The sequence below is a fragment of the Odontesthes bonariensis genome, chromosome 22, assembly GCF_027942865.1.
Source record: "Odontesthes bonariensis isolate fOdoBon6 chromosome 22, fOdoBon6.hap1, whole genome shotgun sequence".
Classification (NCBI taxonomy): Eukaryota; Metazoa; Chordata; class Actinopteri; order Atheriniformes; family Atherinopsidae; genus Odontesthes; species Odontesthes bonariensis.
The window spans coordinates 1,049,625-1,193,803 of NC_134527.1; the positions used below are offsets into that span (position 1 = coordinate 1,049,625).

At 41.0% G+C, this 144,179-nt stretch overlaps 3 protein-coding genes across 9 annotated transcripts in view; all 3 read right to left on the reverse strand.

Moving 5' to 3' along the window:
- Positions 1-2,933: 2,933 nt before the first annotated feature.
- On the reverse strand, positions 2,934-4,985 carry ubc (ubiquitin C). The gene is made up of 2 exons (XM_075455909.1): positions 4,879-4,985; positions 2,934-3,880 (listed from the first exon to the last, which is right to left on the reverse strand). The coding sequence occupies exon 2, from the start codon at positions 3,871-3,873 to the stop codon at positions 3,184-3,186; it is 690 nt and encodes a 229-aa protein (XP_075312024.1). The 5' UTR covers positions 3,874-3,880; positions 4,879-4,985; the 3' UTR covers positions 2,934-3,183.
- Positions 4,986-9,530: 4,545 nt separating this feature from the next.
- On the reverse strand, positions 9,531-109,567 carry sez6l (seizure related 6 homolog (mouse)-like). 4 transcript variants are annotated; one of them, XM_075455569.1, is made up of 17 exons: positions 109,147-109,567; positions 50,622-51,065; positions 48,953-49,092; positions 43,226-43,421; positions 38,988-39,173; positions 38,120-38,291; positions 36,688-36,854; positions 35,851-36,045; positions 30,821-30,959; positions 28,726-28,922; positions 21,387-21,581; positions 19,334-19,525; positions 16,422-16,616; positions 14,779-14,814; positions 14,344-14,458; positions 13,619-13,721; positions 9,531-13,119 (listed from the first exon to the last, which is right to left on the reverse strand). In XM_075455569.1, the coding sequence occupies exons 1-17, from the start codon at positions 109,244-109,246 to the stop codon at positions 13,090-13,092; spliced, it is 2,802 nt and encodes a 933-aa protein (XP_075311684.1). In that variant the 5' UTR covers positions 109,247-109,567; the 3' UTR covers positions 9,531-13,089. The 4 variants fall into 4 exon arrangements, with proteins under 4 accessions (XP_075311684.1, XP_075311683.1, XP_075311686.1 ...); XM_075455568.1 differs by having other exon boundaries at positions 9,531-13,122; XM_075455571.1 differs by lacking the exon at positions 14,779-14,814.
- Positions 109,568-143,997: 34,430 nt separating this feature from the next.
- myo18b (myosin XVIIIB) overlaps positions 143,998-144,179 on the reverse strand; it is an 85,473-nt gene continuing 85,291 nt past the window's right edge. For all 4 annotated transcript variants that reach the window (XM_075456579.1, XM_075456581.1, XM_075456580.1 and 1 more), the window contains one exon: positions 143,998-144,176. The gene's annotated coding sequence lies outside the window, so the exon portion shown is untranslated. The remainder of the gene's footprint in view (positions 144,177-144,179) is intronic.

The window sequence follows — 144,179 nt, forward strand, 5'->3', positions numbered from 1 at the left end:
GAAGATCACCTGCCCCCCCTCACCTGAACACTCCCTGATGAGCCTGGCCCCCGCGGACCCCCTGTCTCTGCTACGCCAGCCCCTGCCTCCGGTCAGCATCCGGGTGGAGTCAGACAGCGAAGAGTCTGGCTTCTACTCCAGGCAGCAGCAGCAGCGCCGCCTGTACGAGCCCAACGGGCCGCCTGAAACCCAGAGGGGCCGTCAGGGGAAGCCCACCGCTCACCTCAACGCCCACCTCAGCGACTCCTGCGCAGAAACCACTCTGTGAACCCGACCCTAAGCTCAGCATCCGCCTCCTGTCTCAGCTGTAATCCAGCTCCAGGCTGGACTCTCTCAGCTGGGATGAAACATTCAGCCTCCTGTAGAGAGAACCAAAGTGTTAATGATGAATGCATGAACCCTCCCCGAGCCGCTCAGCTGTGTTTCTCCTTTTTAAACCTGCGAGCTTCTGCACACTGTGGATGTAAAGCCCTGAAAATATGGAATAAAACGTTTAAAATCTGATGGTTTTTAACCAAACTTCTGATCGCTTTGTGGAAAGTTAAATAAAAGATTTATGAAAAAAAAGTGGAAAAAATATTTTTAGGTCGTTTTAAAAGGGGACAAAAATGTCCCTTTTCAGAAATGTATTTTATTTTATTTAAATCAGACACAGCAAAAAGATTACAAATTCCTAAAAATCAATAATTATTCCAGTTCAACAATTCCACTTTGTATTATATATATTGAAAATATAACAGTTTGTGTTTTGTTTTACAGAAAATGGCGTTTACATCATATAAAACAGTATTTAACGGGTTACATTTTTTTAAATAATTGAAAACTTTGTAGTTATACTGAAGTGGAATAAAAGATCTATGAAAGAAAAAGCGGGAAAAAAATATTAACATGTTTTTAAGTTTTAAAAGGGGACAAAAATGTCCCTTTTCCGAAATTAAGGTGTTTTTTTTGTTTTAAAATCAGACAGCAAAAAAATTTAAAATCCCTAAAAATCAATGTTGCTAATCATTGACATATCACAGACCATAATTATCTCTACTGATAAAATTTGATGGTTTATAAATCATAAAAAAAAATTTAAAAGTTAATATGTCCCTTTTCAGAAATGTATTTTATTTTATTTAAATCAGGCATAGCAAAAAAAATTAAAAATTCCTAAAAAAAAAAATCAATGTTGTTGCTGATCATTGACATATCCCAGACCATAATTATCCCTACTCAATAATTCCACTTTGCATTCCATATTTTGAAAATACTGGCACCTAAAGGCTTAAAATTTGGGCTAAAAAGTTCAAATTGGCATCTAAAGGGTTAATGTTTTGAAAATAATTGAAAACTTGGTAGTTACTGGTGGAATAAAAGATTTATGGAAAAAAAATATGTTTTTAGGTTGTTTTAAAAGGGGACAAAAATGTCCCTTTACAGAAATTAGTTTTGTTTTTTTTAAATCAGACATAGCAAAGAAATAAAAAATCCCTAAAAATCAATGTTGTTGCTGATCATTGACATATCCCAGACATTGGTCCCCACCAATGTCAAAAATGTTGTATTTCTTAGATGCAGTTTCCTGCATTTTAACCAATTCTGGGGTGAATAATGGCAAATCCCATCTGATTCACAGCCCTCTGATTTTTTTAATGTAAACCATAATGGCACATAAAGGCACAATGTCACTCAAGTTTCTGGTGACTTCAACATTATCACAGGCCCAGGCAGACATTGCCACAGTAAGATGTTTTATTATTACATGTGTTTCTGAAATTTCAGGATCTGTAAGTTGATGAGTTTGGGTGCTTTTTGTATAAAATATTAACTGGTGAAGTTTTGAAAGTGCACACTGCAAAGATAAGTGTGAAAAGTGTGAACAATAAAATGTAGGCGGATGACTACTTAGCATTACCAACAAGCATTTATTAGCTCTGGACAGTTCCCACAAAAATAAAACACTAACAGTCAAAAGATTAAGGTCCAGCAAACATTTATTAAAAATAAAAGACAAACTGTCACATGAAAAACACTTTTTCCTGAAAAACTATTAAGTTTGTAGCTTTGAGCCTATTAACTAGCCAAATCTTGTATGAATGAGCCAAATGTCATTGACGCAGACAAACTGCTGAGTAACTTACCGTTGCCTTGGTGAAATAACCTCTTATGTCCGTCAGTTTTCTTTTCCTGCCCGCGTCAGACATGACTGAGCCAGCGAACAAAAGACCGGTCACCTCAGCTGTTTTCCCGCCATCACCGCTTAGCAACCAACCTAGCAACAAGCCAGGCATAGCGCTACAGAAGGTGAGCCAATCACAGATAGCGAGACTGTCTCCACCAATGACACGCCGTCTTTGAAAGAAGTAAGTGCGGAAGGGGAAAATTAACCCTTTGTTTCCCGAACGCTGTGCAGTTTCCCACTCCTACTCCAAAATTGGTATGGACATTTTAAACGTATCCAAATACTGGTATACTGGCCCGTGTCCCAGACCATAATTAGCCCTACTCAATTCCACTTTGCATCCTATATATTGAAAATAAAGCAGTTTTTTCCCCTTCTTCCTTTACAGAAATGAGCATTTACAAAGCAGTATTGAAAGGGTTACACTTTTGAAAATAATGTAAAACTTGGTAGTGATCAGAACTGAAGTGGAAGAATGAAAAAAAAAAAAAAGTTTTTAAATCAGGTATGAGGGTCAAAAGCACCAGTGTAAATATCATTTATTAAAATTTAAATAATTCCCATTTTATATTTAGTTTTAAAGGCTAAAGCATCAAGTGAATTAGTTCCTGATTCATTCTGAAGTTGGAACACATTTCATCCAAAGGTATTAAGTCTTTTAGGTGTATCCAGACATGATGCATGTTCACATTAAAGCTGCAGAGTTAAATGAAGACCCTTAAATAAGCAGAAACCTGCGGGTTAACTCTGAAATAACAGACCCAGGTGACTTCCAGCAGCCTTTTTATTTGCTTCAGCACATTGTTTCACATTCAGGTCTCACTGATAACTGAAACTCACCAACTTTGAACACTTTAACATTTCAATAATGCACTTTTTTGTTATCGGTGAACTCAGATATTAGCAAAAACAAGCAAAAACTTAAAAAAAAAAAACAAAACTAAATTCAGGAATGCTCAAACTTTATTGAAAACAAGAAAAGAGGAATGAGACAGCGAATGTGTGCGTTCAGCAGCTCAGTTTCCCCCCCGGAGGCGCAGCACCAGGTGGAGGGTGGACTCCTTCTGGATGTTGTAGTCAGAGAGGGTGCGGCCATCTTCCAGCTGCTTGCCAGCAAAGATCAGCCTCTGCTGGTCGGGGGGGATGCCTTCCTTGTCCTGGATCTTGGCTTTGACGTTCTCGATGGTGTCACTAGGCTCGACCTCCAAGGTGATGGTCTTACCGGTCAGGGTCTTCACAAAGATCTGCATGCCTCCCCTCAGGCGCAGCACCAGGTGGAGGGTGGACTCCTTCTGGATGTTGTAGTCGGACAGAGTGCGGCCATCTTCCAGCTGCTTTCCAGCAAAGATCAGCCTCTGCTGGTCGGGGGGGATGCCTTCCTTGTCCTGGATCTTGGCCTTGACGTTCTCGATGGTGTCACTGGGCTCGACCTCGAGGGTGATGGTCTTACCGGTCAGGGTCTTCACAAAGATCTGCATGCCTCCCCTCAGGCGCAGCACCAGGTGGAGGGTGGACTCCTTCTGGATGTTGTAGTCAGAGAGGGTGCGGCCATCTTCCAGCTGCTTGCCAGCAAAGATCAGCCTCTGCTGGTCGGGGGGGATGCCTTCCTTGTCCTGGATCTTGGCTTTGACGTTCTCGATGGTGTCACTGGGCTCGACCTCCAAGGTGATGGTCTTACCGGTCAGGGTCTTCACAAAGATCTGCATCTTGACACTAAAGGCAAGGCAATTTTATTTATAGAGCCCAATTCAAAGTGCTTCACAGCTACATAAAATCACAAGAAGGCAATTAAAAAGAAATTAAAAAATAATAACATTTTTAAAAATTAAAAAACCGATTAAAAATAACCATTAATTAATTAAAAGTGAAATGTGTAGATAAAATACTTTCAGGTGTCATATGCACAGCTAAATAGAACTGTTTTCTGCCTGGATTTAAACATTGCCAGATTTTAGGAGCATAAAAATAACAAAAAAAAGTCTGGTTTTAATAACTGATCAGTTCAAACGGACCGTTTTCTGTGTTTTTCTTTACTAAAAATATATAATTAATCAGTTATTTGCTGTTATTTTAGTGCATAGTCAGCATTGCCGTTCACGGCAGCTTTAACCCAGCTGGTGCTGAGCGTCACTGCGACGTAACTGCTACGTCACCGCGCTGACGCCAGTTCGCTGACGCTGCAGTTGGAATCATCACTGCCAGTTCCAGCTCGAAGCCTCAAAGTAGCAGCCATATTTAACTGCTTGGTGTACTAATACTAATTATTTAAATGCTAATCAAATACTAATGTAAGTTTGAGGGGTGCTGAAGTTGTTCCGAATAATTGTCGCTCGTTTGTCAGGCCAAATAAAGCAGCTAGCAAGTCACGAAGCTAATAAGCTAATGTTGCTAACGTAACCGGAAACTGCGACAAACGGCCGTTTTCTCGCTGTTACTCGACCATAAACACCCCATCCATTATGGTTTAAACATTCTTATCGAATTAACATTTAAATAAACATTTATTATCCTGAAAAATTCAACTAGAGAGGGGGGAGGGGGTTCTAATGTTAGCCGAAACCCTTAATTAGCTTTCTGAGAGGCCCCGTTAGCTGACGTAGCTAATAATTCGATCCTAAAAAAAAAATTATAATGTCGCCTCTTCGCAAAAAATATATATAACTACGACAAAATAGGTTCATTTAAAGATTAAAACGTCTTAAATTACTTACAAGCAAATTGTTTCCACCGGTGATTTTAAGGAACGTCGATCAGGATCAGGTCGGCTTTTAACGTACAAAGCGCTGCGCTGGAGAATTTATACTCAACACCTGGTATCCTTCCGCTGGTCCAACCGGCGGAACTACAGAATATAGTTACCTCCAAAAACACAGCAGAACGCTTCTGATACCGATTATAATATATATATTATATATAATAAAATCAGTTGAATAAAAACACAAACATAAAAACATACTTACAAACAAAAACTGTGAGAAGTAACGCTGGGATTCAGTAAAAGTGGTAAAAATCACGTGAATGTGGATGTTGCCAAATACAAAACAAACCAGGAAAAAGTTAAAATATTTTATAATTAATATCATAAATCTTATAATTACTTCATTCCAACATGTTCAGAGCAGGGGAACAAAATAATCTAATTATTGTTTAAACTTGTAGCATGACTTGCACTATTTGGTTAGCTCTGACGCCCAGCCTGCATTATTTAATTACAACCTTTTATTGTGGAATATTTCAATATATTTCATATTTCAAATAAAACCACATACATAAAAACATAGTTACAAAACAAAAACTTTGAGAAGTAACGCTGGGATTCGGTAAAAGTGGTAAAAATCACGTTAATGTGGACGTTGCCATGAACAAAACAAACCAGGAAGAAGTTAAAATATTTTGTAATTAATATCTTAAATCTTGTAATTAATTATTACTTCATTCCAACATTTTCAGAGCAGGGGAACATAATAATTTAATTATTGTTTAAACTTGTAGCATGACTTGCACTGTTTGGTTAGCTCTGACGCCCAGCCTGAATTATTTAATTACAACCTTTTACTGTGAATGTCCCCGATAGGATCAAACCTATTGATTATTGGGCTGATAACAGATGTTTGGCTTTGGTTTGACTGACTCAACCTTTTATCTGAAGGGAATATTCTTCTGCCTGACAGCCTTTATTTGATTTAAGGCTTCTTGGTGCCACGATTTGCATTAAGAATGCTTCAGAATGAGCACATGATAGCTTGTGAAGATTACATCACAGGCACAGAAAGCACGACCACAAAGATTAAAGGGCCGAAGGTTTAAAGTCATCGCATCTGCTGTTGGAATGTCAATCAAACAACAAGAAACAGAAGCAAAGCAATGTGACAAAAAGACTAAAAATGAGATGCAAAGCAGTCACAAAGAGCGTAAACAGGCACAATAACACAAATATAATACAAAGAGACAACAAAGAAGCAGAAAATGATGCAAACATCACCAGAGGAGCCCTTCCTAAAACTGAGATACAAGATGAACAGTTGAAAACTAGGGCTGGGCGAGTTAACTTTTAGTTATTATCGCGTTAACTCGTTAATTATTTAACGCCGATAAATATTTTATCGCTCATTGACGCAGGTTTTATTTATTTATTTAAACTTTTTCTTTTTTTTACAAAATTAAAACAAATAATAATTTTAAATAAAAAAAAATTATTATTTATTTTATTATTGTACAAGTCTGTTGCTCACAGGCTTTTATTCTGTAAAAGTCTGTTGCTCACAGGCTTTTATTCTGTAAAAGTCTGTTGCTCACAGGCTTGTATTTTGTAAAAGTCTGTTGCTCACAGGCTTTTATTTTGTAAAAGTCTGTTGCTCACAGGCTTTTATTTTGTAAAAGTCTATTGCTCGCAGGCTTTTATTTTGTAAAAGTCTGTTGCTCACAGGCTTTTATTTTGTAAAAGTCTGTTGCTCACAGGCTTTTATTTTGTAAAAGTCTGTTGCTCGCAGGCTTTTATTTTGTAAAAGTCTATTGCTCGCAGGCTTTTATTTTGTAAAAGTCTGTAGCTCACAGGCTTTTATTCTGTGAAAGTCTGTTGCTCACAGGCTTTTATTTTGTAAAAGTCTGTCGCTCACAGGCTTTTATTTTGTAAAAGTCTGTCGCTCACAGGCTTTTATTTTGTAAAAGTCTGCTGCTCACAGGCTTTTATTCTGTAAAAGTCTGCTGCTGTCTGCTGTGGAACAGGAAAAGAAAGTAATCGGCGGATCCACCAAACATGGAGAAGGGTACGGAACTTTTACTCGGCCATTTTCATGTTAAAGTTCTTCCAGACGGCGGAGTCGACAGAACCAAAGTCATCTGTAAACTCTGCCAAGTTGAATTGTCTTCTCAGCGTAGTAGTTCCAGTCTAAAATATCACTTAAAGGCAAAACACACAACTGATAGCAGCAAGTCATTCAAGGAAACAGACAGTGGAGCGAGGCTTCTACATAAAAACTACAGAAAGATGCTGATGTTAAAAGTGTGTTTGCACAACAAATGTTATGGCACTTTCATTCATATGGCAGCACATTTAGAATAAAGCTAAATGCTAAAGGCTATACGCTACTTTTGGATTCATTTTTGGATTCTGCGTACAAATGCGATTAATCGTGATTAATCAGGGAAATCATGCGATTAATTAGATTAAACATTTTAATCGTTGCCCAGCCCTATTAAAAAGTCATGAAAACACTGGTGAAATAACCACAAAGAAACAACAGAACAGCAAAAAAAGACAAGTTTGAGTCCTAAATGACCTCAGAAAGATTCAAACAACAATCATTCAGAAGGAAATTAAAACCACCACAAAGAAGAAAGAACAGAAATAAACATCAACAGGTTTAAAAAGAGGCAACAGAATGAGAAAGTGTTTGAACGCTGGTGCTCAGACAGCCTCACACCGTCCCCCCCTAACGGAGCCCAGGTTTCTGCTACGATCACATTCATAATTCTGCTATTTCAGGTTGTTTTGATGTAGTTTGTGGAGAATATGATCCAGATGGAGTTTGAGAATGTCGGATATAAAAGTGGAGAACTTGGATTTGACCCTAAAAAACAAAACTCACAATAAGCTGAGGTGTCCTGGAAATGACCCGTTGAAGATTTTAGATAGATAAATGGATAGATAGATAGATAGATAGATAGATAGATAGATAGATAAATGGATAGATAGATAGATAGATAGATAGATAGATAGATAGATAGATAGATAGATAGATAGATAAATGGATAGATAGATAGATAGATAGATAGATAGATAGATAGATAGATAGATAGATAAATGGATAGATAGATAGATAGATAGATAGATAGATAGATAGATAGATAGATAGATAGATAAATGGATAGATAGATAGATAGATAGATAGATAGATAGATAGATAGATAGATAGATAGATAAATGGATAGATAGATAGATAGATAGATAGATAGATAGATAGATAGATAGATAGATAGATAGATAGATAGATAGATACTTTATTCATCCCAAATTGGGAAATTGTTTTGTTGCAGCAGCATACAGTAAAATATATGAAAACAATTAAAGTAAAAACAAGCAAATAAAATAAATAGAATAAATAAAATAGAATAAAATAAAAATAGTGAATAAACATTCGCTATATACAAATCTACAGTATGAAGAGTTTTATTTATTTATTTATTTTTTTTTTGTATTGTTTTTTAGGAGAGCCTTCAAGCCTATTGAGCCTGAAGTTGTCTTCCAGCCAGCGGGGAGGTGTTGTAGATGGTGATGGCTGCTGGTAGGAAGGATTTCCTGAATCGGTCCTTGTGCAGAGTTCATTATTGGAGCTACGCTCTGTATTGGAAATGTGTTCAAATTAATTAAATTCAAGCTTCCATCTGTAGCTGATCCAGTAACTTTGACAGATGGGACGAGTTCGACCCGTGCAGTCAGCTGCTTGTAATATTGATCGTCTCTTTTTGTTGCAGCTCTGATCATGTTTCTCTGTGGAAGATGCTAACACCAAGCTAACGCAGGCATTAAATCAGTCTCTGTGAACACTTTTCGGTTCATTAAAAGTGTGTGTGGGCACAGAGTTTCCTCAGAGTGCTGAATATCATCAAGCAGCCAGAGAGTTTGTGATGGCAGTTAGCCTGAAAGTCCTGTTAGCATCCAGGCTGCCGACAGAAGGAATCATCAGGACATTAAAGCTGGCTGCAGGTGGGGAAATCTGCCTCAGTCCAAAGAAAAGATGTTTGTCAAACAGAAGCTTTTCAGAGTCAAGGCAAACAGTCATAAGTACTATGTAGTTTTATAACTTTCTGTGGTCTTATTTAGGTTTTATGATCAACTCAGATTAATACGGCCTTATTTCTACAGGTCATATGTTAGTAATTCGGTAGAAAAAGTAGTTCCCCTGAGTGGAAATGACCCGTGAGGAGGAAGATCAACAAAACTGTGGTGGACATCCCAAAGAGGAAAGTGGAGAGTCATCAGAAATGGCTTTAATCTCTGGAAATATCTTCAATATATCACCTGGGAAGATGCTGCTCAGTCAGATGAGAACTCAGCTCATCAGTTCAATCAAATCAAAGTGCAAACACATCAACTTTTTGCACATTAGTCACAGCTTTTTTCTAACTTTAACGGTTTATATTCACTTTCTCTTGCATTTAGAAAATGGAAATCCTTCTATTTCCACCAAAGCTTCACAGATTTAACAGATCGCTGTTGATATCTCATGTAATAACTGTTTATTCTGATAAAAGTGCAGTTTATTCTCCAGAAAATACGAAAAACATAAATTCATTTAGCTATTGAGAAACCATGAAAGGAGATTAGTGGAAAAATGAGGTTTGGGTAAAAAAATACGAATAATTTTTTTGTACTTTTTATTCAAGTTTTACTGTTTATTTTGGGAAACTGTTAACATTCGTTTTTTTCTCATAATGAAAATGTACATTTATCCATCTGCATAAAACATCACATGTACAGTACATCAAAATAAATACATCATCTGGAGGGTTGATCGACTTGGCGCCCGAACATCGATCAGGTCACTACAGCTACGCTATTCACATCTGCAACAAGGCGTTTTTTTTTTATTTTGCTCTTTGATCGTCACCCGGTCCAGAACCTGGTCCAGAACCTGGTCCAGAACCTGGTCCAGAACCCGGGGACTCCAGGGCCGGTCTATGATGGTCCATCAATCTAACTACATGGGAGTGAAATAAGACAACAGTACTGGCCTGGCCCTAAAGTCACGGATGAAATACCACTTATAACTACAGCTAAAGCCAGAAAAGGACCGGCTGGAGTAAAAACCCTGGAAGGTGACAGCAGGCAGGAGAGAGTTTGGGGGGCAGAAGACATCCAGGGGGATGAAATACAGGAAGCAAATTACCTCCGCCCGGTTATCAGTTTGTGGCAAGAGAGGACGACTCGTGAACGTGGATGAAAACAAACAACGAAGCCTCCCACTTTGCTGTTTCAGCACTGAACTGGGGTCCTTGTGACTTCCATCCTCGGAGAGTTAGCAAGACCTTGGTAACCATGGTAACGGCAGAAGACTCTATGCGTTAAAGTCACCGTAAAAATCACATTTTATTAGGGATGGGATTCGAGAACCGGTTCTTGTTGAGAACCGGTTCCCAGTGTTTCAATTTCTTGGAATCGTTTGGCGATTTTTGCAAACGATTCCCTTATCGATCCCACTGGGCGCGTCACCACGCAACGTTGCGAGTCCAGCGCAGCCAGCAGCCAACAGTAAACATGGCGCCCAAGCGGTACAAACGCTGGAAAGTTTGGTTCCACATCCCTAAAAAAGACGACAACAGGGCAACTGGCAAAGTGAATATTTCACCAAAGGGAGGAAATACTACCAACATGCAATAACTATGAATGAATGTCGCGTTTTGGATCCGCTCCGGACTAACGTTGGTGAATCTGAACCCAGCAGCGTTAGCAACGTTAGCATGTCCTCGGCTAACACTGCAGGTAACTAACTAACACTGCCTATCATGTTAGCACCATTTGCCTGATTGTAAAAGCTGCTCTTAGTAACGGTTAAGGTTAAATGAATGCCTTCTCAGGCATTACATTTAGATGAAATCATGAGAGACAGAGCCTGACTGGCTCAGAGCCAGAGGCTGGTGGTACTACCCCCAGTTCACCTCTACCTCCAGCTTCTCCTTTCACCAGAGCAGGAAGAGTTCAATTACCCAGGCCAGGATAGACCAATGTGGACCTCACCGTTGTTGGGTTTGTGAGGTCATGACTCGTGTTACTTCTAAACTAAACAAAGTTGATGCTAATCGACCGGTTTGTTGTCCTTTTTCTCCAAATGAGAATCGATAAGGGAACCGATAAAGAACCGAATCGTTAAGCAGGATCTAAAATGGAACTGGCATCGTAAAAATCTCATCAATTCCCATCCCTACATTTTATGCTTTAGTGTTTGTGTGTTCCTCGCCCCGGACGCACCAACCCACGAGTGTGTGGCCCAACTGAGACAAAAAGGTGATCTGAAGTGTGGAAATGTGGGCTAATCAGAGTTAGCTCGTTAGCTTATTAATCAGAGCAGAGAGGGCTCAGCTTCTCTGAAAATGTCCTGATTGGAAACACATCTGTGAGCATTTAACACTCCTGCAGGTATTTCATTGGAGCTTTAAAGGAGCGTCAGCTGTGTTGGAGAAAGAAAATAAAACTCTTCATTTAACATTCGTAACACTTCGTAACACAGACATGAAATAAACGAGTGTAATTAATCCATTTCTGTCAGATCAAGTTGACTGTAATTATTTTGGGTCGTGATTCCATCATTTCTTCTTCTACTTGATCTGACAAAAGAAATCCTTCTATGTAACAATCATATTTAATCTTTTTTTCATAGTGTTTTCATTTCAGTCAGACAAAATAATCAGAGGACGCCATGCATTCGCTTCTATAAGCATCAGAGTCTGGTGCCCTGATAACATCTTGGTGCTCTGAGTGAATTGAAGCTGGATTTTTTTTACAGATTTTCCAAACATTTGGCAAAAATATGCCCTTCATTTGTTCTAATCAACTCGGGTCTCATGCTTGTGATGCTTGTTTCCAGGTAATCAGGTCAATCAGGTAATTCATGTGTGTGAATGCAGTCTGAATCCAGAACCGGAATGAAAAAACAACCCGTAAAACACATTTATCGGTGTATGTTGGGGACATACTTGGACAGTTGATCATATCAAAAAAGGTTCTGATTTAATTCTTCTAAATGGTGTACAATGGGTACGTGGGTCTGGATAGTGTAGTGGTAAGAGTGCCATCTTTCATATAGTTGTCCTGTGTTCAAATCCCCTGCATGAAAGGTACGACCTCCAGTTGGGGTCCTCAGGCAAAGACCCCCGTTACCCTACCTCTAAGTTGCTTTGGATTAAAGTGTCTTCCAAATGCATAAACATAAACATAATGGAGGCAGAAAAGAAAGCAAAAGGCTGTGTTCGAAACCGCATACTTCCATACTCATCGATCAGACAGTATGCAGAGCGTTTACCCACAATGCATTTCGCTCCTGCCCGAGCTGAAATCAGCCGGCCTGAAGCTGATTTCCCTTAAGCTCTAAACTCTGTAAACTTTAGCAACATTTGAAACATTTTCAGGAGAGAAAGTAGTCGTTTAGATCCCCAACGTGTTGAAAACCTGACAAAATACCGGCTGTTTACAATTTTGTTTCCACGAATTCGGCGCTACTAAAGCTAGCCGCAGTGAGCAACGCACTTCCTGTTATTTTCACAAAATAAAATACCCATTGCCTTTTATCATAGGGAAAGCCATTACCATACAATTGGTGCTTTTGTTTTGAAAACAGGAAGTGAACCTACCCTCGTTGTAGCTAGCTTGAAACTGACGTTTTGACAGGAAATGACGATCGGTGACGTCACTTTAAGTTGCATCTTGGGTAGTTTGAGTATGAGTAGTAACCTCATGATGCATACCCAACATTTCAGAGAATCTAGTATGCATCCGGGAACTTCTCGCTGACTCAAACTCGCATACTAACTCAGAAAGTTAGTAGGAGTAGTAGGAGAAGTAGGAGAAGTAGGAGATGTATGCGGTTTGGAACACAGCCTCAGTTTTATCCCCTGGTTTTACATCCCTCCTGCTGTGCTGTGGCCGGACTCCCCCCATCTTAACCTCTTCTTGTCCCATTTCAAAGTCAGCATCCTAATTCTGGTCATGTGGGACACCCTCAGCTGATGCTCTTTTCCCTCCATCATCGCCCACTTGTCCATGTGCAACATCTACGTCCTCTTCGCCCCCATTTCTCATCACGCCAACAAAAAGCTGTCACATGGAGGGAGGAGAGAACAGGATCTGGCGGCAGAAGGGGCTGGACATCGTTATTTGTATTTGTGGAAGAGTCGGCACGAGGCGGTCGGTTCAGAGAAGAGCCTTCTCATATCGATACTTCGTATTCACGAGTGTCCTGCTGACAACGAAAAGAGAAGGTGGGAGAGTAAGGAAAGTCTGAGATATGCTGAACACTGGAAAAAATTGCCCCTCCAAAAATAAGAAAAAAAAAACAACAAATAAAAGACGTTTTTGCTTGAAATAAGCAAAAAACAATCTGCCAATGGAACTAGTGAAAATCGGCTTGTCAAGACTTCTTGAAATAAAATGTGATATTTAGGACTTTTGGGTTAAAAGTGATCTTGAAATTAGCTTAAAAACCTCTTCAAATGAAAAAAAAGCTTGTTTCATATGATATGTGACTCAAAACAATTTGTTTTCAAGACTTTTTCATTTAACAAGATATTGCAGATGTATTAAAACAAGTCCCTATATCTGGCTGAACTGGTGCTTGTTAGGCAGTTGTGTTTTATATTAAGTGTAATGAGATACTCAATGAGACAAATATACTTGGTAAGATTTAGATTTTTTCCAGTGAATGAGCTGCAGGGCTTTGGGAGTTACTGGATGCTTACTCCTGTCTCATAGAGAGGGTTGTCGAACTCGGTCTCCACAGTGATCTGTCGGTACGGGTGGGGGTAGATGAGAGGCAGCCGCAGGTTGGAGTGGTACCGGCACCTTTAGGGAACAAGGAAGGCGTTACAGAGACATCACAACAGAAAAGAAGACGACAACTACCATCAAAACAGTTTATTTTAGTTCTGAAAGAAGCACCAATAGCATTTTATATTTTATATCTATCAGCGTACAAGTTAAGGTTTATTGTTTAGTAGGACTGGGCGAGTTAACTCGTTAATTATTTTACGCTGATACATATTTTATCGCGCATTAACGCAGGTTTTAGTATTTATTTTTTATTTTTTAATTAAAAAAATAATAATTTGAGGGGGCTTTTGTGCCTTTAATAGAAAGTTCAGAGAGACAGGAAGCAGGGGGCAGAGAGAGGGGGAACAACAGCCCGTGCAGCCGACGAGGCTTCTGTAGCTCCTCTGCAAACAAAGAGGCTCCGAAGAAACTCAGCGGCAGTCGGCAGAAATGTGGAGGAAGGTCAGCAAAGAGTGGATTAAAAGACTGGATTTGTCTGCCGGTGGACACGGTTTAAAGTCTGTTTGCAGCTGGAACACTTTGGATTTACTCACTGTGTCACATCCTGTCCTTCAGCTCTGATAAACATGGAAAAGAGTTTCTATTGGATAGACTGTTGGGTTATGGTTTAACAGGTTGGGGTGGCAGATCTTACCGCGTGACGTAGACGTACGCCCCTCCGAGCAGCACCGACAGCAGCAGGACGAGGATGAAGATGGCCAGCGCGATGTTGCCTCCACCCAGCGGGGAGCCGGCCGTCGCCTCGGCAACTAAGTCATGAATAACACGGGTCGGTTACAGGAAGAGAGTTATCCAGAGAGCAAATAAAACTGTAAATGTTTGAATGTGGTTCAGCAAACAGGTGAATGGAGCAGGTAATCAGAGGGATAAACACAGCCGGAAGGACAAACACACACGGGGGGATGAACTCGGCAGGCAGATGTTTGCAGATGCAGAGCAGACACAGAGAGGTGAGGTGGTTTATTTATCACATTTTCCACTCCGTGATGGTTAATTTCATGGTTTTTGTCAGTTTAGAAGACGAACAGTGTGGTCTCCTCAGCCCACAAACACATACGGTCAGACTCACCTTCCAAAGCATGGTTGCCAAAGCAGTCATGGTTGGCTGCAAGACATCATTCTGTCAGTCACATGAACAATGACATCACACTTCCTGCGGAGTTAGACTCCGTAAAACAAGGCTCGGCAGAAGCGACAGTTTGCTGATTCCCACCCCGAATGTTGATGCTACACCTGTCCAGCTCTGCCATCGCACACATTCAGGATATAAATGCAACGTTTATACCCCGAATGTTGATGCTACACCTGTCCAGCTCTGCCATCGCACACATTCAGGATATAAATGCAACGTTTATACCCCGAATGTTGATGCTACACCTGTCCAGCTCTGCCATCGCACACATTCAGGATATAAATGCAACGCTTACACCCTGAATGTTGATGCTACACCTGTCCAGCTCTGCCATCGCACACATTCAGGATATAAATGCAACGTTTATACCCTGAATGTTGATGCTACACCTGTCCAGCTCTGCCATCGCAGACATTCAGGATATAAATGCAACGTTTATAAACCGAACGTTTGTCTTTGATGCTTAAATAAGTCACTTATCACCTGGAAAAAACAGGTTCATGGTAACTTTTCTTTTTACATTCAGCCAACTGAAAAGCTCTTTATAAAACCTGCCGTATGGATTAAATCCAGGCTATCTAATCTAGCCTATCTTGCCCAGCCCTAGCTAAAACACTAACTGTAGATCATTTAAGTTAAGGGAACACTTTTAATTGTGTGTTTTTCCACATCAAATGTCTCTGGAAAGATGATTGACAACCAGATTCACGTATTTTCCAGCACCAAGCACTTTATTTATAACAGCAAATGGATGCAGTTAAGTGGAAGTAATGCTAGCATATGACTAGATTAAGCTAGTTAGCTAAAAATGCTAAGATTTATATCACACAGTTAGTGCACTTTAAATAGCAGAATAAAGCTGCTGTGCAGAGCTGGGGCTCAGCAAACTGTCAGCTGCATGCGTTGGGTAACAATCCATATATAAGAGGCATGAAGCAAAGAGGTCTGCAAAGGCTACACTGTGCATGCAACTGGCCGGAGTTTTAGATAACAAGGCAGCACCATGCAAAGGTTTCAGCCACAGATAAAAGGGTGGGATCCTTCAGAAATAATGGGCTTGGTAGGAAGAGCAGCGATGAGGTCCATCTAACTGTTGTAAACAACTAAACTGTTTGTTAACTTTCTCAGTTTTTTTCGACTGGTTGCTTTAACCCATGTTTGTCCACTTGGGGTGTGCTTTCTCTTACTCTCTCTTACTTTTAAATGATATTGCTAGTATGAGATGTCATACAGCTTCATGTCAAAAGAGGGGAACTGTCCCTTTAAGCTTTCATTTCAAAACAGGAAATCAGTGTCGTATTCGCTTCAAACGGGCTGAAATGACTTTATTCAGTTAGTTTTCACTGCAAAAAAAACGTCCCAGTCGGATAATTTAATACATTATTTGTCAAGTTAATGCTGTTTTGATCAATTCTATATTATTTGTCTCTAAAGCAATGTTACAGGATGAGGAATTCATGGTATTTACACTACAAGCCCAACTGTCCTGAACGGATTGATGCTTTTGTATCATGAAGAATCTCAACATCTGAAGAGGCTGAAAGGTTTGCACATCAAAATCAGATAAACCAGATTCTCACCCCTGCAGAGTGGAAGTGGGCCGCTCCAAAACGAAGGGTTCCCCAGAATGCATTTGATGGCAACCTCTCCTATGAGCTCATAACCTTGGTAACACACAAAGGTAAGCGACTCGCTGGGCAGGTACAGCCTCTTGGACAGGATCTGGTAGCCGTTCTCAGGGAGACCAGGATTCTCACAGGAAACAGAGTCCTCAGCTGGACAGAAAGAGAAGGACATAAGATGAGATGTGGACCAAAGGAGAAGGACAGAAGATGAGAGGTGGACCAAAGGAGAAGGACATAAGATGAGAGGTGGACCAAAGGAGAAGGACAGAAGATGAGAGGTGGACCAAAGGAGAAGGACAGAAGAAGAGAGGTGGACCAAAGGAGAAGGACATAAGATGAGAGGTGGACCAAAGGAGAAGGACAGAAGAAGAGAGGTGGACCAAAGGAGGAGGACATAAGATGAGAGGTGGACCAAAGGAGAAGGACAGAAGATGAGAGGTGGACCAAAGGAGAAGGACAGAAGAAGAGAGGTGGACCAAAGGAGGAGGACATAAGATGAGAGGTGGACCAAAGGAGAAGGACAGAAGATGAGAGGTGGACCAAAGGAGAAGGACAGAAGAAGAGAGGTGGACCAATGGAGGAGGACATAAGATGAGAGGTGGACCAAAGGAGAAGGACAGAAGATGAGAGGTGGACCAAAGGAGGAGGACATAAGATGAGAGGTGGACCAAAGGAGGAGGACATAAGATGAGAGGTGGACCAAAGGAGAAGGACAGAAGATGAGAGGTGGACCAAAGGAGAAGGACAGAAGATGAGAGGTGGACCAAAGGAGAAGGACAGAAGAAGAGAGGTGGACTAAAGGAGGAGGACATAAGATGAGAGGTGGACCAAAGGAGAAGGACAGAAGATGAGAGGTGGACCAAAGGAGAAGGACAGAATATGAGAGGTGGACCAAAGGAGAAGGACAGAAGATGAGAGGTGGACCAAAGGAGAAGGACAGAAGAAGAGAGGTGGACCAAAGGAGGAGGACATAAGATGAGAGGTGGACTAAAGGAGGAGGACATAAGATGAGAGGTGGACCAAAGGAGAAGGACAGAAGATGAGAGGTGGACCAAAGGAGAAGGACAGAAGAAGAGAGGTGGACTAAAGGAGGAGGACATAAGATGAGAGGTGGACCAAAGGAGAAGGACAGAAGATGAGAGGTGGACCAAAGGAGAAGGACAGAAGATGAGAGGTGGACCAAAGGAGAAGGACAGAAGAAGAGAGGTGGACCAAAGGAGGAGGACATAAGATGAGAGGTGGACCAAAGGAGAAGGACAGAAGATGAGAGGTGGACCAAAGGAGAAGGACAGAAGAAGAGAGGTGGACCAAAGGAGAAGGACAGAAGATGAGAGGTGGACCAAAGGAGAAGGACAGAAGATGAGAGGTGGACCAAAGGAGAAGGACAGAAGATGAGAGGTGGACCAAAGGAGAAGGACAGAAGATGAGAGGTGGACCAAAGGAGAAGGACAGAAGATGAGAGGTGGACCAAAGGAGAAGGACAGAAGATGAGAGGTGGACCAAAGGAGAAGGACAGAAGAAGAGAGGTGGACCAAAGGAGGAGGACATAAGATGAGAGGTGGACCAAAGGAGAAGGACAGAAGATGAGAGGTGGACCAAAGGAGAAGGACAGAAGATGAGAGGTGGACCAAAGGAGAAGGACAGAAGATGAGAGGTGGACCAAAGGAGAAGAACAGAAGATGAGAGGTGGACCAAAGGAGAAGGACAGAAGAAGAGAGGTGGACCAAAGGAGAAGGACAGAAGAAGAGAGGTGGACCAAAGGAGAAAGATCAGAATACGAGAGGTGGCCCAAAGGAGAAGGCCAGAAGATGAGAGGTGGACCAAAGGAGAAGGACAGAATACGAGAGGTGGACCAAAGGAGAAGGACAGAATACGAGAGGTGGACCAAAGGAGAAGGCCAGAAGATGAGAGGTGGACCAAAGGAGAAGGACAGAATACGAGAGGTGGACCAAAGGAGAAGGCCAGAAGATGAGAGGTGGACCAAAGGAGAAGGACAGAATACGAGAGGTGGACCAAAGGTGAAGGACAGAATACGAGAGGTGGACCAAAGGAGAAGGACAGAAGATGAGAGGTGGACCAAAGGAGAAGGACATAAGATGAGAGCTGGACCAAAGGAGATGGACGGAAGAAGACAGATGGATGGATGACTTCACGTTTCTGAACAGAAATCAGAGCTTCGTTGCGTCAGCGCTCCACTGACAGATGTGACGGCTCTGAGCTCTGAGGTGACTCTTGGATAATCTCCCTCCTCCTCCAGCTGGCTGAGGGCTGATGCTAACGTACATTAGCATTTCATTTACACATCAAACGCCTCACACATGCATTAATGGGCCTGAAAGCCCAAAGACACGTTTCAGGATTTGGATGAAATGCAGGAGAGGAAGAATTTTCTCTGGTATGCAGGAACGCTGTGAACTATGGAAGCCCATTTCCGCCATGATAGAAAAAATAAAAGACCAACAGGAAGTCATAATTTTGACTTTGACTTTGAAAGTCGAAATTATGACTTTGAATCTCATAATTATGACTTTGAAAGTCGAAATTATGACTTTGAAAGTCGAAATTATGAGAATCTCATAATTATGACTTTGAAAGTCGAAATTATGACTTTGAATCTCATAATTATGACTTTGAAAGTCGAAATTATGACTTTGAATCTCATAATAATGACTTTGAAAGTCGAAATTATGACTTCCTGTTGGTCTTTTATTTTTTCTTTCATGGCGGAAATGGGCTTCCATAGCGATCTTTGTCACCATAAAGAAAGAGAAGCCAAGAAATCCCAGAGAGCCTCTGATGTCAGAGTCCACAGAAACCAAAAAAAGATCGTCTTTCCTTCTACCACTAACTGTCTGCCAGATACTCACACACACAGTGAGGGAGTCGAGACGTCCACACGGGTGTCCCCGGCTCGCGGCCGTAGCAGGTGATGGTGGCGCCGCCCTGCAGGATGAAGCCGGGGTTGCAGCTGTACTGGATGGTTGTGCCCACCAGGAGTTTGGGGTCAGACAGAGACCTGGTGGAATGCTCCACATGGCCTGGATCTGAGCAGTACATGACTGAGACAGAGAGCTGGTATCAGACATAAAATATGCATCTTTAACTCGTAATTAAAATGTTAGGAGAAGCATCTGTAAGTCAAGCTAGTTCCTGCTACAGTTAGCCAGGCATTAGCGGGCTGGTATTGAGAAAGTTGTATTTGTCCTACTTAGAAGGCCGGAGTTATTTTGTTACAATTGGCAGCTATGAATCTGAGCGAGTAGCCATGACTTGTGGAGTCCCCCAGGGGTCAATTCTTGGACCTCTTCTATTTAACTTGTATATGCTCCCTTTGGGTCAGATATTACAGAACTTTAACATCAATTATCAGAGTTTATGCAGACGATACACAACTTTATGTGTCTCTGCTGCAATGCTTTTTATTTTATGTAAAGCACTTTGAACTGTTTTATACATGAAATGTGCTACAAATAAATTTGACTTGATTTTTATTTAATCAGCATGGAGAGAAACACTGACGTATTCAGTCTTCAGTGAAGGCAGATATCTGGATTCCATAGTGGAAGAATGAGCCAGATGTGACTCATTTAAAAGCTTTGCAACATGAAAGTCTCGAGGATCACTTCGTGGCCAAACCCAGAATAAATTACACCCATCCCCGGAGATGAAACATTGGCTGTGTTCGAAACCGCATACTGCATACTACATACTACATACTGCATACTGCATACTACCTACTACATACTGCATACTACATACTACATACTGCATACTACATACTGCATACTACATACTACATACTACATACTGCATACTACATACTACATACTGCATACTACATACTGCATACTACATACTACATACTGCATACTACATACTGCATACTACCTACTACATACTGCATACTACATACTGCATACTACATACTACATACTGCATACTACATACTGCATACTACATACTACATACTACATACTGCATACTACATACTACATACTGCATACTACATACTGCATACTACATACTGCATACTACATACTACATACTGCATACTACATACTGCATACTACATACTACATACTACATACTACATAATACATACTGCATACTACATACTGCATTCTATATACTACATACTGCATACTACATACTGCATACTACATACTATATACTACATACTACATACTGCATACTACATACTACATACTACATACTGCATACTGCATACTACATACTACATACTGCATACTCATCGATCAGACAGTATGCAGAGCGTTTACTCACAATGCATCTCGCTCCTGCCCGAGCCGAAATCAGCCGGCCTGAAGCTAATTTCCCTTAAGCTCTAAACTCTGTAAACTTTAGCAACATTTGAAACATTTTCAGGAGCGAAAGTAGTCGTTTAGATCCCCAACGTGTTGAAAACCTGACAAAATACCGGCTGTTTACAATTTTGTTCCCACGAATTCGGCGCTACTAAAGCTAGCCGCAGTGAGCAACGCACTTCCTGTTATTTTCACAAAATAAAATACCCGTTGCCTTTTATCATAGGGAAAGCCAGTACCACACAATTGGTGCTTTTGTTTTGAAAACAGGAAGTGAACCTACCCTCGTTGTAGCTAGCTTGAAACTGCCGTTTTGACAGGAAATGACGATCGGCGACGTCACGTTACGTTGCATCTTGGGTAGTTTGAGTATGAGTAGTAACCTCATGATGCATACCCAACATTTCGGAGAATCTAGTACGCATCCGGGAACTTCTCGCATTCTCAAAGTCGCATACTAACTCAGAAAGTTAGTAGGAGTAGTAGGAGTAGTATGCGGTTTGGAACACAGCCATTATCAAAGACCGAAGGAGAGGTCACATAAACAGGATTAGCATGACGTGGCTGAATGCACAGAAACTGTAATGAAACTGACTCTTTTCACAGAAGGGGGGCTGGGAACTCCAGGACAGGTCCAGCTGACAGGTGAGGGTCTCCCGTCCCACCAGGTCGTAGCCGGGGTCGCACTGGTAGGTGATCCGAGCCCCCCGCACCAAAGCAACATGGGACGTGGTCTTCCAGCCGTTCTGGATCTCGGGGAGGTCTGCGCAGGAGTCGTTTCGGGACACCTCTGTGAGAGGAAATGACAGAAAGGGTTGATTAATGGCTCCATTATGCTGGTGTCAGGTGTGGGGTCCAGGTTTGGCTGCAGTTATATTAAAGGTTGCCTGTCTCAGAGCGGTTAACAGGGTCAGGAAGCAAAGATGATGAGCAGCCCTCTGGCTGGGTTAGACATGACACTGGCACAAGCTGAAGACAGATAGATTTATGGGGCCATTGCTTTCCCATGTGACAGAGTGACGGATTTCACCTGTGCTGCGCGGTCTCTAAACCTCACCTGCTGCAGGACGAAGGCTGTTTGGAAAAGTTAAATTTTTATGCAGACAGAGTGAAATTATTACAAGTTGTCAGAAACTAGAAATAACTGTGTTGATCTTTGTCTCGTGCTTTCAACAATAACTTTTATGTGAATATCTGCTACAGATTACAGATTACAAAATATCTGCTACAGATATCTGCTACAGATTACAGATATCTGCTACAGATTACAGGTATCTGCTACAAATTACAGGTATCTGCTACAAATTACAGATTACAGAATATCTGCTACAGATTACAGATATCTGCTACAGATTACAGAATATCTGCTACAGATTACAGATATCTGCTATAATTTACAGATTACAAAATATCTGCTACAGAAATCTGCTACAGATTACAGATATCTGCTACAGATTACAGATTACAAAATATCTGCTACAGAAATCTGCTACAGATTACAGATATCTGCTACAGATTACAGGTATCTGCTACAAATTACAGATTACAGAATATCTGCTACAGATTACAGATATCTGCTACAGATTACAGAATATCTGCTACAGATTACAGATATTTGCTACAGATTACAGAATATCTGCTACAGATTACAGATATTTGCTACAGATTATAGAATATCTGCTACAGATTACAGGTATCTACTACAGATTACAGAATATCTGCTACAGATTACAGATATCTGCTACAGATTACAGAATATCTGCTACAGATTACAGATTCCTGCTACAGATTACAGATATCTGCTACAGATTACAGATACCTGCTACAGATTACAGATTACAGATATCTGCTACAGATTACAGGCATCTGCTACAGATTACAGATACCTGCTACAGATTACAGATATCTGCTACAGATTACAGATACATGCTACAGATTACAGATCCCTGCTACAGATTACAGATTCCTGCTACAGATTACAGATATCTGCTACAGATTACAGATTCCTGATTCCTGCTACAGATTACAGATATCTGCTACAGATTACAGATTCCTGCTACAGATTACAGATATCGGCTACAGATTACAGATATCTGCTACAGATTACAGATTCCTGCTACAGATTACAGATTCCTGCTACAGATTACAGATATCTGCTACAGATTACAGATTCCTGCTACAGATTACAGATATCTGCTACAGATTACAGATTCCTGCTACAGATTACAGATATCTGCTACAGATTACAGATTCCTGCTACAGATTACAGATTCCTGCTACAGATTACAGATATCTGCTACAGATTACAGATATCTGCTACAGATAACAGATATCTGCAGATGACAGATTATCTGCTACAGATTACAGATTACAGATATCTGCTACAGATTACAGATATCTGCTACAGATTACAGATTCCTGCTACAGATTACAGATATCTGCTACAGATTACAGATATCTGCTACAGATTACAGATTCCTGCTACAGATTACAGATACCTGCTACAGATTACAGATTACAGATATCTGCTACAGATTACAGATTCCTGCTACAGATTACAGATATCTGCTACAGATTACAGATTCCTGCTACAGATTACAGATATCTGCTACAGATTACAGATTCCTGCTACAGATTACAGATATCTGCTACAGATTACAGATTCCTGCTACAGATTACAGATATCTGCTACAGATTACAGATTCCTGCTACAGATTACAGATTCCTGCTACAGATTACAGATATCTGCTACAGATTACAGATTCCTGCTACAGATTACAGATATCTGCTACAGATTACAGATATCTGCTACAGATTACAGATTCCTGCTACAGATTACAGATATCTGCTACAGATTACAGATTCCTGCTACAGATTAAAGATATCTGCTACAGATTACAGATATCTGCTACAGATTACAGATTCCTGCTACAGATTACAGATATCTGCTACAGATGACAGATTCCTGCTACAGATTACAGATATCTGCTACAGATAACAGATATCTGCAGATGACAGATTATCTGCTACAGATTACAGATTACAGATATCTGCTACAGATTACAGATATCTGCTACAGATTACAGATATCTGCTACAGATTACAGATTCCTGCTACAGATTACAGATATCTGCTACAGATTACAGATTACAGATATCTGCTACAGATTACAGATTCCTGCTACAGATTACAGATACCTGCTACAGATTACAGATATCTGCAGATGACAGATTATCTGCTACAGATTACAGATTACAGATATCTGCTACAGATTACAGATTCCTGCTACAGATTACAGATATCTGCTACAGATTACAGATTACAGATATCTGCTACAGATTACAGATTCCTGCTACAGATTACAGATTCCTGCTACAGATTACAGATCCCTGCTACAGATTACAGATTCCTGCTACAGATTACAGATTCCTGCTACAGATTACAGATATCTGTAATGTGCATGTTGTTTATAATAAAATCCCAAAACTCCAACACATTTAGAGCATCCATCCTCAGTTGTAGGGTAACTGGTTAACACCAGAGGGCAGTAATCAGCTCATGGAAACATCCACTTTGTGTGTTTCCACAGATTATTCTGTATTCATAAAATCTGATGTTTTAATGATGTTTCACTGCGTGATAAAATGAAACTCGGGCAAAGTAGGGCAGAAGCAAACAGTTGTAAAGTGAAAGTAAAGAGAAAGATGAGATGTGAGAATATGCATTGATTTTCAATATTTAATATGTTTCTGATCTTCTGTGAATTAAATATTGATTCTGAGATTTGTAAATCGTAGCCTTCTGTTTTTATTCGTATTCACACACAGAGACTTTCTGGGTCGTATTTAAGAATAATCCTGATGTTATTCTATTAAAAAGAACATTTCAAGTGTTCTTTCTTACTTCATCATTAATCTATAAAGGAAGTGTCTCCTTTAATCTGAAGAGAGGCTCTTTGATCACTTACTTTCATCCTTTCTGTTTAACTTTCAGGACATTTGGATTTGTTTCAGCCTCTCACTGAGAGTAAAGCACTTTCATAGTATCACATGTGGCTCGGTATAAATTATTTATAATCTCTGACTTCGCTGCAGCAGCATCTGATGGCGGTGCAGTTATTCCCTCTGTAGCTTCCTCCTCAGCTTTATCTACATGTTGTTTCTCAGCGAGAAAACACTCAAACCTCCTGCAGCAACTGGCAGAAAGCTGCTTAAAGGGGAACTCCGGGGCATTTGAAGCGCAATCCCATTGCTAGAGGTTGTCAAATACTGATAGTAGGACACAGAGAGGTGCAAATCTGCGCTCCCTGTGCGGAGATCGCTCTGTCCGCACAGCGTGTCATGCGAGGCTAATACGTGGTGGCTAGGGGCAAGCGCTAACCCTTCCACGTAAAACAACAACTTGCACACTGCAGAAACGTCACACCACTTTATAAACCATCCGACAATAAAGTCACAAGCCTTACCATCAAAACCATATGCATGGTTCTCACTTTACTGGCATGGGGACGTTACAAAACAACTTTATAAACAGCATGTCACTCATCGGCTGGTTGTAGGCTCGCGCATGTGAAAGCCCAAAAGAGCCGATGGACGATAATCCCATATACAAAACAATTATCTTCTCTAGAAAAACTGCGTTCAAGTATTTAAAACATTACAACAATATTACTGGGCATGTATTGTTGTAATGTTTCAAATACTTGGATATCTGTAATCTGTATCAGATAATCTGTAATCTGTAGCAGATATCTGTAATCTGTAATCTGTAGCAGGTATCTGTAATCTGTAATCTGTATCAGATAATCTGTAATCTGCAGCAGATATCTGTAATCTGTAATCTGTAGCTTCCTCCTCAGATTTATCGCCACAGTTGTTTCCCAGCAACCGACAGAAAGCTGCTTAAAACAAAGAGCGGGATCCTTCCAGGCCAGCGAGGCGTTCCCATTGGGACTCGAGTGTCGGCCTCCGTGCATCTTGTGATTGATCTGTCGGCGCACGGTGTTGCACAACACTGTACAGCATAATGGGCCCACAGGGATCTCCAAGTTGAAGTTCTAAGATCAATTATTCATTCTCTATTGACTCGGTCCTCCTCCGCTGTGCAGTCTGAGTGTTACGGTGGATATTTCAGGGTGTTGGATCTGCAAAGAGCTGCAGATTACAGCCTGTAAACTGAGCTCATTGTGAAACTCTGAGACTGTGCGTGGATGAGCTCCGTTATGTGATGGTGAAACAAATAGGATGTGATTGAATAAGGGCAGAGGGAGGTGGAAAAAGGAAAGAATAGGAGCTGCTGGAGGGGGGCCGCCAACAAAGAGAAGAATGGAAAACACAGTGGAAGTCGAGTCTCCAGAAACAGGATAAAGATAATTCTGATGTTATTCTCTCTGAAGGCGAATCTCATTAAAAGATCAAAACGGACACTGCACTGGAAAAAATCTAAGTCTTACCAAGTATATTTGTCTCATTTCTAGTCAAAATATCTCATTACACTTAATATAAGACACAACTCCCTAACAAGTACCATTTCAGCCAGATATAGGGACTTGTTTTAAAACATCTGGAATATCTTGTTAAATGAAAAAGTCTTGAAAACATCTTGTTTTGAGTCATATTTCACATGAAACAAGCTTTTTTTATATATTTGAAGAGGTTTTTAAACTAATTTCAAGATCACTTTTAACTCAAAAGTCCCAAATATCACATTTTATTTCAAGAAATCTTGACAAGCCGATTTTCACTAGTTCCATTGGCAGATTTATTTGCTTATTTCAAGCAAAAACGTATTTTATTTTTTGTTTTTTTACCTGTTTTTGGAGGGGCATTTTTTCCAGTGTGAGTCGGTTCGTCCGGTCGATCAGAATTAAGGACGAAAACCTTTCAAACACGGGTCAGAACTACAGAGTTTTACGTGTAAAGGCTCAGTAACCTAAAGAGTGACCACACACTCAGTCCCAGATACTCTCAGATTAAAGGGACAGTTCACCTCTTTAACATGAAGCTGTATGACATCCCAAATCAGCAACATCATTTATGAACATTTTATCACAAAATCGTTTTCCAGGAAAAAGTGATACGAAGGGAGAGAAAATAGGGCCAAGTGATTGTGAGGTCTGACTTTTTCCTGGAGAACCATTTTGTGATGCAAATGTATTACTCTGTTGAACGCATATTGTTCTGAGAAGCAAAACGCTTTATTTTTTAAACCCCAGCCAACTAGCCGGACTACCTTCATCAACACCAAAACGAGGCTGGAACTCTGCTCACAGGACGCAGCAGGGGGTAAGGAGATGTTCAGAAATGATGCTGCTGATATGGGATGTCACACAGCTTCATGTCAGAAGAGGAGAACTGTCCCTTTAAAGTAATTCCTGAAGAAGAGCCATCTCCACGTAGCATAAACCGCCTCTACAGCCTCGTTTCTTCACTTTTCTCCAGCTTTTAAAAAGTTCCCCTCAGATCTGCTTCACCGGTGAATGAAAACCCAGATGTTTTGAATCGGTGCGGATACAGTGAGCAGAAGCCTGAGCAGCACGACACACATGATAATATATGCATATGAAAGTAATTACAGCCTCAGTTAGTACCCGTGTGTCCATGAATCATCTCATCAGGCAGAGAATCATTCCCCCTGTAACTTACTGAAAGAGTTACACCATGTAGTGCTCTGACTGAATGGAAATGTAAGAATTGCACATCATTGTGTTGAAGAAGACATATCTGTAACACTTGATTTTGACCAGATTGCTTTCATTATCGTCCAGTCAACCTGTAGAATTCCCTTAATATGCCCCATTTGGTCTGCTTCCATCTCACCAACATCATCCAGATGCAGATTAAAGGCGAGGTTCAGGCATGCAGGGATGCTGTTGGTCTAACTTGGAATCATTGCACTGAAAAATGGATCAATTAGACCCTAAGAAGCTGGAGCCGCAGTCATTGCTGACATTCTTTCATTCTGGATCACTGCTATGCAGATGACACCCAGCTGTACCTGTAATTCTCACCTGATGACCTCATGCCTTCAGCACAAGTCTCAGCTCGTCTCTGTGACGTATCCAAACGGATGAACTAGTGGAAGGAAATGAAACTGTGATTTCTCATGTGTCTATCGCAGTAATCCACTGCATCAGCTGCTTATCAGTGAGAGGCTCATCTCTCTGCGCTGCAGGACTGAGAGGTTCAGAAGGTCCCCACAGCCATAAGGCTTTACAACAGGGACTGCTGAGTTCTTCTCAAATTGATTGATTGATTTTTATTTATTTGTTTATTTTCCCATTTAGTCATTTATTATTATTTAGTTAGTAGTGGTATTATTATTGTTGTTAATTCAATCATTGTAAATATTTAAAAAAATGTTGAGCTACTTGACGAATTTGAATTTCCCCCATTGGGGGATAAATAAAGTATTTTTCTATTCTATCATCCACAGATGAGACCGTCTGGATGGGACTGTCGTCGGCTGATTTTCCCACCCCAAACATCCAGGAGTCCATCCACCTATTTGCTGTACCCACATGATCCAGTTTGGTGTTATGGAGGGGCTGGAGCCTATCCCAGGTGATGCATGTTTTAGGAAGGTGGGAGGAAGCCCAAACCACCACGAGGAGAACGAGCTAACTCCCCAGCTGAGCCTCTAACCACAGAGCTAACCACAGAGCTAACCTCCAGCAGCCCTAAAGTCATGATGGATCACCCTCAGCTGTCTGAGCAACGAGCACACAGAGATCTCAGCATCAGAGTCAGCACATGAAGAGACAAAAGACTCGGACATCCAACCCACCAAAGAACTTCATCAAAGTCTCCAACAACCCATGAACCAAGAGGCCTGAAAAACTGGAGTGAGCAGGAGAATGAGGCCGTTTTAGATCAGATTACTTTCCACGCTGCATGCTTCATGAAGTCAGACGGGGCCGCCCGGCTGTGGCTCACCCATGTAGTTGATGATGAAGCCTTCGCCCTTCCCGAACACGAGCCCCGCCGGGTCGGAGTGGAAGGTGACGGTCAGGTCCGGGGTGGTGGAGGACAGCTTGAAGGGGCCGCTGCCCCCGACGTAACGCCCCAGGATCCGAGTGGTGACCTCATCGCCGTCGGTGATGGTCAGCATGTCGCTGTCGCTGATGTTCAGCCTGAGGACAGGCGGAGAGGAAATGAGAGAGTCAGAGGGACGCCGGGCTGGCAGCCGACAGTGTGGGAGAACACACAGATCTGATTCATGCAGGTTAAAAAGCGTGTAAACATGAGATTTCCCTCGACAGGTTTCACAACACGCTGCAGACGGAGGCTGTGAACACTGAACAGTCTGTGAACATCACATATTTATGCCCTGTGTCAGGGACTGGAGGTAAAATCTATCAAACAGATGTGAAATGTTCATTTTTACAGGGCAGAACGCACTGAGTTCAGTTTATTTAATTTAATTTAATTTAATTTAATTTAATTTAATTTAATTTAATTTAATTTATTTTAATTTAATTTAATTTATTTTAATCTATTTATTTTATTTTATTTTATTTTATTCTATTTGCTTGTTTATACTTTAATTGTTTTCATATCTTTTACTGTATGCTGCTGCAACACAACAATTTCCCAAATTGGGATGAATAAAGTACTCATCTATCTATCTATCTATCTATCTATCTATCTATCTATCTATCTATCTATCTATCTATCTATCTATTGTTCCTGATGTAAAACGAGTGAAACAAGCAGCAGCGTTACTGAACACCTGGAAGCTGGAGCCGAGCCGAGCGAGTCCTCAGATCAGAGAACCGTCTCGTTTAGATTAAAACTCACGAGTATCAGGACACATCGAAGGCCGGAAAGGTCCCAGCCGAGTCTTTTATGTAGAAAATTATCTTCATTTCTAACAGTCGAGTCAAACTTATTCATGAAGCACATTTAAAACTTAGCTTTTACAGTTTACAGTCGTAGCAAACAAACAAAGAAACAGATGAAAAATGTCAGAACCAACGGTGGGAAATGAAGACGCAGACGAGGCCTCATACTGAAAGCATGTTTACCTTACAAAGAGTGAGAAACAGCAGCTACATTATGTGTCTTCTGTGGCAACCAAAACAAACGCACATTTCAGCAGAAACTCAACATCTAACCTGAGGAAACATGTAGCGCTAAGTTTCCTAAACTCGTTTTTCCCCCATGGATAGGTGAATGTTTGTTTTTTAGGTTACATATGGGTTACATATGTTTTAAACATTTCCTAAGGCTCTTTTATTTTTTATTGAAGTTCTTGCATTTACCTGGATTATTTTTAATTTAAGCTATTTTGTAATTAATTAATTCATTTTAATTTATTTTATCAATTGGATGAACTCTAATCTGCCTAAAGATGATTATTTAGTATTTTTGTCTGTCTGATTGAATGCTTGTGTTAACAAATAAATCAGACGTTACTCAACAGTTACTCAGTACTTGAGTAGTTTTTTCACCTCTTACTCAAGTAATTATTTGAATGACTACTTTTTAGTTTTACTTGAGTACAATTTTTGGCTGCTCTACCCACCTCTGGACATTACAGCTGAATTTCCTATAATTACCTGAATCATAAACACGTGTTTAAGCCTTTCAGGATGAAAGAAGCTTTTCATTTAATTATTCTTCCAAACCAGGAAGTTTCGAAAGATGGGACAAAGCTGCGCTCACGCCATCGTGTTCTCAGTCTAATGGTTCGAGGCGCAGAATCACAAAAACAGAAAAAAAGAAGCAAAAAACAGACAAAAAGAAACAAAAAACAGACAAAAAGAAGCACAAAAAGACAAAAAAGCACAAAATAAATCAGACGTTACTCAACAGTTACTCAATACTTGAGTAGCTTTTTCACCAAAAACTTTTTACTCAAGTAATTATTTGGATGACTACTTTTTACTTTTACTTGAGTACACTTTTTGGCTGCTCTACTCACCTCTGGTCATTGCAGCTGAATTTCCTCTTATTACCTGAATCATTTCTGAGTGAAACATTTTTCATGTTTTTTCATGTGTTTGTGTGTGTTGGTGTGTTTCCTCACAGCTGGACGTCCAGCAGCACTCGCTTGTCTTCGCCCACGTGAATCGTCCAGCTGCAGTCCTCTCCCTCTCCGTACCACTCGGGCCAGTTGGGGGACAGAATCACGCCTCCCGGGCCGGTCAGGTCGCCCCCACACTGGGCTGCAAAGGAGGTTAAATCAGACATTAATTACCCTCCTGACCAGAAGAGGCTGTGTTGTTGCCCCTGGATGGGACAGATCTGATAGATCAGTATCTGGAAGTCTGGAAGTATGCAGTATGCAGTATGCAGTATGTAGTATGCAGTATGCAGTATGCAGTATGTAGTATGCAGTATGTAGTATGTAGTATGCAGTATGCAGTATGCAGTATGCAGTATGCAGTATGTAGTATGTAGCATGCAGTATGTAGTATGCAGTATGCAGTATATAGTATGTAGCATGCAGTATGTAGTATGTAGTATGTAGTATGCAGTATGTAGTATGCAGTATGCAGTATGTAGTATGCAGTATGCAGTATGTAGTATGTAGTATGCAGTATGCAGTATATAGTATGTAGCATGCAGTATGTAGTATGTAGTATGTAGTATGCAGTATGTAGTATGCAGTATGCAGTATGTAGTATGCAGTATGCAGCATGCAGTATGCAGTATGTAGTATGCAGTATGTAGTATGCAGTATGCAGTATATAGTATGTAGTATGCAGTATGCAGTATGTAGTATGCAGTATGCAGTATGCAGTATGTAGTATGTAGTATGCAGTATGCAGTATATAGTATGTAGCATGCAGTATGTAGTATGTAGTATGTAGTATGCAGTATGTAGTATGCAGTATGCAGTATGTATTATGCAGTATGCAGTATGCAGTATATAGTATGTAGCATGCAGTATGTAGTATGTAGTATGCAGTATGTAGTATGCAGTATGCAGTATGTATTATGCAGTATGCAGTATGCAGTATATAGTATGTAGCATGCAGTATGTAGTATGCAGTATGCAGTATGTAGTATGCAGTATGCAGTATGTAGTATGTAGTATGCAGTATGCAGTATATAGTATGTAGCATGCAGTATGTAGTATGTAGTATGTAGTATGCAGTATGTAGTATGCAGTATGCAGTATGTAGTATGTAGTATGCAGTATGCAGTATATAGTATGTAGCATGCAGTATGTAGTATGTAGTATGTAGTATGCAGTATGCAGCATGCAGTATGCAGTATGTAGCATGCAGTATGTAGTATGCAGTATGCAGTATATAGTATGTAGCATGCAGTATGTAGTATGTAGTATGTAGTATGCAGTATGTAGTATGTAGTATGTAGTATGCAGTATGTAGTATGCAGTATGCAGTATGCAGTATGTAGCATGCAGTATGTAGTATGCAGTATGCAGTATGCAGTATGTAGTATGTAGTATGTAGTATGCAGTATGTAGTATGCAGTATGCAGTATGTAGTATGCAGTATGCAGTATGTAGTATGCAGTATGCAGTATGTAGTATGTAGCATGCAGTATGTAGTATGCAGTATACAGTATGTAGTATGTAGCATGCAGTATGTAGTATGTAGTATGCAGTATGCAGTATGTAGTGTGCAGTATGCAGTATGTAGCATGCAGTATGCAGTATGCAGTATGTAGTATGCAGTATGTAGTATGTAGTATGCAGTATGCAGTATGCAGTATGCAGTATGCAGTATGCAGTATGTAGTATGTAGCATGCAGTATGTAGTATGCAGTATGCAGTATATAGTATGTAGCATGCAGTATGTAGTATGTAGTATGTAGTATGCAGTATGTAGTATGCAGTATGCAGTATGTAGTATGCAGTATGCAGTATGTAGTATGTAGTATGCAGTATGCAGTATATAGTATGTAGCATGCAGTATGTAGTATGTAGTATGTAGTATGCAGTATGTAGTATGCAGTATGCAGTATGTAGTATGCAGTATGCAGCATGCAGTATGCAGTATGTAGTATGCAGTATGTAGTATGCAGTATGCAGTATATAGTATGTAGTATGCAGTATGCAGTATGTAGTATGCAGTATGCAGTATGCAGTATGCAGTATGTAGTATGTAGTATGCAGTATGCAGTATATAGTATGTAGCATGCAGTATGTAGTATGTAGTATGTAGTATGCAGTATGTAGTATGCAGTATGCAGTATGTATTATGCAGTATGCAGTATGCAGTATATAGTATGTAGCATGCAGTATGTAGTATGTAGTATGCAGTATGTAGTATGCAGTATGCAGTATGTATTATGCAGTATGCAGTATGCAGTATATAGTATGTAGCATGCAGTATGTAGTATGCAGTATGCAGTATGTAGTATGCAGTATGCAGTATGTAGTATGTAGTATGCAGTATGCAGTATATAGTATGTAGCATGCAGTATGTAGTATGTAGTATGTAGTATGCAGTATGTAGTATGCAGTATGCAGTATGTAGTATGTAGTATGCAGTATGCAGTATATAGTATGTAGCATGCAGTATGTAGTATGTAGTATGTAGTATGCAGTATGCAGCATGCAGTATGCAGTATGTAGCATGCAGTATGTAGTATGCAGTATGCAGTATATAGTATGTAGCATGCAGTATGTAGTATGTAGTATGTAGTATGCAGTATGTAGTATGTAGTATGTAGTATGCAGTATGTAGTATGCAGTATGCAGTATGCAGTATGTAGCATGCAGTATGTAGTATGCAGTATGCAGTATGCAGTATGTAGTATGTAGTATGTAGTATGCAGTATGTAGTATGCAGTATGCAGTATGTAGTATGCAGTATGCAGTATGTAGTATGCAGTATGCAGTATGTAGTATGTAGCATGCAGTATGTAGTATGCAGTATACAGTATGTAGTATGTAGCATGCAGTATGTAGTATGTAGTATGCAGTATGCAGTATGTAGTGTGCAGTATGCAGTATGTAGCATGCAGTATGCAGTATGCAGTATGCAGTATGCAGTATGCAGTATGTAGTATGTAGCATGCAGTATGTAGTATGTAGTATGTAGCATGCAGTATGTAGTGTGTAGTATGCAGTATGTAGTATACAGTATGCAGTATGTAGTATGTAGCATGCAGTATGCAGTATGTAGCATGCAGTATGCAGTATGTAGTATGCAGTATGTAGTATGCAGTATGCAGTATGTAGTGTGTAGTATGCAGTATGTAGTATGCAGTATGCAGTATGTAGTATGTAGTATGTAGCATGCAGTATGTAGTATGTAGTATGTAGTATGCAGTATGTAGTATGCAGTATGCAGTATGTAGTATGCAGTATGCAGTATGTAGTATGCAGTATGCAGTATGTAGTATGCAGTATGCAGTATGTAGTATGCAGTATGTAGTATGTAGTATGTAGCATGCAGTATGTAGTATGTAGTATGCAGTATGCAGTATGTAGTATGCAGTATGCAGTATGTAGTATGCAGTATGCAGTATGTAGTATGCAGTATGTAGTATGTAGTATGTAGCATGCAGTATGTAGTATGTAGTATGCAGTATGCAGTATGTAGTATGTAGCATGCAGTATGCAGTATGTAGTATGTAGTATGCAGTATGCAGTATGTAGTATGTAGTATGTAGTATGCAGTATGTAGTATGTAGTATGCAGTATGTAGTATGTAGTATGTAGTATGCAGTATGCAGTATGTAGTATGTAGTATGCAGTATGTAGTATGCAGTATGTAGTATGTAGTATGTAGTATGCAGTATGTAGTATGCAGTATGCAGTATGTAGTATGCAGTATGCAGTATGCAGTATGCAGTATGTAGTATGTAGTATGCAGTATGTAGTATGCAGTATGTAGTATGTAGTATGTAGTATGCAGTATGTAGTATGCAGTATGCAGTATGTAGTATGCAGTATGCAGTATGCAGTATGCAGTATGTAGTATGTAGCATGCAGTATGTAGTATGCAGTATACAGTATGTAGTATGTAGCATGCAGTATGTAGTATGTAGTATGCAGTATGCAGTATGTAGTATGCAGTATGCAGTATGTAGCATGCAGTATGCAGTATGCAGTATGCAGTATGTAGTATGTAGCATGCAGTATGTAGTATGTAGTATGTAGCATGCAGTATGTAGTGTGTAGTATGCAGTATGTAGTATGCAGTATGCAGTATGTAGTATGTAGCATGCAGTATGCAGTATGTAGCATGCAGTATGCAGTATGTAGTATGCAGTATGTAGTATGCAGTATGCAGTATGTAGTGTGTAGTATGCAGTATGTAGTATGCAGTATGCAGTATGTAGTATGTAGCATGCAGTATGTAGTATGTAGTATGTAGTATGCAGTATGTAGTATGCAGTATGCAGTATGTAGTATGCAGTATGCAGTATGTAGTATGTAGCATGCAGTATGTAGTATGCAGTATGTAGTATGTAGTATGTAGCATGCAGTATGTAGTATGTAGTATGCAGTATGCAGTATGTAGTATGTAGCATGCAGTATGCAGTATGTAGTATGTAGTATGCAGTATGCAGTATGTAGTATGTAGTATGTAGCATGCAGTATGTAGTATGTAGTATGCAGTATGTAGTATGTAGTATGTAGTATGCAGTATGCAGTATGTAGTATGTAGTATGCAGTATGTAGTATGCAGTATGTAGTATGTAGTATGTAGTATGCAGTATGCAGTATGTAGTATGTAGTATGTAGTATGCAGTATGCAGTATGTAGTATGTAGTATGTAGTATGCAGTATGCAGTATGTAGTATGTAGTATGCAGTATGTAGTATGCAGTATGTAGTATGCAGTATGTAGTATGTAGTATACAGTATGTAGTATGCAGTATGCAGTATGCAGTAAGCAGTATGCAGTATGTAGTATGTAGTATGTAGTATGTAGTATGCAGTATGTAGTATGTAGCATGCAGTATGTAGTATGTAGCATGCAGTATGTAGTATGTAGCATGCAGTATGCAGTATGTAGCATGTAGTATGTAGCATGCAGTATGCAGTATGCAGTATGTAGTATGCAGTATGCAGTATGCTTGTCTACATACAGCCGCTTCCTTCCCTCAGTCTTACCTTATACAGTCTTACCTTTGCAGATGGGCTCGGTGTCGTTCCAGTACGGATCTCTGGCGCTGATGCACTCGATGACGGGCGGGCCTTGCTCCAGAGCGTGGCCCGGGTCACACGTGAACTGGACCACGGCGCCGACGCCGTACAGCAGGTCCGAGGTGGTGAAGTTTCCGTTCTGGAGGTACGGCTCGTAGCAGTGGCCCCGCTCAAAGGCTGCAGAGGGAGCACAGGGAGCAGTTTGTGAAAGAACAGCCTTTAAAACCCAAGGACTCAGGTCAGCTGGTCCAGTCCAGAGTCCAGACTAAACATGGAGAAGCAGCATTTAGCTGTTATGCTGCAAACAAGTGGAACAAACTGCCAGTGGAGATTAAACTTTCACCAAATGGAGACATTTTTAAATCCAGGTTAAAAACATTTCTGTTCTCATGTGTCTATGCATGAAATCTGCACGATATCTTTGAACTTATCTGGACTGTTGCTTGTTTTTAATCATTTTAATTATTTTGTCTCTCTTTATGTTCTTTTAATCATTTTAATTATTTTATTTCTTTCTCTTTATATTCTTTTATGTATTTGTAATGCTTCTTCCACTCCCTGCTGCAAAGCTTTTATTTTATGTGAAGCACTTTGAACTGTTTTGGACATGAAATATGCTACAAATAAATTTGACTTTGATTTGATTTGATTTGATAAAACCTTCTGTGTGATTCCCATAATCCCAACCGTAAACATCTGGAATCTCTTTGTTACTCCTGGATAATTCTTCAGCCCCTGAAACCTCACAGTAAGAAGCTCAGAAATCCCCCCAAAGTCAGCGTTAGCCTTGTCTGTGTCTCCTGGGATGTAAAGCCGTACCTTCATATCGGATGTTGAATCCGGTGTTGTGGTTGGGCTGATCGGTGATGAACTGGATCCTTACAGCCGGACCTTCGCTGATCACCCCCTCGAAGGGAATCTGTCCCCCCCGACCCGAGTCGAACAGCACCACCGAGCCGGCGTCCAGCCCGCTCCACAGCACAAGCCTGCAGGGGCCCAAATGGGAGAATGTGAGGGGAAACACAGTGAGACGCTGCAGCCGGGTCCATTAAAACATGTTGTGGGCTCAAAGTGAGAGGCTGAGATCTATGGACAGGTCACATGACTGACAAACGTGCTGATGTGGAAAAGCTAATCCTCCACGAGAAGAGCAACAGCTTCTGGACTTTGTTTGGAAAATGACTGATTTGAACCAGAACAAATCCGACCCATCATCCAAGAAGAAGAAATAACAAGGGCAACTGAAAATGATGAGTATTCTGTTGGAATTTATATCGATCTGCAGAAGGCGTTCGATGCCATTGATCATATTACTGAGAAAAATGGAGAAGTATGGATTAAGAGGTGTATCTTGTTAGTGGCTGAGGAGTTACTTGGAAAATAGAGAGCAATGTGTTCAAATCAATAACACTGTTTCACAATTCAGGAAGGTCAACTGTGGTGTACCCCAGGGATCTGTGATCGGTCCGAAACTTTTTTTGCTTTATATTAATGATATTTGTAATGTTACAGATCTGTTGAATTTCATTATTTTTGCAGATGATACAAACATGTTCTGTTCTGGCAACTTTTGTCTTCTATAGAAAGAGAGCTAGAAATCCTCAAAACCTGGTTCGATGTTAAATGATTGTCACTCAATATAAAAAAAAAAAAACTAAATTTATGGTCTTTGGATATTGAAAAGAATTTGACATGGACATAAAATTAAAAAAATGTGTGATGCTGAAATTGAAAGAGTGACAGAGGTGGTTATTGACCATAAATTAACATGGAAACCACATGTTAATTATATCAAAGGAAAGATTTCTAAGACAATAGCAATTCTGTACAAATCAAGAAACATATTAAATTATAAGGCCTTACATATTATTTACAGCTCACTTATACTTCCTTACACATCGTGCTGTGTGGGGGTCTGGGGCTCCACATATAAAACAACTGTTAACGCAATAGTTCTCCTACAGAAACGAGCCATACGGATTATTAATAAGGTTGATTACTGTGCACATACTCCCCCACTGTTTATGAAATCACATGATCTGTTATATTACAAAATAATGCAAATAATGTATCGAGCTAAAGCAAAGTTGCTCCCAGTCAGCATACAAAGGTTTTTCTCATCTCAAGAAACAAAGTATAATTTAAGAGACAAAATGTTCATAAATGATGTTGCTGATATGGGACGTTATACAGCTTCATGTCAAAAGAGGCGAACTGTCCCTTTAAAGCGATCCAAGATGGGCGCTCCTACCGGTCGGTCGGCCCCAGAGCCAGTCTCTCCAGGTGCAGGTGCAGCCTCTGGTCTTTGGGCGCCTCCAGAGACCAGGAGCAGGACCGGTCCAGGGTGGCGTTGGGCCCGTGGTGAGGCGAGGGGGACAGCACCCTGCCGACTGAGGCATTCTTCACCGAGCCGCCACATAGAGCTGCAGACAGGAAGCATGTTAGCAGTGTTTGGGATGTCTGTGCTCACTTCAACCCTCCTGTTGTCTTGCAGGTCAAAAGTGAGCCACCACCATGTTTAGCTGTAGAAAAAATACCTTAAACTATCTTTTTCCAACTTGAAATGTTAGGACTTTTCCTAAAGGGACCCCATCATTAGAAAAAGTCAGACTTTATTTTGTTTATGTTTCCATGTGGGCTGTACACCACTAGGGTACAAAGATTGTCTTATGGGTCATTTTTGACCCGTGAATTATAAAAACATTTAAACAGCAGAAAAAAGTTCACTGTTTTTTCCCCTTTCAGTATAATTAATTCAGAAGTAATTACTTCACATTTATATAATAGCAATAATAAACCTTTATTATGTAAAAGAAAACTGTTGGCCACAATTGGTTTGTGGTAAAAAATAAAAAATAAAAAAAATGTAATCCTGAAAACTGGTGAAACTTTTTGTATTGTGTAACAAAAAATACATGATAAAAAATGTATTGAATTGAGTTGAATAGATAAACAACAGGTGGTTTCATCATACAAAATAGATTTTGGATTTAAAATTCAATTAAGTTGCTTTGTTTTGGGGCTTTGGTAGGGCGGCTCATTTCTGACCCGTAGCACAAAGGGAGTAAACACAATGTTAAGACCACACAAAGGGTTAAATCAGGTTTACACCCACTCACCTCGACAGGTCGGCTCCCTGCCGCTCCACACCGGGAGCGAAGCGTTGAGGCAGGTGAGCAGCGGCGCCCCCTGCAGGTGGTAACCCATGTGGCAGTGGAAGCGGGCGACGCCTCCAGGGAGCAGGTCCAGCACGGAAACTTCCCCAAAATGAGGCCTCTTCGGCAGGGAGCAGCTCAGCCTGAAGACTGCAAGCAAAGAGAGGAGTTTGGACCAGTTTCCGACCTTTAACCTTTAACCTTTAACATGCTGACTGAGGCCCGCAATGTCTGAGATGTAGCTCTTGGGTTTCTGACCTTGGGGTGACCTTTAACCTTTAACATGCTGACTGAGGCCTGCAGAGTCTGAGATGTAGCTCTTGGGTTTCTGACCTTGGGGTGACCTTTAACCTTTAACATGCTAACTGAGGCCCGCAATGTCTGAGATGTAGCTCTTGGGTTTCTGACCTTGGGGTGACCTTTAACCTTTAACATGCTGACTGAGGCCTGCAGAGTCTGAGATGTAGCTCTTGGGTTTCTGACCTCGGGGTGACCTTTAACCTTTAACATGCTAACTGAGGCCCGCAATGTCTGAGATGTAGCTCTTGGGTTTCTGACCTTGGGGTGACCTTTAACCTTTAACATGCTGACTGAGGCCTGCAGAGTCTGAGATTTAGCTCTTGGGTTTCTGACCTCGGGGTGACCTTTAACCTTTAACATGCTAACCAATGCATCCAACCATTTGTGAGCAGCAAAATAAACATTTCTAATTTACATTTATTTCAGGATAAATTAAAAGTTTTGGCTTAAATTTGTTCCGTCAGACACCAAAGTTAAAGCTTTCTAAGTGTTTCTGATTTATTACTCTGGGACAGAGGAGGCCAGCAGAGCTTTTAACCTAAACGCTCCCTGGTGTAAAACAGCCCTAATTGATTCAGCTTTAAGGACTTTTCTACATTTGCACTTAGGCTTAATAGATAGATGGATAGAAAAGTACTTTATTCATCCCAATTTGGGATACATATAGCGTACATTTAAAAAGCAAATAGAATAAATAGAATACAAATCTACAAATAGAAATCTACAGTATGAAGAGTAGGGTAAATAATATTTATAGTAATAATAATAATAATAATAATAATAATAATACTAATATTAATAATTATAATAATAACAATAATAATGAACATCAGTTAACTAAATAAAAACAGATTTGTACATTTAACAATAAAGGTAAAAATAAATTTAACTGAGCAGACTGAACCAATAAGAAATATGGGCTATATGGATAAAATATGGGGTATATGGATAGGGTATATGGATAAAATATGGGGTATATGGATAAAATATAGGGTATAGGGATAAAATATGGGGTATATGGATAAAATATGGGGTATATGGATAGGGTATATGGATAAAATATGGGGTATATGGATAAAATATAGGGTATAGGGATAAAATATGGGGTATATGGATAAAATATGGGGTATATGGATAAAATATGGGGTATATGGATAAAATATAGGGTATAGGGATAAAATATGGGGCATAAGGATACAATATGGGGTATATGGATAAAATATAGGGTATATGGATAAAATATGTGGTATATGGATAAAATATGTGGTATATATATAAAATATAGGGTATATGGATAAAATATGGGGTATATGGATAGGGTATATGGATAAAATATGGGGTATATGGATAAAATATAGGGTACATGGATGAAATATGGGGTATATGGATAAAATATAGGATATATGGATAAAATATGGGGTATATGGATAAAATATGGGGTATATGGATAAAATATAGGGTATATGGATAAAATATGGGGTATATGGATAAAATATAGGGTATATGGATAAAATATGTGGTATATGTATAAAATATAGGGTATATGGATAAAATATGGGGCATATGGATACAATATGGGGTATATGGATAAAATATTGGGTATAAGGATAAAATATGGGGTATATGGATAAAATATAGGGTATAGGGATAAAATATGGGGTATATGGATAAAATATGGGGTATATGGATAAAATATGGGGTATATGGATAAAATATGTGGTATATGTATAAAATATAGGGTATATGGATAAAATATGGGGTATAGGGATAAAATATAGGGTATATGTATAAAATATAGGGTATATGGATAAAATATAGGGTATATGGATAAAATATGGGGTATATGGATAAATTATGGGGTATATGGATAAAATATAGGGTATATGTATAAAATATGGGGTATAGGGATAAAATATAGGGTATAGGGATAAAATATGGGGCATATGGATACAATACGGGGTATATGGATAAAATATAGGATATATGGATAAAATATGTGGTATATGGATAAAATTTAGGGTATATGGATAAAATATGGGGTATATGGATAAAATATGGGGAATATGGATAAAATATGTGGTATATGTATAAAATATAGGGTGTATGGATAAAATATGGAGCATATGGATACAATATGGGGTATATGGATAAAATAAGGGATATATGGATGAAATATGGTGTATATGGAAAAAATATGGGGGTATATGGATAACATATGGGGTATGGATAAAATATAGGGTATATGGATAAAATATGTGGTATATGGATGAAATATGGTGTATATGGAAAAAATATGGGGGTATATGGATAAAATATGGGGCATGGATAAAATATAGGGTATATGGATAAAATATGGGGTATATGGATAATTTACATTATATTGTACTGTGATGATATTTGTGCAAATGTTATTAGTCGTTAACTAATAAAAAATTTTGTCGGTAACATATTTTGATGCTCAGCTGTGGGCGCATTTTAACTCAGTAATCTGAATAAGTGGGTGGGCTGCGGGGGAGTGTTTCTCTCTTCTTTGTGTTGCTGTTTCATCACACTCACATCCTTCTATAGGAAGATATTCTAATTTCAATCAGCAGCGTTCCCCTGCCTGGCCGGGAGGTAAAAGGATTCGATCTCTCTGTGATTAATGGCACAGGTGGATGGCAACGCTCGGGTGCCTCCTTGCTTGTCGTACCCGGCTCAGAAACACACAGAAACACACAGAACACAAGCTTCCGTGTTCTCAGCCTCCTAATGAGCTGAGAGCCGATTAATCAGAGCTCTGATCAGCTAATCATGCGACAGATCCAATCACCGTGCAAAGCGATTCGATGGGAAGATCTCTGATTATACTATTAGCCTGTATGCAGGGTGCAAATAGCCCCTAATGAAAGCACTCGTTGGCTGCTTATATATAGAATAGAAATAGAAAAATACTTTATTCATCACCCAATGGGGGAAATTCAAATTAGTGAAGTAGCTCAAAAAATTATTAATATTTACAATGATTGTATATTAACAACTACAACAATAATAATACCAATTCTAATAAAAAATACAACTACAAACTAATAATAATAATAAATGACTAAATAAATAATAAAAATAATAATAATAATAATAACAATACTAATAATAATACATAATATAATAAATACATAAATACAAATAAATAAATAGAAAATAAATGAAAGAAAATATATATATATATTAAAAAAATATATATAAATAATTAATATTTACAATGATTGTATATTAACAATAATAATACCAATTCTAATAAAAAATACAACTACTAACTAATAATAATAATAATAATAAATGACTAAATAAATAAAAATACAAAAAATAATAATAAAATAAGAAATTAAATACATAAATACAAATAAATAAATGAAAATATATATATATTAAAAAATAAATAAATAAATAATATTTACAATGATTGTATATTAACAACTACAACAATAATAATACCAATTCTAATAAAAATACAACTATTAACTAATAATAATAATAATAATAAATGACTAAATAGATAATAATAAAATAAAAATAAATAAATAAATATTTAATATTTACAATGATTGTATATTAACAACAAAAATAATAATACCAATTCTAATAAAAATCCAACTACTAACTAATAATAATAATAATAAATGACTAAATAAATAAATAATAATAATAATAATAATAATAATAATAATAATAATAATATTTACAATGATTGTATATTAACAACAATAATAATAATAATAAATGAATAAATAAATAATAATGAAAAAATATATATACAAATAAATCAAAAAATAAATATATATATACACATATATGTAAGTATGCATATTCAGAAAGGGAGTTGGCGTGCACTCTCCTGTGTGCGTGCACGTGTGGAGACTCACTCTGGTAGTGCAGCTGGAAGATGCCCATGCTGCCCTCGGGGGCGGACCGGTAGTAGACGGACAGCGTGTTGGTGGGACTGCGGATCACCTGACCTTCCACCAGCAGCGTGTGGTTGGCCAGAACCAGCAGGGCGCCGCGCTCATCAACACTTCTGATGGACAGCTGCTCGCCGTCCGACAGGTTCACGCTCTTCACCTGAAGGCAGAGAAGGTTTACGCTACACGCTGCAAGCAGAGCGTTAGATTCTCCTCACAGGTTCATTTAGCTGCTGCACCCCTAACTCTAACCCGAGCGCCCAGTCCAAGCCATGCACTGCCTTCAGCTCGCTGATTTCAGACATTCTTAATGAAAACAGATAATTCTGATTCTGATTCTGATTCAGATCCTGATCCTGATCCTGATTCTGATTCTGATCCTGATCCTGATCCTGATCCTGATCCTGATTCTGATCCTGATCCTGATCTCTATCCTGATTCTGATCCTGATTCTGATCCTGATTCTGATCTTGATCCTGATTCTGATCTCTATCCTGATTCTGATCCTGATTCTGATCCTGATTCTGATCCTGATTCTGATCCTGATTCTGATTCTGATCTTTATCCTGATTCTGATCCTGATTCTGATCCTGATTCTGATTCTGATCCTGATTCTGATCCTGATCCTGATTCTGATCCTGATTCTGATCTTGATCCTGATTCTGATCTCTATCCTGATTCTGATCCTGATTCTGATCCTGATTCTGATCTTGATCCTGATTCTGATCTTTATCCTGATTCTGATCCTGATTCTGATCCTGATTCTGATCCTGATTCTGATCTTGATCCTGATTCTGATCTTTATCTTGATTCTGATCCTGATTCTGATCTTGATCCTGATTCTGATCTTTATCCTGATTCTGATCCTGATTCTGATCCTGATTCTGATTCTGATCCTGATTCTGATCTTTATCCTGATTCTGATTCTGATCCTGATTCTGATCCTGATTCTGATCCTGATCCTGATCTTTTATCTGAATTGGAAGCTCGGCTCTGCACTGTTGAAAATCAACCGATAGTGTGGAGTGTGGAGCCACCTAGCGTAGCTAGCTCCATTAGCCTCCCCCTAGCAGAACCCGAGCAGCCAGGATTACGTCGTGGCTGGGTGACTGTCAGGAAGAGGCATAGCTCTAAAGTTAAGCCCGTTGTTCACCATCGACCTGTCCACGCTTCTAACAGATTTTCCCCACTCAGCGACACACCCGCTGAGGACAAAACCCTGGTAATTGGCAGCTCTATAGTCAGAAACGTGGCATTAGAGACACCAGCGGCCATAGTCAAATGCATTCCAGGGGCCAGAGCGGGCGACATAGAATCCTATTTAAAACTGCTGGCTAAGGATAAACGTAAATATGGTAAAATAGTTATTCACGTCGGCGTTAATGACACCCGGTTACGCCAATCGGAGGTCACTAAAATTAATGTTGCATCGGTGTGTGATTTTGCCAAAACAATGTGGGACTCCGTAGTTTTCTCTGGACCCCTGCCAAATCTGACCAGTGATGACATGTTTAGCCGCATGTCGTCCTACAATCGCTGGTTGTCTAGATGGTGTCCAGCAAACAACGTGGGCTACAGAGATAATTGGCAATCTTTCTGGAGGAAACCTGGTCTGATGAGGAGAGACGGCATCCATCCCACTTTGGAAGGAGCTGCTCTCATTTCTACAAATATGGATGAATTTATTTGTCACCCTAAAACATGACAACCCAGGGCTCAGAGCAGGATGCAGAGTTGTAGTCTTACACACTTCTCTGCAGCTTCCCACCTGCTGCTACCCACCCAATCGATTAACACAAAAGGAGCAAATCCTCTTGTGCAAAAAGAAATTATTAAAACAAAAACTTTAACTGAACAAAAACATCAAACTATTAAATGTGGTTTGCTGAATATCAGATCTCTCCTTTCCAAGTCTCTGTTAGTGAATGAGTTGATTTGTGATCATCATATTGATATATTTAGTCTTACAGAAACCTGGCTGCAGCAGGAGGATCATGTTAGCATTAATGAAGCAACTCCCTGTGACTGTTTAAATGTTCACGTTCCTGGAACCACAGGCAGAGGAGGAGGAGTGGCAGCTATTTTCAGATCAGGGTTACTCATCAGTCCCAGACCCAAGATTAGTTTGAGCTCTTTTGAATCTGTGATTCTCAGTTTTTCCCACGCAAAGTGGAAATCCCAGAAACCTCTTGTGTTTGTTGTTGTGTATCGTCCACCTGGCCCTTATTCTGAGTTTCTGTAGTGGGTGACTTTAATATTCATGTAGATGTTGAAAATGACAGCCTGAATATGAACTTTAATTCTATATTGGACTCTATTGGATTTTCTCAGAGTGTTCACGGACCGACTCACTGCCTTAATCACACCCTTGATCTTGTGCTGACTTATGGCATTGAGAGTGAACAGTTAACAGTGTTCCCTCATAACCCTGTCTTATCTGACCATTTTCTGATAACCTTTGAGTTTACATTACTTGACTATACAGTTTCTGAGAAGAAATTTACGTATAGAAGGTGTCTATCAGAGGATGCTGTAACCAGATTTAAAGAATTAATTCCATCATCCTTTTCTTCACTGCCATGTGCAGATATGACAGAGGACGACTACCTAAACTTTACTCCAGCAGCACTTGACTCTCTTGTTGACAGCACTATAGTTTCAATGCGTACAGCACTGGACAATGTTGCCCCTCTGAAAAGGAAGGTAATCAGTCAGAAGAGGTTGGCTCCTTGGTATAATTCACAGCTGCGTGCTTTAAAGCAGACTGCAAGAAAGCTGGAGAGACAGTGGCGTTCCTCTAATTTAGAAGAGTCTCAGTTAGTCTGGAAAGATAGTTTAATAATGTATAAGAAAGCCCTTCGTAAAGCTAGAACTGCTTATTATTCATCATTGATAGAAGAGAATAAGAACAATCCCAGGTTTCTCTTCAGCGCTGTAGCCAGTCTGACAAAGAGTCCGAGCTCTGCTGAGCCAGTTATTCCTTTAAACCTCAGCAGTGATGATTTCATGAGCTTCTTTATTAATAAAATTGTTTCTATCAGAGAGAAGATTGATGGAGTCCTTCCCACTATTATCAGTGATGTATCATCAAGTACAGCAGCTTTAGAAGTATCATTAGAACCTGATTTGTATTTAGACGGCTTCTGCCCAGTTGATCTCTCTGAGCTAACAACAGCAATAGTCTCTTCTAAACCATCAACTTGTGTTTTAGACCCAATCCCAACCAGACTGTTCAATGAGGTTTTCCCATTAATTGACACTTCCATATTGGATTTGATCAATCTGTCTTTGTTGACAGGATATGTACCTCAGACTTTTAAGGTTGCTGTAATTAAACCTTTACTCAAAAAACCTACTCTTGATTCAGAAGTGTTGGCTCATTATAGACCTATATCCAATCTCCCTTTTATGTCTAAAGTTCTTGAAAAAATAGTTGCAGCTCAGCTTTGTGATCACTTACACAGAAATAATCTGTTTGAAGAGTTTCAGTCAGGATTCAGAGTGCATCATAGCACAGAAACTGCACTGCTGAAAGTTACCAATGATCTCCTCTTAGCCTCTGATAGCGGACTTGTGTCTGTGCTTGTCCTGTTGGATCTCAGTGCTGCATTTGATACGGTCGATCACAGTATCTTATTACACAGACTTGAACATGTTATTGGGATTAAAGGAACTGCATTAGGCTGGTTTAAATCATATTTATCTGATAGATTTCAGTTTGTTCTTGTAAATGAAGAATCTTCCTCACACACCAGAGTAAGTCATGGAGTTCCCCAGGGTTCTGTGCTTGGACCGATTCTTTTCACTTTATACATGCTTCCATTAGGTAACATTATTAGACAGCATGGCATAAATTTCCATTGCTATGCTGATGATACTCAGCTGTACTTATCTATAAAACCAGATGAACCCAATAGGTTGGTCAGACTACAAGCATGTCTTAAAGACATAAAGACCTGGATGACTCAGAACTGTCTGCTTCTAAATTCAGACAAAACTGAAGTCGTTATCTTTGGACCTGAGCGTTTCAGGGAGAAATTGTCTAGTTATATAGTTACTCTAGATGGTATTTCCTTGGCTTTTAGTTCTACAGTGAGGAACCTTGGAGTTATTTTTGACCAGAACTTATCATTTGACTCGCATATAAAACAGGTTTCTAGGACTGCCTTCTTTCACCTTCGTAATATTGTTAAAATCAGGAACATCTTGTCTCAGAGTGATGCAGAAAAACTAATTCATGCATTTGTTACTTCAAGATTGGACTACTGTAATTCTTTATTTATGGGCTGTCCCACATATTCTCTGAAAAGCCTTCAGTTGATCCAAAATGCTGCAGCCAGAGTTTTGATGAGAACTAACAGGAGAGATCATATTTCTCCAGTTTTAGCTTCTCTTCATTGGCTCCCTGTTAAATTCAGAATAGAATTTAAGATTCTTCTCCTTACATATAAAGCTCTTAATGACCGAGCTCCATCATATCTTAAAGATCTCATTGTAAGATATTTTCCTAACAGAGCACTTCGTTCCCAAACTGCAGGTTTACTTGAGGTTCCCAGAGTTTCTAAAAGTAGAATGGGAGGCAGAGCCTTCAGTTATCAGGCCCCTCTATTGTGGAATAAGCTGCCAGTAAATGTCCGGGAAGCAGACACCCTTTCCACTTTTAAGACCAGGCTTAAAACTTTCCTTTTTGATAAAGCTTATAGTTAGGGATGGCTCAGGTGATCCTGAAACATCCCATAGTTAAGCTGCTATAGGCCTAGACTGCTGGGGGGCCTCATCTGTCACACCTTTCCTCACTTTACTCTCTTTATGTATATGTGATATTATTATGGTCATTAACTCGTGTTTCCCTGTTCCAACAGATATCCTTTGAATGGTGTTACAGTGCCGCCGCCGCCCCCTCCCCCCCTTTCTGTCTTCTCAAACCCCAGCTGGTCGAGGCGGATGGCCACCCTTCCTGAGTCTGGTTCTGCCAGAGGGTTCTTCCTGTTCAAAGGGAGTCGTTTCTCTCCACAGTCGCCTCAGGCACGCTCAGGACGGGAGATTGGACCGAAAAACAAAAAGTTTTCAGTGCAATCTGTTGGTTTTCTTAGCTAGGAAATTGTTTTTGAATTGGCTCTATATGAACGAATTGGATTATTTTATGAATTATGATTATTACTAATTAATTGAATTCCAATTGGCTTGAATTGGACTTACTATCTAAGTGCCTTGAGATGACATTTGTTGTATTTGGCGCTATATAAATAAAAATGAATTGAATTGAATTGAATCTTCATCCTGATTATGATCCTGATCCTGATTCTGATTCTGATTCTGATTCTGACTCTGATCCTGATTTAAACCTTTAAACTTCACACTGAGTCCTGCAAGACTTGGGAACAATAACAGAGTTCCATCTCTTAAACCCTCTGATTTTAAAACTGACACATCTTTAAGGACTTTAGACAGAATATACAAACAGCAGCTGAGATAATATCAACACTTTGAGACTTTTTAGAGTCATTCTTAAATCTAAACCAATGCTTTTAAAAGTTTTAAGACCTTTGGATCAGTACCAGCAGCTGTCAGTAGGGGGCAGAGTTCAGACCACAGGCATCCGCTGACTGCAGCATCCTCAGATAAAGCGATGCCCAGCCTGACACCTGCCCAGAGGCTGCTGACACCATGTGTGTGACGGCTGCCGCCTACCTGCAGCTCCACTCCGTAGCCGGTGTACACCGTCACCGTGTAGGTGCAGTGCAGCAGGGCGCCGTCCGGCAGCGGGGGGTCGTCCGAGGAGTCGATGTATCCCTCTGGGTCCGAGAAGTTCACCATGCAGCCGGAGGCAGCTGGAAACAGAGAAGAAGAGCGTTGGCCTTACTGATCTTTTTCCTGTTCCTGTGATTCTGACTGGAAACTCACTGCTGAGCGTAATCAATGATGTAATGATTAATGATGTAATGATTAATGATGTAATAATTAATGATGTAATAATTAATGGTGTAATAATAAATTATGTAATAATTAATGATATAATGATTAATGATGTAATAATTAATGATGGAAATGACAGGGATCTCCACCCGTGACACGCGGAACGTGGAATGTGGAATAAATAATCACATTTTACTTTTGCTTTAGTATTCTCTCTGTATGCTTTTCACTGTACATGCACTTTTTAAATCTTTTTATTTTAGGTTACATTTTTCATTAAAACCTTCCAACAGTCTGATGAATATGTTGATGTATCCAAATCAAAGGTACGTTTTTCATTTGAACTGCTGCAGCTGCTGGAATTCGATTCGATTCGATTCGATACGATTCGATACGATACGATTCAATACGATTCGATACGATTTGATACGATTCGATATGATTCAATTCGATTCGATTCGATTCGATACGATACAATTTGATACGATACAATTCGATACAATTCGATACGATTCGATACGATTCAATACAATTTGATACGATACAATTCGATACGATTCAATACAATTTGATACGATACAATTCGATACGATATGATTCGATACAATTCGATACAATTCGATACAATTCGATACAATTCGATACGATTCGATACAATTTAATACAATTCGATACGATATGATTCGATACGATTCAATACGATTCGATGCGATTCAATACAATTCGATACGATTCGATACAATTTGATACTATTCGATGCAATTCGATGCAATTCAATACAATTCGATACGATATGATTGAATACGATTCGATATGATTCAATACAATTCGATACGATATGATTCAATACAATTCGATACGATTCGATACGATTCAATACGATATGATTCGATACAATTCGATACAATTCGATACAATTCGATACGATACGATTCGATACGATAAAAAAATAATAATTTAAAAAAATTTTCAAATTTAAAATTTTAATAAAAAAATTTTTAATAAAAACAAAAAACAAAAAAACAATACTTTACTGGGAAGCGAAATATCGATATATATCGCAGTATGGATAAAATTGCTCAGCCCTACTCAGGATAAGCTGATGTTTTTAATGAAATAGTGAAATTACACGTTTTTCAACCTTTCTGGAACTTGTTTACAGTATGAAACTCCCAGCTGTGTATCAACCAGCTGAATTTAACTGGAACAAAGCTACCATGGAGACGGGCTCAGACAGCTACAACTTAACGCAGAGGGAAGCCTTTAGCTTCACTTTCCTAGCTGCAGAACATGATAAACACGGTAAAATCTGGTAAAACTTCGTTAACTTTCACTGAGCGATGTGCGTTAATTATTTGAAACCTTCCTTTAAAGCACAGAAATGGGGAAAAGTGATTTTATTCGACATAAACACAGCCTGAAACCTTGATTTAACTCCAAATACCTGAGGGGGGTATTTCAGTGTCCTTGTTGAGCATCGGGCCCACAGTGGTGGTCTCAGCTTCCGGCTCGGGGGTGCGGGGGGGCAGCTGGGAGTGTGTCTCTGTGGGGGGGGGCTGGGTGGGATGCCGGTCTTGGCCTGACTCTGTAGCCGATGGTGGTGGCTTCACCCACTTCAGTAATCCCCCGCTTTGATGCTCCAGGGAACGACTTCCAGGGAGGGAGCTGACACTGAGCCCTCTGCCCAGAAGAGGGAGCAGATTCTGGGGCAGAGCAGAGGGGAGGATGCCTCCTTTCTGGGACACGAGTCGTCCTTCCTGAGCCAGCACCGAGCGCAGCAGACCTCCTGCTGCCATGCTGGAGCCTTTCATGCTGCCTGCCCTGGTGCTACCTCCCGCTGGCACCTCTGGGGGCTGGGTGGGGGGCAACGCTGGGGGGGCTTCTTTGTCTGAGAAGGGTGGAAAACAAAGGATGAACAGTTAGGAGCGTTAAAAAAAGGAGAGAAAATGTCTGGAAACACAGAGGCTGTCAGTTCAGGGTGGTTCTGTGTGGCGTTATCTGGCCAACAAAGCTCAGCTGAGCTCACCACCAACACACAATACTGATCACGCACACGTGCACACGCGCACACGCACGTGCACACGCAGCGTAGTGGAGCGACGGGGCAGCTAAGCATGACAGGAGTGCAGAGCAGGGAAGGAGACAGAAGAAAGAAATGCACAGACAGGCAAACCGCTGAAACCTCCAGCAGCTTAGCTCAGAAACAGCACACAGCAGCATTTACACACACAAACCCACGTGCACACGCACACGTGCACACAGCAGCATTTACACACACAAACCCACGTGCACACACATGCACACACGTGCACACACACACATCTCCCCGTCTCCCTCACAGCAACCACCAGAAGCCACAATCCTGCAGAAAAAAGCTGGAGATGCTGCACTTTAGTCTGCGTTCCAGTGTTCGAGTGTCATTTACATCCCGGGAGAACCGAGAGATTTCAGGAGCTGTCATTCTGAGTTAAACCCAACTTTACTGCAGATTTATTCCTGTTCCAACTTTACTGCAGATTTATTCCTGTTCCAACTTTACTGCAGATTTATTCCTGTTCCAACTTTACTGCAGATTTATTCCTGTTCCAACTTTACTGCAGATTTATTCCTGTTCCAGCTTTACTGCCGATTTATTCCTGTTCCAACTTTACTGCAGATTTATTCCTGTTCCCAACTTTACTGCAGATTTATTCCTGTTCCAACTTTACTGCAGATTTATTCCTGTTCCCAACTTTACTGCAGATTTATTCCTGTTCCAACTTTACTGCAGATTTATTCCTGTTCCAACTTTACTGCAGATTTATTCCTGTTCCAACTTTACTGCAGATTTATTCCTGTTCCAGCTTTACTGCCGATTTATTCCTGTTCCAACTTTACTGCAGATTTATTCCTGTTCCAACTTTACTGCAGATTTATTCCTGTTCCAACTTTACTGCAGATTTATTCCTGTTCCAACTTTACTGCAGATTTATTCCTGTTCCAGCTTTACTGCCGATTTATTCCTGTTCCAACTTTACTGCAGATTTATTCCTGTTCCCAACTTTACTGCGGATTTATTTCTGTTCCAGCTTTACTGCAGATTTATTCCTGTTCTGTAGTTTTTCATCTCGAGACAGAAAGTAAAATACTCAACGCGTTACGATCAACGAGCCGTCATCAAGAAGCTCATACCAGCCGCTGCAGCTTGTTTTCATTTAGGCAGCAGCAGCAGCTGTTAACGCACACATGCACGTGCACACGCACATGCACGCCCACTTCTGAAGACCCTGAAACACTCTTGGGCTTCATGCCGTTCTGCTCTGTAACCAAGCTTTTCACATTATACCCTGTTATGTTCTGAGTAGGGCTGCGTGAGTTAACTCGAGTTAAGTCATTACCATCGCGTTAACTCGTTATCATCGAGTTAACTCGCTATTATCGAGTTAACTCATTACCATCGCGTTAACTCGTTATCATCGAGTTAACTCGCTATTATCGAGTTAACTCATTACCATCGCGTTAACTCGTTATCATCGAGTTAACTCACTATTATCGAGTTAACTCGTTAATTATTTAACGCCGATAAATATTTTATCGCGCATTAACGCAGGTTTTATTTATTTATTTTTACATTTTAAATTTAAAATAAATAATAATATGGGGGGCTAATGGATAGGAAAGTTCAGAGAGACAGGAAGCAGGGGGCAGAGAGAGGGGGAACAACATGCAGCACAGGGCCGTTCGATGCGGGACTGGAACCGGGGCCAGCTGCAGCGAGGACTATAGCCTCTGTACATGGGGCGCCTGCTCAACCCACTACGCCACGAACCCCCCCGTTTTATTATTTATTTTATTATTTTAAAAGTCTGTTGCTCACAGGCTTTTATTTTGTAAAAGTCTGTTGCTCACAGGCTTTTATTTTGTAAAAGTCTGCTGCTGTCTGCTGTGGAACAGGAAAAGAAAGTAATCGGCGGATCCACCAAACATGGAGAAGGGTACGGAACTTTTACTCGGCCATTTTCATTTTAAAGTTCTTCCAGACGGCGGAGTCGACAGAACCAAAGTCATCTGTAAACACTGCCAAGTTCAATTGTCTTCTCAGCGTAGTAGTTCCAGTCTAAAATATCACTTAAAGGCAAAACACACAACTGATAGCAGCAAGTCATTCAAGGAAACAGACAGTGGAGCGAGGCTTCTACATAAAAACTACAGAAAGATGCTGATGTTAAAAGTGTGTTTGCACAACAAATGTTATGGCACTTTCATTCATATGGCAGCACATTTAAAATAAAACTATCCTACGGCTCAATCTGTCCATCCGGGTGTTTAAGCCCCTCCCACCAGCGACGGGCAGAGGAGCTGAGGCGACAGCCACTTAACAGAATGAGACATCCTCGCTCCCGAGCTGTCATTTCTAACCCTCATCAATCACACCAGTGACGCAGCTACATCATCTCACCTTTTCCTTATTTCTGTCAGAGCGTTAAATCAGTTCAGCTAAGAAAAGATGGATTACTGTGTTTTATACTCTTATATTCTCATATTCTTATGTTTTTATATTCTTATGTTCTTATATTCTTATGTTGTTATGTTCTTATATTCTTATGTTGTTATGTTCTTATATTCTTATGTTCTTATATTCTTATGTTGTTATATTCTTATGTTGTTATGTTCTTATATTTTTATGTTGTTATATTCTTATATTCTTATGTTGTTATATTCTTATGTTGTTATGTTCTTATATTCTTATGTTGTTATGTTCTTATGTTCTTATATTCTTATGTTGTTATGTTCTTATATTCTTATGTTGTTATGTTGTTATGTTCTTATATTTTTATGTTGTTATATTCTTATGTTCTTTTGTTGTTATGTTCTTATATTCTTATGTTGTTATGTTGTTATGTTCTTATATTCTTATGTTGTTATGTTCTTATATTCTTATGTTGTTATATTCTTATATTCTTATGTTGTTATATTCTTATGTTGTTATGTTCTTATATTCTTATGTTGTTATTTTCTTGTATTCTTATGTTGTTATGTTGTTATGTTCTTATATTCTTATGTTGTTATTTTCTTATATTCTTATGTTGTTATGTTCTTATATTTTTATGTTCTTATATTATTATGTTCTTATATTCTTATGTTGTTATGTTCTTATATTCTTATGTTGTTATGTTCTTATATTCTTATGTTCTTATATTCTTATGTTGTTATATTCTTATGTTGTTATGTTGTTATGTTGTTATGTTCTTATATTCTTATGTTGTTATGTTGTTATGTTCTTATGTTGTTATGTTGTTATATTCTTATGTTGTTATGTTCTTATATTGTTATGTTCTTATATTCTTATGTTGTTATGTTCTTATATTCTTATGTTGTTATGTTGTTATGTTCTTATATTCTTATGTTGTTATGTTCTTATATTTTTATGTTCTTATATTATTATGTTCTTATATTCTTATGTTGTTATGTTCTTATATTCTTATGTTGTTATGTTGTTACGTTCTTATGTTGTTATGTTGTTATATTCTTATGTTGTTATGTTCTTATATTGTTATGTTCTTATATTCTTATGTTCTTATGTTCTTATATTCTTATTTTGTTATGTTCTTATATTCTTATGTTGTTATTTTCTTGTATTCTTATGTTGTTATGTTGTTATGTTCTTATATTCTTATGTTGTTATGTTGTTATATTCTTATGTTGTTATGTTCTTATATTGTTATGTTCTTATATTCTTATGTTGTTATGTTCTTATATTCTTATGTTCTTATGTTGTTATGTTCTTATATTCTTATATTCTTATGTTGTTATGTTGTTATATTCTTATGTTGTTATGTTCTTATATTGTTATGTTCTTATATTCTTATGTTATGTTGTTATGTTGTTATATTCTTATGTTCTTATGTTTTTATGTTGTTATATTCTTATATTCTTATGTTCTTATATTCTTATGTTGTTATGTTCTTATATTCTTATGTTGTTATGTTGTTACGTTCTTATGTTGTTATGTTGTTATATTCTTATGTTGTTATGTTCTTATATTGTTATGTTCTTATATTCTTATGTTGTTATTTTCTTGTATTCTTATGTTGTTATGTTGTTATGTTCTTATATTCTTATGTTGTTATGTTCTTATATTCTTATGTTGTTATGTTGTTACGTTCTTATGTTCTTATATTCTTATGTGTATATGTTCTTATATTCTTATGTTCTTATATTCTTATATTCTTATGTTCTTATATTCTTATATTCTTATGTTCTTATGTTTTTAAATTCTTATGTTCTTATATTGTTATGTTCTTATATTCTTATTACCTCCGCCAAGGAGGTTATGTAATCGCCCGAGTTTGTCTGTTGGTTTGTCTGGATGTCTGGATGTTTGTTCGTTCATCTGTTCGTGCTGCAATCTTGCGACCTGCCACAAGGTGGCGCAACCTCCACAAGGTGGCGCGACCTCAAGGTGCCACAGCCGAACAGAGCCAAAGCCAGACAGAATGCATAGAGCACGGATTGAATGCATATTGCGCGGATTTGCTGTAATTAGCACAACAAAAGATTGCAACGGCAAGCCAGTGTGCATAACTGCATATAGCGTAATAATAACGGCGAACACTGCTTCCCGACAGAACACTGCTTCCCGACAAAACATTATAATAATAATAATAATAATATTAATAATAATTAATAACGGCGAACACTGCTGTTCAATAATGAATAGGGAGAAGGGAATGCCTCTTCTGCTGACAGCGCCAAAGAACAAGTAGCCCACATCAGGAGCGCATGTCCATACATGGCTCGCTATCCACAGGTAGGTTGGCGGTTGGCGGAGGTCCGCACTCTCTGAGTGCATTTCTAGTTTTCTTATGTTCTTATATTCTTATGTTCTTATATTCTTATAGCTGTCACATTCATGGGGTTTCCCCCATGTTTTTAGTTCTATGTTTTAGGCTGTTTCATGTCTTGATTTTTGAGTTCATGTTTAGTTAGTCTTTGCCATTGTTTTTCCCTCAGTCCCCATGTTCTGCTCATCAGTTTCACTCACGTCAGCTGTATTCATTATCCCCAGCTGCACCCATTCACCAATCACTCCCAGTTTAGTATTTAGTTTCCAGTTTTCCCCTTCAGTTTTGTGAATTCCTCCTCCGCATTCACCCTCCACGCCACGGTCATAGTGTGTTTTGGCCGTGTTTTGGCCATGTTTTGGCCATGTTTTGGCCATGTTTTGGCCGTTTTGGTCGTGTTTTGGCCATGTTTTGGCCGTTTTGGTCGTGTTTTGGTCGTGTTTTGGCCATGTTTTGGCCATGTTTTGGCCGTTTTGGTCGTGTTTTGGCCGTGTTTTGGCCGTTTTGGTCGTGTTTTGGCCGTGTTATTTTCTCACAGTTAATTTGTTGGTATCCGGCTCAGCCACGCTTTGTTTTGAATTAATAAATAAGTTTGTTTTTCGAAATCCGTGTCCTGCCGAACCCACTACTGACACCAGCCTGTTTCTCAGTTTATTTTGCTTTTCCTTACTTTTTCCTGTCCGCTCCGGACTCATAAACTGTGATTCCACTCCTGAGTCGGATGATTTCAGATGGAAAACAGACAGAATTCTTCACTTAGATGAATAAAAGACTTCAAAAGTTCATTCTGAGGAGCTGCTGGTGCTTAACCGCGGAGCGTATCTGCTGGGATTCACCTAAACACAAGCTTATATTGCATCAGGGAGAAAAAAGATAAATTAGATGCACTTTGCAGCCTGTACAACCACACATCTGTGGTTCTGCTGACAGAATGTTCTGGAAGCTGACAATCCTTTGTGCCTAATTGGTCTCCAGCGTGAGAGCTTTTGCATTCATTGTGCTTTTATTTTGTTGCTGCACTCGTCCCAGTTACCTTATTAACAGCAGGGTGGTCCTCATCTTACTTACTCAAGTAATTATTTGGATGAATACTTTTTACTTTTACTTGAGTATATTTTTGGCTGCTCTAAAAAAAAACTAAACTGAAATACAGCCCCAGAGATCCGACAGAATCTGTGGAGACGAGCCGAGGAGGGATGACACGCTGGAGGAGGTTTTTACGTCTGTTTCAGCAAAGCCTGCCGTGACATTTATTGTTGTGACAGCCGGAGTTTGATGGGGCCTCCAGCTCTCTGACAAGATTATCAGCCGAGGCTTGTTCCTCAGAGCGACATCTCTGGGATTCACGGTAAAAAGGATGCATTTATCTAAGAAGACTCCTTCATCAGTCCGGTTCTGTGTCATTTCAAAGCTTTGGATCTCATTTAAACGGCTTCCGGAGGATCAGAGAAGGCAGAGCAGAGATTTCAGGGATCAGAAAGAAGGAAACAATCAGCTAAAATCAGCTGATGCTTGTTTTATCCCAAACTGCTCATTCTGCAGAATAAGCACACCTGAAGCAGCAAGAAGGAAGGCTGAAAGTGGCGTCGCAACGATCTGAACGCTGAGCAGGAAAGGTTAAAGGTCCACCACGTACAACATAAAGGTAATACATGCTGGTGGAAACCTAAAGTTCAGGGCAGAGATGAGCTGTTCCAGCCGCTGAATAAATCATAAACTGGTCATCATATATAAACCAAGTAAGGAAACAGCAGAAATAAGTTCACCAGGTCAGAGAAAAATCGATCCCTGACCCCGAAACATCAATGATTGAAACAATGACAAATAATGCAACGTGAGATATTTTACTCTGACGGCAGAGAGACGTGATTGGCTCGTAGGAGGCCGATGCTTTTTCAGGGAGTTACAGAACAAAGGCAAAGTTTGCTGCTGCTCATACGAAACTCTCTTCCTGTCATTGGATTTAAAGGGATAGTTCGCCTCTTCTGACATGAAGCTGTGTAACATCCCATATCAGCAGCATCATTTCTGAACATCTTCTTACCCCCTGCTGCGTCCTGTGAGCAGAGTTCCAGCCTCGTTTTGGTGTTGATGAAGGTAGTCCGGCTAGTTGGCTGGGGTTTAAAAAATAAAGCGTTTTGCTTCTCAGAACAATATGCGTTCAACAGAGTAATACATTTGCATCACAAAATGGTTCTCCAGGAAAAAGTCAGAGCTCACAATCTCTTGGCCCTATTTTTGCCTCCCTTCATATCAATGCGTACAGCTACCTAGCGATAGCCGCACCTGTTACGGTGTTTGCTGCTTGTTCTGCACAGCAGGCAGTAATATGAAGGGAGAGAAAATAGGGCCAAGAGATTGTGAGCTCTGACGTTTTCCTGGAGAACCATTTTGTGATGCAAATGTATTACTCTGTTGAACGCATATTGTTCTAAGAAGCAAAACGCTTTATTTTTTAAACCCCAGCCAACTAGCCGGACTACCTTCATCAACACCAAAACGAGGCTGGAACTCTGCTCACAGGACGCAGCAGGGGGTAAGAAGATGTTCAGAAATTATGCTGCTGATATGGGATGTCATACAGCTTCATGTCAGAAGAGGCGAACTGTCCCTTTAAGGGCTCAGCTCCTGCAGAACCGACAGGTCACAAAGATTCTGAGCTGCACACCGGCTGGAAGGACGCCGAAGCCCTCAGAGCTGCAGGCATTAAGATCTCAGGTCCAACCTGCAGAACAGCAGCATCTGCAGGTGGCTGAGACTTCAGATGAGTGTTCGGGTGGAGGAGGGGACGGAGACAGAATGCAAATGAGATTTAAAGAACAGGGATGAGGGAGCCCGGCCTAAAGAAACGCCGGCAGTTAGAGGACTGGAACAGATCCTCCTCTCTGAAGAGGATCCTCAGGGTTCCTGAGTCTGTTTCTAATGCCCGAAACACCCAGATTCAGAATGTTTGCTGTGTTCATATGTTCTGATTCTGTCAGAATATTATGAACTGAAGTTGAATAAAAATCCAGATTTTCTTTTCACGGAACAGTGAACCGATGAGAAAATCAATGGCAGATCTTTCCATGGTGCCTGGGTGTTAAAAACAATCAGCTGAGGCAGGTTTAAACACACCGAGTTAACTGAGTTAACTGAGACTCTAACTGAGTTAACTCTGTGAAATCCTCTCAGTGTTGTTTAAAGGATGCTTTAAAGTCTGAAGCAGCTTTAAACACACCGAGTTAACTCAGTTAACTGAGACACTAACTGAGTTAAATACTCTAAAATAATGTTGTTTAAAGGATGCTTTAAAGTCTGAAGCAGCTTTAAACACACCGAGTTAACTCAGTTAACTGAGACACTAACTGAGTTAAATACTCTAAAATAATGTTGTTTAAAGGATGCTTTAAAGTCTGAAGCAGCCTTTCTTACACCGCTGGCATCAAACTGTGAATCGGTTCATGCTGCACATCACTCGGTCGCGCATTAAAACAAAACAAAGCAGCGAGCTCCACATCTTATAGATCAACAGCGTCTGAGCAGCTTTAAAATGGTGCCACACAGAGAAAGACCTGTAAATCTGCGCTGAAACAAAGCAAAAAAAGAAAAAGTCTGCAGAATGAGATGATGTGGGCGGTGAGATCTGTCTGATGTTCAGTTTTATTTCCATCCCAGCTCTGTCTGAGTCAGGGACAACAGCTCTGCAGCATTAATCAGAGAAGCTAAGCCACAGTTTATCCTCTGACAGCAGCCGTGTGGGAAATCTAACGTCTCAGGAATCATTTCAGTCGTCCAACAGACGGTCAGAGAGCTGATGAGACATGCAGAATGCTGGACGTAAAAGGCCAGCTGGGAAACTGTTTGGATGTGAAAATGTGTGTTTGGTCCTTTCTGCTGAGATAAAGAGGGACTGAAGTGATCTGAAAACTTCTCTGGAAATAACTGAAATAAACTAAACCTCTTTAAATCGTGCTAATGCAACTGGGACGCACATATTAGACACTAATCTGGTATCATAAAGTTTCTGCATCTGTGGAGGCATGAAAAGGATAAAAGTGAAACTCAGTGTGAGAACTTTAGAGAAAACCCAGAAACCAAAACCAAAAGCAGCACGTTTGGAGGAAAGCAAACGCCTCACACCAGCTGTCAAGCACGGTGCTGCTGGATCAGGGGTTCACTTAGTTTCTGACTCACTGCTGCTACCAGCTGCTGGATCAGGGGTTCACTTAGTTTCTCTCTCACTGCTGCTACCAGCTGCTGGATCAGGGGTTCACTTAGTTTCTCTCTCACTGCTGCTACCAGCTGCTGGATCAGGGGTTCACTTAGTTTCTCTCTCACTGCTGCTACCAGCTGCTGGATCAGGGGTTCACTTAGTTTCTCACTCACTGCTGCTACCAGCTGCTGGATCAGGGGTTCACTTAGTTTCTCACTCATTGCTGCTACTAGCTGCTGGATCAGGGGTTCACTTAGTTTCTCACTGCTGCTACTAGCTGCTGGATCAGGGGTTCACTTAGTTTCTCACACACTGCTGCTACCAGCTGCTGGATCAGGGGTTCACTTAGTTTCTCACTGCTGCTACCAGCTGCTGGATCAGGGGTTCACTTAGTTTCTCACTCACTGCTGCTACCAGCTGCTGGATCAGGGGTTCACTTAGTTTCTCACTCACTGCTGCTACTAGCTGCTGGGTCAGGGGTTCACTTAGTTTCTCACTCACTGCTGCTACCAGCTGCTGGATCAGGGGTTCACTTAGTTTCTCACTCACTGCTGCTACCAGCTGCTGGATCAGGGGTTCACTTAGTTTCTCACTCACTGCTGCTACCAGCTGCTGGATCAGGGGTTCACTTAGTTTCTCACTCACTGCTGCTACCAGCTGCTGGATCAGGGGTTCACTTAGTTTCTCACTCACTGCTGCTACCGGCTGTTGGATCAGGGGTTCACTTAGTTTCTCACTGCTGCTACCAGCTGCTGGATCAGGGGTTCACTTAGTTTCTCACTCACTGCTGCTACAAGCTGCTGGATCAGGGGTTCACTTAGTTTCTCTCTCACTGCTGCTACCAGCTGCTGGATCAGGGGTTCACTTAGTTTCTCACTCACTGCTGCTACCAGCTGCTGGATCAGGGGTTCACTTAGTTTCTCACTCACTGCTGCTACCAGCTGCTGGATCAGGGGTTCACTTAGTTTCTCACTCACTGCTGCTACCGGCTGTTGGATCAGGGGTTCACTTAGTTTCTCACTCACTGCTGCTACCAGCTGCTGGATCAGGGGTTCACTTAGTTTCTCACTCACTGCTGCTACTAGCTGCTGGGTCAGGGGTTCACTTAGTTTCTCACTCACTGCTGCTACCAGCTGCTGGATCAGGGGTTCACTTAGTTTCTCACTCACTGCTGCTACCAGCTGCTGGATCAGGGGTTCACTTAGTTTCTCACTCACTGCTGCTACCAGCTGCTGGATCAGGGGTTCACTTAGTTTCTCACTCACTGCTGCTACCAGCTGCTGGATCAGGGGTTCACTTAGTTTCTCACTCACTGCTGCTACCAGCTGCTGGATCAGGGGTTCACTTAGTTTCTCACTCACTGCTGCTACCGGCTGTTGGATCAGGGGTTCACTTAGTTTCTCACTGCTGCTACCAGCTGCTGGATCAGGGGTTCACTTAGTTTCTCACTCACTGCTGCTACAAGCTGCTGGATCAGGGGTTCACTTAGTTTCTCTCTCACTGCTGCTACCAGCTGCTGGATCAGGGGTTCACTTAGTTTCTCACTCACTGCTGCTACCAGCTGCTGGATCAGGGGTTCACTTAGTTTCTCACTCACTGCTGCTACCAGCTGCTGGATCAGGGGTTCACTTAGTTTCTCACTCACTGCTGCTACCGGCTGTTGGATCAGGGGTTCACTTAGTTTCTCACCCACTGCTTCTGTGTTTTTGCTCCATAAATAAGCACCAGGTGGCTTTTCATGTCCTGATAGATCAGAATTTATCACACAAAGAGGGTGATATTTCTTTTCCATGCGGCTGTATTTATTTTGCTTTTATTTTGTATTTATTTTATTTATTTATTTATTTTTAGGGAATAAGCTGAATCAGGTGGGAGGTGCATCCTCGCCGCCTCCTTCCTTTGGCAGGTGGCAGGAGCTGCTGTGCCTGCAGCCTGTTAAAGAGTCACCGACTCATTTTCAACATTTAGGAACTAACCGGAGCGTATTAACCTTGTAGCACCCACAGTATTTATTTACATTATCTTTTTATTTATATTTTTATTTACATTACATTATTTGATTTTTTTAAATTGACATTCATTATTTACATTAATGTGTTATATTATTATCATAAAATGTAATATTTTTTACATTACATTTTATGTGCCGACAGTTGTCCCAGCATCCTTTTCTTGGCTCAGTGAGTTACACTCTGCTCTGCGGTGCTCTGTTCTGGTTCCTTCTGCTCTCGTTTGGTGTGTTCTGCTTTGTCCACCTTTCACAGCGCTAATGGGAGCTCAGCTCTCCAAATTGTATTATTATCATTATTTTTTTATTAGCTTCATGTGCACATTTTTATTTACATTATATTTTTATTTATATTACATTTTTATTTACATTACATTTTTATTTATATTACATTTTTATTTACATTACATTTTTTGCATTTTATATGTGCTTCACTTTTTCACAACAAAGATCTGTGAAATCTGTTTGATTTGTTGTTGAATGGAAAGTTTATGATGGTTGCGTTCCGCACTTTGTATTAAGAATGTTCAATAAAGGTTTATTATATACATTTTACTGTGGTAGCAGCAGTTACTGGTGAACTTTCACTTTACCTTTTTAATCAAACGATCTGCAGAGAATGACTTGGTTTTGTGAACAAATTAATCAGGAAAGCCCAGAGCCGGCCCAAGGCATATGCCAACTATGCGGTTGCTTAGGGCCCCCATGCCACCAGGGGGCCCCGAGAGCAATTTTGAATTTAATTTTGATTACAACTTTATTTTTCTGTAAGATAATGTGAATGTTATTTGATTCTATTTTGTATTTGTATTTAGAACATTTTGCACACCATTGCACATCTGAAAGAAATTAAACTATTTAACGTGTTTACTATAAATGCAGTCTCCAGCCTGCTGATGTTACTTTCAAATAGTTAAATTAATGAGCCATACTTATACATCACTCTTTATGTAGAAGTTAATTAAACCATATTTATGAGTTTGCTATCCCTTTAAGGTTATAAACAAGAATGACACCTGTATAATGTAAGAGGATTACAAATAATGCTAATGATTGTGGGTCCGTTACACACATAACAGTGTAGCCTGTGGAATAATGAGGCATCTGGAGCTGAGGTGATGGTAGGGGGGCCCCAAATTAAATTCTGCTTAAGGCCCCATAAAGGCTTGGGCCGGCCCTGGGAAAGCCCACAGTTGCAAATATGCAACATTGCCTAAAATGATCAAAAATAGCCCAATTCCAAAAATTCCCAAAATATTGGTTTATTCCCACCCAAAAAGATGCAAGAAGAGCCAAAATGATTTTTTTCAATGATTATTCATATGCTGGGTGCTACAAGGTTAAAGAAGCTGTTTATGTGGCAGAGGGAGGAAAGATGGAGGAATGTTGAATGCACTCCAACACAATGGAGTCTGAGACAGTGGAGCGATGGGAGAACAGGTCTGATGGAGGAGGAGCAGAGTTTCTCCTTTCTGAGCTGTTTCATTTGTATTCTGCCGGCTGGTTAAAGTTCCTGATCAGACTGGCAGCAGCTGAAATGCATTCCCTGTCCACTGTGTCTGTTCCCCATGGAGACGCACTGTGATAAACACACGCACGTGCACGTGCACAGTTCCATCCCTTCCTGCTGCAGTGAAACCACAGCTCAGGTTATCTGAACATTAATTCTGCTGGAATAAATGGAATTAAAGTCTCGGTTCTTACGGCCTCTTCTTGTTTCTGGCTCCGTTTCTGTTGGATTTGATGCAATTTCTGAGACATTTGAGGCAAAGTGTCCGACGTGGACCCGGAGAGGACAGAGTGCTTTATTTATTTATTTTATTTATTTATTTTCGGGGCTGAGCGGAGGAGTCGGTGCTAATCTTTGAGCTCGGGGAGATAACTGCTGAAAGAATCAAAGAACATGAAGTGAGAACCAGAGCCGATCCGGCCAAAATAAATCTGCCCACGGAGCAGAGTCTGAGATCCGTCTCTCAGAACATTTTGCTCCGTGGTTAGCGTTAAAGACACAGAGAGACTTAAAGCTCACAGTTACAGACTGATGCAGTTATTCAGCAGCTGGGAAAGGAAAGGCATCTTTATTTATATATTATTATATTTATATTTATTTATACAGAACATCTCATACCACCGGCAACTCAGCTGGTGCATCAGGGCAGCTTTGTGTCCACTGCAAACCAGTGCAGGAAACACCCAGTAAACAGCCAGTAAACAGTCAGAAAATACCAAGTAAACAGCCAGTAAACAGCTAGTAAACAGCCAGAAAATACCCAGTAAACACCCAGTAATCAGCCAGTAAATACCAAGTAAACAGCCAGAAAATACCAAGTAAACAGCCAGTAAACAGCCAGAAAATACCAAGTAAACAGTCAGAAAATACCAAGTAAACAGCCTGTAAACAGCCAGAAAATACCAAGTAAACAGCCTGTAAACAGCCAGAAAATACCAAGTAAACAGCCTGTAAACAGCCAGAAAATACCAAGTAAACAGTCAGTAAATATGCAGTACACAGCCAGTAAAAAGCCAGAAAATACCAAGTAAACAGCCAGTAAATATGCAGTACACAGCCAGTAAATACGCAGAAAACAGCTAGTAAATACGCAGTAAACAGCCAGTAAATATGCAGTAAACAGCCAGTAAATACGCAGTAAACAGCCAGTAAACAGCCAGAAAATACCAAGTAAACAGCCAGTAAAACAGCTAGAAAATACCAAGTAAACAGCCAGTAAACAGCCAGAAAATACCAAGTAAACAGCCAGTAAATATGCAGTAAACAGCCAGAAAATACCAAGTAAACAGCCAGTAAATATGCAGTAAACAGCCAGAAAATACCAAGTAAACAGCCAGTAAACAGCCTGTAAATACGCAGTAAACAGCCAGAAAATACCAAGTAAACAGACAGTAAACAGCCTGTAAATACGCAGTAAACAGCCAGAAAATACCAAGTAAACAGACAGTAAACAGCCTGTAAATATGCAGTAAACAGCCTGTAAACAGACAGTAAACAGCCAGAAAATACCAAGTAAACAGCCAGTAAATATGCAGTAAAACAGCCAGTAAAACAGCAAGTAAAACAGCCAGTAAACAGCCAGTAAACATTCAGAAAAACACCCAGTAAACACCCAGTAAAACACCCAGTAAAACATCCAGTAAAACATCCAGTCAAATACCCAGTAAACAACCAGTAAAACAGCCAGAAAAAAGCCAGTAAATATGCAGTAAACAGCCAGTAAATATGCAGTACACAGCCAGTAAAAAGCCAGAAAATACCAAGTAAACAGCCAGTAAATATGCAGTACACAGCCAGTAAATACGCAGAAAAAAGCTAGTAAATACGCAGTAAACAGCCAGTAAATATGCAGTAAACAGCCAGTAAATACGCAGTAAACAGCCAGTAAATACGCAGTAAACAGCCAGTAAACAGCCAGAAAATACCAAGTAAACAGCCAGTAAAACAGCTAGAAAATACCAAGTAAACAGCCAGTAAACAGCCAGAAAATACCAAGTAAACAGCCAGTAAATATGCAGTAAACAGCCAGAAAATACCAAGTAAACAGCCAGTAAATATGCAGTAAACAGCCAGAAAATACCAAGTAAACAGCCTGTAAATACGCAGTAAACAGCCAGAAAATACCAAGTAAACAGACAGTAAACAGCCTGTAAATATGCAGTAAACAGCCTGTAAACAGACAGTAAACAGCCAGAAAATACCAAGTAAACAGCCAGTAAATATGCAGTAAAACAGCCAGTAAAACAGCCAGTAAAACAGCAAGTAAAACAGCCAGTAAACAGCCAGTAAACATTCAGAAAAACACCCAGTAAAACACCCAGTAAAACATCCAGTAAAACATCCAGTCAAATACCCAGTAAACAACCAGTAAAACAGCCAGTAAATATGCAGTAAACAGCCAGTAAATATGCAGTACACAGCCAGTAAAAAGCCAGAAAATACCAAGTAAACAGCCAGTAAATACGCAGAAAACAGCTAGTAAATACGCAGTAAACAGCCAGTAAATATGCAGTAAACAGCCAGTAAATACGCAGTAAACAGCCAGTAAATACGCAGTAAACAGCCAGTAAACAGCCAGAAAATACCAAGTAAACAGCCAGTAAAACAGCTAGAAAATACCAAGTGAACAGCCAGTAAACAGCCAGAAAATAGCAAGTAAACAGCCAGTAAATATGCAGTAAACAGCCAGAAAATACCAAGTAAACAGCCAGTAAACAGCCTGTAAATACGCAGTAAACAGCCAGAAAATACCAAGTAAACAGCCAGTAAATATGCAGTAAACAGCCAGAAAATACCAAGTAAACAGCCAGTAAACAGCCTGTAAATACGCAGTAAACAGCCAGAAAATACCAAGTAAACAGACAGTAAACAGCCTGTAAATATGCAGTAAACAGCCTGTAAACAGACAGTAAACAGCCAGAAAATACCAAGTAAACAGCCAGTAAATATGCAGTAAAACAGCCAGTAAAACAGCAAGTAAAACACCCAGTAAAACAGCCAGTAAACATTCAGAAAAACACCCAGTAAACACCCAGTAAAACATCCAGTAAAACATCCAGTCAAATACCCAGTAAACAACCAGTAAAACAGCCAGTAAAACAGCCAGAAAAAAAGCCAGTAAATATGCAGTAAACAGCCTGTAAACAGCCAGAAAATACCAAGTAAACAGCCAGTAAATACCAAGTAAACAGCCAGAAAATACCAAGTAAACAGCCTGTAAACAGCCAGTAAATATGCAGTAAACAGCCAGTAAATACGCAGTAAACAGCCAGTAAAACAGCCAGAAAATACCAAGTAAACAGCCAGAAAATACCAAGTAAACAGACAGTAAATATGCAGTAAACAGACAGTAAACAGCCAGAAAATACCAAGTAAACAGCCAGAAAATACCAAGTAAACAGCCTTTAAACAGCCAGAAAATACCAAGTAAACAGCCAGTAAACATGCAGTAAACAGCCAGTAAATACGCAGTAAACAGCCAGTAAATACGCAGTAAACAGCCAGTAAAACAGCCAGAAAATACCAAGTAAACAGCCAGTAAACAGCCAGAAAAATATGCTGTAAACAGCCTGTAAACAGCCATAAAATACCAAGTAAACAGCCAGTAAATATGCAGTACACAGCCAGTAACCACCCAGTAAAACAGCCAGTAAACAGCCAGAAAATACCAAGTAAACAGCCAGTAAATATGCAGTAAACAGCCAGAAAATACCAAGTAAACAGCCAGTAAAACAGCCAGAAAATACCAAGTAAACAGCCAGTAAACCGCCAGAAAAATATGCTGTAAACAGCCTGTAAACAGCCAGAAAATACCAAGTAAACAGCCAGTAAATATGCAGTACACAGCCAGTAACCACCCAGTAAAACAGCCAGTAAACAGCCAGAAAATACCAAGTAAACAGCCAGTAAATATGCAGTAAACAGCCTGTAAACAGCCAGTAAACAGCCAGAAAATACCAAGTAAACTGCCAGTAAATATGCAGTAAACAGACAGTAAATATGCAGTAAACAGACAGTAAACAGCCAGTAAAACAGCCAGTAAACAGCCAGAAAATACCAAGTAAACAGCCAGTAAATATGCAGTACACAGCCAGTAACCACCCAGTAAAACAGCCAGAAAATACCAAGTAAACAGCCAGTAAATATGCAGTAAACAGCCTGTAAACAGCCAGTAAACAGCCAGAAAATACCAAGTAAACAGCCAGTAAATATGCAGTAAACAGCCTGTAAACAGCCAGTAAACAGCCAGAAAATACCAAGTAAACAGCCAGTAAATATGCAGTAAACAGCCAGTAAATACGCAGTAAACAGCCAGTAAACAGCCAGTAAATATGCAGTAAACAGCCAGTAAATACGCAGAAAACAGCCAGAAAATACCAAGTAAACAGCCAGTAAATATGCAGTAAACAGCCAGTAAATACGCAGTAAACAGCCAGTAAACAGCCAGTAAATATGCAGTAAACAGCCAGTAAATACGCAGTAAACAGCCAGTAAATATGCAGTAAACAGCCAGTAAATACGCAGTAAACAGCCAGTAAATACGCAGTAAACAGTCAGAAAATACCAAGTAAACAGCCAGTAAATATGCAGTAAACAGAGAGTAAACAGCCAGTAAATATGCAGTAAACAGACAGTAAATATGCAGTAAACAGACAGTAAACAGCCAGAAAATACCAAGTAAACAGCCTGTAAATACGCAGTAAACAGCCAGTAAACAGCCAGAAAATACCAAGTAAACAGCCAATAAACAGCCAGAAAATACCAAGTAAACAGCCAGTAAACAGCCAGTAAATATGTAGTAAACAGCCAGTAAATACGCAGTAAACAGCCTGTAAACAGACAGTAAACAGCCAGTAAATACGCAGTAAACAGACAGTAAACAGCCAGTAAATACGCAGTAAATATGCAGTAAACACCCAGTAAACAGCCAGTAAAACCCAGTAAAACAGCCAGTAAACACCCAGTAAAACATCCAGTAAAACATCCAGTAAAACACCCAGTAAAACACCCAGTAAAACAGCCAGTAAAACAGCCAGAAAAACAGACAGTAAACAGCCAGAAAATACCAAGTAAACAGCCAGTAAATATGCAGTAAACAGCCTGTAAACAGCCAGTAAACAGCCAGAAAATACCAAGTAAACAGCCAGTAAATACGCAGTAAACAGACAGTAAATATGCAGTAAACAGACAGTAAATATGCAGTAAACAGCCAGAAAATACCAAGTAAACAGCCAATAAACAGCCAGAAAATACCAAGTAAACAGCCAGTAAACAGCCAGTAAATATGCAGTAAACAGCCAGTAAATACGCAGTAAAACATCCAGTAAAACATCCAGTAAAACACCCAGTAAAACAGCCAGTAAAACATCCAGTAAAACATCCAGTAAAACATCCAGTAAAACACCCAGTAAAACATCCAGTAAAACGCCCAGTAAAACATCCAGTAAAACGCCCAGTAAAACAGACAGTAAACAGCCAGTAAATACGCAGTAAACAGCCTGTAAACAGACAGTAAACAGCCAGTAAATACGCAGTAAACAGCCTGTAAACAGACAGTAAACAGACAGTAAACAGACAGTAAATACGCAGTAAACAGCCTGTAAACAGACAGTAAACAGACAGTAAACAGACAGTAAATACGCAGTAAACACCCAGTAAACAGCCAGTAAAACCCAGTAAAACAGCCAGTAAAACAGCCAGAAAAACAGCCAGTAAAACAGCCAGTAAAACAGCCAGTAAAAAATAGTCAGAAAAGTCGAGCAAAGGTGCCGTTATTACTCCGTTTCTTTAGTGCTTTCTGTAGTTTACACACTATTTCAGTTACATTTACTCAGTTTGTGCCAATTCATTCAGACAGAAGTGAAAATATTTCTCCGGTTTGAGAGGAAAATATCGTCCTGTTAGTTCCTGATGTGTCCGACCTGATCATCAAACTGCTTCTTTATCCAGATTTATTGTTGAGCAAACATTTAATCTGGTCATAAAAAGCCCTTTGAGACCTTTTAAATGAACAAACTCAGGAAAAATGGCCCCCGAGGCCCCTGAGAACCGGCTAATGTAAAAATGCAGCATCTGTGACCTCAGATGTGTCAACCTTTCAGATTCAGGCGCTGGGTAAGCACAGAGCAACGATGTAATGATTTCCTGTGTGAGAACGGATCAGTGCCAACACACACGTGCACACGCACACGTGCACGCACACACACACACTGGGCTAATGGAACGACCTAAAACTGAAAGCAGAGCAGCTATCGAACCGGCCGGCATCGATGGAGGATGAAGCCTGGAAATCTCCCCTCATCACGTGCACAAACACACACACACACACACACACACACACACACACACACAGAGTGTAAACAAGCTTACCAGCAGCCATACAACCCAACCTGCCACGTGCACTTTTGTTCAGTGCATGCAGCCTCATTAAAGCGATGAACCTCTCAGGTTGTACGTTTGGTTTCCAGCATCAAAGAGCAGAAATAATGAGTCTTAATGTTCCAGCATCACTTTAAGCATCAGGTAACGACTCCGTTCAACTAACGATGCAACCAGGCCGGGCGAGTTAACTCGTTAAATAATTAACTCGTTATTATCGCGTTAACTCGATAATTATGTAACGCCGATCAATATTTCATCGCGCATTAACGCATTGTTTATTTATTTATTTACATTTTTTTTTTTTTTTTTACTAAATTAATGAATAAAAATTGGCCGAGTGAGGGGGAACAACATGCAGCACAGGCCAGCTGCAGCGAAGACTATACCCTCTGTACATGGGGCGCCTGCTCAACCCACTACGCCATGGACCACCCCTGTTTTACAGGCGTGTTAGCAGGAGTGTTAGCAGGTGTGTTAGCAGGTGTTTTAGCAGGCGTGTTAGCAGGAGTGTTAGCAGGCGTGTTAGCAGGAGTGTTAGCAGGTGTTTTACAGGCGTTTTAGCAGAAGTGTTAGCAGGCGTGTTAGCAGGAGTGTTAGCAGGTGTGTTAGCAGGAGTGTTAGCAGGTGTGTTAGCATGCGTGTTAGCAGCAGTGTTAGCAGGCGTGTTAGCAGGCGTGTTAGCAGGTGTGTTAGCAGGAGTGTTAGCAGGTGTTTTAGCAGGCGTGTTAGCAGGAGTGTTAGCAGGCGTGTTAGCAGGCGTGTTAGCAGGAGTGTTAGCAGGTGTTTTACAGGCGTGTTAGCATGCGTGTTAGCAGGTGTTTTAGCAGGCGTGTTAGCAGGCGTGTTAGCAGGAGTGTTAGCAGGAGTGTTAGCAGGAGTGTTAGCAGGCGTGTTAGCAGGAGTGTTAGCAGGTGTGTTAGCAGAAGTGTTAGCAGGTGTTTTAGCAGGCATGTTAGCATGCGTTTTAGCAGGCGTGTTAGCAGGAGTGTTAGCAGGAGTGTTTGCAGGAGTGTTAGCAGGTGTTTTACAGGCATGTTAGCAGGGTGTTAGTAGGAGTGTTAGCAGGTGTTTTAGCAGGCGTGTTAGCAGGAGTGTTAGCAGGAGTGTTAGCAGGTGTGTTAGCAGGAGTGTTAGCAGGTGTTTTAGCAGGCGTGTTAGCATGCATTTTAGCAGGCGTGTTAGCAGGAGTGTTAGCAGGTGTTTTACAGGCGAGTTAGCAGGCGTGTTAGCAGGTGTGTTAGCAGGTGTGTTAGCAGGCGTGTTAGCAGGTGTGTTGGCAGGTGTGTTAGCAGGCATGTTAGCAGGTGTTTTAGCAGGCGTGTTAGCAGGCGTGTTAGCAGGAGTGTTAGCAGGTGTTTTAGCAGGCGTGTTAGCATGTGTTTTAGCAGACGTGTTAGCAGGAGTGTTAGCAGGCGTGTTAGCAGGAGTGTTAGCAGGTGTTTTACAGGCGTGTTAGCATGCGTGTTAGCAGGTGTGTTAGCAGGTGTGTTAGCAGGCGTGTTAGCATGTGTTTTAGCAGACGTGTTAGCAGACGTGTTAGCAGGAGTGTTAGCAGGCGTGTTAGCAGGAGTGTTAGCAGGTGTTTTACAGGCGTGTTAGCATGCGTGTTAGCAGGTGTGTTAGCAGGCGTGTTAGCAGGTGTGTTGGCAGGTGTGTTAGCAGGTGTGTTAGCAGGAGTGTCAGCAGGTGTGTTAGCAGGTGTGTTAGCAGGCATGTTAGCAGGCGTGTTAGCAGGTGTGTTAGCAGGCATGTTAGCAGGTGTTTTAGCAGGCGTGTTAGCAGGAGTGTTAGCAGGTGTGTTAGCAGGAGTGTTAGCAGGCGTGTTAGCAGGCGTGTTAGCAGGAGTGTTAGCAGGCATGTTAGCAGGCGTGTTAGCAGGTGTGTTAGCAGGCATGTTAGCATGCGTTTTAGCAGGCGTGTTAGCAGGAGTGTTAGCAGGAGTGTTTGCAGGAGTGTTAGCAGGTGTTTTACAGGCATGTTAGCAGGGTGTTAGTAGGAGTGTTAGCAGGTGTTTTAGCAGGCGTGTTAGCAGGCGTGTTAGCAGGAGTGTTAGCAGGAGTGTTAGCAGGTGTGTTAGCAGGAGTGTTAGCAGGTGTTTTAGCAGGCGTGTTAGCATGCATTTTAGCAGGCGTGTTAGCAGGAGTGTTAGCAGGTGTTTTACAGGCGAGTTAGCAGGCGTGTTAGCAGGTGTGTTAGCAGGTGTGTTAGCAGGCGTGTTAGCAGGTAGGTTGGCAGGTGTGTTAGCAGGAGTGTTAGCAGGTGTGTTAGCAGGCATGTTAGCAGGCGTGTTAGCAGGTGTGTTAGCAGGCATGTTAGCAGGCATGTTAGCAGGCGTGTTAGCATATAGTAAGGACATCAAACCGTTCGGGTGGTGGTGGTAGCTGCAGTTAAAGGTAGGAGCAGGTTATTGGCAGGGCGGTAACATCTGAAATGATGGAAACGTGCCGCGGTGTGTCCATTTGTGTGAGTGTTTGGTGTTGGAAGCAGGTGCCGCTGCAGGCAGGCGTGACCAGCTCAGCTGAGCAGATGGCATCACCTGTGGGATGTTCTCCTCCACACCAGCCTTCCAGCCTCCACCTCTTTCCCTCCTCCATCATCATGACCATCCTGTGGTGCAGCTGTGCTCTCCTTATCTCAACTGTTCCTCGTTATATTTGCTCATTCTTTTCTTATTCATCCTTTTCCGTGACTCACTTTTTTGTGTTTTCTCTGAAAAGCCGTGTTTCTCCCCCGAGGAACTCGTGTGATTAATGGGGGATAAATCCTGTTGCTCAACCAAATAAAAGGCTTCCCAACTGTATTGTAGCACATTCTGGGACGGTGTTTTTCACTCCCCAACATGGTGCTGCAGTGATACATGTTCACTCTGCAGGGTCATCACAGACCAACACTCCCAATAAAAGGGATCATAGAAAGGTTTCCTCACTGTTAGGTCCTCGAATGAGTCCGAAAATACAGCATTTCACATTTCCTTAATGCAGATTCAAAGCATTAGTCATTGATCTTTTAAACCCCGTGCACCGATTCTTTAAAGAAGATTTTCTGTCAAACGCTCTATTTGTTTCAGATTTCTGGGATGGACTCGGACCGAATTCAAACCTGACTAAGACTAAATCAAAGTTGTCCCATAGTCGATAAGAATAAATACAAAATACGTAGAATTTTATCAAAGCAGTGCTGTTAAAGTTTCTGTGAAATGTATAAATACAATCTGTGTATTTATATTCCTGTAGAATGTAGGAGTCACCAGCCATAAAATACAAGAAAGCATTAAACCCAGTAAACACCCAGTAATCACCCAGTAATCACCCAGTTTAATGTTTTATTCTGACAGAGAGAGAGACTTCCACCAAAGGCTCTACCACCTGACTGTGTTCCACCAATCAGACGCAGCCGTGCAGTCTGGTCACGTGACCATACTCGATCTCAGCGGCGGGACGGGTTAGCTTTAGCATTAGCAGTCGTAGCAAACAAACAAAGAAACGGATGAAAAATGTCAGAACCAACGGTGGGAAATGAAGGCGCAGACGAGGCCTCATACTGAAAGCATGTTTACCTTACAAAGAGTGAGAAACAGCAGCTACATTATGTGTCTTCTGTGTCAACCAAAACAAACGCACATTTCAGCAGAAACTCAACATCTAACTTGAGGAAACATGTAGCGCTAAGTTTCCTAAACTCGTTTTCCCCCCATGGATAGGTGAATGTTTGTTTTTTAGGTTACATATGGGTTACATATGTTTTAAACATTTCCTAAGTCTCTTTTATTTTTTATTGAAGTTCTTGAATTTACCTGGATTATTTTAATTGAATCTATTTTGTAATTAATCAATTCATTTTAATTTATTTGATCAATTGGATGAACTCTAATTTTCCTAAAGATGATTATTTAGTATTTTTGTCTGTCTGATTGAATGCTTGTGTTAACAAAGAAATCAGACGTTACTCAACAGTTACTCAGTACTTGAGTAGTTTTTATTACCTCTTACTCAAGTAATTATTTGGATGACTACTTTTTACTTTTACTTGAGTACAATTTTTGGCTGCTCTACCCACCTCTGGACATTGCAGCTGAATTTCCTATAATTACCTGAATAATTTCTGAGTGAAACACGTGTTTAAGCCTTTCAGGATGAAAGAAGCTTTTCATTTAATTGTTTTTCAAGTTTCAGAAGATGGGACAAAGCAGAGCTCACGCCATCGTGTTCTCAGTCTAACGGTTCGAGGCTCAGAAGCACAAAAACAGACAAAAAGAAGCAAAAAACAGACAAAAAGAAGCACAAAAACAGACGAAAAGAAGCACAAAAACAGACGAAAAGAAGCAAAAAACAGACAAAAAGAAGCAAAAAACAGACAAAAAGAAGCACAAAAACAGACGAAAAGAAGCACAAAACAGACAAAAAGAAGCAAAAAACAGACAAAAAGAAGCAAAAAACAGACAAAAAGAAGCACAAAAACAGACGAAAAGAAGCAAAAAACAGACAAAAAGAAGCAAAAAACAGACAAAAAGAAACAAAAAACAGACAAAAAGAAACAAAAAACAGACAAAAAGAAGCACAAAAAAATACAACAAGAAGCAAAAAAAAGACAAAAAGAAGCAAAAAATAGACAAAAAGAAGCAAAAAAAAGACAAAGCACAAAATAAATCAGACATTACTCAACAGTTACTGAGTACTTGAGTAGTTTTTTCACCAAGCACTTGTTTACTCAAGTAATTATTTGGATGACTACTTTTTACTTTTACTGGAGTCATATGCTTTATAAATAAAATATATTATTATTATTATTATATTATTCTGAAGTAACAGTACTTTTACTTGAGTACAATTTTTGGCTGCTCTACCCACCTCTGGACATTGCAGCTGAATTTCCTATAATTACCTGAATAATTTCTGAGTGAAACACGTGTTTAAGCCTTTCAGGATGAAAGAAGCTTTTCATTTAATTGTTTTTCAAAACCAGGAAGTTTCAGAAGATGGGACAAAGCAGAGCTCACGCCATCGTGTTCTCAGTCTAACGGTTCGAGGCTCAGAAGCACAAAAACAGACAAAAAGAAGCACAAAAACAGACGAAAAGAAGCAAAAAACAGACAAAAAGAAGCAAAAAACAGACAAAAAGAAACAAAAAACAGACAAAAAGAAGCACAAAAACAGACGAAAAGAAGCACAAAAAAATACAAAAAGAAGCAAAAAAAAAGACAAAAAGAAGCAAAAAATAGACAAAAAGAAGCACAAAAACAGACAAAAAGAAGCACAAAAACAGACGAAAAGAGGCATAAAAACAGACAAAAAGAAGCAAAAAAAAGACAAAAAAGCACAAAATAAATCAGACGTTACTCAACAGTTACTGAGTACTTGAGTAGTTTTTTCACCAAGCACTTGTTTACTCAAGTAATTATTTGGATGACTACTTTTTACTTTTACTGGAGTCATATGCTTTATAAATAAAATATATTATTATTATTATTATATTATTCTGAAGTAACAGTACTTTTACTTGAGTACAATTTTTGGCTGCTGTACCCACCTCTGGTTTGCACTTTAACTCTTATTCTGCCCATTTTCATCAACATTTTCTTCAAATTGCACGTTGAAAAACTGACAGAAATATTCTGGTGATGTTCCGTCCACATTAGGGAAGCTTGTTAGCTTTTTAACGGGGGGAGATGTTCAGTTAACAAGCTGCAGTTCCTCTTAACTCTTCTGGATTCTTTCAGATTTCCCCTTTGAACAAACCTTGGTTGTAAAACCACATGATGGTGAAAGCCTGAGGCTAATTATTGTAGCTGGTGTTGGTTCTACAGCATTTCCCGTTTGCACGCCTCATTAGATGTAAAGAGCCCCCCCAGGTCGGCTGGACCCACACTTCAAAGCCTCATGTTCCCTATAAAGTGTTCATTGTAAAGGCAGCAGCGAGTTAGTGGAGCTAATAATCCCCCCGCTGCTTCCTATTTAATGAACATTTGGGATATCATTCTTTTAATTTGACTCATTCAGAAATATGCTTATCTCCCCAAACGAGCGGCTTCGCTTTCAGCGTCAGACCGCCGGGCCCTTGTTCGTGTTAGCGTTGATTTGTTGGAAGCCTTTGAGGCTCCGTGATGAGCCACGATGAGCCAAATTAACAGAGAACACTTCCCTCTCTGAGAGGAATCTGCACTGATAGCACAGATGCAGAAGGAAAGGCTGCACTTGATCCGGTTGTCTGAGATTAGAGGCTCACACAAAGCGGCTCTGACACTTGGCCTCGTCACAGTCACTCAAAGCAGACAATCAAGTGTGTCTTCAGCCTTTGGAAAGGTTCATATTTCAGCTCCCGTTTGCCTCAAAGCTTCCACCGAAAAACCGCTCTGCTCCTCTGTCTGTGATGGGAGAATCCCACTGAAGGGTTAGGGTTAGGGTGGGTTAGGGTTGGGTTAGGGTGGGTTAGGGTAGGGTTAGGGTTGGGTAAGGGTTAGGGTAGGGTTGGGGTTAGGGTTAGGGTTGGGTTAGGGTAGGGTAGGGTTAGGGTAAGGGTTAGGGTAGGGTTGGGGTTAGGGTTAGGGTAGGGTTGGGGTTGGGTAAGGGTTAGGGTAGGGTTAGGGTTAGGGTTGGGTTAGGGTTGGGTTAAGGCTGATTCTTACTCGGCGCGACCTCGCTCATACTAGCTGGTCGCAAATGGCGCAAACGGTCACGTGTCCCAAAATTCCGCCACGCCCCCCGTCGCAAGCTAGAAAATCCTCGCGCGGCGCAAGGGCGCGCACACAACTTTTTTTCTGACTTCACGCGCGCTCAACTGGAAACAGCTGACCAAGAAAAAGAAAAAATGAACACTGCAGAGACCACGGTGACCGAGAGGATGCGCCTCTACAAACATCTGTAGGACACGTCTATGAAGTTACACTGGGGCAACGTTTGACAAAGTTCGTCTTGTTGCAAAGGACAAACATTCCACCTTCTCTTCTGTTTTTGCCGCAGCCGCTTAGCTCTGAGATACATACACAGTTCTACACCCAGAGTAAATTCATTCCTCATCAGATGTGCCAGCCTCTGCTGACGTGACACCACAGGTGGCATTGTGAATGCTTTCTTCGTATGCTTTTCAGCTTGTTTCCTCAACAGTGACGCTCGCTGGTCTGGAGAGAACTGCAAATGTGACGCATTCTCGGCGCAAACTGCGCTTATGAGCTGAAGGAACTGTGAAGGGGCTGGCGCTTTCGATGACGTCATTAATGGTTCTCGAGCCAGAACAGTTGCGCGTTTGCGCCGAGTATGAATCAGCCTTTAGGGTAGGGTAGGGTTAGGGTAAGGGTTAGGGTTAGGGTAGGGTTAGGGTTAGGGTTAGGGTAGGGTTAGGGTTGGGTTAGGGTTAGGGTAGGGTTAGGGTTGGGTTAGGGTAGGGTAGGGTTAGGGTTAGGTTAGGGTTAGGGTTAGGGTAGGGTAGGGTTAGGGTTAGGTTAGGGTAGGGTTAGGGTTAGGGTTGGGTTAGGGTTGGGTTAGGGTAGGGTAGGGTTAGGGTTAGGTTAGGGTAGGGTTAGGGTTAGGGTTAGGGTTGGGTAAGGGTTAGGGTAGGGTTGGGGTTGGATTAGGGTTGGGTTAGGGTTGGGTAAGGGTTGGGTTAGGGTTGGGTTAGGGTTAGGGTTAGGGCTAGTTCCCGCTGAATTAGGTCTGCTGGCGGATTCAGAAACCCACACCTGCATCTGAACCCCGCCGCGCTCTGCTGTCTGATTGATCGATTCCTGTCAGGGATGTGCAGAGTTCCCCCAGCAGCAAACCCCTGAGAGTGTTTCAGCAATCTATGGTGCAACGGTTGTGTTGTAGGACTTTGCGTAGAACAAGGGAGAGTTATTTTTCTGAAATCATCAAAAACTGCAGTAACAACTCTCGTGTCCTGTTTGCTGCAGTAAACAGATTAACAAACCCTCCAGTTTCACTGCCTTTAGAACTCATTTCTACATCTAAGTGTAATGAGTTTGCAACATTTTTTAATTACAAAGTTCAAAGCATTAAGAATGCAATAATTTCCACAACACAAATAACTACTCTGCAGCCAGCTAGACACCTAGAGCTGAAGTTTCTGAAGTCGAAGAGACCATCTGCAGTCTGAGTTCATCAAGGTGCTACCTTCATGAGTTGCCCACTAGATTCCTAAAGTCTGTGCTGAGCAGTTTGTTACCACAACTCGCTCATCTAGTCAACATCTCACTCCAGACTGGAACATTTCCAAAGGCCTTAAAAACTGCTGTCATTAAGCCTCTTCTAAAGAAGAGCAGTCTGATGCCACAGTACTGAACAACTACCGGCCCATATCAAACCTGCCATTCTTAGGCAAAGTCCTAGAAAAAGTTGTATACCAACAGCTTAGTGACTTTCTCCTGTCTAACAATGCTTTTGATACTTTCCAATCAGGCTTTAGGCCCCACCACAGCACTGAGACAGCTCTGATCAAGGTGACAAATGACATCCGCCTGAACACAGATGCAAGTAAAGTCACAGTCTTAGTTCTGCTGGACCTGAGTGCTGCCTTTGACACAGTTGACCATGTGATCTTATTACAGAGGTTAGAAGACTGGGTGGGAATCTCTGGTCGTGCTTCAAACTGGTTCAAGTCCTATCTGGAGGACAGGAAATATTTTGTTGAAAACGGTAACTGTGTCTCAGACCAAATGGCTATGACCTGTGGGGTTCCCCAGGGTCAATCCTGGGACCCCTAATGTTCAATCTGTACAAGTCTGTTGCTCACAGGCTTTTATTTCGTAAAAGTCTGTCGCTAAATGCTAAAAGCTATACACTACTTTTGGATTCATTTTTGGATTCTGCGTACAAATGCGATTAATCGTGATTAATCAGGGAAATCATGTGATTAATTAGATTAAACATTTTAATCGTTGCCCAGCCCGAGTTTAAACACAATGTTTGTGTGACGTCATGCTGCAGACGCTGGGCCTTTAAAATGATGGGGTTGTCATGGAGACGGCTTGGCCCCCACATCCCTGCTTGAAGCTATATTTAATGAGATATCTGAGTCTGGATGACAGCCCCAGAGCCCCGTTAGACGTGTGGTTGGATGAGTCCATCGTGCTGCTGCTCGGGGAACTTCTGCAGCTCCAAACTTTGATCTTTTCTTTGATGGAAGCTGGAGTCCGGCCTTACCTGGTGGATATCCCCAAACCGCCTTCAGTTTGCATCAGTTTGCATTCAGCCAGCGCTGCCTTCTGAGCGCTCGCTCATGAACACCAGCTGCAGGGTTTTTCTGTAAACTGGAGCAGGTCATTGATCGGCAGGAAGGTCAGATCTCATCGATTGGACCGAGTTTTGTTGGACCTTGTAGGATATACATCTCACCATCCTATGCTCAGACCATAACAGATAGTCACTGCTGTAAAAAAGCTGCGTTTCTCTGTCAGTTTGATGTTTTTCAGGCTGAATCAGATTATAGGAAATTCATCTCAAAGCAAAAGTAAAACAGATCCAGTGTGAGCTGCTGCTGTTCCAACCACCACATGTTGGGTTTATAAAACCAGGACATCTGAGGGTCTCTGCTGCTTTATTATTTATCACTCTGTGTTCGTCATGCTGACATGTAGGTCGCTGCCACCCGAGGTTCAAGCTGAAAGCATTCCTGCTTTCTTCTGCTGGGGAGGAGATGCTGTCCACCTTCTGTTTTATTTACAGGGCTGGGCAACGATTAAAATGTTTAATCTAATTAATCTCATGATTTCCCTGATTAATCACGATTAATCGCATTTGTACGCAGAATCCAAAAATGAATCCAAAAGTAGCGTATAGCTTTTAGCATTTAGCTTTATTTTAAATGTGCTGCCATATGAATGAAAGTGCCATAACATTTGTTGTGCAAACACACTTTTAACATCAGCATCTTTCTGTAGTTTTTATGTAGAAGCCTCGCTCCACTGTCTGTTTCCTTGAATGACTTGCTGCTATCAGTTGTGTGTTTTGCCTTTAAGTGATATTTTAGACTGAAACTACTACGCTGAGAAGACAATTCAACTTGGCAGTGTTTACAGATGACTTTGGTTCTGTCGACTCCGCCGTCTGGAAGAACTTTAACATGAAAATGGCCGAGTAAAAGTTCCGTACCCTTCTCCATGTTTGGTGGGTCCGCCGATTACTTTCTTTTCCTGTTCCACAGCAGACAGCAGCAGACTTTTACAAAATAAAAGCCTGTGAGCAGTAGATTTTTACAAAATAAAAGCCTGTGAGCAACAGACTTTTACAAAATAAAAGCCTGTGAGCGACAGACTTTTACAAAATAAAAGCCTGTGACCAAATCAAATCAAATCAAATTTATTTATATAGCACATTTCATGTACAAACAGTTCAAAGTGCTTTACATAAAATAAAAGCATTGCAGCAGGGAGTGCAAGAAGCATTAAAAATACATAAAATAATATAAAGAGAAACAAATAAAATCATTTAAATTAATTTAAAATCAGGCAACAGTCTAGATAAGTTAAAAGATGTTTCATGCATAGACACATGAGAACAGAAATGTTTTTAACCTGGATTTAAAAATGTCTACATTTGGTGAAAGTTTAATCTCCACTGGCAGTTTGTTCCACTTGTTTGCAGCATAACAGCTAAATGCTGCTTCTCCATGTTTAGTTTGGACTCTGGACTGGACCAGCTGACCTGAGTCCTTGGATCTAAGAGCTCTGCTGGCTTTATATTCTCTGAACAGATCACAGATTGTAAACCATCAGCAGGCTTTTAAAATCTATTCTGTGACTGACTGGAAGCCAGAGTAAAGATTTTAAAGCTGCTGTGATGTGTTCAGATCTCTTAGTCCGGGTTAAAACTCCAGCAGCAGCGTTCTGGATGAGCTGCAGATGTTTAATGCTCTTTGTGGGAAGTCCAGTTAAAAGAGCGTTACAGTAATCGAGTCTGCTGGAGCTGAATGCATGGATGAGTTTCTCCTGGAAACCTTTAATTCTGCTGATGTTTCTGAGGTGGTAAAAAGCTGCCTTGGTGACAGCTTTGATGTGGCTGCTGAAAGTCAGATCTGAGTCTATCAACACTCCGAGGTTACCGACTCGCTCAGTGATTGTAAGGTCCTGAGTCTCAAGATATTTACCAACGCTGACCTTCTTCTCTTTGCTACCAAACAGAATGATCTCAGTTTTGTCTTCATTTAATTGTAGAAAATTCTCTCTCATCCAGGTGTTTACTTCCTCCAGACACTGACACAGTACGTCTGCTGGGCTGCAGTCGTCCGGTGACAGAGACACATAAAGTTGTGTATCGTCTGCATAACTGTGATAATTGATGTTAAAATTCTGCAATATCTGACCCAAAGGGAGCATATACAAGTTAAACAGAAGAGGTCCAAGAATTGACCCCTGGGGGACTCCACAAGTCATGGCCACTCGCTCAGATTCATAGCTGCCAATAGTAACAAAATAACTCCGGCCTTCTAAGTAGGACCTGAACCAGTTAAGGACCGCTCCAGAAAGTCCAGCCCAGTTTTCCAGCCTGTGCAACAGGATTCTGTGATCTACAGTATCAAACGCAGCGCTGAGGTCCAACAGAACCAAGACTGAAACATCACCAGAATCAGTATTCAACCTGATGTCGTTTAACACTTTGACCAGAGCTGTTTCAGTGCTGTGATGACGTCTGAAGCCTGATTGAAACTTATCAAGACTTCCACTTTCATTCAGAAAGTCGTTGAGCTGGTTAAATACAACTTTCTCAATAATCTTGGATATAAAAGAGAGGTTAGAGACAGGTCTGTAGTTGTTCATCATAGAGGCTTCTAGAGTTCTCTTCTTTAGGAGTGGCTTAATAGCAGCTGTCTTTAGTGACTTGGGAAAAATGCCTGATGCCAGTGAGCTGTTAACTATTCGTAGGAGATCACTTGCTACTGAGGTAAAAACAGTTTTTAAAAAGTCGGATGGTATTATGTCCAGAGAACAAGTTGTTGATTTCAGATGCCGAACTGTTTCCTCTAGGATTTTTAAATTAACAATATTAAATTGTGACATAACGTCAGAGTTATTTCTAGGTTTTAGACACAGATTAGTTTTCTTGTTTGTCTGTGTTGCGTGAATGTTTTGTCTAATTGTTTTGATTTTTTGGCTAAAAAAGTGGGCAAATTCGTTGCATTTCTCAGTGGAGAGGAGGTCTGGGTTTGACTGTTTAGGAGGATTTGTGAGTTTTTCAACCATAGCAAACAGAGTTCGAGAATTGTTGACATTCTTATTAATCATTTCAGATAAATGCAGCTGTCTGGCCTTGCACAGCTCATTGTTATAACTACGCAGGCTTTCTTTGTATAGCTCATAGTGAATCTGAAGCTTTGTTTTCCTCCATTTACGTTCAGCTTTCCTGCATTCTCTTTTCAGGTTTTTGACCGTAGTGGTGTTTCTCCATGGGGTTTTCTGTTTGATCAAGGTGCTCTTGATTCTTATCGGTGCAACAGCTTCCATTACATTAAAAATGTTCAAGTTAAAATGATCCAGCATTCCTTCAACCGACTCTGCGCTCATTGTTGGTAACATAGCTATGGCCTCCCTAAACTGAGCACTTGTTTTCTCATTGATGCACCTCTTCTTAACTGGGAAGCTGGTTGTTTGAACATTCTGAGTAATATGTAAATCAAATAAAATACAAAAATGGTCAGACAAGGCCAAATCAGTAACAACAACAGAAGAAATATCAACACCTTTAGAAATGACCAGGTCCAGAATGTGACCTCGAAGGTGGGTTGGTTCTGTTACATGCTGCCACAAACCAAACATGTCCAGCACAGAAGAAAATTCTTTGGCAGTACCATCCGTCATATTATCCATGTGAATGTTAAAATCCCCGGTCAAGATAAAATGGTTAAAATCAGTCGAAATAACAGACAATAATTCAGAAAAATCATCAATAAAACTTGCACAGTATCCTGGAGATCTGTAAATGATTAAGAACAGGATTTTAGGAACACCCTTTAAAATAAAACTCAGATATTCAAAAGAAGTGAAATCACCAAATGAGATCTCTTTACACTGGAATGTATCTTTAAATAAGCCCGCCTCCCCCCCACCTTTCCTCCCATTTCGGTATTTATCCATAAAACTAAAGTTTGGGGGAGCTGCTTCATTAAGAACAGTAGCACTTGTGCTCTCTGTTAACCATGTTTCTTCATGTCAGAAAAAGAAAATCTAAATTGTGTGAAATGATGAAGTCATTAACTAACAGTGACTTATTGGACAGAGATCTAATATTAAGTAAGGCTAGCTTTGTGGAGTTTACAGTGGTCTCTGTTGTATTCTGAGTTGTACGTGGTACCGATAACAGATTAGATAGATTCACCCTGGAAGTTGACTGTTTTCGATTCCTTCTTTTACTAACTAATACAGGAATCCTATTGGGCCCCAGCTTGTTCTCAGAACAGCTGTCAGAAGTCGGACTTCTATAGCAGGGACCCTGAACACATCATGAGATGGTATCTTTGGTTTGAACAGTGCTATCTTTGTTTTGAACTCTGGGTGTTGTGCTGCTCCTTGAACATCCTGCACATCCCCTCGTGTCCTGCTCTGCCAGACAACAACAGACTTTTACAAAATAAAAGCCTGTGAGTAACAGACTTTTACAAAATAAAAGCCTGTGAGAAACAGACTTTTACAAAATAAAAGCCTGTGGGCAACAGACTTTTACAAAATAAAAGCCTGTGAGCAACAGACTTTCACAATAATAAAATAAATAATAAAACAGGGGTGGTCCGTGGCGTAGTGGGCTGAGCAGGCGCCCCATGTACAGAGGCTATAGTCCTCGCTGCAGCTGGCCAATGGTTCAAGTCCTGCATCAGACGGCCATGTGCTGCATGTCGTTCCCCCTCTCTCTGCCATATTTTTTTTTAAATCTTGTAAAAAGAAATGTTTAAAATTTTGTAAAAACAATTTGTTTAAAATTTTGTACAAAACATTTATTAAAATTTTGTAAGAAAACATTTGTTTAAAATTTTGTAAAAAAAAATTTTGTAAAATTTTGTTAAAAAACATTTCTTTAAAATTTTTGTAAGAAAATATTTGTTTAAAATTTTGTAAAAAAAATGTTTAAAATTTTGTAATTTTTAAAAAAATTAAAAAATAAAACCTGCGTTGATGCGCGATAAAATATTTATCAGCGTTAAATAATGAACGACTTAACGCGATAATAAAGAGTTAACTCGCCCAGCCCTATTTATCTATAATTTTAGGCCTGAGACGCACAGAGAACACAGAGAACAGCTCAGAACAGGGTTAGTGAGTGTATAACTGCATCTTTCTGTTAAAGGAGCAGCGAGCAGCCACGACATAAATGTAATAAGAACAAAGAGAGGCTTGTTTACTCCACTGAAAAGCGTCTGAAAGCAGCTTTGCTGAAGGTCAAACAGTAACGAGCAGTGATTTAAAAAATGCTATCTACAGAAAAATGTCGCTTCTCCTGCTTTCTTCATATTTTGCTGCCAGACTTCCACGTAATTATTTCTTCAGCTCTCGACTCATTTTGAAGTTCACTACGCCACCCAGCTTCCTGTTAGTCAGACGTTTGTTTAGCAGCTCATTATGTCTCTTTCCAACGTTTACTGTTGGATTAGCATTAGCATCCAGGGGCTTTTGTGTTTGGAATTTCCTATGTTTTGGATTTGTTTGCTCGTGTTCTTTTCAGCTTTTAATCCTTTTTTCTCGACCCGGATCACCTGTGCCCACCCACCTGATCAGCTCTAATCAGCCATCCCAGCAGATGTGCTCCTTGGTGTTCACTGCAGGATGATTATTGTGAGTTTCTGTCAGTGTTGGAGTTGTCGGTCTTGTGATCTCCATGTTACTCGCTTGTGTTTGTAGTTTTAATCTCAGCTGCTCCAGGAGTGCTTTTAGTTTCATTTGGATAAACCTGTTGTTCCCTCCAGGGGTGGACTGGGACAAAAAAAATCGGCCCTGGCATTTTGGACTAGACTGGCCCACCACATTGCACAACACAAACATTGTCAGTTTTTTATTTTTTGGTGTACTGAATGTGTATACCAACTGTGCAAATTTTGAAAAAATAAATACCTTAAGGTATGGAACAGGTTAATGGAAATTAGTGAGACTGGACACTTAAAATACTTCCAAAACCCTAATTTATTAACACTATTGGGACTTTCTTTCATTGACCTTATCCATCTTAATAGAAACTGCCACCTGCCTTTTGGCAAAACCTCATTTAGCCTTGGTCTAGCCAAGGCTACTCTACCCACAAACAATGATAGTCTAATGATGACGTTTGCATGCTACATTCTGTTATTGTTGGTGAATAGTGGTTTTAAGGTTCTCGCATTGAAAAGTGTTCAGTTCAACAACCACCACCACCACTACAACCACCACCACAAACAACACCACCACCACCACTACCACCACCACAAACAACACCACCACCACCACTACAACCACCACAAACACCACCACCACTACAACTACCACCACCACCACCACTACAACTACCACCACCACCACCACAACTACCACCACCACCACCACAACTACCACCACCACCACCACTACAACCACCACAAACACCACCACCACCACCACAAACACCCCTACAACTACCACCACCACTACAACCACCACCACAAACACCACCACCACCACTACAACTACCACCACCACCACCACCACAACTACCACCACCACCACCACAACTACCACCACCACCACCACTACAACCACCACAAACACCACCACCACCACTACAACTACCACCACCACCACTACTACAACCACCACCAACACCACCACCACCACCACAAACACCCCTACAACTACCACCACCACTACAACCACCACCACAAACACCACCACCACCACTACAACTACCACCACCACCACCACCACAACTACCACCACCACCACCACAACTACCACCACCACCACCACTACAACCACCACAAACACCACCACCACCACTACAACTACCACCACCACCACCACAACTACCACCACCACCACCACTACAACCACCACAAACACCACCACCACTACTACAACCACCACCAACACCACCACCACCACCACAAACACCCCTACAACTACCACCACCACTACAACCACCACCACAAACAGCACCACCACCACTACAACTACCACCACCACCACCACAACTACCACCACCACCACCACAACTACCACCACCACCACCACTACAACCACCACAAACACCACCACCACCACTACAACTACCACCACCACCACCACAACTACCACCACCACCACCACAACTACCACCACCACCACCACTACAACCACCACAAACACCACCACCACTACTACAACCACCACCAACACCACCACCACCACCACAAACACCCCTACAACTACCACCACCACTACAACCACCACCACAAACACCACCACCACCACTACAACCACCACAAACACCACCACCACTACAACCACCACCACCACCACAAACACCACCACCACCACTACAACTACCACCACTACAACCACCACCACCACCACAAACACCACCACCACTACAACCACTACTACAACCACCACCACCACAACTACCACCACCACCACAACTACCACCACCACCACTACCACCACAAACACCACCACCACCACTACAACTACCACCACCACCACTACAACCACCACAAACACCACTACAACCACCACAAACACCACCACCACAACTACCACGACCACCACCACCACCACAAACACCACTACAACTACCACCACCACTACAACCACCACCACAAACACCACCACCACCACCACCACAAACACCACTACAACTACCACCACCACTACAACCACCACCACCACCACAAACACCACCACCACTACAACCACTACTACAACCACCACCACCACAACTACCACCACCACCACAACTACCACCACCACCACTACCACCACAAACACCACCACCACCACTACAACTACCACCACCACCACTACAACCACCACAAACACCACTACAACCACCACAAACACCACCACCACAACTACCACGACCACCACCACCACCACAAACACCACTACAACTACCACCACCACCACCACCACTACAACTACCACCACCACTACAACCACCACAAACACCACCACCACTACTACAACCACCACCACAAACACCACCACCACTACAACTACAACCACCACCACCACGACTACAACCACTACCACAACTACCACCACCACTACAACCACCACTACTACTACAACCACCACCACTACTACTACTACAACCACCACCACTACTACCACAAACACCACCACCACTACAACCACCACCACTACTGCTACAACCATCACCACCACCACCACTACAACCACCACCACCACCACCACTACTACAACCACCACCACTACAACCACCACCACCACCACAAACACCACCACCACTACTACTACAACCACCACCACCACCACCACTACAACTACCACCACCACTACAACTACCACCACCACTACAACCACCACTACCACCATCACCACCACCACAACCACCACCACAAACACCACAACAACAAACACCACCACAACAACCACCACCACAAACACCACCACCACCACCACAACCACCACCACAAACACCACCACCACCACTACAACCACCACCACCACACCTACAACCACCACCACCACCACCAGCACCACAACCACCACCACAACCACCACCAAATGCCCGGTACGCCCGATTATCAGTCCATGCCTGGTTCCCTCCCATTCCCCAGTGGCGTATCTCATGGTGTGCAGCGTGTCCTTAAAAGGGTCTGAGGCAGCTGGACGAGTGGAGGACAGAAGGAGAAGTGGCAGGTCTGAAATAACAGGCCGAAACGAGCAGAAAACATCTTGGCTCACACAAACAATCGATATCTGGGAGGTCATCAGTGGAGCTGGCTGTCTGATGCTGTCTGATGGGGTGGGAACACAGATAGAGCCGTCTGCTTCCTGTGGCATCGCCCTCCTCCATCCCTCCTCCATCCTCCTCCTCCTCAGCTCTCTGGAGGCCGGCCGGGTGTGAGGAGGGTTTCAATGACTGTCCTCACACAGCAGCGTTTCTGCTCAGCGGAGCGTGAACGAACACCAACACATTTGTATTCCTGCTGCGTCCTCCTCAGGAACTTCATTGACTGTATTAATTCCTAGAGCGTTCCCTCTCTGACATTTCCCCCTAATCCCAGCCTAATCTCAGCCCTAAACCCACATCCAGCTCCGAGGTGCCCCGAAGAAAAGTAGAAATGTTCAGAATACTTTCTTTTCCAGGACGTTTAATCCTCGGGAGGATTAGATGTTTCCACATAAGATGACACACAGAGTCCCGGAGCTCCACATGTACTTTAAATCATTTCTTCTTCTTTTTGTTTCTCCATCCTTCCTCCTCCATCACGCTCCACCTGCACGCCTCACCACCGGCTCGTTGCTATGACAAACACATTTATAAAAACAGAACTCTGACACAGGAGGTGTTAGGCGTCATCTTTCTGTCATCCTGACCATCTGCGAGCTGTGATACAGCGACCGAGCATCCCAGTGAATATGGTTACAGCACCATGGTTACAGCTCGGCCCGTAAAGCCCAAACCAGCCATTAGAGTTACAGAGTTACAGCCCATGAGTCCAAAACCCACATTCTTATTACTCTGCTGGTCTCGACTCTATACCAGTGAGCACCACTGGGATTCAGCTGGATTCCAGTTGAGAAAAGGGTGATGTAAGGCCCCGTTTTCTGCCTGTTTTCTGCCTGTTTTCATCCTTTTTTTATCCTTTTTCCTACCTGTTTTCTGCCTGTTTTCTGCCTTTTTTCAGCCTTATTTCAGCCTGTTTTCTGCCTGTTTTCAGCCTTATTTCAGCCTGTTTTCAGCCTGTTTTCTGCTGGTTTTCAGCCTGTTTTCAGCCTGTTTTCTGCCTGTTTTCTGCCTGTTTTCAGCCTTTTTCTGCCTGTTTTCTGCTGGTTTTCTGCCTGTTTTCATCCTTTTTCCTACCTGTTTTCTGCCTGTTTTCTGCCTGTTTTCTGCTGATTTTCAGTCTGTTTTCTGCTTTCTTTCAGCCTGTTTTCAGCCTTTTTTCAGCCTGTTTTCTGCTGGTTTTCTGCCTGTTTTCTGCCTTTTTTTATCCTTTTTCCTACCTGTTTTCTGCCTGTTTTCTGCCTTTTTTCAGCCTTATTTCAGCCTGTTTTCTGCCTGTTTTCAGCCTTATTTCAGCCTGTTTTCAGCCTGTTTTCTGCTGGTTTTCAGCCTGTTTTCAGCCTGTTTTCTGCCTGTTTTCTGCCTGTTTTCTGCCTGTTTTCAGCCTGTTTTCTGCTGGTTTTCTGCCTGTTTTCATCCTTTTTTCATCCTTTTTCCTACCTGTTTTCTGCCTGTTTTCTGCCTTTTTTCTGCCTTTTTTCTGCCTTTTTTCTGCTGGTTTTCAGCCTGTTTTCTGCCTGTTTTCAGCCTTTTTCTGCCTGTTTTCTGCTGATTTTCAGTCTGTTTTCTGCTTTCTTTCAGCCTTATTTCAGCCTGTTTTCTGCTGGTTTTCTGCCTGTTTTCTGCCTGTTTTCTGCCTTTTTTCAGCCTGTTTTCTGCTGGTTTTCAGCCTGTTTTCTGCTGGTTTTCAGCCTGTTTTCAGCCTGTTTTCAGCCTGTTTTCTGCCTGTTTTCTGCTGGTTTTCAGCCTGTTTTCAGCCTGTTTTCTGCCTGTTTTCAGCCTTTTTCTGCCTGTTTTGTGCTGATTTTCAGTCTGTTTTCTGCTTTCTTTCAGCCTTTTTTCAGCCTTATTTCAGCCTGTTTTCTGCTGGTTTTCTGCCTTTTTTCAGCCTTTTTCTGCCTGTTTTCTGCTGATTTTCAGTCTGTTTTCTGCTTTCTTTAAGCCTTATTTCAGCCTGTTTTCAGCCTTTTTTCAGCCTGTTTTCTGCCTGTTTTCTGCCTGTTTTCTGCCTTTTTTCAGCCTTATTTCAGCCTGTTTTCTGCCTGTTTTCAGCCTGTTTTCTGCTGGTTTTCAGCCTGTTTTCTGCCTGTTTTCTGCCTGTTTTCTGCCTTTTTTCAGCCTTATTTCAGCCTGTTTTCTGCCTGTTTTCTGCTGGTTTTCAGCCTGTTTTCAGCCTGTTTTCTGCCTGTTTTCTGCCTGTTTTCAGCCTGTTTTCTGCTGGTTTTCTGCCTTTTTTCAGTCTGTTTTCTGCTTTCTTTCAGCCTTATTTCAGCCTGTTTTCAGCCTGTTTTCTGCTGGTTTTCTGCCTGTTTTCTGCCTGTTTTCTGCCTTTTTTCAGCCTTTTTCTGCCTGTTTTCTGCTTTCTTTCAGCCTTATTTCAGCCTTTTTCTGCCTGTTTTCTGCTGATTTTCAGTCTGTTTTCTGCTTTCTTTCAGCCTTATTTCAGCCTTTTTTCAGCCTGTTTTCTGCTGGTTTTCTGCCTGTTTTCTGCCTGTTTTCTGCTGGTTTTCAGCCTGTTTTCAGCCTGTTTTCTGCCTGTTTTCTGCCTGTTTTCTGCTGGTTTTCAGCCTGTTTTCAGCCTTTTTCTGCCTGTTTTCTGCTGATTTTCAGTCTGTTTTCTGCTTTCTTTCAGCCTTATTTCAGCCTTTTTTCAGCCTGTTTTCTGCTGGTTTTCTGCCTTTTTTCAGCCTTTTTTCAGCCTGTTTTCTGCTGGTTTTCTGCTGGTTTTCTGCCTGTTTTCTGCCTGTTTTCTGCCTTTTTTCAGCCTTATTTCAGCCTGTTTTCTGCCTGTTTTCAGCCTGTTTTCTGCTGGTTTTCAGCCTGTTTTCTGCCTGTTTTCTGCCTTTTTTCAGCCTTATTTCAGCCTGTTTTCTGCCTGTTTTCAGCCTGTTTTCTGCTGGTTTTCAGCCTGTTTTCTGCCTGTTTTCAGCCTTATTTCAGCCTGTTTTCTGCCTGTTTTCTGCCTTTTTTCAGCCTTATTTCAGCCTGTTTTCTGCCTGTTTTCTGCTGGTTTTCAGCCTGTTTTCTGCCTGTTTTCTGCCTGTTTTCAGCCTTTTTCTGCCTGTTTTCAGCCTGTTTTCTGCTGGTTTTCAGCCTGTTTTCTGCCTGTTTTCAGCCTTATTTCAGCCTGTTTTCTGCCTGTTTTCTGCTGGTTTTCAGCCTGTTTTCTGCCTGTTTTCTGCCTGTTTTCAGCCTGTTTTCTGCTGGTTTTCAGCCTGTTTTCTGCCTTTTTTCAGCCTTATTTCAGCCTGTTTTCTGCCTGTTTTCTGCTGGTTTTCAGCCTGTTTTCTGCCTGTTTTCTGCCTGTTTTCAGCCTTTTTCTGCCTGTTTTCTGCCTGTTTTCTGCCTGTTTTCAGCCTTTTTCTGCCTGTTTTCAGCCTGTTTTCTGCTGGTTTTCAGCCTTATTTCAGCCTGTTTTCAGCCTGTTTTCTGCCTGTTTTCTGCTGGTTTTCAGCCTGTTTTCAGCCTTTTTCTGCCTGTTTTCTGCTGATTTTCAGTCTGTTTTCTGCTTTCTTTCAGCCTTATTTCAGCCTGTTTTCAGCCTTTTTTCAGCCTGTTTTCTGCTGGTTTTCTGCCTTTTTTCAGCCTTATTTCAGCCTGTTTTCTGCCTGTTTTCAGCCTTTTTCTGCCTGTTTTCTGCTGATTTTCAGTCTGTTTTCTGCTTTCTTTCAGCCTTATTTCTGCCTTTTTTCAGCCTTTTTTCAGCCTGTTTTCTGCTGGTTTTCTGCCTTTTTTCAGCCTGTTTTCAGCCTGTTTTCTGCTGGTTTTCTGCCTGTTTTCTGCCTGTTTTCTGCCTTTTTTCAGCCTTATTTCAGCCTGTTTTCTGCCTGTTTTCAGCCTGTTTTCTGCTGGTTTTCAGCCTGTTTTCTGCCTGTTTTCTGCCTGTTTTCTGCCTTTTTTCAGCCTTATTTCAGCCTGTTTTCTGCCTGTTTTCAGCCTGTTTTCTGCTGGTTTTCAGCCTGTTTTCTGCCTGTTTTCAGCCTTATTTCAGCCTGTTTTCTGCCTGTTTTCTGCCTTTTTTCAGCCTTATTTCAGCCTGTTTTCTGCCTGTTTTCTGCTGGTTTTCAGCCTGTTTTCTGCCTGTTTTCTGCCTGTTTTCAGCCTTTTTCTGCCTGTTTTCAGCCTGTTTTCTGCTGGTTTTCAGCCTGTTTTCTGCCTGTTTTCAGCCTTATTTCAGCCTGTTTTCTGCCTGTTTTCTGCTGGTTTTCAGCCTGTTTTCTGCCTGTTTTCTGCTGGTTTTCAGCCTGTTTTCAGCCTGTTTTCTGCCTGTTTTCTGCTGGTTTTCAGCCTGTTTTCAGCCTTTTTCTGCCTGTTTTCTGCTGATTTTCAGTCTGTTTTCTGCTTTCTTTCAGCCTTATTTCTGCCTTTTTTCAGCCTTTTTTCAGCCTGTTTTCTGCTGGTTTTCTGCCTTTTTTTCAGCCTTTTTTCAGCCTGTTTTCTGCTGGTTTTCTGCCTGTTTTCTGCCTGTTTTCTGCCTTTTTTCAGCCTTATTTCAGCCTGTTTTCTGCTGATTTTCAGTCTGTTTTCTGCTTTCTTTCAGCCTTATTTCAGCCTTTTTTCAGCCTGTTTTCTGCTGGTTTTCTGCCTGTTTTCTGCCTGTTTTCTGCTGGTTTTCAGCCTGTTTTCAGCCTGTTTTCTGCCTGTTTTCTGCTGGTTTTCAGCCTGTTTTCAGCCTTTTTCTGCCTGTTTTCTGCTGATTTTCAGTCTGTTTTCTGCTTTCTTTCAGCCTTATTTCTGCCTTTTTTCAGCCTTTTTTCAGCCTGTTTTCTGCTGGTTTTCTGCCTTTTTTCAGCCTTTTTTCAGCCTGTTTTCTGCTGGTTTTCTGCCTGTTTTCTGCCTGTTTTCTGCCTTTTTTCAGCCTTATTTCAGCCTGTTTTCTGCCTGTTTTCAGCCTGTTTTCTGCTGGTTTTCAGCCTGTTTTCTGCCTGTTTTCTGCCTTTTTTCAGCCTTATTTCAGCCTGTTTTCTGCCTGTTTTCAGCCTGTTTTCTGCTGGTTTTCAGCCTGTTTTCTGCCTGTTTTCAGCCTTATTTCAGCCTGTTTTCTGCCTGTTTTCTGCCTTTTTTCAGCCTTATTTCAGCCTGTTTTCTGCCTGTTTTCTGCTGGTTTTCAGCCTGTTTTCTGCCTGTTTTCTGCCTGTTTTCAGCCTTTTTCTGCCTGTTTTCAGCCTGTTTTCTGCTGGTTTTCAGCCTGTTTTCTGCCTGTTTTCAGCCTTATTTCAGCCTGTTTTCTGCCTGTTTTCTGCTGGTTTTCAGCCTGTTTTCTGCCTGTTTTCTGCCTGTTTTCAGCCTGTTTTCTGCTGGTTTTCAGCCTGTTTTCTGCCTTTTTTCAGCCTTATTTCAGCCTGTTTTCTGCCTGTTTTCTGCTGGTTTTCAGCCTGTTTTCTGCCTGTTTTCTGCCTGTTTTCAGCCTTTTTCTGCCTGTTTTCTGCCTGTTTTCTGCCTGTTTTCAGCCTTTTTCTGCCTGTTTTCAGCCTGTTTTCTGCTGGTTTTCAGCCTTATTTCAGCCTGTTTTCAGCCTGTTTTCTGCCTGTTTTCTGCTGGTTTTCAGCCTGTTTTCAGCCTTTTTCTGCCTGTTTTCTGCTGATTTTCAGTCTGTTTTCTGCTTTCTTTCAGCCTTATTTCAGCCTGTTTTCAGCCTTTTTTCAGCCTGTTTTCTGCTGGTTTTCTGCCTTTTTTCAGCCTTATTTCAGCCTGTTTTCTGCCTGTTTTCAGCCTTTTTCTGCCTGTTTTCTGCTGATTTTCAGTCTGTTTTCTGCTTTCTTTCAGCCTTATTTCTGCCTTTTTTCAGCCTTTTTTCAGCCTGTTTTCTGCTGGTTTTCTGCCTTTTTTCAGCCTGTTTTCAGCCTGTTTTCTGCTGGTTTTCTGCCTGTTTTCTGCCTGTTTTCTGCCTTTTTTCAGCCTTATTTCAGCCTGTTTTCTGCCTGTTTTCAGCCTGTTTTCTGCTGGTTTTCAGCCTGTTTTCTGCCTGTTTTCTGCCTGTTTTCTGCCTTTTTTCAGCCTTATTTCAGCCTGTTTTCTGCCTGTTTTCAGCCTGTTTTCTGCTGGTTTTCAGCCTGTTTTCTGCCTGTTTTCAGCCTTATTTCAGCCTGTTTTCTGCCTGTTTTCTGCCTTTTTTCAGCCTTATTTCAGCCTGTTTTCTGCCTGTTTTCTGCTGGTTTTCAGCCTGTTTTCTGCCTGTTTTCTGCCTGTTTTCAGCCTTTTTCTGCCTGTTTTCAGCCTGTTTTCTGCTGGTTTTCAGCCTGTTTTCTGCCTGTTTTCAGCCTTATTTCAGCCTGTTTTCTGCCTGTTTTCTGCTGGTTTTCAGCCTGTTTTCTGCCTGTTTTCTGCCTGTTTTCAGCCTGTTTTCTGCTGGTTTTCAGCCTGTTTTCTGCCTTTTTTCAGCCTTATTTCAGCCTGTTTTCTGCCTGTTTTCTGCTGGTTTTCAGCCTGTTTTCTGCCTGTTTTCTGCCTATTTTCAGCCTTTTTCTGCCTGTTTTCTGCCTGTTTTCTGCCTGTTTTCAGCCTTTTTCTGCCTGTTTTCAGCCTGTTTTCTGCTGGTTTTCTGCCTGTTTTCTGCCTGTTTTCAGCCTTTTTCTGCCTGTTTTCAGCCTGTTTTCTGCTGGTTTTCTGCCTTTTTTCATCCTTTTTCCTACCTGTTTTCTGCCTGTTTTCTGCCTTTTTTCAGCCTGTTTTCTGCTTTCTTTCAGCCTTATTTCAGCCTGTTTTCTGCCTGTTTTCTGCTGATTTTCAGCCTGTTTTCTGCTGGTTTTCAGCCTGTTTTCTGCCTGTTTTCTGCCTGTTTTCAGCCTTTTTCTGCCTGTTTTCAGCCTGTTTTCTGCTGGTTTTCTGCCTTTTTTCATCCTTTTTCCTACCTGTTTTCTGCCTGTTTTCTGCCTTTTTTCAGCCTGTTTTCTGCTTTCTTTCAGCCTGTTTTCTGCTGGTTTTCAGCCTTATTTCAGCCTGTTTTCAGCCTGTTTTCTGCCTTTTTTCAGCCTTATTTCAGCCTGTTTTCTGCCTGTTTTCTGCTGGTTTTCAGCCTGTTTTCTGCCTGTTTTCTGCCTGTTTTCAGCCTTTTTCTGCCTGTTTTCAGCCTGTTTTCTGCTGGTTTTCTGCCTTTTTTCATCCTTTTTCCTACCTGTTTTCTGCCTGTTTTCAGCCTGTTTTCAGCCTGTTTTCTGCTTTCTTTCAGCCTTATTTCAGCCTGTTTTCTGCCTGTTTTCAGCCTTTTTCTGCCTGTTTTCTGCTGATTTTCAGTCTGTTTTCTGCTTTCTTTCAGCCTTTTTTCAGCCTGTTTTCTGCTGGTTTTCTGCCTGTTTTCTGCCTGTTTTCAGCCTGTTTTCTGCTGGTTTTCAGCCTGTTTTCAGCCTGTTTTCTGCCTGTTTTCTGCCTTTTTCTGCCTGTTTTCTGCTGATTTTCAGTCTGTTTTCTGCTTTCTTTCAGCCTTATTTCAGCCTGTTTTCTGCTGGTTTTCTGCCTGTTTTCTGCCCGTTTTCTGCCTTTTTTTAGCCTTATTTCAGCCTTATTTCAGCCTTATTTCAGCCTTATTTCAGCCTGTTTTCTGCCTGTTTTCAGCCTGTTTTCTGCTGGTTTTCAGCCTGTTTTCAGCCTGTTTTCTGCCTGTTTTCAGCCTTTTTCTGCCTGTTTTCAGCCTTTTTTCAGCCTGTTTTCTGCTGGTTTTCTGCCTTTTTCTGCCTGTTTTCAGCCTTTTTTCAGCCTGTTTTCTCCTGGTTTTCTGCCTGTTTTCTGTGATGTGTGAACTGTCTGCTTTTTGCTGAGATGCTGCAGCATTGACGCTGCGCTATCGTGCTAAGCTAACTGTCTGCTTTCTGCTGAGATGCTGCAGCATTGACGCTGCGCTATCGTGCTAAGCTAACTGTCTGCTTTCTGCTGAGATACTGCAGCATTGACGCTGTGCTATCGTGCTAAGCTAACTGGCTTTTACAGTGTACAGTATTTTCTCTTTCCTTTGACAATTTTCCTCTTCTTCTCTGCTGCTCGTCGTTTCCTCCATCAAATCAAGCTGCTGCAAACGCAGCACGTGCACACGCACGTGCACGTGACAGTAATGGAGTTACTGGAGGAATCATTTCAGTCCTAATTCTCCTTCCTGAAACTGTTGCATCCTTTGACATGGATGTGCACAACGTTAATTTTTCCCAAATGCATTCAGAAAATGTAGACGTGCTCTGATAAATTAGTCCGTGCACACGCACGTGCACGCGTGCACACAACCGTGGCTCCAAACAGACATACACAAAGTTAAGCTTCAGTTAATTGCTTTCATTGTGGAGAAGTGTCAGCAGCATCTGTGCAATCCTGCAGCCGTCCTGGGGCGGATAATCCCGGATCCTGAGGCAGCAACAGCTCAAACTGAGCCAGAGACGCTTCCAGAGCCTTTAAAAAGCAGGAGGAGGATTCAGAAAGGTCCGAGGAGCTGAGCCAGAGACACTTCCAGAGCCTTTAAAAAGCAGGAGGAGGATTCAGAAAGGTCCGAGGAGCTGAGCCAGAGACACTTCCAGAGCCTTTAAAAAGCAGGAGGAGGATTCAGAAAGGTCCGAGGAGCTGAGCCAGAGACACTTCCAGAGCCTTTAAAAAGCAGGAGGAGGAGTCAGAAAGGTCCAGCAGAGTGCTGAGGTGCAGGCTGCTGGAAGGTTAGCAACAACAGGAGGCAGATAACCCATCAGGAAGACAAACACCCAAAGCAGATACTGTTGAACAGTGCAGCCAGATGTGCACGTGGCCTTCGCCGTGCCCGGGCTGCTGGTTCCATCCAGCTGCAGATATAAACCTGTTCTTTCTGTTTTTATCTTCCTCCTTTAAAGGGAAACTCTGGAGTTTGGACATTTAGATCTTTGTCGGGCTCTTAGATCTGCTCTGCAGCTTCTTCCTTCATCAGGAACTCTTCATTAAGAGCAGAGATGTGAACAGGAACTCTTCATTAAGAGCAGAGATGTGAACAGGAACTCTTCATTAAGAGCAGAGATGTGAACAGGAACTCTTCATTAAGAGCAGAGATGTGAACAGGAACTCTTCATTAAGAGCAGAGATGTGAACAGGAACTCTTCATTAAGAGCAGAGATGTGAACAGGAACTCTTCATTAAGAGCAGAGATGTGAACGAGCAGCTTAATCAGGTGTTCGTATTCCGCTGAGCTCCCTGCGAGAGGAAAGGTTAAAGCTGCTGCGGGGCCACGCCGCTGATTAAAAAGGGGTCACCTCCAGCTTTCTGCTGCTTTCTGCCTCAGAAGCTTCTGTTCTACAAGCCTTAGCTTTTACCTGCCACGTCCTCGCCTCACGTCCCCCGAGAAACATCTCCCAGCATCTATAACTGGGGGTCTGCCCGTTTCTCCGACGCCCCTTTGGTCCGACCCATCAATATTCCGAAAATTTCCCATTGATCCTACAGCCCACTCGTTCGAAATGTCTTTGTTCCGATAAAATGAAGCCCTTTGTCCCGACAGTTCAATGTTCCGACCAAAGGCTGCTTTAGATCACATCTTTTTGGGTAATGGAATTAAGAATTATTAATTGGGCCTATCAGTTTAGGCCTCGCGCATTGCCAACCTCAGTTTAAATACGGATGAACCAAAAAAGCGCACATTCGATGAGCGTGATGTTCCAGGCATATAAGAAGAAATCTCGCGAATTAAAGTTCAGTGGCAGTTGTGACAGTTGTGGCGATGGCCTATGTTCAGCGCGCCATGACCGACTCCAAACAGCCATTAGTCAGAACATTGAGCTGTCGGAACAAAGACATTTCGAACGAGTGGGCTGTAGGATCAATGGGAAATTTTCGGAATATTGACGGGTCGGATCAGTTACCTTATAACTGATGCCACAGAGTCTGTTTAACCCTAATCACTGATAGGGGACATTTTTCTCCACTTGGGGTGAATTTTCTCCTCTAATTTTACACTGTAGATAGTGATACTCATCATATTTGGTCCAGTCCACACATCATATACAATGCAATTTTTCATTGTATAGAAAAAAAACTCCTTAAAGGACAAGACCGTTTTTTTGACATTGGGCCCTTGATTTCACATTTTAACATGATGTTCTACTCACCCCTGCTTGTTGTTGGTCATTTGGAGCTGTTCCGAAGATATTCGAGAGGCGTCTGGCTGCTCTCTTGAGATATTCGGCCATGAAACGGTTTCCTATGGGCAACGTTATACAGGCACAAACTATGCTGTTTATAATTTATTAATTACTCTACACTAGCACTGATTACGTGGAGGTGCGTCGCTTACTTAAAAAAATCCGGGTTACTGTAATTTTGAATTTTTGTCGTAAAGTGGGTGTTACTGACGTCATCGTCGTGCTACTGCCACAGACAGCCCACAGACCTGCTGCCTATTTATTCATTCGGCTAAAATTCAAAATTAGTAACCCGGATTTTTTTAAGTAAGCGACGCACCTCCACGTTATCAGTGCTAGTGTACAGTAATTAATAAATTATAAACAGCATAGTTTGTGCCTGTATAACATTGCCCATAGGAAACCGTTTCATGGCCGAGTATCTCAAGAGAGCAGCCAGACGCCTCTCGAATATCTTCGGAACAGCTCCAAATGACCAACAACAAGCAGGAGTGAGTAGAACATCATGTTATAATGTGAAATCAAGGGCCCAATGTCAAAAAAACGCTCTTGTCCTTTAATTTCCGAAGAGGGACATTTTCGTCCCCTTTTAAAACGACCTAAAAACATCATATATTAATATTTTTTTCCACTTTTTTTTCATAAATCTTTTATTCCACTTCAGTTCTGATCATAACTACCAAGTTTTCAATTATTTTCAAAAACATTAACCCTTTAGATGCCAATTTGAACTTTTTAGCCCAAATTTTAAGCCTTTAGGTGCCAGTATTTTCAAAGTATGGAATGCAAAGTGGAATTATTGAGCGGGGATAATTATGGTATGGGATATGTCAATGATTAGCAACAACATTGATTTTTAGGGATTTTTAATTTTTTTGAACTCCTTCTAAAATGATCCCCAAAATACCATATGTTAATATTTTTTCCACTTTTTTTTAACATAAATCTTAATGAAGACAAGAAAAAATACAGGAACAGCATCCGAGCCACCGCTGTTAGCTCAGCTTCTATTCAGAGTCACGTCCAACACAAAAAGAGAGAAACTTTGCACATCATCAGAGCTCCTAACAGACGGGTCGATGACTCTGTTTCATGAGAAGAAGCTCCTGATGTCAGGTAGGGTGGGTGCGAGGAAGGATGCGGATTCTTTCAAAAGACAAAACTTGGTTTATTTTCAAAAAAAGGTTTTAACAAAAAGCGCGGCTGAGCCGGATACCAAAAACTAAACTGCGACAAAAACAAAACATGACTAAGGCTTGGAATACTAAAAAGGTACTTAACTTCGTTGTGACGAGTGAAGATGTGGCAATGAACATGAACAAACCGGGAGACTAAATACTGTGGAGGGTGATTGAGTGCAGCTGATGGGGAAAACACAGGTGAGGGAAGAGAAGCTGATGGCAGGAGAAAGACTGAGGAAAAAAGTGGCATAGCAGGCAAAACTAAATACAAGACCCGAACCTAAAACTTAACAAAACTAAGACATGAAAAACCAAGAACTTAAACAGAAACTTCATAGATTCAGGCTCAGACTGAAGTTTGAACACAAAGATTGACTTATTCTGTCCCTAAATCAGCTTTATTGGTATGAAACTGAAACTTATCTGCTATATTATCTGAGCTTTGGGGACATTTATCACAACAGAAGGTACCCAGAGACCTCATAAGTCATAAACCTAACCGAGTAGTTTTGAAAAAAAGCCTTTTGAACTTGAGTCTCATCGTGTTTACACACCCTAACTCTTTCATAGGGTTTAAATGTTCTGTAGCTTTCCTGAGGTAACCGTACAGTTCTGTGACAAAGTCTTGAGTCTCTCCTAAACATAACAACAGGAAGCAGCTGATTCACTGAAACATGTTCCAACATGAACATAAACCCAGAATCTGAGGCAGAACCAGAGTTAGTTCAGTTCTGAGCAGCTTTAAAGTGAATATCTGCAGATGTTTCCATGGTAACAGCTGCAGAGATTCACTGAAACATGTTCCAACATGAACATAAACCCAGAATCTGAGGCAGAACCAGAGTTAGTTCAGTTCTGAGCAGCTTTAAAGTGAATATCTGCAGATGTTTCCATGGTAACAGCTGCAGAGATTCACTGAAACATGTTCCAACATGAACATAAACCCAGAATCTGAGGCAGAACCAGAGTTAGTTCAGTTCTGAGCAGCTTTAAAGTGAATATCTGCAGATGTTTCCATGGTAACAGCTGCAGAGATTCACTGAAACATGTTCCAACATGAACATAAACCCAGAATCTGAGGCAGAACCAGAGTTAGTTCAGTTCTGAGCAGCTTTAAAGTGAATATCTGCAGATGTTTCCATGGTAACAGCTGCAGAGATTCACTGAAACATGTTCCAACATGAACATAAACCCAGAATCTGAGGCAGAACCAGAGTTAGTTCAGTTCTGAGCAGCTTTAAAGTGAATATCTGCAGATGTTTCCATGGTAACAGCTGCAGAGATTCACTGAAACATGTTCCAACATGAACATAAACCCAGAATCTGAGGCAGAACCAGAGTTAGTTCAGTTCTGAGCAGCTTTAAAGTGAATATCTGCAGATGTTTCCATGGTAACAGCTGCAGAGATTCACTGAAACATGTTCCAACATGAACATAAACCCAGAATCTGAGGCAGAACCAGAGTTAGTTCAGTTCTGAGCAGCTTTAAAGTGAATATCTGCAGATGTTTCCATGGTAACAGCTGCAGAGATTCACTGAAACATGTTCCAACATGAACATAAACCCAGAATCTGAGGCAGAACCAGAGTTAGTTCAGCTCTGAGCAGCTTTAAAGTGAATATCTGCAGATGTTTCCATGGTAACAGCTTCTCAAACTTCTCCTTCTCAAACTTCTCCTTCTCTCTCTGATCTATCTCTCACAGCATCCTCTAAACTTTGAAGCCTGAGGATCTGGTTGTGTAATGAAGGCTCGGGTTATTCGAGCAGAAGCAACAATCTCAGTTCCATTCTTCTCTCGGCTCACTCAGAGTAATGGCAGAGAAAATAAAAGGGAGGAAGAGTACCGCAGTGAGGACGGATTCCACGATGGATGAGTTCAGGGGGAGGAGAGGATCCATATTCTTTAGATTAAGGGGACATGCTGTATTGATATTTGCACAACAGAAGCGGCGGCGTGGATCGATCAGAGGGCCGCACGCCGCTCTCTGGATCCAAACTGCAGCTCCTGATCTCGCTCGCCTTTCTGTCGGATTATCGTTCAGCGAGCAGCGATCCGGCCTGTCATCACACAAAGCCGGAGCCCGATCAGCAGCTCGCTGCTGGAGGAGCTCATTAAACACGCAGCGACACGCCGTCCGGGCGCGTTACATCAGAAGCCGTGAACACGGGAGAGAGACGGATTAACAGGGAGGCTGAATTACTGATGAAGTACTGATGGATTCACATGAACATGCAGGTGTGTGTGAGGCGCTTCTGCTTCTGACCAGCAGCTAGCGTTGCCAACTCCCTGAAAAATAAATAAGGGACACCTTATTGTATATAGACAAACCGATTGCCTTCCCCCTTCCTGGCCTGGTGAATTTTTTACCCCCTTTTTTTTTTGTGAGTGAAACAATTTTTTAACTATTTGACTCGAACCTGAATTGAATTAGATGCATATTTTTGAATGACATGAACACCTGGAAAACTAATTATTATCCAGCAATTCACTTTGATATAACATAACAATTTTTTTTTTCAAATGTGTTTATTTGGTTTTTCTTTAAATAACAATGAGAACAATGCAAATGTAAAAACGAGACATTTGCACACTCACATACACACAAAAAATTAATGAAAAAAGAAATAAAAATAAAAATAAATAAACAAAAAATAATTAAATGAAAGGTACAAACAATGGTACAGGTAGTATATATAAAATAACAAAATTAACTGAATAAAATAAGTATCTTTCTTTTTTTTCTTTTTAGTTTTTTGGGGCTTTTTATGCCTTTAATGATAGGACAGTTGGAGAGAGACAGGAAGGAGAGAGAGGGGGAGACATGCAGCAAAGGACCGCCTGGAGCAGGACCCGAACCGGGGCCAGCCACAGCGAGGACTACAGCCCCTGCACATGGGGCGGCCGCCTAACCCACTACGCCACCGACCGCCCCAATAAGTATCTTTCTTAAAAGAGAAGGTTTTTTTTGTTTTTTTAAACCTGGACCTGTGTCTTTATTTCACCAATACTTTAAGACGAATGAATGAAAAAATGTTTTTCCCCCTGTTTGAGTAAAAGTACTGTTGCACTGTTAGCTCATAGCTGCCGTGCTGTTGTTATTTTGTAGCAGAGTGGTGCAAAAAGTCTACAAGTCTGTTCATCATTAAGTGGTTTCAGTTACATGGTTCTGTAAAAGCACTCAGAAAACAATACAGCAATGTTCTGATATTAGAAAATGTAGTTTGTACTTTTAAAAGTAAGTTCTTCAGTACTTTAACTTGAGTAAAATTTTGAGCAACTTTTACTTGTAGTTGAGTATCAATACTTTGACTCCAGTATTGGAGTTGAGTACTTTGTCTCCCTCTGCTTAAAGTAGTGTCGGCGTCTGCGTAACTGCCATGTATGCTGCTTTGTTGTCTTCCGCTATCTTCTCAGTAACTCCTCGACCAATGGGATGAGCGTATTCTTGTGTGTGAATATGCTGTATGCTGCAGGTTATTCTCTCATCACTCAGCTTCCTGTGTTACTCTGATGCTGTGAACATGTTTTTGCTTTTGTGTTTTCATGTCTTAAATTCAGTCCATGTTTAGTTAAGTTTGGCCATTTGCTTTTCCCTCACTTCCCATGTTCAGGTCATTAGTTTGTGACAGTTTTCAAAAGTATTTAATAAAAAAAAAGAAAACAATACAGCAAAATTCTAGGGTGGCAGTCAGGTATCCCTCCTGACAAATAGGATAATTTAATTTGAATACTTTTGTATATGATACGGCCACATAAGGACCGAACACACAAAGGTGTCGACCTTTAATTGGTTAAATGACAAACAGAAATGAACAATCAAGTCCTTAAAAAAAAAAAATGTCTTTACGTGTCCCCTCTAAGGAGCTACAGGCTCCCGCACAAACCCTCTTCCACTCCACAGCAAGAGTGTAGCATTCAGACGACAGATATGGAAATACGAGATAGGTTCCTCCGTTTCTGTGCTGGATGAACATCATATTCAAAATCATTACAGAGCGTAATAAATATAACTTACGGAAGTTGAAAGATGTCGCCATATGCAACGGACCTACCGGAGTTTCAGTGGTGAGCGATTGAACAGCCTCAGCGCTGTGCCTAAAATAAGAGTTCCAATCTGGAATGCACGCTTGTGACGCTTTGTAAATATGTTTTTCCGCCTCTAGCGTCAAAGGTAAACTGCTATTAAAAAAAAAAATGAGGCGTCAACTTAAACACGGACCACTCAGGTGTACACGGCCATGTTTGGGGCGTGTTCGTAAGTATGGCGTAACAATAAGAGAGACAAAAAACTGCAACACAGCTCCAGAAATGAGCGGGTTGTCATTAGTTTCACTCACATCACCTGTTCATGGTCCCCAGCTGCACTCATTCACAATCACCCAGTTCAGTATTAAGTTTCCAGGTTTCCCCTTTAGTTTGGTGAATTCCTTCTCCGTCTTCACTTAGCCACAGCTAAGTACCTTTGTCTTGTCATGCCAAAGTCTCTTTGTTTTCGTGCCACAGTTTTATTCATGTTTCGATGTCACAGTTTAGTTTTTGGTATCCGGCTTTTTGTTAAACCTTTTTGTGAATAAACCAAGTTTTTCTTTCTACCTCTAGAGTCCGTGTCCTGCCAAACCCTCACTGACACTCTGCACCTACCGGAATTTTCAAAGACGGAAACTTTCCATGGGAATTTAAGGGAATTAACGGGTATTTATGGGAATAAACTGGGAATAAACTGGGAATTTTCAAAATTGAAGGTTGGCTCTTCTAGGGAACTTAAATATAGTTGAGGAAAGTATATTTTGGCATAATCATGACTTGAATCTGAGGCCCTTGCACCTGTAGCCTCCATCATCAGCCGCCTCCGAGCGCAACTGGTCACTGTTTGGCAACACCCACACAAAGGTTGGCAACAGGCTCACAAATGTGAGAGTGGAAAAGCTGGTTGGCATTTGCGCAAACCTAAGGCTCTTTGAGCCTGTCACAGAGCCGTCCTCAACAAGGCTGGAAAGTGACACTGAAGAGGAAGAGGAAGAGTTGGATGTTGAGGAAGGGGACATGTTGTTGGATGTTGAGGCCCAGGGAGAGTCTGTTGACTGAGCAAAAATGCAGAGAATTGCTTGAAGGAAGATTTGCATGTTTAATGGGACGTTTAAGAGGAAGAGTGGCATTTTTCATTTAACATTTTGAATGGGACTTTGTGGAGATTTTTGGATGGGGGGGTTGCATTTTTGAATGAGTGGGGTTAGGGGATGGGTAATATTGAACCCAACACTCCTGTTTTTGTTCACCCATGAAACCAGTAATTAGAACGTATTCTACTCTACTTACAAATAAATCTGTTAAACATTTTGTATGGATGTTTTCTTATGACTTGTGTTTATATTTATGCTTGGATATAATATATTCCCAGTTAGTTTTATTCCCTGGCTTTTAACCCAGCATGAGACTCTGTTTTTGTTATTGTTTTAATATTGTTGTTTTTGCATTCTTGTGTTTTATGCCTTGTATTTTGTGTTGTACAGCACTTTGTTTCAGCCACGGCTGTGTTAAAAGGCTATATAAATAAAGTTGAGTTGAGTTGAGTTCTCCTAAATTCCCATTATTCCCATGGAAAGTTTCCAATATGGAATATATCCAAAATTCCCAAGCTTAACTTTCCGGACATTTTCCGCATCTTTGGAACCCGAGCACCTGCAGCTTCTTTTTGCTGCCATAAACACTAAAAAGCAGTTCGGCCTCTAAAGGTCTGCGGAGCTGCTTTTTCCATATTGATTTTATTAAAATCTGAATAATCGTAACTTGGCCTTTTTATTGAAAGCTGGAGGGATAAAAACAGTTCAGAAACATAAATCTGTCTTGTAGTGGAGGGATGCCACTTAAAGTGTTTATTCCCAACAGCAGCCACTGAAACCTGCCTGAAACTTTGCTTTGAATCATCGTGACTCCACGACTTCTGCGTCTCCGTCTGCTCGGGTTTCCTTTCTGTTCATCAAACAGCATCCACATGCATTACCAACCCGTCCATCACCGGCCCGACAGCGGACCGAGGAGCTGTGTGTGCGGCTGCCCTTTGCAGCTGAACGCTCAACTAAATAAATCACCGAGGAGCTGATTCTGCTCGTGGCACTTCAGCAGAGAAGACACAATGAAGTGCGACACTTTAAAAGGCACCATTAGAGCTTTGTTGAGTCATATGTGCTGCCTGTTAAACGTGTGTGACAGGAAGCTGCAGTTCATCAGTTACAGCAACATTCAAACAGTTTGAAGCTCATTAAACATGATCAGAAAAGACTCGTTCAGAGGCTGCTTCAGCTGCAGACTCTCTGCAAAAGATCCCAGAAACATGATGAAACTCAACCGTCCTCCATTCCAGCCTAAACACGGATCTTTGACCAACTCTGACCAACTGGTTTCACTGCATAAACCGCATCAGGAAGTCCCAGAAGTGCTCTGCTGTCACCAAGGCTGCCGACCAAATGGCGTCCATAACACCAATCCATACCAAGGCTGTGTTCGAAACCGCATACTTCTCCTACTACTCCTACTAACTTTAACTTTTTTAAGTTCCCGGATGCATACTAGATTCTCTGAAATGTTGGGTATGCATCATGAGGTTACTACTCATACTCAAACTACCCAAGATGCAACATAACGTGACGTCGCCGATCGTCATTTCCTGTCAAAACGGCAGTTTCAAGCTAGCTACAACGAGGGTAGGTTCACTTCCTGTTTTCAAAACAAAAGCACCAATTGTATGGTAATGGCTTTCCCTATGATAAAAGGCAACGGGTATTTTATTTTGTGAAAATAACCGGAAGCGCGTTGCTCACTGCAGCTAGCTTTAGTAGCGCCGAATTCGTGGGAACAAAATTGTAAACAGCCGGTATTTTGTCAGGTTTTCAACACGTTGGGGATCTAAACGACTACTTTCTCTCCTGAAAATGTTTCAAATGTTGCTAAAGTTTACAGAGTTTAGAGCTTAAGAGAAATCAGCTTCAGGCCGGCTGATTTCGGCTCGGGCAGGAGCCAAATGCATTGTGGGTAAACGCTCTGCATACTGTCTGATCAATGAGTATGTAGTATGCAATATGTAGTATGCAGTATGCAGTATGTAGTATGTAGTATGTAGTATGCAGTATGTAGTATGCAGTATGCAGTATGTAGTATGTAGTATGCAGTATGCAGTATGTAGTATGCAGTATGCAGTATGTAGTATGTAGTATGCAGTATGCAGTATGTAGTATGCAGTATGCAGTATGCAGTATGCAGTATGTAGTATGCAGTATGCAGTATGTAGTATGCAGTATGCAGTATACAGTATGTAGTATGCAGTATGCAGTATGTAGTATGTAGCATGCAGTATGCAGTATGTAGTATGCAGAATGCAGTATGCAGTATGTGGTATGTAGTATGTAGTATGCAGTATGTAGTATGCAGAATGCAGTATGCAGTATGTAGTATGTAGTATGTAGTATGCAGTATGCAGTATGCAGTATGTAGTATGCAGTATGTAGTATGTAGTATGTAGTATACAGTGTGCAGTATGTGGTATGCAGTATGCAGTATGTAGTATGTAGTATGCAGTATGCAGTATGCAGTATGTAGTATGTAGTATGTAGCATGCAGTATGCAGTATGTAGTATGCAGTATGTAGTATGTAGTATGTAGCATGCAGTATGCAGTATGTAGTATGCAGTATGCAGTATGTAGTATGTAGTAGGTGGTTTCGAACGCAGACCAAGTAATGCCTGAGCTCAACCAGGAAGCGACAGTCTTAGTGAGTGAAGAACTGAGAGAAGCATGGAGTGTGGAGCTGGGAAGCCTTGGCTGACAGCCCGGAGCGTGATGTTCCTATCTGCACCCCCCGCCTTCCTCCTCAGGAGGACACTGAGGCTTTTTAAAGTAAACAGAAAAGAAAACAGAAAAAAAGAAAGTAAACAGAAAGGCAGGATGTTCTTTCCAAGGCAGGAATGAGTCACGTTCACGGTCATTTAGCTATGATGTGTGCGGCCCTAACCTAACAAAGAGATCTTTGAGTAAAGGAAGTTAAGCTACCCTAACCCTACACTAACCCTAACCCTAACCCTTACAAAGAGATCTTTGTTGGCATCTAAAGTGTCTGATAGAAACCAAACAGGTGAAATGACACAACAAGCTGAAATACATCCTGCAGTGTAGAATCTTAGTGCCTGAATAGAATAATAATAATAATAATAATAATAATCAATTACATTTGTAAAGCACTTTTCATTTCATACGGAATCTCAAAGTGCTATAACAGAACAGAACAGCTGGAGCTAAAAAAAGAACCACAGCTGCTTTCTATTGGAGCACCTAGGATGGAGAGAGATCACACGATGCCTTTTGGGCTTTTCTCTAACCTTCATTCTCTGCTCAGCTTTATCTGATGTGACCCAACACACCGATTACACACTTCCTGATGAGGCTGCCCGAGGCCAACGGGAATCTGTGACAGATCGCTTTCAGAGAGGGAGGGCCTGGGGCCCCGAGACCCCGAGAACCGGCCACTTTCAGCAGCATCTATGAGCTGGTTCCTGAGTCTCATACAGAAGACGTCCACAGGAAAAGGTGAAACAGCACCAGCTCAGAAACAAACGCTTTATACAAATGACTCATCAGATGTTTCCGCTTCGTTTTCCCAGATATTCCCACAGATTATATTCCCACAGATTATATTCCCACAGATTATAGAATAGAATAGAAAAATACTTTATTCATCCCCCAATGGGGGAAATTCAAATTCGTCAAGTAGCTCAACACTTTTTTAAATATTCACAATGATTATATTAACGACAATAAAACAACAATAATAATACTACTACTAACTAAATAATAATAAATGACTAAATGACAAAATAAACAAATAAATAAAAATCAGTCAATCAATTTGAGAAGAACTCAGCAGTCACTGTTATAAAGCCTTATGGCTGTGGGGACAAAGGACCTTCTGAACCTCTTTATATATATATATATATATATATATAAATGTATAGATCATATTCCCACAGATTATATTCCCACAGGTTATATTTGTTTTTGTGGGTGTCCCCCGCAGTTATTGTGGTCAGATTTGCTTCTCAGGTTAAATGAAACGCACCTGATGATCACACCAGCATCTTTGCATTGCACCCTTCATCCTTTGCTCTCAGCCACACTTTGTGATGCAGTAACTCCACAACAAGAGTCCCAAAATAATCACGAGTTGCTGCAAACAATCCGTTTAGTCACCAGTTAACTGGGACCAGAGCTCCATGTTTCACATTTATAGATGTAAAGAAATCCCAATTCCATCTGAACAAATCTTAAACATGACGATTTTAGGTCATTTTCCAACACTCATTCCATCAAATAACCCTGAAGACATCACCAAGGTCGCCTCCTGATGAGCCCTGAAGATATTTCATGACATATACTCATCATATTTTCAGTGCGTTCACACAAATAAAGGCTCCAGCGGAATAAATGAAAGATGTGGTGCCCTCCTGCATCAGCATCCGCACCGTTCCCTGCCTCTAACTTCCCTCTGCACACTTTCTGCCAGCCTGTTTTCTCATTTTTCTGCTGGTGCTGATGCTGCGCGGAATCCCCCCCGCCACCCACTCCGCGCGTGTTTAACCGCAGCGCCTGTTGACAGGTAATCTCTCGCTCTGCGTCCGGGCTCCCACGCACACGAGTGGGCTCGGGTCCACATGCACTCACAGTAAGCGTGCGTGCATCCCGCGATAAATAGCCTGCAGAGGCGTTTATTTCAGACTCCCCCTCAGACTCCCACTAAGCGTCTCAGAACAAGCCGGGGATGCCCCGAAAGGCGCGTTGCTGACTGAGCTCAAGCCGCCGGTGTTCCGCCTGAACACCAGCCAGCACAGAGATGGGTTCTGAGTTTCAGAAAGAGAAAAAGGAGCCCTTACCTCCCGCTGAGACGCCGCTGCACAGCAGCCCGATCCCCACCAGGATCCACAGCTCCACCGGCAGGATGCTGCGGGGTCCGGGGCAGGCGGCCGGCGGCATGGCGGCAGCTGAGCGGTCCGGAGGAGAGAGAAGCCGCGGAGACACCGGAACCAGATCAGAGAGATAAGATCCCGGGATGTGAGCTCCCGGTGGGCGGTCAGGGGGAGCCGCTGGAGGCGGAGAAGGTCCAGAGCAGCATCCTGAGGAGCAGCTTCTGCTCCTTTCTGCTCCGGTCTGTCCTCCGGTCTGTCCTCCTTTCTGCTCCGGTCTGTCCTCCGGTCTGTCCTCCTTTCTGCTCCGGTCTGTCCTCCGGTCTGTCCTCCTTTCTTCTCCGGTCTGTCCTCCTTTCTGCTCCGCGTGCTCTGCTGTCCTCCTCGCACTCAGTCACACGCACTGTCTCTCTCTCTCTCTCTCTCTCTCTCTCTCTCTCTCTCTCTCTCTCTCTCTCTATCTATCACCCGCCCACCCCTCTGTGCGCGCGCGTGCGGGCGAGCTCACACAGTGACCTTAATGATAATGAAACTTTTGTTCGGAGTGTCAGGGTGACAGTTGGGGGGGCTGCAGTGTGACCAGGAAACACTTACAGAGGGGTGGATGTTGTTCATTGTATTCTACAGTATTCTATAGTATTTTACAGTAGTATTTTAGAGTATTTTAGAGTATTTTACAGTATTCTATAGTATTTTACAGTATTTTATAGTATTTTACAGTATTCTATAGTATTTTTTGGTATTTTATTTTACAGTATTTTTTGGTATTTTATTTTACAGTATTTCATAGTATTTTACAGTATTTTATAGTATTTTACAGTATTTTATAGTATTCTATAGTATTTTACAGTATTTCATAGTATTTTACAGTATTTTATAGTATTTTACAGTATTCTATAGTATTTTACAGTATTTTATAGTATTTTACAGTATTTTATTTTACAGTATTTCATAGTATTTTACAGTATTTTATAGTATTTTACAGTATTTTATAGTATTCTATAGTATTTTACAGTATTTCATAGTATTTTACAGTATTTTATTCTACAGTATTTTACAGTATTTTACAGCATTTCATAGTATTTTACAGTATTTTATTGTACAGTATTTTATAGTATTTTACAGTTTTTTATTTTACAGTGTTTTACAGGATTTTATAGTATTTCACAGTATTTTTACAGTATTTTATAGTCTTTTACAGTATTTTATTTTACAGTGTTTTACAGTATTTTATAGTATTTTACAGTATTTTATAGTATTTTGTAGTATTTTACAGTATTTTATTTTACAGTGTTTTACAATATTTTATAGTATTTTACAATGTTTTACAGTATTTTAAAGCATTTTATAGTATTTTATAGTATTTTACAGTATTCTATAGTATTTTACAGTATTTTATAATATTCTACACTTTTTTACAGTTTTTTACAGTCTTCTACAGTATTTAATAGTATTCTATAGTATTTTACTGTATTCTATAGTATTATACAGTATTTTATAATATTCTACAGTATTTTACAGTTTTTTAAAGTATTCTATAGTATTCTACATTATTTTATAGTATTTTACAGTACTTTACAGTACTTTGTGCCTGTTAATAACAAGTTAATAAAAGCTTCAACAGATTCAGAAACAACAGATTTGGCTTTTTTTTCTGCTGCTGAGCATCATGAGCAAACATCTCCACTTTGGTCTGCTCTGTCCAAAGGAATCATTGTTCCAGAAGTCTTGTGGTTTGTTCAGATGCAGCTTTGCAAACCGAAGCTGTGCTGCCATGTTCTTTTTAGAGAGAAGCTTTCTCCTGCAGCCCTTCTACACAAGCCATACTTGTTCAGTCTTTTGTCTGCTCACCATGACTGTACCTTACATTAGTTTAAATTAGATTTAAAATCTGCTCTTCTGGAGCTGTTACAACAAAGTTACACTGGAAAAAAAAATCAAAGTCTTACCAGGTATATTTGTCTCATTTCTAGTCAAAATATCTCATTACACTTGATATAAGACACAACTGCCTAACAAGCACCATTTCAGCCAGATATAGGGACTTGTTTGAAGACAATACATCTGGAATATCTTGTTAAATGAAAAAGTCTTGAAAACAAATTGTTTTGAGTCACATGTCATATGAAACAAGCTTTTTTTTTTACATTTGAAGAGGTTTTTAAGCTAATTTCAAGATCACTTTTATCTCAAAAGTCCCAAATATCACATCTTATTTCAAGAAATTTGGACAAGCCGATTTTCACTAGTTCCATTGGCAGATTTTTTGGCTTATTTCAAGCAAAAACGTCTTTTATTTGTTGTTTTTTTTACTTATTTTTGGAGGGGCATTTTTTCCAGTGTAGACATCTGGAAACATTATGATTTGGCATCTTTTTTAAAGCAATCATGAATCTACAGTTCTGTTTTTTTAAACATTGAGCAGATCCAGGGAAACATTAGGGACATTGTTTTGAGTCTATGTGAAGTATTTCTCTGTTTCAGCTGTTAATGATGCATCTCCGGGGGGAAATGTGCGGCTCTTTAGCTGCTTAATGCTCCACTGTGTTCCCCAGCAGTGGTTTCTGTCTCTGTTCGGCACCGAGCAGCTGCTGCACGTCGCTGTTGGACAGAAAACACAAAGTTAAAGCCATAAGAGGGACTCTGCAGACTGTGGAATTAAAAACAAAGGAGCTGGGAGATGAGCTGAGATGTTGTGTGCATGTAAAGGAAGCTGCAGAGTTTGTAATGATCCTCTGAGGGTTTGTGGCTCCGGGTGATCCATCCTCAGAATGAGATAACTGGGCTGAGCTCGCTGGGCCACATGTTGCTGCTATCTGGAGCAGCAGCCGTTAAAGCTTTCTTTTGGAATAAGAAAACTCTCATTACCTCTGTTTTTACTCTTCTTTAAGACATGATGAATGACTCAGAAACATAGTTCAGGAAGCCTTTCTGTAGACAGACGTGCAGGAACTGAGGGGCTGTGAGTCCATCTGTGAATCGGCTGGATTTCAGGCTCCTGGTTCCCAGCAGGAGGTGACACACACCTCATTAAAGGCTGCTTCAACAGCTGCCTGGCTGCTGCCGGAGGGTTCTTCACTCCTATCTGAGCCTCGGATACACCTGGACAGGCCGACAGGGAGTTAAAGTGTGGAGAGCAGACACATGCAGGAGTCCCAGATACAAGCATGGAGCCAAGGAAGGACTCTTTATTCTGTCCCTCCTAAATGTCCAAGAAAACATTCATAATCAGTAGGGCTGGGCGAGTTAACTCGTTAATTATTTAACGCCGATTAATATTTTATCATGCATTAACGCAGGTTTTATTATTTATTTAAAAAAAAAACATCTTCGCAGAGAGAGGGGGAACAACATGCAGCACAGGGCCGTCCGATGCGGGACTGGAACCGGGGCCAGCTGCAGCGAGGACTATAGCCTCTGTACATGGGGTGCCTGCTCAACCCACTACGCCACAGACCTGTTTTATTATTTATTTTATTATTGTAAAAGTCTGTAGCTCACAGGCTTTTATTTTGTAAAAGTCTGTTGCTCGCAGGCTTTTATTTAGCTCTGCTGAAATGTGCGTTTGTTTTGGTTGACGCAGAAGACACATAATGTAGCTGCTGTTTCTCACTCTTTGTAAGGTAAACATGCTTTCAGTATGAGGCCTCGTCTGCGTCTTCATTTCCCACCGTTGGTTCTGACATTTTTCATCTGTTTCTTTGTTTGTTTGCTGCGACTGCTAATGCTAAAGCTAACCCGTCCCGCCGCTGAGATTGAGTACGGTCACGTGACCAGACTGCACGGCTGCGTCTGATTGGTGGAACACAGTCAGGTGGTAGAGCCTTTGGCGGAAGTCTCTCTCTCTGTCAGAATAAAACATTAAAATGAGGCGTACGCGGGGGGATAAAAATAATGAGGCGTAGAATACCAAAGAGGTAAGAAGAAAAGTAACCAGCTCATTGTAGCCTAATGTAGCGGAGTAAGAGGACAGCTTCTGCTGCACACATCTACTCAAGTAAAAGTAAAAAGTATAGAGATTTAAAACTACTCCTAGAAGTATAATGTTTTCAAAAACTTACTCAAGTAAATGTAACTCGTTACCGCCCACCTCTGGGTTTTATTTTCCAGGCGGTGCTACAGCGAGCTTAAGGTTGGGTTAGTTGAACCCGTGAGTTACCAACACGATGCATTAAACTGAATCTCACAGTTCTGCAGATTAAATGTGATAAAAGCAGAAACAGGTTCAGCAGCGGTCTGCTTTGTGCTTCGGGATGCTGGACCTCAGAGGAGTGGCCGCCTGCCAGCAGGCAGAGCGTCTCCTTCATCTCAGATAAGAATAAAACGATCAGACGGAGAAGAGATATCATTATTTCTGTGGAAGATCGGCCGCCCTGCCCCTCCCATCCATCCTCAGCCCGTCTCCTCGTCTCTCTGCCTGTAGTCCCTCCTCCATTTTACCCACAATCTCATCTCCCTGATCTGTAGATTTTCCTCCTGGTTCTCACGCTGCTGTCGTGTTTTCATTAAGGATTCCTGTGAAGTGAGGAGACGAGTAGGCAGAGAGCCTCTGCAGGACAGAGAGTTTCTGAGGCAGGTTCCCCGCTCAGAGCCGCTGTTGGAAAGGATGAGCTACAAGCTACAAGCTACAAGCTACAGGCAACAGGCTATAAGCTACAAACTACAGGCTGCAAACTACAGACTACAGGCTACAGACTACAGGCTACAGGCTATAAACTACAAAGCTACAAATTACAGGCTACAAACTACAGGCTACAAGCTACAGACTACAGGCTACAAACTACAGGCTACAGACTACAGGTTACAAACTACAGGCTATAGGCTACAGGCTACATGCTACAGACTACAGACTGCAAGCTACAGGCTACAAACTACAGGCTACATGCTACAAACTACAGGCTACAGACTACAGGCTACAGGCTACAAACTACAGACTACAGGCTACAAACTACAGGCTACAGACTACAGGCTACAGGCTACAAGCTACAGGCTACAAATTACAGGCTACAAACTACGGGCTAAAGACTACAGGCTACAGGCTACAAACTACAGACTACAGGCTACAAACTACAGGCTACATACTACAGGCTACAAACTACAGACTACAGGCTACAGACTACAGGTTACAAACTACAGGCTACAGGCTAAATACTACAGGCTACAGGCTGCAGGCTACAGGCTACAGGCTACAAACTACAGGCTACAGACTACAGGTTACAAACTACAGGCTACAGGCTAAATACTACAGGCTACAGACTACAGGCTACAGACTACAGACTTAAGGCTACAGGCTACAAACTACAGGCTACAGACTACAGGCTACACGTTACAAACTACAGGCTACAAACTACAGGCTACAGACTACAGGTTACAAACTACAGGCTACAGACTAAAGACTACAGGCTACAGGCTACAAACTACAGGCTACAAACTACAGGCTACACGTTACAAACTACAGGCTACAAACTACAGGCTACAGACTACAGGTTACAAACTACAGGCTACAGACTAAAGACTACAGGCTACAGGCTACAAACTACAGGCTGCAGGCTACAGGCTACAGACTACAGGCTACAAACTACAGACTACAGGCTACAAACTACAGGCTACAGACTACAGGTTACAAACTACAGGCTACAGACTTAAGACTACAGGCTACAAACTACAGGCTACAGGCTGCAGGCTACAGGCTACAAACTACAGGCTACAAACTACAGACTACAGGCTACAGGCTACAGACTACAGGCTACAGACTACAGGCTACAAACTACAGGCTACAGGCTACAAACTACAGACTACAGGCTACAGGCTAAAGACTACAGGCTACAAACTACAGTCTGCAGGCTACAAACTACAGACTACAGGCTACAAACTACAGACTACAGGCTACAAACTACAGACTACAGGCTACAGGCTACAGACTAAAGGCTACAAACTACAGTCTGCAGGCTACAAACTACAGACTACAGGCTACAAACTACAGACTACAGGCTACAAACTACAGATTACAGACTATAGACTAGACCAGATCATCAGCCCTCCACCACCGTGCTTTACAGCTGGTGTGAGGTGTTTGTGTTGATATGCTGTGTTTGGTTTCCTCCAAACGTGCTGCTGTGCATTCTGAGCAAACATCTCCACTTTGGTCTGCTCTGTCCAAAGGACATTGTTCCAGAAGTCTTGTGGTTTGTTCAGATGCAGCTTTGCAAACCTAAGCTGTGCTGCCATGTTCTTTTTAGAGAGAAGAGGCTTTCTCCTGCTGCCCTTTAACGCCATCATTCAGTTACTTGTATGGTGCTAACTAATGAAAGCAAAATAAGCAGGGCAAGAAAAATGCAGAAATGTTAGTTTTGAATTTTTATTAATCTCAGAGCAAATGTAAATGTTCATCTGAATATCTTTAGTTGCGTGTTTTTGATTAGTAGATTATTTAAAATGCTTCACAGGAGACACTTTTCAGAGCAAACAAACAGAATGTTTAACAGAAGAAGCAGAACTAACAGAGTGCTGACAGGCCGGGAAACAGACAACAGGAAGAAAAACAAAGCGCTCCTTCTCACGTGCACGCGCACCACTCAGACCACATTATGTTCTGCACAATGTGCACAAAAGCTGCTGGAGACGATGTTTTCGGTCAGTGAGCAGGACGCTTTACTGAGTTCTGCTTCTGCTGCAGACTGTCAGGGACAGAAGGAACCCAAACAATGCATCCGTTATTCTGCCTCAGACTGGCTCAGACTGGCTCAGATTGGCTCAGATTGGATCAGATTGGATCAGATTGCCAGTTATCTTAATGATCAGATTAATGATCTACAGCTTCAGCCGGCAGTCAGCACACACACCACTTATTAACTGCCTGCCTTTAATTCTGTTTGTCTCCCCTCATCAGTTTCATTAAGAGAGCTCGGGGAACATAAACAGGATTTAAGGGAAGTCGTTAGCTGCTGACAGGAGGTTCGATCAGAGAGAGCGCGCCACACACAGGCCGATTACTGTGAATCATACAGCAACAACCAGTGAGGACCACCGGGCTCAGTGTGCAGGATTTCTGCTCAGCCCGGAGAAAGCTGGAGGAAGGTAACCCCAGAGGAGCTGTCACACCTGAGGGCAGCAGAAAAAACTTTCACCACCGTCAGGTTTCTGTGTTACAGAAACTTAGATCGTCTTTATTTTCTTCCGCCTCACAGGCACAAAGCTGGATGTCACATGGCACTGACAGGATCGGATTATTGGCTAAACTACAATCAGACTGAGTTATTAAGTTCAATTCAATTCAATTCATTTTTATTTATATAGCGCCAAATACAACAAATGTCATCTCAAGGCACTTAGATAATAAAGTCCAATTGGAATTCAATTCATTGAAATCATAATTATTCATAAAATAATCCGATTCGTTCATATAGAGCCAATTCAAAAACAATTTCCTAGCTAAGAAAACCAACAGATTGCACTGAAAACTTTTTGTTTTTCGGTCCAATCTCCCGGCCTGAGCGTGCCTGAGGCGACTGTGGAGAGAAACGACTCCCTTTTAACAGGAAGAAACCTCTGGCAGAACCAGACTCAGGAAGGGTGGCCATCCGCCTCCACCAGCTGGGGTTTGAGAAGACAGAAAAGAGGGGAAAAAACCACTGTAACACCATTCAAAGGATACCTGTTGGAACAGGGAAACACGAGTTAAAGCTGCCGTCGGCAAGTTTTCAAAATTACGAGTCTAAAGTCGGAAAATTGGAACTGATACAACTTCCAGGTCCCTCCCCCAACCTCTAACAAGCTCCGATTCGCCCCCCAAACCCCTCCCCCTCTGTGGACGAGGTTGTGCACGTGATTTCACACCAGTGTGCGCGCACACAAGCTGGGGCAGACTCACGCTCAGCAGCGTGTGCACAAGCTGTGATTGACAGGTAGGATTCCTCCACCCTAACGTGATTGGTTAAAAACAGCCGGGAGCGCTCGGTTTTTGCAAGCATGATTACAGGCTTCAGAGGGAGCTACAGATTTCGTTATTTTTCCTAAACAGCCTATTTAATATTCTACTTCCAGAATCCCATGACAGTTCAAGCTAATATGACTAAAAAAAAGTTGCCTACTTCCGCTTTAATGACCACAATAATATCACATATACATAAAGAGAGTAAAGTGAGGAAAGGTGTGACAGATGAGGCCCCCCAGCAGTCTGGGCCTATAGCAGCTTAACTATGGGATGTTTCAGGATGTAAGTGCATGTAGACACCTTAATCTGACTAAGAATTGGATCGGATTAATGGCTAAATAACACTCAGACTAATTTAGCCAATAATCCGATCCTTTCAGAGCCATGTGACCCCACTGAGTGTGAAGCCCGGTGATTTGGGGCCAATTAAGATCAGAATCAAACTAACTGAGCTTTTATTCTACCTGACTTGTGGAAATCAGACACAAACTTAAAGGGACAGTTCGCCTCTTCTGACATGAAGCTGTGTAACATCCCATATCAGCAACATCATTTCTGAACATCTTCTTACCCCCTGCTGCGTCCTGTGAGCAGAGTTCCAGCCTCGTTTTGGTGTTGATGAAGGTAGTCCGGCTAGTTGGCTGGGGTTTAAAAAATAAAGCGTTTTGCTTCTCAGAACAAAATGCGTTCAACAGAGTAATACATTTGCATCACACTGGAACAATTGCCCCTCCAAAAATAAGTAAAAAAAACAACAAATAAAAGACATTTTTGCTTGAAATAAGAAAAACAATCTGTCGATGGAACTAGTGAAAATTGGCTTGTCAAGATTTCTTGAAATAAGATGTGATATTTAGGACTTTTGAGTTAAAAGTGATCTTGAAATTAGCTTAAAAACCTCTTCAAATGTCAAAAAAAGCTTGTTTCATATGATATGTGACTCAAAACAATTTGTTTTCAAGACTTTTTCATTTAAGAAGATATTCCAGATGTATTGTCTTCAAACAAGTCCCTATATCTGGCTGAAATGGTGCTTGTTAGGCAGTTGTGTCTTATATTAAGTGTAATGAGATACAAGAAAATGTTCATAAATGATGTTGCTGATAATGGATGTCATACAGCTTCATATCAAAAGAGGCGAACTGTCCCTTTAATGTGACAGTACAGAGCAGCAGGGTGTTTTTTTTAACAGTAAAGAATAAAAACTAAACATTCTCCTGCTTTCTTTACTTCCCAGAGGTGCAAAGTTAAAGTAAAACATTTAAAGGTTTGAATCAAATATCAGGAAACGTTAAAGTTTATGTAAATATGTCCTTCTGGCTCAGAGAAGTGAGCTCTGATCCGTAAGTATGGGTGTGAAAAAGCTTCGGAGCTGTTCTGTTTGAGCCGGATGATGAAAAACTGGCTGAACAGAGAGAACATTTCACAGCTTTGTTGTCTCAGAATCTGAATTCTCTGCGTGTTCTAACACTGAAGCTGTAATTAAATCTAAATAATGTGTTTGGATCAGTTTAACGCCTGATGAGACGCTCTTATAAACTCTGAACATCGTTCAAATTAGATTATCAAGAGGTCTGTAATCCAGAAAAGATAATTAGGTCAAGACCGGAGCCAATCAGCACGCAGCGGGGAGCCGAAGTTTGTTTAAAGTCATTTAAACTGCTGGAGAACACACGTTAATGTGGGGATAATCCAAATATCCTCCCAGGCATTCACAGTAAAAGCACTGAACATAGGAGGAGACGTTTAAAAGGGGATTAATGAGTCATAAACTCCTCTGCAGGTCTGCCGAAGCACAGAAGTGTGCACGCTTTAACACGCCAGAGGCTCTGAAACGCTGCTGTTTCACAGCTCCAACATTTCTGCAGTCCAGCTGTACTGACTATCTGTCTGTAAAATAACAGAAAAACTTTGGACTAAAAGGCGACCGAACTAAAAATGAACACAACTCAAATAGTCACATGATGCACTTCAGGGTTTCTGGTTTACAAAAAGGTCCGAAACGTCCAAAAAAGTACATCATCATGGATTTATTCCAAGTTTGCAGGTAAAAGCAAACATGGCAGCTTCACAGGATCCTTCCTGCCTCACCCTCCCCCTGCTCTGATGCTCACACTTTCTGCCTGATTGCCCCACCCGTTCACCTGTTCACCCCTTCACCCGTTCACCTGTTCACCCGTTCACCCGCTCACCATTTCACCCGTTCACCTGTTCACCTGTTCACCCGTTCACCCGTTCACCCGTTCACCTGTTCACCCGTTCACCTGTTCACCTGTTCACCCGTTCACCTGTTCACCTGTTCACCCGTTCACCCGTTCACCTGTTCACCCGTTCACCCGTTCACCTGTTCACCCGTTCACCCGTTCACCCGTTCACCCGTTCACCTGTTCACCTGTTCACCCGTTCACCCGTTCACCTGTTCACCTGTTCACCTGTTCACCCGTTCACCCGTTCACCTGTTCACCCGTTCACCCGTTCACCTGTTCACCTGTTCACCCGTTCACCCGTTCACCTATTCACCGTTCACCCGTTCACCCGTTCACCTGTTCACCTGTTCACCTGTTCACCCGTTCACCCGTTCACCTGTTCACCTATTCACCCGTTCACCTGTTCACCCGCTCACCTCTTCACCCGTTCACCAGTTCACCTGTTCACCCCTTCACCCGTTCACCCGTTCACCTCTTCACCCGTTCACCCGTTCACCCCTTCACCTCTTCACCCGTTCACCCGTTCACCTGTTCACCCGTTCACCTCTTCACCCCTTCACCCGTTCACCCGTTCACCTCTTCACCCGTTCACCTCTTCACCCGTTCACCTCTTCACCCCTTCACCCCTTCACCTCTTCACCCCTTCACCCGTTCACCTGTTCACCCGTTCACCTCTTCACCCGTTCACCCGTTCACCCGTTCACCTGTTCACCCGTTCACCTCTTCACCCGTTCACCTCTTCACCCCTTCACCCGTTCACCCGTTCACCCGTTCACCTGTTCACCTCTTCACCCGTTCACCTCTTTACCCCTTCACATCGTTCACCCGTTCACCTCTTCACCCGTTCACCCGTTCACCCGTTCACCCGTTCACCTCTTCACCCGTTCACCTCTTCACCCGTTCACCCGTTCACCTGTTCACCCGTTCACCTCTTCACCCGTTCACCTCTTCACCCCTTCACCCCTTCACCCGTTCACCTCTTCACCCCTTCACCCGTTCACCTGTTCACCCTTTCACCTCTTCACCCGTTCACCCGTTCACCTGTTCACCCGTTCACCTCTTCACCCCTTCACCCGTTCACCCGTTCACCCGTTCACCTCTTCACCCCTTCACCCGTTCACCTGTTCACCCGTTCACCTCTTCACCCGTTCACCCGTTCACCTCTTCACCCGTTCACCCGTTCACCCGTTCACCTCTTCACCCCTTCACCTCTTCACCCCTTCACCCGTTCACCCGTTCACCTCTTCACCCGTTCACCCGTTCACCTGCTCACCCGTTCACCCGTTCACCTGCTCACCCGTTCACCCGTTCACCCGTTCACCCGTTCACCCGCTCACCCGTTCACCCGTTCACCCGCTCACCCGTTCACCTGCTCACCCGTTCACCCGTTCACCCGCTCACCCGTTCACCCGTTCACCTGTTCACCTGCTCACCCGTTCACCCGTTCACCTGTTCACCTGCTCACCCGTTCACCTGTTCACCTGTTCACCCCTTCACCCCTTCACCCGTTCACCTCTTTCCACCCCTTCACCCGTTCACCTCTTCACCTCTTCACCCGTTCACCCGTTCACCCGTTCACCTGTTCACCTGCTCACCCGTTCACCCGTTCACCCGTTCACCCGTTCACCTGTTCAACTGTTCACCTGCTCACCCGTTCACCTGCTCACCTGTTCACCTGCTCACCCGCTCACCCGTTCACCCGTTCAACTGTTCACCTGCTCACCCGTTCACCCCTTCACCTGCTCACCTCTTCACCTGCTCACCCGTTCACCCGTTCACCCGTTCAACTGTTCACCCGTTCACCTGTTCACCTGCTCACCCGTTCACCCGTTCACCTGTTCACCTGCTCACCTGCTCACCTGTTCACGCGTTCACCCGTTCACCCGTTCAACTGTTCACCCGTTCACCTGTTCACCTGCTCACCCGTTCACCCGTTCACCTGTTCACCCGTTCACCTGCTCACCCGTTCACCCGTTCACCCGTTCAACTGTTCACCCGTTCACCTGTTCACCTGCTCACCCGTTCACCCGTTCACCTGTTCACCTGCTCACCTGCTCACCTGTTCACGCGTTCACCCGTTCACCCACTGATTGACTAATAAACTGATATAAAACCATGTGACCACCGATTGGTGCGTCCAGAGCTCCCTGAAACCTGCAAATTTACGTGTGAAAAAACAATTATTAATTAATTACTAACCAATTTATCCTAAACAACTAAAATTAAATAACTTAAGGGCAGATAACTTAAGGGCAGATAAGGGCAGATAACTTAAGGGCAGATAACTTAAGGGCAGATAAGGGCAGATAACTTAAGGGCAGATAACTTAAGGGCAGATAAGGGCTGATAACTTAAGGACAGATAACTTAAGGGCAGATAACTTAAGGGCAGATAACTTAAGGGCAGATAACTTAAGGACAGATAACTTAAGGGCAGATAACTTAAGGGCAGATAACTTAAGGACAGATAACTTAAGGGCAGATAACTTAAGGGCAGATAACTTAAGGGCAGATAAGGGCTGATAACTTAAGGGCAGATAACTTAAGGGCAGATAACTTAAGGGCTGATAACTTAAGGGCAGATAACTTAAGGGCAGATAACTTAAGGGCAGATAACTTAAGGACAGATAACTTAAGGGCAGATAACTTAAGGGCAGATAACTTAAGGGCAGATAACTTAAGGACAGATAACTTAAGGGCAGATAACTTAAGGGCAGATAACTTAAGGGCTGATAACTTAAGGACAGATAACTTAAGGGCAGATAACTTAAGGGCAGATAACTTAAGGACAGATAACTTAAGGGCAGATAACTTAAGGACAGATAACTTAAGGGCAGATAACTTAAGGACAGATAACTTAAGGGCAGATAACTTAAGGACAGATAACTTAAGGGCAGATAACTTAAGGACAGATAACTTAAGGGCAGATAACTTAAGGGCAGATAACTTAAGGGCAGATAACTTAAGGACAGATAACTTAAGGGCAGATAACTTAAGGGCTGATAACTTAAGGGCAGATAACTTAAGGGCTGATAACTTAAGGACAGATAACTTAAGGGCAGATAACTTAAGGACAGATAACTTAAGGGCTGATAACTTAAGGACAGATAACTTAAGGGCTGATAACTTAAGGACAGATAACTTAAGGGCAGATAACTTAAGGGCAGATAAGGGCAGATAACTTAAGGGCAGATAACTTAAGGGCAGATAAGGGCAGATAACTTAAGGGCAGATAACTTAAGGGCAGATAACTTAAGGGCAGATAACTTAAGGGCAGATAACTTAAGGACAGATAACTTAAGGGCAGATAACTTAAGGGCAGATAACTTAAGGGCTGATAACTTAAGGGCTGATAACTTAAGGACAGATAACTTAAGGGCAGATAAGGGCAGATAACTTAAGGGCAGATAACTTAAGGGCAGATAACTTAAGGGCAGATAAGGGCAGATAACTTAAGGGCAGATAACTTAAGGGCAGATAAGGGCAGATAACTTAAGGGCAGATAAGGGCAGATAACTTAAGGGCAGATAACTTAAGGGCAGATAAGGGCTGATAACTTAAGGACAGATAACTTAAGGGCAGATAACTTAAGGGCAGATAACTTAAGGGCAGATAACTTAAGGACAGATAACTTAAGGGCAGATAACTTAAGGGCAGATAACTTAAGGACAGATAACTTAAGGGCAGATAAGGGCTGATAACTTAAGGACAGATAACTTAAGGGCAGATAACTTAAGGGCAGATAACTTAAGGGCTGATAACTTAAGGGCAGATAACTTAAGGGCAGATAACTTAAGAGCAGATAACTTAAGGGCAGATAAGGGCTGATAACTTAAGGGCAGATAACTTAAGGGCAGATAACTTAAGGGCTGATAACTTAAGGGCAGATAACTTAAGGGCAGATAACTTAAGAGCAGATAACTTAAGGGCAGATAACTTAAGGACAGATAACTTAAGGGCAGATAACTTAAGGGCAGATAACTTAAGGGCAGATAACTTAAGGACAGATAACTTAAGGGCAGATAACTTAAGGGCAGATAACTTAAGGACAGATAACTTAAGGACAGATAACTTAAGGGCAGATAACTTAAGGACAGATAACTTAAGGACAGATAACTTAAGGGCAGATAAGGGCAGATAACTTAAGGGCAGATAACTTAAGGGCAGATAACTTAAGGGCAGATAAGGGCAGATAACTTAAGGGCAGATAACTTAAGGGCAGATAACTTAAGGGCTGATAACTTAAGGGCAGATAACTTAAGGGCAGATAACTTAAGGGCAGATAACTTAAGGGCAGATAAGGGCAGATAACTTAAGGGCAGATAACTTAAGGGCAGATAACTTAAGGGCAGATAACTTAAGGGCAGATAAGGGCAGATAACTTAAGGGCAGATAACTTAAGGGCAGATAACTTAAGGGCAGATAACTTAAGGGCAGATAAGGGCAGATAACTTAAGGGCAGATAACTTAAGGACAGATAACTTAAGGGCAGATAACTTAAGGGCAGATAAGGGCAGATAACTTAAGGGCAGATAACTTAAGGGCAGATAACTTAAGGGCAGATAAGGGCTGATAACTTAAGGACAGATAACTTAAGGGCAGATAACTTAAGGGCAGATAACTTAAGGGCAGATAACTTAAGGACAGATAACTTAAGGGCAGATAACTTAAGGGCAGATAACTTAAGGGCAGATAACTTAAGGGCTGATAACTTAAGGGCAGATAACTTAAGGGCAGATAAGGGCAGATAACTTAAGGGCAGATAACTTAAGGGCAGATAACTTAAGGGCAGATAACTTAAGGACAGATAACTTAAGGACAGATAACTTAAGGGCAGATAACTTAAGGGCAGATAAGGGCAGATAACTTAAGGACAGATAACTTAAGGACAGATAACTTAAGGGCAGATAACTTAAGGGCAGATAACTTAAGGACAGATAACTTAAGGACAGATAACTTAAGGGCAGATAACTTAAGGGCAGATAAGGGCAGATAACTTAAGGGCTGATAACTTAAGGGCAGATAACTTAAGGGCAGATAACTTAAGGGCTGATAACTTAAGGGCAGATAACTTAAGGGCAGATAAGGGCAGATAACTTAAGGGCAGATAAGGGCAGATAACTTAAGGGCAGATAACTTAAGGGCAGATAACTTAAGGGCAGATAACTTAAGGGCAGATAAGGGCAGATAACTTAAGGACAGATAACTTAAGGGCAGATAACTTAAGGGCAGATAACTTAAGGGCTGATAACTTAAGGGCTGATAACTTAAGGGCAGATAACTTAAGGGCAGATAAGGGCAGATAACTTAAGGACAGATAACTTAAGGGCTGATAACTTAAGGGCTGATAACTTAAGGGCAGATAACTTAAGGGCAGATAACTTAAGGACAGATAACTTAAGGGCAGATAACTTAAGGACAGATAACTTAAGGGCAGATAACTTAAGGACAGATAACTTAAGGGCTGATAACTTAAGGGCTGATAACTTAAGGGCTGATAACTTAAGGGCAGATAACTTAAGGACAGATAACTTAAGGGCAGATAACTTAAGGGCAGATAACTTAAGGACAGATAAGGGCAGATAACTTAAGGGCAGATAACTTAAGGGCAGATAACTTAAGGGCAGATAACTTAAGGGCAGATAAGGGCAGATAACTTAAGGGCAGATAACTTAAGGGCAGATAAGGGCAGATAACTTAAGGGCAGATAAGGGCAGATAACTTAAGGGCAGATAACTTAAGGGCAGATAACTTAAGGGCAGATAACTTAAGGGCAGATAAGGGCAGATAACTTAAGGGCAGATAAGGGCAGATAACTTAAGGGCAGATAACTTAAGGGCAGATAACTTAAGGGCAGATAAGGGCAGATAACTTAAGGGCAGATAACTTAAGGGCAGATAACTTAAGGGCAGATAACTTAAGGGCTGATAACTTAAGGGCTGATAACTTAAGGGCAGATAACTTAAGGGCAGATAACTTAAGGGCAGATAACTTAAGGACAGATAACTTAAGGGCAGATAACTTAAGGGCTGATAACTTAAGGGCTGATAACTTAAGGGCAGATAACTTAAGGGCAGATAACTTAAGGACTGATAACTTAAGGGCAGATAACTTAAGGACAGATAACTTAAGGGCAGATAACTTAAGGACAGATAACTTAAGGGCAGATAACTTAAGGGCAGATAACTTAAGGGCAGATAACTTAAGGGCAGATAACTTAAGGGCAGATAACTTAAGGGCAGATAACTTAAGGACAGATAACTTAAGGGCAGATAACTTAAGGACAGATAACTTAAGGGCAGATAACTTAAGGACAGATAACTTAAGGGCAGATAACTTAAGGGCAGATAACTTAAGGGCAGATAACTTAAGGGCAGATAACTTAAGGGCAGATAACTTAAGGGCAGATAAGGGCAGATAACTTAAGGGCAGATAACTTAAGGGCAGATAAGGGCAGATAACTTAAGGGCAGATAACTTAAGGGCAGATAAGGGCAGATAAGGGCAGATAACTTAAGGGCAGATAACTTAAGGGCAGATAACTTAAGGGCAGATAAGGGCAGATAACTTAAGGACAGATAACTTAAGGGCAGATAACTTAAGGGCAGATAACTTAAGGACAGATAACTTAAGGGCTGATAACTTAAGGGCAGATAACTTAAGGGCTGATAACTTAAGGGCAGATAAGGGCAGATAACTTAAGGACAGATAACTTAAGGGCAGATAACTTAAGGGCAGATAACTTAAGGGCAGATAACTTAAGGGCAGATAACTTAAGGACAGATAACTTAAGGGCTGATAACTTAAGGGCAGATAAGGGCAGATAACTTAAGGACAGATAACTTAAGGGCAGATAACTTAAGGGCAGATAACTTAAGGGCAGATAACTTAAGGGCTGATAACTTAAGGGCAGATAACTTAAGGACAGATAACTTAAGGGCAGATAACTTAAGGGCTGATAAGGGCAGATAACTTAAGGGCAGATAACTTAAGGGCAGATAACTTAAGGGCAGATAACTTAAGGACAGATAACTTAAGGGCAGATAACTTAAGGGCAGATAACTTAAGGACAGATAACTTAAGGGCAGATAACTTAAGGGCAGATAACTTAAGGGCAGATAACTTAAGGACAGATAACTTAAGGACAGATAACTTAAGGGCAGATAACTTAAGGGCTGATAACTTAAGGACAGATAACTTAAGGGCTGATAACTTAAGGACAGATAACTTAAGGGCTGATAACTTAAGGACAGATAACTTAAGGGCAGATAACTTAAGGACAGATAACTTAAGGGCAGATAAGGGCAGATAACTTAAGGGCAGATAACTTAAGGACAGATAACTTAAGGGCAGATAAGGGCAGATAACTTAAGGGCAGATAACTTAAGGGCAGATAAGGGCAGATAACTTAAGGGCAGATAACTTAAGGGCAGATAACTTAAGGGCAGATAACTTAAGGGCAGATAACTTAAGGACAGATAACTTAAGGGCAGATAACTTAAGGGCAGATAACTTAAGGACAGATAACTTAAGGGCAGATAACTTAAGGGCTGATAAGGGCAGATAACTTAAGGGCAGATAACTTAAGGGCAGATAACTTAAGGGCAGATAACTTAAGGACAGATAACTTAAGGGCAGATAACTTAAGGGCAGATAACTTAAGGACAGATAACTTAAGGGCAGATAACTTAAGGGCAGATAACTTAAGGGCAGATAACTTAAGGACAGATAACTTAAGGACAGATAACTTAAGGGCAGATAACTTAAGGGCTGATAACTTAAGGACAGATAACTTAAGGGCTGATAACTTAAGGACAGATAACTTAAGGGCTGATAACTTAAGGACAGATAACTTAAGGGCAGATAACTTAAGGACAGATAACTTAAGGGCAGATAAGGGCAGATAACTTAAGGGCAGATAACTTAAGGACAGATAACTTAAGGGCAGATAAGGGCAGATAACTTAAGGGCAGATAACTTAAGGGCAGATAAGGGCAGATAACTTAAGGGCAGATAACTTAAGGGCAGATAAGGGCAGATAACTTAAGGGCAGATAACTTAAGGGCTGATAACTTAAGGGCAGATAACTTAAGGACAGATAACTTAAGGACAGATAACTTAAGGGCTGATAACTTAAGGGCAGATAACTTAAGGACAGATAACTTAAGGGCTGATAACTTAAGGACAGATAACTTAAGGGCTGATAACTTAAGGGCAGATAACTTAAGGACAGATAACTTAAGGGCTGATAACTTAAGGACAGATAACTTAAGGGCTGATAACTTAAGGACAGATAACTTAAGGACAGATAACTTAAGGACAGATAACTTAAGGACAGATAACTTAAGGACAGATAACTTAAGGACAGATAACTTAAGGACAGATAACTTAAGGGCTGATAACTTAAGGACAGATAACTTAAGGGCTGATAACTTAAGGACAGATAACTTAAGGGCTGATAACTTAAGGACAGATAACTTAAGGGCTGATAACTTAAGGACAGATAACTTAAGGACAGATAACTTAAGGACAGATAACTTAAGGGCAGATAACTTAAGGGCTGATAACTTAAGGGCAGATAACTTAAGGACAGATAACTTAAGGACAGATAACTTAAGGGCTGATAACTTAAGGACAGATAACTTAAGGACAGATAACTTAAGGGCTGATAACTTAAGGACAGATAACTTAAGGGCTGATAACTTAAGGACAGATAACTTAAGGGCAGATAACTTAAGGACAGATAACTTAAGGGCTGATAACTTAAGGGCTGATAACTTAAGGACAGATAACTTAAGGGCTGATAACTTAAGGACAGATAACTTAAGGGCTGATAACTTAAGGACAGATAACTTAAGGGCTGATAACTTAAGGACAGATAACTTAAGGGCTGATAACTTAAGGACAGATAACTTAAGGGCTGATAACTTAAGGGCAGATAACTTAAGGACAGATAACTTAAGGACAGATAACTTAAGGGCTGATAACTTAAGGACAGATAACTTAAGGACAGATAACTTAAGGACAGATAACTTAAGGGCTGATAACTTAAGGACAGATAACTTAAGGGCTGATAACTTAAGGACAGATAACTTAAGGGCTGATAACTTAAGGACAGATAACTTAAGGGCTGATAACTTAAGGACAGATAACTTAAGGGCTGATAACTTAAGGACAGATAACTTAAGGACAGATAACTTAAGGGCTGATAACTTAAGGGCAGATAACTTAAGGACAGATAACTTAAGGACAGATAACTTAAGGACAGATAACTTAAGGACAGATAACTTAAGGACAGATAACTTAAGGACAGATAACTTAAGGGCTGATAACTTAAGGACAGATAACTTAAGGGCAGATAACTTAAGGACTGATAACTTAAGGACAGATAACTTAAGGGCTGATAACTTAAGGACAGATAACTTAAGGACAGATAACTTAAGGACTGATAACTTAAGGACAGATAACTTAAGGACAGATAACTTAAGGACAGATAACTTAAGGGCTGATAACTTAAGGACAGATAACTTAAGGGCTGATAACTTAAGGACAGATAACTTAAGGGCTGATAACTTAAGGACAGATAACTTAAGGACAGATAACTTAAGGACAGATAACTTAAGGACAGATAACTTAAGGACAGATAACTTAAGGACAGATAACTTAAGGGCTGATAACTTAAGGACAGATAACTTAAGGGCTGATAACTTAAGGACAGATAACTTAAGGGCTGATAACTTAAGGGCTGATAACTTAAGGACAGATAACTTAAGGACTGATAACTTAAGGACTGATAACTTAAGGACAGATAACTTAAGGACAGATAACTTAAGGACAGATAACTTAAGGACAGATAACTTAAGGACAGATAACTTAAGGACAGATAACTTAAGGACAGATAACTTAAGGACAGATAACTTAAGGACAGATAACTTAAGTGCAGATAACTTAAGGACTGATAACTTAAGTGCAGATAACTTAAGGACAGATAACTTAAGGACAGATAACTTAAGGACAGATAACTTAAGGACAGATAACTTAAGGACAGATAACTTAAGGACAGATAACTTAAGTGCAGATAACTTAAGGACAGATAACTTAAGGACAGATAACTTAAGGACAGATAACTTAAGGACAGATAACTTAAGGACAGATAACTTAAGTGCAGATAACTTAAGGACTGATAACTTAAGGGCAGATAACTTAAGGACAGATAACTTAAGGACTGATAACTTAAGGACAGATAACTTAAGGGCTGATAACTTAAGGACAGATAACTTAAGGACAGATAACTTAAGGACTGATAACTTAAGGACAGATAACTTAAGGACAGATAACTTAAGTGCAGATAACTTAAGGACAGATAACTTAAGGGCAGATAACTTAAGGACAGATAACTTAAGGACTGATAACTTAAGGACAGATAACTTAAGGGCTGATAACTTAAGGACAGATAACTTAAGGACTGATAACTTAAGGACTGATAACTTAAGGACAGATAACTTAAGGACAGATAACTTAAGGACAGATAACTTAAGGACAGATAACTTAAGGACAGATAACTTAAGGACAGATAACTTAAGTGCAGATAACTTAAGGACAGATAACTTAAGGACAGATAACTTAAGGACAGATAACTTAAGGACAGATAACTTAAGGACAGATAACTTAAGTGCAGATAACTTAAGGACTGATAACTTAAGGGCAGATAACTTAAGGACAGATAACTTAAGGACAGATAACTTAAGGGCTGATAACTTAAGGACAGATAACTTAAGGACAGATAACTTAAGGACAGATAACTTAAGGACAGATAACTTAAGGGCAGATAACTTAAGGACAGATAACTTAAGGACAGATAACTTAAGGGCTGATAACTTAAGGGCAGATAACTTAAGGACAGATAACTTAAGGACAGATAACTTAAGGACAGATAACTTAAGGACAGATAACTTAAGGGCTGATAACTTAAGGACAGATAACTTAAGGACAGATAACTTAAGGGCAGATAACTTAAGGGCAGATAACTTAAGGGCAGATAACTTAAGGGCTGATAAGGGCAGATAACTTAAGGACAGATAACTTAAGGACAGATAACTTAAGGACAGATAACTTAAGGACAGATAACTTAAGGACAGATAACTTAAGGACAGATAACTTAAGGGCAGATAACTTAAGGGCAGATAACTTAAGGGCTGATAAGGGCAGATAACTTAAGGACAGATAAGGGCAGATAACTTAAGGACAGATAACTTAAGGACAGATAACTTAAGGACAGATAACTTAAGGACAGATAACTTAAGGGCAGATAACTTAAGGGCAGATAACTTAAGGGCTGATAAGGGCAGATAACTTAAGGGCTGATAACTTAAGGACAGATAACTTAAGGACAGATAACTTAAGGGCAGATAACTTAAGGACAGATAACTTAAGGGCAGATAACTTAAGGACAGATAACTTAAGGACAGATAACTTAAGGGCAGATAACTTAAGGGCAGATAACTTAAGGGCTGATAAGGGCAGATAACTTAAGGGCTGATAAGGGCAGATAACTTAAGGGCAGATAACTTAAGGACAGATAACTTAAGGGCAGATAACTTAAGGACAGATAACTTAAGGGCAGATAACTTAAGGACAGATAACTTAAGGGCAGATAACTTAAGGGCTGATAAGGGCAGATAACTTAAGGACAGATAAGGGCAGATAACTTAAGGACAGATAACTTAAGGGCAGATAACTTAAGGACAGATAACTTAAGGGCAGATAACTTAAGGGCTGATAAGGGCAGATAACTTAAGGACAGATAAGGGCAGATAACTTAAGGACAGATAACTTAAGGGCAGATAACTTAAGGACAGATAACTTAAGGGCAGATAACTTAAGGACAGATAACTTAAGGGCAGATAACTTAAGGGCTGATAAGGGCAGATAACTTAAGGACAGATAACTTAAGGGCAGATAACTTAAGGACAGATAACTTAAGGGCAGATAACTTAAGGACAGATAACTTAAGGGCAGATAACTTAAGGGCTGATAACTTAAGGACAGATAACTTAAGGGCAGATAACTTAAGGACAGATAACTTAAGGGCTGATAACTTAAGGGCAGATAACTTAAGGGCAGATAACTTAAGGGCAGATAACTTAAGGACAGATAACTTAAGGGCTGATAACTTAAGGACAGATAACTTAAGGGCAGATAACTTAAGGGCTGATAACTTAAGGACAGATAACTTAAGGGCAGATAACTTAAGGGCTGATAACTTAAGGACAGATAACTTAAGGGCAGATAACTTAAGGGCTGATAACTTAAGGACAGATAACTTAAGGGCTGATAACTTAAGGACAGATAACTTAAGGGCAGATAACTTAAGGGCTGATAACTTAAGGACAGATAACTTAAGGGCAGATAACTTAAGGACAGATAACTTAAGGGCAGATAACTTAAGGGCAGATAACTTAAGGACAGATAACGGCAGATAACTTAAGGGCAGATAACTTAAGGACAGATAAGGGCTGATAACTTAAGGGCTGATAACTTAAGGACAGATAACTTAAGGGCTGATAACTTAAGGACAGATAACTTAAGGGCTGATAACTTAAGGACAGATAACTTAAGGACAGATAACTTAAGGGCAGATAACTTAAGGGCAGATAACTTAAGGACAGATAACTTAAGGACAGATAACTTAAGGGCTGATAACTTAAGGACAGATAACTTAAGGGCAGATAACTTAAGGACAGATAACTTAAGGACAGATAACTTAAGGACAGATAACTTAAGGACAGATAACTTAAGGGCAGATAACTTAAGGACAGATAACTTAAGGACAGATAACTTAAGGACTGATAACTTAAGGGCAGATAACTTAAGGACAGATAAGGGCAGATAACTTAAGGGCAGATAACTTAAGGGCAGATAACTTAAGGACAGATAACTTAAGGACAGATAAGGGCAGATAACTTAAGGGCAGATAACTTAAGGGCTGATAACTTAAGGGCTGATAACTTAAGGACAGATAACTTAAGGGCTGATAACTTAAGGACAGATAACTTAAGGGCAGATAACTTAAGGGCAGATAACTTAAGGGCAGATAACTTAAGGACAGATAACTTAAGGGCAGATAACTTAAGGACAGATAACTTAAGGACAGATAACTTAAGGACTGATAACTTAAGGGCAGATAACTTAAGGACAGATAACTTAAGGACAGATAACTTAAGGGCAGATAACTTAAGGACAGATAACTTAAGGACAGATAACTTAAGGGCAGATAACTTAAGGACAGATAACTTAAGGGCAGATAACTTAAGGGCAGATAACTTAAGGACAGATAACTTAAGGGCAGATAACTTAAGGACAGATAACTTAAGGGCAGATAACTTAAGGGCAGATAACTTAAGGGCAGATAACTTAAGGACAGATAACTTAAGGACAGATAACTTAAGGACAGATAACTTAAGGACAGATAACTTAAGGGCAGATAACTTAAGGACAGATAACTTAAGGGCAGATAACTTAAGGGCAGATAACTTAAGGACAGATAACTTAAGGACAGATAACTTAAGGGCAGATAACTTAAGGACAGATAACTTAAGGACAGATAACTTAAGGACAGATAAGGGCAGATAACTTAAGGGCAGATAACTTAAGGGCTGATAACTTAAGGGCTGATAACTTAAGGACAGATAACTTAAGGGCTGATAACTTAAGGACAGATAACTTAAGGACAGATAAGGGCAGATAACTTAAGGGCAGATAACTTAAGGGCTGATAACTTAAGGACAGATAACTTAAGGACAGATAACTTAAGGACAGATAACTTAAGGACAGATAACTTAAGGGCAGATAACTTAAGGGCTGATAACTTAAGGGCTGATAACTTAAGGACAGATAACTTAAGGGCTGATAACTTAAGGACAGATAACTTAAGGGCTGATAACTTAAGGACAGATAACTTAAGGACAGATAACTTAAGGACAGATAACTTAAGGGCAGATAACTTAAGGACAGATAACTTAAGGACAGATAACTTAAGGACAGATAACTTAAGGACAGATAACTTAAGGACAGATAACTTAAGGACAGATAACTTAAGGACAGATAACTTAAGGGCTGATAACTTAAGGACAGATAACTTAAGGACAGATAACTTAAGGACAGATAACTTAAGGACAGATAACTTAAGGACAGATAACTTAAGGACAGATAACTTAAGGACAGATAACTTAAGGACAGATAACTTAAGGACAGATAACTTAAGGGCAGATAACTTAAGGGCTGATAACTTAAGGGCTGATAACTTAAGGACAGATAACTTAAGGGCTGATAACTTAAGGACAGATAACTTAAGGGCTGATAACTTAAGGACAGATAACTTAAGGACAGATAACTTAAGGACAGATAACTTAAGGGCAGATAACTTAAGGGCAGATAACTTAAGGGCAGATAACTTAAGGACAGATAACTTAAGGGCTGATAACTTAAGGACAGATAACTTAAGGGCAGATAACTTAAGGGCTGATAACTTAAGGGCTGATAAGGACAGATAACTTAAGGACAGATAACTTAAGGACAGATAACTTAAGGACAGATAACTTAAGGGCAGATAACTTAAGGGCTGATAACTTAAGGACAGATAACTTAAGGGCAGATAACTTAAGGGCTGATAACTTAAGGGCTGATAAGGACAGATAACTTAAGGACAGATAACTTAAGGGCAGATAACTTAAGGACAGATAACTTAAGGGCAGATAACTTAAGGACAGATAACTTAAGGGCAGATAACTTAAGGACAGATAACTTAAGGGCTGATAACTTAAGGACAGATAACTTAAGGGCTGATAACTTAAGGACAGATAACTTAAGGGCTGATAACTTAAGGACAGATAACTTAAGGGCTGATAACTTAAGGGCAGATAACTTAAGGACAGATAACTTAAGGGCTGATAACTTAAGGACAGATAACTTAAGGACAGATAACTTAAGGACAGATAACTTAAGGGCTGATAACTTAAGGACAGATAACTTAAGGACAGATAACTTAAGGGCTGATAACTTAAGGACAGATAACTTAAGGACAGATAACTTAAGGACAGATAACTTAAGGGCTGATAACTTAAGGACAGATAACTTAAGGGCTGATAACTTAAGGGCAGATAACTTAAGGACAGATAACTTAAGGGCTGATAACTTAAGGACAGATAACTTAAGGACAGATAACTTAAGGACAGATAACTTAAGGGCTGATAACTTAAGGACAGATAACTTAAGGACAGATAACTTAAGGGCTGATAACTTAAGGACAGATAACTTAAGGGCTGATAACTTAAGGACAGATAACTTAAGGGCTGATAACTTAAGGGCAGATAACTTAAGGACAGATAACTTAAGGGCTGATAACTTAAGGACAGATAACTTAAGGGCTGATAACTTAAGGACAGATAACTTAAGGACAGATAACTTAAGGGCTGATAACTTAAGGACAGATAACTTAAGGGCTGATAACTTAAGGGCTGATAACTTAAGGACAGATAACTTAAGGGCTGATAACTTAAGGGCTGATAACTTAAGGACAGATAACTTAAGGGCTGATAACTTAAGGACAGATAACTTAAGGGCTGATAACTTAAGGACAGATAACTTAAGGGCTGATAACTTAAGGGCTGATAACTTAAGGGCTGATAACTTAAGGACTGATAACTTAAGGGCTGATAACTTAAGGACAGATAACTTAAGGGCTGATAACTTAAGGGCTGATAACTTAAGGACAGATAACTTAAGGGCTGATAACTTAAGGGCTGATAACTTAAGGACAGATAACTTAAGGGCTGATAACTTAAGGACAGATAACTTAAGGGCAGATAACTTAAGGGCAGATAACTTAAGGGCTGATAACTTAAGGGCAGATAACTTAAGGGCAGATAACTTAAGGGCAGATAACTTAAGGGCTGATAACTTAAGGACAGATAACTTAAGGGCAGATAACTTAAGGGCAGATAACTTAAGGGCTGATAACTTAAGGGCAGATAACTTAAGGGCAGATAACTTAAGGACAGATAACTTAAGGGCAGATAACTTAAGGGCTGATAACTTAAGGACAGATAAGGGCAGATAACTTAAGGACAGATAAGGGCAGATAACTTAAGGACAGATAAGGGCAGATAACTTAAGGACAGATAACTTAAGGGCTGATAACTTAAGGACAGATAACTTAAGGGCAGATAAGGGCAGATAACTTAAGGGCAGATAACTTAAGGGCAGATAACTTAAGGGCAGATAACTTAAGGGCTGATAACTTAAGGACAGATAACTTAAGGGCAGATAACTTAAGGGCAGATAACTTAAGGGCTGATAACTTAAGGGCAGATAACTTAAGGGCAGATAACTTAAGGACAGATAACTTAAGGGCAGATAACTTAAGGGCTGATAACTTAAGGACAGATAAGGGCAGATAACTTAAGGACAGATAAGGGCAGATAACTTAAGGACAGATAAGGGCAGATAACTTAAGGGCAGATAACTTAAGGGCTGATAACTTAAGGACAGATAACTTAAGGGCAGATAAGGGCAGATAACTTAAGGGCAGATAACTTAAGGACAGATAAGGGCAGATAACTTAAGGGCAGATAACTTAAGGGCAGATAACTTAAGGGCTGATAACTTAAGGGCAGATAAGGGCAGATAACTTAAGGGCAGATAACTTAAGGGCTGATAACTTAAGGGCAGATAACTTAAGGACAGATAACTTAAGGACAGATAACTTAAGGGCTGATAACTTAAGGGCAGATAACTTAAGGACAGATAACTTAAGGGCAGATAACTTAAGGGCAGATAACTTAAGGGCTGATAACTTAAGGGCAGATAACTTAAGGACAGATAACTTAAGGACAGATAACTTAAGGACTGATAACTTAAGGACAGATAACTTAAGGACAGATAACTTAAGGACAGATAACTTAAGGACAGATAACTTAAGGGCTGATAACTTAAGGACAGATAACTTAAGGGCAGATAACTTAAGGGCAGATAACTTAAGGACAGATAACTTAAGGACTGATAACTTAAGGACAGATAACTTAAGGACAGATAACTTAAGGGCAGATAACTTAAGGACAGATAACTTAAGGACATATAACTTAAGGACAGATAACTTAAGGACAGATAACTTAAGGGCAGATAACTTAAGGGCAGATAACTTAAGGGCAGATAACTTAAGGACAGATAACTTAAGGACAGATAACTTAAGGACAGATAACTTAAGGGCAGATAACTTAAGGACAGATAACTTAAGGACAGATAACTTAAGGACAGATAACTTAAGGACAGATAACTTAAGGACAGATAACTTAAGGGCTGATAACTTAAGGACAGATAACTTAAGGGCAGATAACTTAAGGGCAGATAACTTAAGGACAGATAACTTAAGGACTGATAACTTAAGGACAGATAACTTAAGGACAGATAACTTAAGGGCAGATAACTTAAGGACAGATAACTTAAGGACATATAACTTAAGGACAGATAACTTAAGGACAGATAACTTAAGGGCAGATAACTTAAGGGCAGATAACTTAAGGACAGATAACTTAAGGGCAGATAACTTAAGGACAGATAACTTAAGGACATATAACTTAAGGACAGATAACTTAAGGACAGATAACTTAAGGGCAGATAACTTAAGGGCAGATAACTTAAGGGCAGATAACTTAAGGACAGATAACTTAAGGACAGATAACTTAAGGACAGATAACTTAAGGGCAGATAACTTAAGGACAGATAACTTAAGGGCAGATAACTTAAGGACATATAACTTAAGGACAGATAACTTAAGGACAGATAACTTAAGGGCTGATAACTTAAGGACAGATAACTTAAGGGCTGATAACTTAAGGACAGATAACTTAAGGACAGATAACTTAAGGACAGATAACTTAAGGGCAGATAACTTAAGGGCTGATAACTTAAGGGCAGATAACTTAAGGGCAGATAACTTAAGGGCAGATAACTTAAGGACAGATAACTTAAGGGCAGATAACTTAAGGGCAGATAACTTAAGGGCAGATAACTTAAGGGCAGATAACTTAAGGGCTGATAACTTAAGGACAGATAACTTAAGGACTGATAACTTAAGGACTGATAACTTAAGGGCAGATAACTTAAGGACAGATAACTTAAGGGCAGATAACTTAAGGGCAGATAACTTAAGGACAGATTACTTAAGGGCAGATAACTTAAGGGCAGATAACTTAAGGGCAGATAACTTAAGGACAGATTACTTAAGGGCAGATAACTTAAGGACAGATAACTTAAGGGCAGATAACTTAAGGGCAGATAACTTAAGGACAGATAACTTAAGGGCAGATAACTTAAGGGCAGATAACTTAAGGACAGATAACTTAAGGGCTGATAACTTAAGGGCTGATAACTTAAGGGCAGATAACTTAAGGGCTGATAACTTAAGGGCTGATAACTTAAGGGCTGATAACTTAAGGGCAGATAACTTAAGGGCAGATAACTTAAGGACAGATAACTTAAGGACTGATAACTTAAGGGCAGATAACTTAAGGACAGATAACTTAAGGGCAGATAACTTAAGGACAGATAACTTAAGGACAGATAACTTAAGGGCTGATAACTTAAGGACAGATAACTTAAGGACTGATAACTTAAGGACAGATAAGGACAGATAACTTAAGGGCAGATAACTTAAGGACAGATAACTTAAGGGCTGATAACTTAAGGACAGATAAGGACAGATAACTTAAGGGCAGATAACTTAAGGACAGATAACTTAAGGACAGATAACTTAAGGACAGATAACTTAAGGGCTGATAACTTAAGGGCTGATAACTTAAGGGCAGATAACTTAAGGACAGATAACTTAAGGGCAGATAACTTAAGGGCAGATAACTTAAGGACAGATAACTTAAGGACTGATAACTTAAGGACAGATAACTTAAGGACAGATAACTTAAGGACTGATAACTTAAGGGCTGATAACTTAAGGGCAGATAACTTAAGGACAGATAACTTAAGGACTGATAACTTAAGGACAGATAACTTAAGGACAGATAACTTAAGGACAGATAACTTAAGGGCAGATAACTTAAGGACAGATAACTTAAGGACAGATAACTTAAGGGCAGATAACTTAAGGACAGATAACTTAAGGGCAGATAACTTAAGGGCAGATAACTTAAGGGCTGATAACTTAAGGACAGATAACTTAAGGACAGATAACTTAAGGGCTGATAACTTAAGGGCAGATAACTTAAGGACAGATAACTTAAGGACAGATAACTTAAGGACAGATAACTTAAGGGCAGATAACTTAAGGACAGATAACTTAAGGGCAGATAACTTAAGGGCAGATAACTTAAGGACAGATAACTTAAGGGCAGATAACTTAAGGGCAGATAACTTAAGGGCTGATAACTTAAGGACAGATAACTTAAGGACAGATAACTTAAGGGCTGATAACTTAAGGACTGATAACTTAAGGGCTGATAACTTAAGGACAGATAACTTAAGGGCAGATAACTTAAGGACAGATAACTTAAGGACAGATAACTTAAGGGCTGATAACTTAAGGGCAGATAACTTAAGGGCTGATAACTTAAGGGCAGATAACTTAAGGGCAGATAACTTAAGGGCTGATAACTTAAGGACTGATAACTTAAGGACTGATAACTTAAGGGCTGATAACTTAAGGACAGATAACTTAAGGACAGATAACTTAAGGACTGATAACTTAAGGGCAGATAACTTAAGGACAGATAACTTAAGGGCAGATAACTTAAGGACAGATAACTTAAGGGCAGATAACTTAAGGGCAGATAACTTAAGGGCTGATAACTTAAGGGCTGATAACTTAAGGGCTGATAACTTAAGGGCAGATAACTTAAGGACTGATAACTTAAGGACTGATAACTTAAGGACAGATAACTTAAGGACTGATAACTTAAGGACAGATAACTTAAGGACAGATAACTTAAGGGCAGATAACTTAAGGACTGATAACTTAAGGACTGATAACTTAAGGACAGATAACTTAAGGACAGATAACTTAAGGACAGATAACTTAAGGGCAGATAACTTAAGGACAGATAACTTAAGGGCTGATAACTTAAGGACTGATAACTTAAGGACAGATAACTTAAGGGCTGATAACTTAAGGGCAGATAACTTAAGGGCTGATAACTTAAGGACAGATAACTTAAGGGCTGATAACTTAAGGACTGATAACTTAAGGACAGATAACTTAAGGGCTGATAACTTAAGGGCAGATAACTTAAGGGCAGATAACTTAAGGGCAGATAACTTAAGGGCTGATAACTTAAGGACAGATAACTTAAGGGCTGATAACTTAAGGACTGATAACTTAAGGACTGATAACTTAAGGACTGATAACTTAAGGGCTGATAACTTAAGGACTGATAACTTAAGGGCTGATAACTTAAGGACTGATAACTTAAGGACTGATAACTTAAGGACTGATAACTTAAGGACAGATAACTTAAGGACAGATAACTTAAGGACTGATAACTTAAGGGCTGATAACTTAAGGACTGATAACTTAAGGACAGATAACTTAAGGGCTGATAACTTAAGGGCTGATAACTTAAGGGCAGATAACTTAAGGGCAGATAACTTAAGGGCTGATAACTTAAGGACTGATAACTTAAGGACTGATAACTTAAGGACTGATAACTTAAGGACTGATAACTTAAGGACAGATAACTTAAGGACTGATAACTTAAGGGCTGATAACTTAAGGGCTGATAACTTAAGGACAGATAACTTAAGGACAGATAACTTAAGGGCTGATAACTTAAGGGCAGATAACTTAAGGGCAGATAACTTAAGGACAGATAACTTAAGGACTGATAACTTAAGGACAGATAACTTAAGGACTGATAACTTAAGGACAGATAACTTAAGGGCAGATAACTTAAGGGCTGATAACTTAAGGGCAGATAACTTAAGGGCAGATAACTTAAGGACAGATAACTTAAGGACAGATAACTTAAGGGCTGATAACTTAAGGGCAGATAACTTAAGGGCAGATAACTTAAGGACAGATAACTTAAGGACTGATAACTTAAGGGCAGATAACTTAAGGGCAGATAACTTAAGGACAGATAACTTAAGGACTGATAACTTAAGGACAGATAACTTAAGGACTGATAACTTAAGGACAGATAACTTAAGGGCAGATAACTTAAGGACAGATAACTTAAGGACAGATAACTTAAGGGCAGATAACTTAAGGGCTGATAACTTAAGGACAGATAACTTAAGGGCAGATAACTTAAGGGCAGATAACTTAAGGGCAGATAACTTAAGGGCAGATAACTTAAGGACAGATAACTTAAGGGCAGATAACTTAAGGACAGATAACTTAAGGACAGATAACTTAAGGACTGATAACTTAAGGGCAGATAACTTAAGGACAGATAACTTAAGGACAGATAACTTAAGGACTGATAACTTAAGGGCAGATAACTTAAGGACAGATAACTTAAGGGCTGATAACTTAAGGGCAGATAACTTAAGGACAGATAACTTAAGGACAGATAACTTAAGGGCAGATAACTTAAGGACTGATAACTTAAGGGCAGATAACTTAAGGGCAGATAACTTAAGGGCTGATAACTTAAGGACAGATAACTTAAGGACAGATAACTTAAGGACAGATAACTTAAGGACAGATAACTTAAGGGCAGATAACTTAAGGACAGATAACTTAAGGGCAGATAACTTAAGGACTGATAACTTAAGGGCAGATAACTTAAGGGCAGATAACTTAAGGGCTGATAACTTAAGGACAGATAACTTAAGGACAGATAACTTAAGGACAGATAACTTAAGGGCAGATAACTTAAGGACAGATAACTTAAGGACAGATAACTTAAGGGCTGATAACTTAAGGGCAGATAACTTAAGGACAGATAACTTAAGGGCAGATAACTTAAGGGCTGATAACTTAAGGACAGATAACTTAAGGACAGATAACTTAAGGACAGATAACTTAAGGGCAGATAACTTAAGGGCAGATAACTTAAGGACAGATAACTTAAGGGCAGATAACTTAAGGACAGATAACTTAAGGACAGATAACTTAAGGGCTGATAACTTAAGGGCAGATAACTTAAGGACAGATAACTTAAGGGCTGATAACTTAAGGGCAGATAACTTAAGGGCTGATAACTTAAGGGCAGATAACTTAAGGGCTGATAACTTAAGGGCAGATAACTTAAGGGCAGATAACTTAAGGGCAGATAACTTAAGGGCAGATAACTTAAGGGCAGATAACTTAAGGGCAGATAACTTAAGGGCAGATAAGGGCAGATAACTTAAGGGCAGATAACTTAAGGACAGATAACTTAAGGGCAGATAACTTAAGGGCAGATAACTTAAGGGCAGATAACTTAAAGGTGGGGTAGGGGATCTTTTTCTGGAACATTTTTTTACATATTGCTTGAAATACTCTTCACACCCCCATTGCAACCAATTAATTAAAAGTTTTGACACAAATATGAAAAGTTTTAGTGGCCTCTAGAACGTACAATCTAGGAAAAACAGTATCCAATCATACTGAACGGACCGTTAACAATGATTGGATTCTGATGCCGTCTATCAAACTGCAATCTGCTCCTCCCTCCCCCTCCTCCCCCCCTGTGCGCGTACCCTGCTCCGTGAACGAATTACGCGTCCAGAAGCTTGGCAGGACGCTAAACTAGAGCCAGCTTGGCTAGCACCTAGCATTATTAAATGTATAGTTAGCATAAACTAAATACTAAATACTAAATACGGCAGCGATCGATGCTTGCTGTCAGAACAGCGCTCGTGCATCTTCGTGCTCGTGCATCTTCGTGCTCGTGCATCTTCGTGCTCGTGCATCTTCGTGCTCGTGCATCTTCGTGCTCGTGCATCTTCGTGCTCGTGCACGTTCGTGCTCGTGCACGTTCGTGCTCGTGCACGTTCGTGCTCGTGCACGTTCGTGTACTCTAGAGGCGTGCCTTCCGGGGGAAAAGTGAAGAAAGGGGTTGGGACTTTTTACCGGTGTATTTTCAAAATGCAGCTTCGCTGGACTCAAAATCCAGGATCTCCTACCCTACCTTTAAGGGTGGATGACTTAAGTCATCAAATTTATTTATTTTTTTTTACAAATTAAAAAAAAAACAATTTAAAAAAAATTAATTTTACAGAGAGAGGGGGAACAACATGCAGCACAGGGCCATCAAATGCGGGACTCGAACCGGGGCCAGCTGCAGCGAGGACTAGCCTGTTAAGTTAAGTTATCTGTTGCTCACAGTGATTTTAAATGTGGGGGTGTTACATCAGCACCACATCAAGCCCATAGACACAACGTTGAAGTTGGCATCTGATTCGCAAATTAAATGAATGGGCATAAAGGGCCATTTCACTGCATTTTTTATATTCTGATCGCCCTAAACTAGATCCTGTATGGAAACTACAACTGTTACACAGCTCAAATCTGGATGGAATTATTCTACATGCTCCGACTGGCACGTAAGTCTCACAATATAGTTCGTCTCTGACGTAACATCAAATTTCCCGGGCCGGCGGCCGGGTCGTGGACAACAGTCTGTGATTGGGTGAATGTCCGTTCAGTTTAACCAATGCCTTTTCGTGCAGCGTAAGGGTGCGCTCCATTTTGTATGTTGGTGCACTACGAGGGTGGGCAAACGGGTTAACTTTTGGAAAATGTGGGAGGGGTGAAATCCCCTTGCTGTAAAAGTGGGGGTGTCGAAACACCCCCATCCCCCACGGGTAAGACGCTCATGCCCACTACGATGCACAGTGAGCAGATGAATGGATTTTCTGCTGCAGAGTCTCTCCTGGAGTGCAGAGGTCTCAGTTTTTTCCCTCCAACTCATCCTCTGCAGTTTAAAATCTGTAGCTGTGCTGCTGCCTGGTTGCGACACCTGGTGGTTTCCTAACGTTGCGTATCAGCCCTTTAATCAGTGAATGAACACAAAGTAAAGGAGCTCAAAGGAAAGCGGTAACCAGGCGGCTCCACCCACCCTCCAGTCTGCTCATACGGTTTATTTTCCATCTTTTAAAGAAGCAGAAAACATTCAAACATTAAAGACATTTTGAGCGGCAGCTCTGTGATCCGTGCTGCTGTTTAACTCCTCTCCCTTCCCACTGGGACTTCTGATTAGTTGATTATGGGATAATGAATATTTCTGCCAGATAATCAGCTGAACCCGTGTGGTATTTAACCCTGAAATGTGCTGCAGCTCATCAGAGGAGAAACCACTGCTGTAGTGGTCGGATGAGGAAGCTGCAGACTGATAAAGCCCACCGTTTTACAGCCGCTGCTGCAGGATGGGATAAAAATCTGATCTCAAAACACAAAGAAAATGTGAGTGAAGACACGTTAGAGTCCCCGTTTATGCATTCAGGGGGAATCTGATTCTCCTTCTGCTCCAAACTCAGCAGGTTTATCTCCTGTTTTTAATCTTTTTAGGACTTCTGGAGCCTCGACCAAGAGACTCTGCTCAGAGTTCAGTGGAACCGCTGGAATAAGAGACTCTTTGCGTATTCCAGATGTGTGGACAGCTACAGCTGGAATTATCTGTTCCACAAAGAGCACCTTTTCAGGAGAGGATCTATGGCTGCAAAGATCCCATAAACAGACAAATCACTCATTTATTTCAATGTTTTATTCACGTACAAACAGTATTTATTTGAAAATACAGCAGGTGTTTTTTCAGTGGCTTCAACATCTGGACGAGGAGTCGGAAACATCTGCGCTGCCTTCTGAAACGTTTCTGCCGGAGCCTGAATCTGTGTGAAGCTCACAGCTGGATGTGGACACGTCGAGAGCCTG

Coding starts and splice junctions, on each gene's coding strand:
- ubc (XM_075455909.1), bottom strand. CDS start 3,873: ATGCAGATCTTTGTGAAGACCCTGACCGGTAAGACCATCACCTTGGAG.
- sez6l (XM_075455568.1), bottom strand. CDS start 109,246: ATGCCGCCGGCCGCCTGCCCCGGACCCCGCAGCATCCTGCCGGTGGAG. Junction 21,582..28,725: donor CTTCATCATCAACTACATGG/GTGAGCCACAGC, acceptor TTCCTCTCACAG/AGGTGTCCCGAAACGACTCC. Junction 13,722..14,343: donor GCGTACGTCTACGTCACGCG/GTAAGATCTGCC, acceptor TGTTCCCTAAAG/GTGCCGGTACCACTCCAACC.